A 110,343-nucleotide genomic window follows, 5' to 3' on the forward strand; every position below is an offset into this window, starting at 1 on the left:
GCAAAGGACAGACTTTTAAACTGAAGGGGGAGTGAGGCGGGTGCAATGAAAACTTAATCCTGGTAAGTCCACCCCGATCTCCATTTCTGCTTTCCTGTGTTTCTCCTCCATCTCAGGTCAGGGCAAGTGGTTCGTGTCTGAAACTCCATTGTTTCAAATCCCTACTGGAGGGATGCATTTAAATGAATCCTGAATTGGAGCATGTGGCTGGCTCAGTCCCTGCACATGCGACTCTTGATCTCAGGGTCGTGAGTTCAAGCCCCACGTTGGGCAGGGAGCCTACTTTAAAAACAAAACAAACAAACAAACAAAAAACCCTAAATTAAAAGGTGGTAAAGGCCAGGGTAATTTCCACTTTCAGAAAGTTCAAGAACTGCATCCTCGGCATAATAAATTTTGAATCAAGCTCACAGTATTACCTCTTTAACCACAATGTTCAGGGGCCTTTTTTTTTTAAGATTTTATTTTAGGGGCGCCTGGGTGGCTCAGTCGTTAAGCGTCTGCCTTCAGCTCAGGTCATGGTCCCAGGGTCCTGGGATCAACCCCTCCGACGGGCTCCCTGCTCCGCAGGAAGCCTGCTTCTCCCTCTCCCTCCCCCGCTGCTTGTGTTCCCTCTCTCGCTGTGTCTCTCTCTGTCAAATGAATAAATAAAATCTTTTAAAAAATTTTATTTATTTTAGAGAGACAGCACGAGCGGGAGAGGCAGAGAGGGAGAGAATGACCCCACACTGAGCTCGGAGCCCCGTGCGGGACTCCATCCCAGGACCCTGAGATCATGACCTGAGCTGAAACCGATCGCGCCACCCAGGCGCCCCAGTTCAGGAGCTTCTGACAGGAAGCTCAAACCATGAAAAGTCCGGGGGTGGGGGTTGGGGATTATTGGGAAACCGACCTCTTCATCAAGGTCACACAAATATCGACCAGGGGCATTGTGCCATGCCTGGCTAGCGACCCAATTAAAAAAATAACAAACTACTTTGCACACCAGAGTGAACTCATTAGCAAAGTCTCCTCGTGTCCTCTTTTAAGGTCCTCTCGGAAGCATAATCCTGATAAGGATACGAACAGAACGACCTACATGTCGGCTCCTGGGGTTTTTCTCCCCCTTCCAGGTCATCCACACCCTTCAGTTTATGTGCCTGTCTGTTGCTGAGTTGTTCACAAGAAGTCCCTTTGGACTAAAGAAAAGCTAAGAGAAAGCCCAAGGCTGGGAGGTAGCGGACAGACGCTTAGTTTGTTTTGTTAGATTCGGGTGGCTAAACAGAAAAGCCACAGCCGTGACCCCGACGTGATTCGAACACGCAACCTTCTGATCTGGAGTCAGACGCGCTACCGTTGCGCCACGAGGTCCTGCAGGCTGCCCCGTTTTTTGTCGTTTAGAACGACGTCCGTTGCAGCAGGTGTCAGGTGCAGCGTTTAGTATTTTTTTTTACACTGCCCATATTTTGACTTGGAATTGACTCTGAGCTCTTTGTCCTTCTAAAACGGGGCTATTCAAAGCAAAATATAAATATGAATGAAGCAAGCAAGCGAGGAGCTCAGGGTTCGGAGGGTACTCGCGCTCAGGATTCGGGGAAACCCACCTCCCTAGGGCTTTTAAGGAGCGAGGTCTGGGAAGCGTCTGGAAAATGTCAGTCGCAGCTCCCAGGGAAGGCAGGAGTGGGGGCATCTGGGATCCGGGTTCTCTTCGGTCCAAGCCCTTAAGCACGCGGAGCAACGTGAGGATTTGCACCCCATTCACGCCTACGGGGGAAGACTATTTCCACTTCCCCAAAGCAGCACTTAGTTTCTTTTTTACTTTTTGCTTTTTTTAAAAAAATAACACATTCATTGTAGAAACCTCATCAGATACGAAAGCAAACAAAAACAAAACTACAGTAAGTAGTGTTGAGCACCTGCAGACGCCAGGCTCTGTACATCTTGCCCCCTGATGTGATCTTTCGGGTAAAAGAACAATGGGTCAGGGAGGGGAGAGTAATGCTTTGTGGTTGGGATGTGGAGCGAGACCATGGACAATAGGATTTCAGGTAGCAGCGCTCTGTTCATTGATGGCACCGAATGAATGGAGAGGACCTGGCATCAAGGAGATTCTGGATGTAGGAGCCATGTGACAGCCAGGTGTCCCCAACTTGGGCATCATACATACAGGCTTCCTGGGTGAAATACCAAGACTGATCTCGACACATCCTTGCTGTTGTAACGGGAAACCTTCCACTTCTGAGTTTTAGGACACGCGGAACACAGTGATGATTTTGAGTCGGGAACAAAGAATAGATAATTTCCTCATTCCTGAATCCCGGGCATACCCAGTCAAGACTCGCACTGTTGGGGATGCTTTAGACTGAAGATTTGAGGTTCAATACTGCCTTTCTCGTGCCATTCATGAAAGAGCACCCACAGAAAAGCTTCTGCTGAAGATGCTGCAGTGAATTTGCTGCAGGGACAGAAGAACCAGCCTTCACTCTGCCGGCATTTCTCAGAGCTCGAACTGAGCCACTAACAGTTGCATCAAGAAGAAAGTACCTTTTGGGCGCCTGGGTGGCTCAGTTGGTTAAGCGACTGCCTTCGGCTCAGGTCATGATCCCGGAGTCCCGGGATCGAGTCCCACACCGGGCTCCCTGCTCAGTAAGGGAGGCTGCTTCTCCCTCTGACCCTCCCCCCTCTCATGTACTCTCTCTCTCTCTCTCACTCTCTCTCTCTCAAATAAATAAATAAATCTTTAAAAAAAAAAGAAGAAAGTACCTTTTTATTGTTTCAATAATGTATTTTATTTTTCAAATATAGCAAGTGATACTAGCTTTAAACTGCGGATATAGAGTTATGGGATGTAAAATATCTATAGATCTATGTCCTTTAAATGGGAGTTGATTTTAAAGTAACAGAACAGTAGGGGCGCCTGGCTGGCTCAGTGGGTAGAGTGTGCAATTCTTGATCTCAAGGTTGTTAAGTTCAAACCCCACGTTGGGTGCAGAGTACTTAAAAATAAAATTGTTAAAAATATTTAAAGTAACAGAACAGTAAAGTGAGCACCTCCAAGACAGAGATTTGGAGATCATTTCTAAATCTCAAATGAAGGATTCTCCCAAAGCTCCAACCCGAGTGTATGGATGTCTGTTTCCCCCAGGGAGACCCCAAACACCGAATGCCCTCCTAGGAAGGGATCAACTGGTGGGCGTGAAGCTGCCAACAACCCTGACAGCTCACCTTGACAGCTCTTTGTGGCCTCAGACAATTCAGGGGTTATCAGTGGCAGAGATGCATCACTCTTTCTTTCATTCCCCCATAGTCTTACATTAAAAGAAGAGGGAAAAGGGTAAATGTGTCAAAACAAAAAATTCTCTTTTACTCAACAATCACAATGGAAAACTGCTACCATTGGTTTGTCAAAAACTGCATTTTTATTCAAAGAAAACCACAATACTTCCCTGGGCATGTCCTGGGGAGGCTGGGCTCTGCCATTCACCAAGCAGCTTGGTGCCTGCACCTATGGGTAAGTTTTTGGGAGGGTTTTTAGGACAGAAATGAAGCAACTTGGATATCGCTCAGATTTAAAATGTAAACTCTGCCCTAAAAGGTCGTTGAAGTAGGGACCTCCAGACACATAACCCAACCCTTGCTGCCCCCCTACCAAGAACTCAGATTTGACCTCGATGCTCACGTGGCAGGATCAGACATCTTGCCTTGTGTCTGATTTAAAGATTTTTTTTTAATTTATTTGAGAGAGAGAGAATGAGAGATAGAGAGCACGAGAGGGAAGAGGGTCAGAGGGAGAAGCAGAGTCCCCGCCGAGCAGGGAGCCCGATGTGGGACTCGATCCTGGGACTCCAGGATCATGACCTGAGCCAAAGGCAGTCGCTTAACCAACTGAGCCACCCAGGCGCCCGCCTTGTGTCTGATTTTATGGAGAAAATATCCAGTCTTTCACCTTGGTGTGATGTGGCTTTAGGTTTTTCGTAGTTTACATGAAAAACTACATATGCATTGTCTATGGGTCCTGAAGACTTTGGGATCAGTTTTCAGGAGTTTTCTGGGAATTTAATACATCCTTACTTTAAAAAGCAAGGTGTGATTCCTCCAGGGGCTTCTGCCTGATGCTTCCCATAGAGCCAAGAGTGAGGGCCAATGGGAACCAGCTGGAACTCAGTAGAGCTCCATGATCCACTCACTGCAAGACCCTCTCCCCAGCTGAAGGAGATTCCGATCATTAAGGTGAATTTTGTTCTCCCTAATGTAGGAACAAGACAGGGGGTGCTGCTTTCACCGCTCACATGCCTAATCACTGCTTAATATTGCCCGTGATGGACCCCCCAGAGAGTTGCACAGGACACTGACCCCATTCAACCTGGATCACTGATCCTGGGTGTGACCTCACATCACAGATTGCATTGATCCCCACTCCCCAACCATATCAGACACCCCCCCAAAACCCTCATAACTCCACCTCGTATCCCCCAATTAATCTCAACAGAAGGCCTCAAGCAGTCTCTTACATCAACCCAGTCACTGATGCCTGCACGCCCAATCTTCAGACCCTGAATTCCTGTTGCTCTCACTGGCCAGGATCCAAGATTCTCCCATCTGCCTACTCTAGCATATCTTGCAGGTCAGAATCCACTGCTCCTTCCTCCTTCCCCCAAGACTCTCTAAGACCCCTCTGAGCCTTTACTGGACTCAGGGGTGAGTCAGAGGTGAGGAGTGTTGAATAGGATTGATGATCACAGCAATAGGCACCTTAGTAGTAAATGTTCCCCCAAATGAACTGACTGAAAGAGCTTCTCGGAAAGAGGAGCTTCACTTATCTGTAAAACTGTGATTCTAAGATCTTCTGTCAAGGTGTTTTAAGAATTAAAGAAGATAATGTGATGTACAGGATGGTGACTATTGTTACTAATACTGTATTGTATATGTGAAAGTTGCTGAGAGCAGATCCTAAAAGTTCTCATCACAAGAAAAAAATTGTGTGTGGTGATGGATGTTAACTAGATTTATTGTGGCAATCATTTTGTGACATATCGTAGATCAAATCATTTTGTTGTACACCTAAAACTGATATAATGCTATATGTCAAATATACTTCATTAACAAATTAAAGAAGATAATTGTAATACATAACATTTAAGTGGAATGCTTGCTATGAGCCTCTTGCCCATTCTAAGTATGTTATGTTATTAATCTTCTTACATCCTCTTTGTGGTAGACATTGTTATTACGAATCCCACTTTTCTGGAGAGGAAACGGAGAGACAAAGGCTAAACAAATTGCCCAAATTGATTCATCTACAAAGTGACAGCCCTCGGAAGAACCCTCCCAGCTTTTCCTTTATTGCCCAGTTAGGCAGGGTCTTTTTTTTTTTTTAAGTTATTTTTTTAAGATTTTATTTATTTATTTGAGAGAGAGACAAAGACAGTGAGAGAGAGCAGGAGCAGGGAGGAGAGGGAGAAGCAGGCTCCCCGCTGAGCAGGGAGCCGATGTGGGGCTTGATCCCAGGGCCCTGGGATCATGACCTGAGCCAAAGGCAGATGCTTAACAACTGAGCCACCCAGGTGTCCCTAGGCAGGTTCTTGAGTGAACAAGGTCCCCCCACAACTTGGATGGGTCCGTTATCCTGGGTTACTCTTGGAGGTGAAAACTTCAAACCCCTCCCTTACGTCGATGGGGATCATCTCTAAGAGGACGTCTTGTCTTAGAGCAGACGTGTTTGTACAAGTAGTGCAGAGAACAGGTGATTCGGTCTTTTTTTCCTGCCCATGTATTATTTTTGATTGGCCTATAACATTGAATTAGTTGAAGATATACAATATAATGATTTGATATATGTATATATCGTGGAATGATGGTCCACCCTTTTATAGATAGAAATTTTCATCAATTCCCCACACAACTGCTCAGTGCCAACTCCGCCAATGATCTGTGATGAGCTATGAAGTGTAACTGTCAGGAACAATCCTGAGACTTCCCACGATGAAAAGCACAGAGCTTTGAGATAAAAATGCAGTTCCTACCTCATGGCTAGTTTAACTTCACGGTTCCTCGGTTCTGAAAATGTATTAATAATGTCTGCACGGGAACGCACTTGCAGCTGGTCCTGTCGTGGGGAGTACAAGTATCTCGGGAATAAGCTGCAGCCCCCCCCCCCCCCCGTTCATTAACTGAAACCTTGGCGTTTGTATGTATAAAATCCTGGCTTCTGGCCCTAACCCCCTCCACCAAGGAGTGGTCATCACGGCGCTCCCCTCCGGCCTCTCTCTGGGGCCTTCCAGGAGGGGTGCACGCCGGGCTCGGGCGACGCCTGCGTCCCCCACGCGTGCCAGGTGGCGGGCATGGAGGAGGGAAGGAGGGGACGCAGGGGCCACCGGCCTCTCCTTTCCTTCTGCTGGTGAGCCCCGCGGGCAGCGGTCTCCAGCCCTTGCGTTCCCGTTCACGCGAGCCAGCAGCTACAGAGCCTCCCCAGAAGACCAGCGCTCAGCGCTGCTCGCCCCCAGGCTCTCCCCTCCAGGCTGCGACCTCGGGTCAGTCCCTCGGACCTGACATGGCACCCGTTAAGTTCAAACCAATCAGCTCCGTGCAAGAGACGACGACCCCGCCCGCAAATTTAGCGGTAGAGGTGGGAGGACGCCACGCCGCGCCCTGCGTTGGGTCGGGAAGCCCCGTCTGGTCCCTGCGCCACTGGTTGGAGCTCAGATCCCAGCAAGGAAGGCCCATCCCCAGAGGGTGGGAGTTAGAGACCTAGGTGCAAGGGCAGGGTCTCCCTCGACTCCGATTGCTTGGGACTGGCAGCCCAGCACTGGAGGTAAGCTTCTTCTAAGGCTCAGTTATACCCCCAGACACCGTCCATGGTCAACCAGCGCCCTAAGGAAAAACTGAACTTTGAAGAGAGTTCAAGGACGCGCGAAACCATTTCGATGCAGAAGAGGAAGGGATCCAGGCGATTCGCCTGGAGGACTCCACCCAGCGTTCCTCCTCACGCCCCCAAGGGTGCCGGCTCGGGTTGCCAGGGGTGGAGGGAGCCTGGGGGGAGCCGAGGGCTGGGCGGGACGCGGCTGCGGGTGGGGCCAGCGCCTGGCGGGGGGCGCGCTCCCACCTGAGGACTGCAGGGATCTGCTTCCGGGAGGCTGGGATGGGGGGGCGCAGGAAGGGGAGGGTGGAGGAGAACTTAGCTGCCCCCCTCAACCTGAGGGAGAGTGTTACAGCCCTGAGCGTGGGGGTTCGCCACAGCCGGATGACTGTCGTCGGGGAGCTCTCTTCCCACTTTGCGCGTCGACTCCCCTTCTCAACCCAGACCCTGGCGCCCAGAAGTCTCGGAGGTGGAGCAGCCCCTCCCAAGGCGCAGCCGCTTACCTATCTCCCTTTCCCCCATGCCGGGCGGAGAGGGGAGCAGACCGTCACCCGTTGGCCCAAATCGCCCCTGTTGAAGATGGGAAGTAGGTTCCGCTGCGAAGAAAGCAAGCGCACAAGGTCAACAGTTGCCTCTGCACCTGGCTGGTCTTGAAATCTTGTTTATTTATCTGTGTGTTTGTAATCTCTACACCGAAGTGGGGCTGGAACTCACGATCCCCGAGATCAAGAATCTCATGCTCCTCTGAGCTGGCCAGGCGCCCCTGGTCTTGGAATCTTGAAGGGTGCACTAGGAGGAGCAGTGCACGAAAACCGCCAAGGAGCAAGGAAGGTGAAGGCCAGTGCACCCGCAGGCGGAGGCAGGATCCCGGGGGCCCCTCCGGTTTCCCGCTGGCGCAGTGCTGCCCGCGTGGTCCTCTGGGCGGGGAAGGCGGAGAAGGAGGGCGGGCGTTAGGACTGGAAAGAGGGAGAAGGGGGGAGAACTCTGATGGAGATCGAGAGAATCCTGAAGTGCAAATCGGCTGTCTACCCTCGATATTCTGGCCAAGGATGACTTCTCTGTGGGAGTCAGATGGGGATGGGGACTAACACCAAGTCCCATTGTGACCCGCCAGAGCCTCGGCTGATGACTGGGGCGTTGGGCGAGTGGATGGACGATGACGTGGCGTGGGGAGAAAAGCCCAGGTCACCAGAGCGTGTACTGGACACAGTCTTGCCGCCCAGCGGAGGCCCTCCAGCTTCTATCCTGCCGGTCCCTTCTTTTCTGGAGCCCTTTAAAGCTGACTCTACAGAGGTGACCACTCTGGCCCGCTGCTCTTCTTCTGAGTCTCAGGCATGGACTCCGGGGGCCCACTTCTCACCCCTGTCTGCTTCCTCTACCCTTGAGGAAGCCAAAGAAAAATCTGGGAAACACCACGCTGAGCCCCATTGGCTTTGGAAGGAAATACCAGCTGGTGGAGTAGTGACAACAGGAAGGGCATCACCAGAATGGAGGACAATATGAGCCAATGACTCCAGTATTATGTGAAATCTCAGAAAACTTGGCTGGCGAGGGAAATTGAAGGGAGGGTACGAAAGTGCTGTCAGCCATAAAATCTGTTTGCAGAACACCAGAGTGAGAAGGAGCCTCAGAAAGAACAGATGCCAGGTATTTCTCATAGCACGTTTTTTTGGGAAAAGATGCAGACCTCTTCCCAATCCAGAGGAGAATAGAGGGGTCAGGTGGACAAGGGGCTGGAAGGACCTTGAGGAGGCTGAATCATGACGAGTCCTCACTGCATGTGGCACAAACCAGAGAGGAAAATGTAGGTAGAATCGTAGAACAAAAAACATCCGAGCCCTAATGAGCACCATGGTTAGAGGTTCTAGGTCTGCAAGAGGAGGAGAAATAAAAAGAAAGGAATGCTACGTGCTCAGGCTCATGCAGCGTCTTTTCTTCTCCATCAGAGCTGATGAATGAACATGCGAGTGCACACCAATGATTTCTTCACAGAGGAGTTGCTAGCGCAAAGGTCATCCCACCTGTGGTATTCACACTTACCCCACCAGGCACACTGAGGAAGCAGTGTGTCCTTCAGGGGCTCCTATCCATGCTCCTTGGCTCCCCCCTGAGCTGTGTAAGGTCTCCCTCCACCCCTCTGGTATCAGAAGTGAAACTAGGATAGACTTCCTAAAGGAATCTGAGTAATGACCCATTATTGTGCTCTTGCCTTGAATAAGCTTATTCCCCATTGCCTTGGCATCCCAACAGACCCAACTACTCTGAAACCTCATATCTCTTTGTGTGGGGACCTCCACACAACATCAAAGTAGGAAGGACTTCATAAAGTTTTTTTCCCCCCCAGCATTTATTTATGAAAATTTGGAAACATAATGGGACACAAATAATTTTCCAGATAACCCTGTATCCCCACAACATTAATTCTATCATTAACATTTAAATGTACTTGCTTTATCACATACCCCCACCCATCAACCCATACCATTATTTGTATCCATTTCAAAGAAAATTGCAGACGCCAAGTTTTTCCTTAAATAATCCAGAATGCCTATTAACTTGAGTTCAATATTTTTACAGTATTCATTTTAGTTAAAATTTGCTTACAAGGAAATGCACATCCTAAGTGATGAGTTTTGACATCTATGTAACACAAAACTCTATGAAGTTATATAACATTAGTCTTTGTCCCACAAAATTATCTTATGTTCCTTCCTTGTCTATCCCCACCTTCACTTGTCCCCCCAAAAAAACTGTTCTCATTTTTTTCAATGTGAATGAGTTTTGCCTCAAGAACTTCATATGAATTGAGCTTAGTGATCACCAATGCCCAAGGAATTAATCAAGAATGCCCATGTAATAGGGCGCCTGGGTGGCTCAGTCGTTAAGCGTCTGCCTTCGGCTCGGGTCGTGATCCCAGGGTCCTGGGATCGAGCCCCGCATCGGGCTCCCTGCTCTGCCGGAAGCCTGCTTCTCCCTCTCCCACTCTCCCTGCTTGTGTTCCCTCTCTCGCTATGTCTCTCTCTGTCAAATAAGTAAAATCTTAAAAAAAAAAAAGAATGCCCATGTAATGAAGCCTCCATCAAAACCCAAAAGGATGGGGTTCAGGAAACTTCTAGGTTGGTGGACACGTGAAGGTGCAAGGACAGTGACATGCTCAGAGACAGCATGGAAGCTCCTCACCCCTTCCCCATACCTTGTCCTGTGCATCTCTTCCATCTGGCTGTTCCTGAATAATACCCTTTCATAATAAACCAGTGAGCTGGTAAGTAAAATGTTTCTCTGAATTCTGTGAGCCACTCTTGCAAATGAATTGAACCCAAGGAGGGGGGCGGCATTGGAACCTCCTATCTATAGCTGGTGAGTCAGAAGCTATTTGTCTCAAGTGGGGGTAGGGGCAGACTTGTGGGACTGAGCCCTTAGCCTGTGGGATCTGACGCTATCTTCAGGTAGATATGTTAGAATTGAGTTGAATTGGGGGCACCTGGGTGGCTCAGCCGTTAAGCGTCTACCTTCTGGCTCCCTGCTCGGCGGGAAGCCTGCTTCTCCCTCTCCCACACCCCCTGCTTGTGTTCCTGCTCTCGCTAACTCTGTCAAATAAATAAATAAAATCTTAAAAAAAAAAAAAGAATTGAGTTGAATTGTAGGACACCCAGCCGATGTCAGAGAAATGCTTGGTGGTGTGGGGGAAAACCTACAAGTTGGAATTGGTGTCAGAATCAGAATTACGTATTGGGAATCTAAGATCAGAGGGGGAAACTTGCCCTTGGCCACACGAGCCCCAGCATATTCAGGAAAGCAGCCGCCATCAGGATCCATGCCCCTGCTGTACCCTCCTCCTGGCTATGGCTCAGAGGGAGCCGGGCCTGTTGGGACTTCCTTACGCCATCTTCTCAGGTTCCCTGTATCCATTTTATATCACAAAGAGTAGCATGCATGCTCCAGGGGTGGAGAAAGGGGACTGATTTTCCCCTTTCACGGTTGGCTTGGGCTTAGGCTGTGAGCAGGTGCGAGACAAGAACCTGAACAAATTTCTGACTCTCAGGATGAACATGGCACAGCCCTTAGTTTTCCCCAAGTGTAAGTGACGGGATTAACTCCATTGTCTGGGACTCGCTGTGGGCCCGACACTGTGTGGGAGCAGGAATGGTCCCAGTGAATTAGATGTAATGGTTGAAGTGAACCAACTTCCCCTCCACCCCCTGTTCTCTCCAGTGTAGACTCTTGGAGCCCCCAGAGTCATCCCTTGTGCAGGCTCCAGATGGAATCATACACACTCCTCCCCCCCCCATGTCTAGCTCCAAAGAACGCATTGCGGTCAAGGGGCAGGGTGCCTGAGAAAGGAGGTCATTTGCACAGTGGCTTCCTGGGGATGCTCCTCTGACTTGCTCCATCTTACCAGCTTTTGGACAGAAATGGCTCCTGGAACAAACTCCATGCTGGGTTCCTGCCCCAGGGTTATCCCTTGGGCTCCAGAGAGAAAGTGTTGTGTGGGTCTGTGTGTATAAATGATTCTGTGCATGTGTGCATTCCCATCCAATAGCTTTCGTGTATTAAGTGCCTACAGTGTTCCGGGCATTCTGATGGGCCTCTTCACGCAGCATAGCTTTCATAATGACACCAGCTGTCACGCCGTATTTCTCTGATTAGACCCAGGAAGCCCAGGGCGCCCCTTCCAGCTGGCTGCCTCTACCCTACTCCTCACTTACATGGAGAAGCTGAAGGAAGCTCCCAGGTTAGGGAAGCCCAGAGAAGCCACCTTCAGGCAGGTTGCATTGCTGGGACACCAAGAAAAAAAATCTCTCTTGGGTTAAGGGCAACGGCAGCAGAGAGCCAAGAGGACTTCACCTCCAGTAGGGAGACAAGACAATGATTTTTCTTTTTAAGATTTTTGTTTATTTATTTATGGCAGAGAGAGAGTGTGGGGTTGGGGGAAGGGAAGAGAGGGAGAGGGACAAGCAGACTCCGTGGGGCCCAGGGGTCCATCTCGTGGGACTTGAGCTCACAACCCTGAGATCGTGACCTGAGCCGAAACTAAGAGTCAGACACTTTACCGACTAAACTACCCAGCGCCCCAACAAGTCAATGATTTTGAGTGAAAATCTGCAAAGACCAGTCTTGAACTGTTTGCAACTTTCTAGAAAATGGTCATCTGATGAGACTTCACTGGGAGGTGGGTTGCAGGCTCTGGAGAACATGACAATGACACATTTCTTGTGCCCAAAGAGGCATTTCTTAATGTCTCAATTCTACGTTTTTAAGTTTTATGTTTAAGTAGTCTCTGCACCCAACACGGGGCTCGAACAGTCCTGAAAAGATTCGCATGCTCCATCGACTGAGCCAACCAGGTGCCCCTAATGTCTCAATTCTTGAAAATAAAAGCTGCTGTCCTGAAGTGAGTCAATCTCTGTACGGCTCCTCTAAGGCTGGGGTGCTTTGCCAGAAATGATGCCCCCAGTGGGAGGGACTGACTGGTCAGGGTGGGCACCAGTGCAGGATATAGGGCAGAGCTGCTTACCCACGGACCATGGGTGGTGTCAGAATCCAGGGAATGCCCTCAAGTGGTTGCAGATCATGAGCCTGGCGATGCATGGAGAGAGGGCCCATTGTGTTTATCTGATTCCCTCAATCTTTAAGATCCAGAAAAATGAATGCACTTCTATGACAGGTTCCCTGCACCAGGCGTTACCCCCAGCAATTCTGCCCCAGATGTGACCTTGCATACCTACCACCTATTCCAAAATTTCCGTCCTCACGTGGAAAACCTATGACCAAATGAAGAAACCATTGTCTAGGATCACAGTGCAATTCAGGATTTGGGAATAGACACAAAAGCATGAATGGAAGCTGGGTGACCATCACCTTAATGTTCACAAAATTAAGAAACCCGTCAGCATATAATCTTTCCTACTCTTTTTAAATATATTTTATTTATTTGAGAGAGAGCACGAGTCGGTGGGGGGCATGGGGGAGCGGCAGGCAGAGGGAGAAGCAGGCTTCCCACTGAGCAGGGAGCCCGATGTGGGGCTTGATCCCAGGACTCTGAGATCATGACCTGAGCCAAAGGCAGTCGCTCAACCAACTGAGCCACCCAGGTGCCCCTTTCCTACTCTAGTCTCACAAAAAAAAAGCAAGTATGTTTTGCCGTGGTTTCCTTGCTTGTGCTCCCAAGGGAAATGCTAGAAACGGCAGGCACTCCCCATTTTAGGGTCTGGCCGCTGTAATCAAATTGTGGGTTATCACTTTAGTGTCTTGAGGGAAAAAAATGAACAATCAGCCAAAGGATATTTTTTCTGTGCCTATAGTGATAAGGGAAATGTGTCCTAAAGTGGCCCCCCGAGCCAGCAAGAGAGTCCCAGCCTTGACCCAGGGCTCTTCCGGGTTCTTCTCCCTGCTCTGCTTCCCACACGCACCAGTCTGGGTTCTTCTCCCCGCCCCGCTACGTGCATGTGCCAAAAAGTGCCAGGTATGCGGAAGTAGAAGTATATAAATTGCCCCCTTCGCGCTCGGGCCTCAGACCTTTGGAGACCACTCTGCCCTGAGCCCACCGGCATTAAATAAACCTCCTGTCCTCCAAGATCTCCGGGTGCCGCTTGGTTCTTCCGTCGGGCGATCCAGTCCACGTTCTGTAACATTTGGTTCCCTGACCAGGAAACCCAACCGCGTTGGCCCATTGTTGCCACCGGTTTGGGGGCAACGGTGGGGCAGTGACGGAATGAGGGATCCTAACGGAGAAGGCGCTCCCAGCCTAATTTTCTGCAGTCTCCCGCCCCGGGTTGCCTCGGGCCGGCCCCATTCTGCTGTTCCCGCCAGATTCAAGGAGACTTGGCAGGTGAGGACCTGGTCCCGACGTCGGATAGCGGTAAGGCCTGCGGCCCCAGGACCTGGACAGGCCCACCCCTATTAGAGTGGAAGGGGAGGCTGATCACCTCCCAGAGACCTCTTAGAGGACTCACAGGTAGGGATTCCCAGGAGGAAATGTAATAACTTCTGGAGTGTGAACGTGTGAGTGAATGTGCAGTCCAACCTGGCCTGCTCAAGCGGACTGATTCTGTGACTCCACGGGCGGGCACCCTTACGGTCCCCAGAAGCCTATGGCGTCTGAGTGGGCCCCTGTGCAATTCCGTGGTGAACGGCATATGGTCTGTGGTGGCATTGGAATGGTTTCCGATCGTAAGGCACAACGCTGAGACCACTGCGGCTAAGCCTCGCCTAAGCTCCTTCAGGACACGGCCAGACGGGCCTCTGATTGGTCTCCTCATCTCAGGAGGCAGCCCCCCCCCCCCCCCGCCCTTTGTCTGTCTCAGTGCCGCCGCACACGAAGACATCACCATGGGGTCAGGGCAGAGCAAACCTGTGGTTCTAGAGACCATGATCAAAGGTCTGGCCAAATTGCCTAAGCCTAGTTGTGTGTGAAATGCTTCAGAACACTTGATGGAGACAAAGCAGAGCAACCAAAATTGAGATCATGAGACAGGCCTTGGGGTCTGGAATTTGCAGAGGTCAGAGGACCTGGGAGTCAAGTCGGCCTTCTCTAACAAGGCAAGATCTCCAGCTGTTTAGGTTCTTTAGCTTCACAGAGCACCTTTCCCTGTCGTCTCTGGGTGGTGGGAGGTTGGGGAGAGCATTCCCTCAGGGATGGGACAGGTCTCAGGTATGGAGCGGCAGGAGACACTGGCTCTTCTGGAGAGGACTAGGGCAAGGAAGTCGGGGGAGGAACCCTACTAAAATGAAAACAGAATAGAAGAGGTCAGATCAAAAGCCAAGCTACTACACTGTTCAAAGGCAGATTCTGGTTGTCTGTCTGGGGTGGGGCTGACATTGACGATTTAAACAAGATACCCCAGGCCATACAGATCCCGCTGGTCCCCTGGCGGCACTCTGAACAGCAGGGCTTAGACATTGTTTCCAAACCTCCTTTATAAGAGTCACCTGGGACGACCTTGTTAAAAAGGCAAATATTTGGGCGATGGGGTAGCCAGGTGATGGGTATTACGGAGGGCACGTGTTGTGATGAGCACTGGGTGTAATACTATCCGGCCTATGCAAACCCACTGAATCAAAATGGGTGGGATGGGGGGAATATCCCAGAAGCTGTGTGTTTAAAAAGCAACCCCCAGGATGGGGGGAATATCCCAGAAGCTGTGTGTTTAAAAAGCAACCCCCAGGGGCACCTAAGTGGCTCAGAAAAAAACTGTCAGACTCAGGATGCCGAGCCTCATGGAAGAAGGCACAAATCTGCCAACAACAGGTCCAGTACCGTGGTTTCCTCCTCACCCAAGGGAAGAGGGAACTAGGGCCGGAGAGGAAAAGGGTCATCATCTCCCTGCCACAGCCCCAGACAAAAAAGGGCCTACAAGAATTCCCGGGGGCTGCAGGATTCTGCCTCATCTGGATCCCTGGGTTCTCGGCAATAGCAAGACCCCTTTATGATCTCTTAGGGGGACCAGATTGAGAACCCCCTGCCTGGACTGAAAAGGGAAAAATAGCACTCGAGTTATACTCACCAGACTGTTGGACCCTGGCAACAGCCAGTTGCTTACCTGTCAAAGAAGCTCGAGCCCCTGGCAGTGGGATGGCCACCATGCCTCAGGGCGCTGGCAGCCACAGTCCTACTCATCAAGGAGGCAGACAGACTTACCCTGGGGCAAGAACTTAACCTCAAGGTCCCTCATGCAGTTGTGTCCCTCATGAATGCACAGGGACACCACTTCCTTTCCAGCTCTCGGCTAGCACAATACCAAGGGCTCCTCTGTAAAAACCCATGGGTCACCCTAGAAAGAGTAAGGACATTAAATCCAGCAACCTTTCTCCCCACGGAAGAGGGGAAGCAGACCATGACTGCTCCAAGGTGACTGATGAAGTCTACATGAGACATCCAGATCTGCAGGATCAAGCCATAAAGAATCCAGAGCTCAGGCTGTTCATCGATGGCAGCAGTTACCTACAAGAGGGTGCCCGGAAAGCGTGTTATGCAGTAACCACAACCACTGAAGTCCTAGAAGCTGAGGCATTACCAGCTGGATGGTCAGCTCAATGGGCTGAGTTTTATGCCTTAGTCCGAGCCCTCACCCTTGGTGATGGCAAGCGAGTCAACATCTACACTGACTCTCGGTACATCTTCACTACTGTACATATACATGGAGCCATCTACAAGGAAAGGGGCCTCCTAACTGCCACAGGAAAAACTATCAAGAACAAGGAGGAGATACTGAGACTCCTTAAAGCTGTCTGGCTTCCAAAGGAAGCAGAAATCCTGCACTGTAAGGGACACCAGGAAGGAGATGACCCCATAGCGTGGGGAAATCATCTGGCAAATGACGCAGCCAAGACCTCAGCCAGTGAGGACATGGACAGAGCCCCTTCCCTCACCATCGCCCTAACACCCCTGGAAGAAGTCCCTCTGCCCAGTTACACTAAAAAGGAAAAGGAATGGGCCATGGCTGAGGGAGCCACCCTGACTGAAAAGGGATGGTGGATGATGCCAGATGGGTGCATCTTTGTTCCAATAGCAACTGGAGGGCATCTAGTCAAGGAACACCACCGACTCACTCATCTGGGGAAAACTGCACTAAAGGCCCTTCTCAAGAGGCTGCCAGCACTATGCCAAGCAACAAGTGAACGATGCCTAATGTGCTAAAAATAATGCTCAGTCTGCACCATGGCCCCCTCCAAGTGTCCAGAGGATGGGAGCAACCCCCTTCGAAGATCTAGAGGTAGACTTCACAGATGTGCAGCTGAGCAGGGGGTTCAAATACTTCCTAGTAATAGTATGCACATGCTCTGGGTGGGTCGAAGCCTTCCCAACCAGGACAGAGCAAAGCCGGGAAGTAGCTAATGTCCTCTTGGGGGAGATAGTGCCCCCGGTTCGGCCTGCCATTAACAATCCACAGTGACAATGGGCCCGCATTTGTGGCAGACATTGTACAGGTCTTGACCAAATCTCTCAACATCACCTGGAGACTCCACACAGCTTACTGGCCCCAAAGTTCAGGGAAAGGGGTTTTCGGGAGACTATGGAGTCAGGATGGACCCCAGCAAATTGAGAACCCTATGTGAATTGGAACGGCCTACCTTTGATGTCAGGTGGCCTTCAGAAGGGACATTGGATGTCCCAATGATTCATAGAGTATGGCGAGTCGTAACAGGAGAACCAGGACACCCTGACCAATTTCCGTACATTGACTCCTGGCTAGGAACTGCTCAGACCCTTCCCCGCTGGGTGCGATTCGCTTGCAATAGGCAGGGACAGGCCAGGGTCTTAATCGCCTCATTCAAGCGACCTAAAGAAAATCAGCAAAAGCCCCAGTCTCCACAAGTCCTAGCCAGAGATCCTGAGGACAAACTGAACCTGCCCCCACCGTACATACCCCCAAGACTGTCTACACCTGGCCCTTCAGCTCCAGACACTCTGCCGCCATTGGTTTCACCGGCGCCCCCAGGCCCAAAGGATCCACTTTCTCCAGGACCAGCAACCAGGCTGCCCGGTGCAAGCACCCTCCAAATGCCTGTACGAGAGATGAGGGAACCCGAGAGGCATGATGAAGACGGGACGGTCCAACCCGGCTGTTCCATGATGTATTATCAGCCCTTCTCCACCACCGACCTCCTCAACTGGAAACCTAACACTCCACCCTACTCTGAGAAACCACAGGCTATGGTAGACCTCATAGAATCCCTCTTCCAGTCTCATCGGCCAACCTGGGAAGACTGCCAACAGTTACTCCACACCCTGTTTAACACAGAGGAAAGGAAGAGAATAATGAAAGGTGCACGGCAGTACCTGGAAGAGCACACACCAGCGGGAGTCATCGACCCTGCCGCCTGGGCTAATATGGCCGCACCCGAAGAGCACCCAGCACAGGACTTCACCACAACCGAGGGACAGGCCCACATCTGCCAGTACCAGAAGGCCCTCCTCTGGGGAATCCGGGCAGGAGCTAAGAAACCCATGAACATGACTAAGGTATCCTCGGTCACTCAACAACCAGGGGAGTCCCCCGGGGACTACTACGAAAGACTATGTGAAGCCTACAGGATATACACTCTATCTGACCCTGAGGCACAGGAAAGCCGACAGATGGTAAACACCACCTTCGTGGCTCAGGCTGCCCCAGACATCAGAAAGAAACTTCAGAAACTAGAGGGTTTTGCCGGGATGAACATCACCCAGTTAATAGAGATTGCCAATAAGGTCTACATGAACAGGGAGGTCACAGTTGAATGGGAAGCCGACAAAAAGGTGAAAAAGAAAGTCAGCCTCCTCGCCGCCGCCCTGAAAGAAAAGGACAACACAAAGACGGGAAGACCCCAACCACCGAAAGGGGGGAAGCCCAGAATCCCCTTGGCAAGGGATCAGTGTGCCTACTGTAAAGAGAAAGGGCATTAGAAAATGAATGTTCCAACCAGGGAAAGGCTTGGAAGCCCAGCCACTACAAGGAAGAACCCCGAGAGGAGGACCTCATAGGCCTTGCGGGGATGGACTCAGACTGAAGGGGACCGGGCTCTTTCCTCCTTGGCCCCCATGAGCCCAAGGTCAGAATGAAAGTGGGGGGCCAACCAGTGACTTTTATGGTTGATACTGGGGCCGAGCACTCTGTTGTCACCTCCCCAGTGGCCCCTTTCAGCAAAAGGACTGCGACCATCCTTGGGGCCACCAGGATGCCAGCGATAGAACAGCCCTTCTGCCAGGCTCGCCAGTGTGAGTTCAGGGGCCACAGGGTCTGACATGAATTCCTTTATCTGCCTGATTGTCCCATCCCTCTCCTGGGCCAAGACATACTCTCCAAGCTTAAGGCTCAGATAACCTTTGAGCCCACTGGACACACTAGCCTCCGATTGAACCCAAGGCAAGAGGAGACGGGGTCTCTGAACAGTAGAGTGAATGATTCACACCCTCAAGGGAACTTTAGCAAAGTTGTGTCAGGAGACTAACTTCCATGGCCGGATCTGCTACCCCTAGCTCTCCTGTGTGCTCACTGCATGCCCGGGACATCAGGTTTCTCCCCATTCAAATTAATATATGGACGGCCTCCCCCTTGCTTGGGAAGCTGTCCAGGAAACTTGCGTCAGGTCGGAGATAAAGGGATAAAGGAGCAGCTTCAGGCCCTGGGGGCCACCCTAAATAAATTACAGAAGTACACCTTTGAGAGGGCCCCAATCTCCTCAGGGTCTCAGGTACACTTCTTCCAGACAGGGGACTCAGTTTGGGTCAAAGATTGGAAGAAAGAAGAAAGCTCATCATTCGGATGAGGAGCCGCACCAGTGGAGAGTCCAGCCAGACTTCACGAACCCACTCCAGCTTCGGCGTGACTTCCCTCATCTTGGGAGTCGGACTCTACACTGTTGCTCCTCCCGATTGGACTTTCCCCTAGAGGCTTCTACCTAAGGTCATAGATCCCACTTTTACTGGCCCTCTGCTGTCTACTCCTGAGCACATTTCACCATGGTTTTCCTGGCCCCAGTCAGTCCTGGTCTTCTGCTACCTGGTGTGCTGTTAAGTTTATGATTAAGTCTGTGTTCGCCCCAAGGCTTGCAGTCCACCCTCAGAGTCAAACAGAATGATGCCGTCTAAACTAGGTGTTTAAAGGGGCATCAAAGGGGGGGATGTTAAGGAAAATTTATGTCCTAAGATGGCCGCCTGAGCCAGCAAGAGAGTCCCAGTCCTTGCTCCGGGGCTCTTCCTGGTTCTCCCTGCCCCGCTTTGTGCACGCCCCAAAAGTGCCAAGTATGTGGAAGTAGAAGTGTATAAATTGCCCCCTTTGTTTGTGTTCGGGGCTCAGACCTTTGGAGACCACTCTCCTCTGAGCCCGCTGGCGTTAAATAAACCTCCTATCCTCCAAGATCTCTGAGTGCCGCTTGGTTCTTCCGTCAGGCGATCCAGTCCAGGTTCCGTAACAGTAGTGCCCCTGGTGGCTAACTGGATAACAACCCGCTTCTCTGAATGTAAGATGTGGTGTCGTGAAGATTTTAGGGTGAGACGAGGCACCTCTTGGGGAACTTCTCCTCCATTAGAACACACCCGGGGTGGAGGGGAACTCCCCAAGTGCACACAATCAGAAAACTAATACATAACTTCAGTGTAAGTTCCCTGGGGATGAATGTTTTTGTCTGTTTTGTTCAGGGCTGTGCTCCCAGTACCCATGCACATGGCCACACCAGTGCATAACACATGATCAGTAAGTACTAACCGAATGGCTGAATGATTCAAATGCCCTATTCTGCACATGGCGCTGTTTCTCCTAATGAATTCTTGAGGTCATTCAATCAGTGAACATTTATTAATGACTTCCTGTGTGTAACACACCATGCTGAGAGACATGGGGATTAATTTTTTTTAAAGATACTGTTCTTATCCTAATGGAGTTGCTATTTATTGCATGTGACAGACCACAGGTGACTGCCTATAACTGAGACAGCGAGTGTGAAGCCAATACCTTTCCTCGATATTCTTTCTCATCTTTGCTGAGGGCCATGTTTCTTACCCTGCTTTTGCTCACCACGTGGTGACTCTGTAACTCCTGATTCTCTAACATTCACCTCTCCTGGAGAACTCATCAGCTGGACCTGCCTGCTTCTCTGGATGTTTCCTTTCATCTCTGGCCATATCCATGTCTTGGATGTTTCATCGACCCAACAACCTTTATTACCCCAGCCCCGCTACTGAACAATGAGTGGTGTTCCTGAATCCTACAGTAACCTGCCCAAAAGTTTGACTCGGTAGCTGAGACATCAGCAGAAGGCGATCCAAAGAAACATAGCCCTGCCAGTGACTGAGGAATCAAATTCATATGAAGGAGAGGGGCAATTAGATTTCCCTCAGGACCAAATCTGTTCATACAAAGTTATTCTAGGGGCGCCTGGGTGGCTCAGTCATTAGGCATCTGCCTTCGGCTCAGGTCATGATCCCAGGGTCCTGGGATCGAGCCCTGCATCGGGCTCCCTGCTCAGTGGGACACCTGCTTCTCCCTCTCCCACTCCCCCTGCTTGTGTTCCCTCTCTCGCTGTGTCTCTGTCTGTCAAATAAATCTTTAAAAAAAGAAAAAACAAAAAAACATTGCTTAATTCACATTTAAACTTAGGGGCGTCTGGGTAGCTCAGTTGGTTACCTGGCGAACTCTTGATTTCATCTCAGGTCATGATCTCACGGTGCTGATATGGAGCCCTGTGGGGCTCCTCGCTGGAGGTGGGGCCTGCTTAAGATGCTCTCTCTCCCCCTCCTGTTGCCCCTCCCGTTGCCCCTCCCCCTGCTGGCACACGCTCTCTCTCAAAAAAAAAAAAAAAAATCAGGGGCACCTGGGTGGCACAGTTGGTTAAGTGTCAGGCTCTTGGTTTCAGTGTGGGTCACAGTCTCAGCAATGCGGGATGGAGCCCCTCATGGGGCTCTGTGCTCAGTGGGGAGTCTGCTTGGGTTTCTCTCTCCCTTTTCCTTTGCCCCCTACCTGCCCCATGCTTGCTCTCTCAAATAAATCCTTAAAAAATGTTTAAAAATTCATATTTTTAAAAAGATATATTTATTTATTTGAGAGAGTGCCAGCCCCAGTTGGGGGAGGAGCAAAGGGGGAGGAAGAAGCAGAATCTCAAGCAGATTCATACCCAGCTCAGAGCAGGTGCGGGGGGCTGGATCCCAAGACCCTGAAGCCATGACCTAGAAATCAAGAGTTTGGAAGCCCAACCAACTGAGCCACCCAGGTGTCCCTGAAAAAAATTCATATTTAAATGTAAAAGCAACTCATGGTTACCATACTGAACAACACAGTGTTATGGTGTCAGATAACTTACTTTTTCTCCAGATAGGGATGCGATAACTATCTCCTACAAAGAAACTGTTTCAAGAGAACTCATCTGATACAAAGAATTATTTCAAAGCAAACAATTGTTTAAAAAAAAAAAAGGGGCGCCTGGGTGGCTCGGTTGGTTAAGCGACTGCCTTTGGCTCAGGTCATGATCCTGGAGTCCCGGGATCGAGTCCCGCATCAGGCTCCCTGCTCGGCAGGGAGTCTGCTTCTCCCTCTGACCCTCCCCCCTCTCATGTGTTCTCTCTCTCTCATTCTTTCTCTCAAATAAATAAATAAATAAATCTTTAAAAAAAAAGAAAAAAAGACAAAAGTTTACCTAAAAATACTCTCAGCACAACACATCAGGAGGACTGATAACAGATTAAAAATGGGCAGCATGTTCCGAACTTAAGAAAGCCATCATTCCTGAACAGGGGACAAATGTAGAGATCGCAGGGCTCCAAAGAGGGCAGGGGGACAGTAAGTGAAATAGTGTAGCAGTGCTGGGGGGGGGACAATAATCAAGTGGCATGTTGGACACGCGTGTTCTGTAGGAAACGAAATGGAACGAAGGGTACAAAAGTGCTGTTTTTTTTTTTTAGATTTCCACGGCAATTTATTATTAGTTTTACAACTTTTTCAGGAAGATAATTTACATATTTAAAACATCCCCAAACATTTAAAAGGCATTATCAGGCATTGTCACTTTAAATCACTGACATTTTACTAGCAAGGTTATAAGCACCTACGTAACTAAAATTCTTTCCTCTTACTTTTTTAAAAAATAACACTGATGAACTAGTGGAAGCAATTTCCCTTCTTTGTGAAGCCTATGAGTGTCAGTTGCACCTCCAATGAAAGTTCCATTGATAAATATTCTTGGTACAGTTTTTTTCACCAGTCATTTTGTAGAGAGCATCTTGAAATTGACTTCCATATTCAAGCATGTCCAATTCCACCACTTTATACTTAACATTCATGTCATGGAAAAGTTTTTTTGCCATTGTACAGTAAGAACAAGATGTTATTGAGAAAATCACCACACAATTATCAGAAATCTGCCCCGCCGAGCCGGCCCGCCGAACTGCTCCCACTCCGAACCAGCCTCGTCCCCAGCAGCGCCGCGCGGTGCCAAGACATGGTCTGAGCGCCGGGGTCGTTGCGAGCCCAGAAGGGCTGTTTTTTAAAAAAACAAGACTTCTAAAAGATTGAACCCTTTAAATGATGTGAGTGTATACTCTGATTTCAAAGTACACATTTACCAGTGAAACAGCTCTTTCTGAAGACCCTCTAATGCTCGAGTCCCACTAACCGTGCTCCTCTCCCTTCTCAGTCCCTGCTCCCATCGAGGACAACGCTAGGACCAGGAGGTCTTGCCTGGCAAGCGACCCCCCCACCCCCACCCAGCACCTTCCCCAGTTCTGCCGGCTGGGGCCACGGACACATCGGGGCTCCATCGACTTCTCTGGGAGCTGGATTCCTGGTTCTCCGGGGAGCTGTTGCCCCTTCCTGAGGACTATAGCCCCTCCCCGCGGAGCCCAGGTCCGGGTGTCCCGAACCCCAGGCCGCCAAGGCCAGGGCCTCGCCCCAGCGTGGGCTCCCTTTCGCAAAGGGCCGGTTCCTCCCATGCAGGTTTGTGCGTTGTCGTTCTGGGTTACAGGGCGGAGCCGAGGCTTGTTTACTGTCACCATGGAGACCGTGGGCGGAGCTCCGGAAGGGGCGGAGTCGGGGTCGTGTGACCCCGAGAGAGGACCGGGTCTCCAGGAAGCTCCTCCACTTGCCTTAACCCCGGGCTTGACCTTGATCCCCCGCGTCCTGGGAAAGCAGCCGGCCCAGGGAGGAAGCGCTGCACTCGGACCCCGGATTTAGGGGATTTCCTCTAACCCACCCGACGTCTTGACCGTTGCAAGTCCTGGTCTCCGAGGTGCTGCGATTTCTCTGGGGAATGTGGGACATCTTCTGGTTCTCCACGGGACGGAGAGCAGGCCGGACCAGGGAGACGGAGGCAGAGCTGGAAGGGGAAGGATGTGGCGGAATAGGTCGTTCAGCGCAGGGAGAAGAAGGGGGTTAGCTTAAAGGGTCTTCAACGGATGGAGTTAAGAGGGTCCCATTGTGACGCTCCCAGAGCCTCGATCTGCAACTGGCCAGGCTTATGAAGGGCAACGATAAAAGCCCAGGTGGCCGACCGGATACTGGACAGAGAGGGTCTGGACGCAGAGAGAGGGGTCTCCAGCTCTGGGCCTTCTGCTGATCTCTTCCTTCCAGAAGCCCTTTAAAGCTGACTCTGCTGAGGAATCTGCCCTTAGGCCAGCCCCCTAGTCCGTTTCACAGGCACAGACTCAGGTGTTGGATTTCCCGCGCCCACCTTCCCCTCCAACACCGCGTCCCCCGTGTCTGCCCAGGGCTGGGGCTGCTGCTCCCCGCGCTCGTGTCTCCGGGGGTCAGCCCTCAGTGCCAGGCTTCCCGCCCGGCTAACACCTGCAGCTCCCGTTCCCTGTGCCTATCCGTCTGGAGCCACCAGGGGAGCTACTGAGTCCTGCTTTCCTGAGTGCTGGGAACGCGGGACGCCACTCACTGTAGAGATGAGAAATTGGGGGTGTCAGTGCCTCGATGTTTAGCTCTGCAGGTAAGGGACAGTCCCCATTTCGGGAGAGGAAAATATCCCAATGGTAACTTCTGAACCACTGGAGAATGCCCAGTGTCTGAAATTAAATGAACAAAAAAACTGAGCCCAAAAGCCATTCAGGATTGACAATCATACTCTTTGTTTTTATAGTTTTTGCAAATGTGTATTGTTTCACGCGATCATTTTAATGTTAAGTTATACTGTGCCATGTCAAGAAAGCCCTCTAGCATTATAGATAACTGAGTGAAGTAAATGAGGGTCATGGTCTGCAGAGGGAGACTAGAACAGATTTTGACAGCTAGTTTTTTTTTTTTAATGATTATTTATTTATTTATTTGAGAGAGAGAGAATGAGAGATAGCACGAGAGGGAAGAGGGTCAGAGGGAGAAGCAGACTCCCTGCTGAGCAGGGAGCCCAATGTGGGCCTCGATCCCGGGACTCCAGGATCATGACCTGAGCCAAAGGCAGTCGCTTAACCAACTGAGCCACCCAGGCGCCCGTTGACAGCTAGTTGTTTTTTTTTTAAAGATTTTATTTATTTATTTGAGAGAGAGAATGAGAGATAGAGAGCATGAGAGGGAAGAGGGTGAGAGGGAGAAGCAGACTCCCTGCTGAGCAGGGAGCCTGATGCGGGACTTGATCCTGAAACTCCAGGATCATGACCTGAGCTGAAGGCAGTCGCTTCACCAACTGAGCCACCCAGGTGTCCCGACAGCTAGTTTTGACAGGCGCAGAGAGGCAGCCTTTTGGATCCAATGTGGACTAATAATCATCAGGACTTCAGGGTATGGTTTAGAAGAGTTCCAGGCATTCTTTAATGGGTGGAGTGTACAGATTTTTGTTAAGGAAACCTGGTAAGGTGGATGGGATATTAGGAACTTTTATCTCCATAAAAAGAAGATATTAACTGAACATGGGAGCCAGCAGTTAGCTGTTCAAAATACCTCTATTAACAGGCAAGAAGTGCTTACAACATCAGAATATTAATGGAAGTCAAAGAAGAAAAATCTTTAAAGAAACATGCAAAAGATTCTCCTAAGGAAGTTATTCCAAATAATAAAGAATGGGAGGAAAATGAGCAAAGACAATCAAAGGAGGTGAAGTTATTAAAAGAAATAATTCAAGGGCCCCCTGGGGGGCTCAGTCGGTTAAGCAACTGCCTTCGGCTCAGGTCATGATCCCAGGGTCCTTGGATGGAGCCCCACATCGGGCTCCCTGCTCAGCAGGGGAGTCTGCTTCTCCCTCTCCCTCTGCCCCTGCTTATGTTTTCTCTCTTGCTCACTCTCTCAATTAAATAAATATTTTTTTTTTTAAAAGAAAGAATTCAAGAACCAGAGGAAGAAAATACAGAAAACAGGGCACTCCTACAAAACCCAGACAGGTAACTAGGTAAGAAAACCATGCCTACTACCCTGCAGCTCAAGTTCTTTCTGGAGAGATACCACCAGTAACCTGTGGTTGGCACTTGATGAATTTTTTTAAAATAATTTTTTAGAGCAGTTTGGGGTTTACAACAGAATTTAGAAAGAGGTGCAGAGACTTCCCATATATCCCTTGTCTCCATACATTCATAGACTTTCCCATTATCAAAATCACTCGCTGGAATGAGGAAATTTTTTTTGCTGAGAATAAACCTACATTGACACATCATAGTCATATGAAGTCTGTAGTTTACCTTAGAATTAACCCTTGGTGTATATTTTATGGGTTTGGACAAATGCATAATGGCATATATCCATTATTATAATATAATGCAGAGTATTTTCAGTGCCCTTAAAATCATCTGTGCTCTTCCTTTTCATCTCTCCCTGCCTCCACCTCTGGCAACCACTCTTCTTTTCATAATGTTGCCTTTTCCAGAAGGTCATATGGTTGGAATTACACAGTATGAAGCCTTTTCACATTGGCTTCTTTCACTTAGTAATATGCACCATATCTTTCTATGGCTTAAAAGCTCATTTCTTTTTAGTGCTGAATAATATTCCATTGTCTGGGATGGACCATTTGAGCTATCCATTCACCTACGTAAGGACATCTTGGTTGCTTCAAAGTTTGGGCAATTATGAATAAAACCTGCTATAAACATTCATATGCAGGTTTTTGTGTAGATATGTTTTCACCTCCTTTGGGTTGCTCAGTGGGTTAAGCGGCTGCCTTCAGCTCAGGTCATGATCTCAGGGTCCTGGGATCAAGCCCCGCATCGGGCTCCCTACTCAGCCGGGAGCCTGCTCCCTCTGCCTGCTGATTCCTCTGCTGTGCTCTCTCTCTGTCAAAAAAATAAAAATAAAAAATAAATAAATATCATAAATACCATTTCAGAATCTATTTTACTTAAGTATTACATCTTTCATTTTTGCCTAATCTTTTCAATCATAACTTTAAATATTGCATTGTGTTCCATCGAAGATACTATGCCAGTATCTTAATTATCTCAATTATTACATAATTATTGCTTCCCCAGTACAGAATTAAAGTTTACAGTACCCAGAGTGCCTGGGTGGCTCAGTTGGTTAAGCATCTGCCTTCGGCTTAGGTCATGATCCCAGAGTTCTGGGATCCAGCCCCACGTCCAGCTTCCTGCTCAGTGGGGAGCCTGCTTCCCTCTCCCTCTCCCTCTGCCTGCCACTTCCCCTGCTTGTGCTGTCTCTCCCTCTCTCTCTGTCAAATAAATTGATAAAATATTAAAAAAAAAATAAGACTCTCTCTCCTTTCTCTCTACCCCTCCCCCACTGTGCACTCTCTCTAGAAGTAAATAAATAATCTTTTAAAAAATTCGTATGTTGAAACCCCAATCCTTAATGTGGTGGTATTAGGAGGAGTTGTCTTTGGGAGATAAATAAGTCATGAGGGTGGAGCCCTCATGATGGAATTAGCACCTTTGTAAGAGACACAGGAAAGAGGCTTTCTGCCATGTGAAGATGACAATGAGAAGGCAGCCATCTGCAAGCCAGGAAGAGAGCCCTCACCAAGAATCGAATCTGCAGGCACCTTGATCTTGAGATATTTTGTACCATTTTTCTTGCTTTTCAGTTGTGTTTTCAACAACATTCCTTGTCTACAGCCCTGTCTCTTGAATTCTCTTCATAATGTGCTATATTTTTGTGGATTCCCATTTTTAATTTTTTTTTTAAGATTTTATTTATTTATTTGAGAGAGAGAATGAGAGAGAGCATGAGAGGGGGGAGGGTCAGAGGGAGAAGCAGACTCCCTGCTGAGCAGGGAGCCCGATGCGGGACTCGATCCCGGGACTCCAGGATCATGACCTGAGCCGAAGGCAGTCGCTTAACCAACTGAGCCACTCAGGCGCCCTCCCATTTTTAATTTTTTCAACTACCTTTTACAATTTATTTTTATGTTCCCTCATTTCTCATTTTGTCTTCATGATTTATGGTACAAATTTCACTTCTAATCTTTGTGCCTTTTATTTATTTTTTCTTTGTGCCTTTTAAGAGGGGTGCCTGGGTGGCTCAGTCGGTTGTGTCTGACTCTTGATCTGAGGGTCATGAGTTCAAGCCTGGTGTTAGGTTCCATGCTGAGCATGGAGCCCACTTAAAGAAAATAAAAATAAAAATAACAGAAATTTATTTCTCCTAATTCTGGAGACCTGAAGTTCAAGACCGAGGTTTCTTGATATTTGATAATCTCATTTCTTGTTTTCTGTGTTCTTTTAACCTGCTCTCTCCCTTGTCACCACCCTTCTGTCCTATTTCCCTTTCATTGCATATAAATCAGATCCTCTCACCTCATACTGGTGGCCACCTCTGTGTACCAGGTGAGTCCTCACTGCACTCCCCCTTTATGCCTCCTTGCCATTACAACTCTGCTCCTCCCCCACTCTATGATTTTTTTATTTTTTTTACACCTTCTGATTATACTAGAAATGCACTTGGGGCCTTATTCCCTTCTGGTGTGCTGAGATGCCATGCCGTGGTTCTCCTTGCATTTCTGACGTACTGAGCACAGGGACTTCTTCAATTGCTTTCTATCTCTGTGATTCATTTATTGTTCTGCTCATTTACCTCTCTTTCCTCACACAATAATTTAACAAACACCTATGGAACATCTTGAATGAGACAGCCAGACTCTGAGTTCAGAAACAGCTTTATTTTAAGGAGCTCAATTTATAGTGGAAGAAGCAGAAAAGTAAGCGGACCACTGATGGTTAGTGTCCGTCAGTGTACTTGACAATAAAAGGATCACAAGGAATCTTGTTTGATAAGTGAAGTTAATAATCCCTACCCCCCCAGCACCACGGAGGATGAGACAATGATCACAATAGCCTTTGTCAACTTGCGAGGAGCTCCCTGTTATGGGGTGGTTCTCCCTGGTGAGAGGCACCCCTATTATTTCTGAAGAAAGGTCACTCAAGGCCACCAAAGCTGAAATGGCCACAGCGTTTTGTCTAACAGAAAGTTGCCCCATCCCCTCTGGAAACCAGATCCCAATGTCACCTGCAGAAATGCAAATCCCTTTAGAACAAATCTTAATGGAGGGTGCCTGGGTGGCTCTGTTGGTTAAGTGTCTGACTCTTGATTTCAGCTCAGGTCATGATCTCAGGGTTGTGAGATCCAGCCCCATGTCAGGCTCCACACTGGGCATGGAGCGTGCTTAAGATTCTCTCCCTTTCCCTCTGCACTTCCCTCTCTCTCTCTAAAAAAACCAAAAAACGAGAAAGAAAGAAAAAAAAAGAACACACGTTAATGGGTATGATGCCTCCTACTCCCACACCCCCATGCATTGCTGGTGACAACTTGTTGAACTTATCAGGACTGGAGAAGAAATTTTCCAGAAACACATGAACATGCCATCCAAAGCCACCTCAGAGAGCAGGGTTTTTTTTGTTTGTTTGTTTTGGTTCTAAGAGAAAGAAAGAAAAGGTATTTCAAATAAACTGCTATGATCTCTGCCCCAGTGAGGAGTCCAGTTTCTTGATGGACTTAGGAAGGGAGTAAATTACAACCCTCTTGCTGAGCACATGGATCCTGGCACTGAGCCTCTAGCCCAGAGGGTTTACGTGGTGCTCCAGGGACAGCAAGATCCTGGGGGTTCACCCCTTTTTGTCCCTGTTTTCTTCTGAAGATGAATGGCTAAGGCTTAGAAATCATGGGTCTTGGGGAACACCGTGCATGGTGACCTCCAGAGTTTGTTTGCATTCCCGGTTTTTCACATAACCACAAACCCTTATTTATTTATTTCCACAAATCCTTCTGTTTTTTACACTTACACTCTTTCTTGAGTAGGGAAGAAAACTGTGGAATCCTAAAGTTCCCTGAGGCAGGCCGCTCCCCTGCCGCTGTGTGCTGGTGCCTGGGGCATTGCATCCCACGTTAGAGAAGGAAGTGCAGTTCAGGGAATCGAAGCGTCTTGCCCAAGTCAGAATTCCTGAACCAGGAATGGTTATCGTGGCCTTTTCAGAAAAAAAACAAGATGATGGTGAAGCATCATCGTGCTTGGAAAAGTGGAAGAAATAGGGTGGAGCTGTGTACCCCTAGGGTCTTGCTTTTTTTCTGTCTTCAGAGCCCAGCCTAGGGCTGGGACACATATCCTATGCCTCCTGTAATCTCCCACAACAATTTTAAGGCGACAAAGTAGGAAAGCCAGGATGCTCTTTTCTCCTTGCTTCCCATTTTTGGGTCCCTTCCAGCCTCCTCCCTCCTGGGACGGGAAGCCCAGGCTGAGCCCTACCATCACCATCCCGTCCGCCATCTCCCTATCCCTCCGACCCCAGCCCCCTCTCCCTACTGAGGAATCCCGGGGCTTTGCCCTCCAGAGACTTTGCCCTTCACCCTATGGTGCACTTGCAGCTCCAGACTCGTACAAGCCGCGACCTGCTTCCCATGAACCTCTGCTTCCCTCGCCAGCAGGGGCGCGCGCTCTCGACCCAGGAGTCCTTGCGCGGCCCGGCAGAGCGGACACCCGGGACTCCAAGATGGCGTCAGTCGGTGAGTACCTGTACTCGGTTAAGGTTGCAAGGTTGAGGGCAGGACCCGTGGTTCGGGGATCGGGGCTCAGAGCTGCACTGGGAGGGGAGGGGGCTGCGGAGCCGCCTGCCCTTCGCTCAGGGCCTTCCCTATGGCCTCACTGGAGGCTCACCGAGCCCTTTGCCCAGGGCCCTGCACCGTTCGCTCGCTCAGCGCGCAGCCCGCTTGCCCAAGGGCCCGGGTCTCTCCGCTGCAGTTGCGGGGGTGACGGCAGCGGGGGACGCGTCTGCGAGCTTGGGAATGCACCACATCCGGCCACCCTTCCTCCTCGTTGAAGAATATTGACCCCGTTGCAGCCCAAGCGCTTTGCATTTGAACCCTAGGCGCAGCTTCTGCCCTTCTTTCCAAAGCTGAAGCTCAAATTAAGCCCCAGGAGGAGCGAACGCCCAGGACGGTGCCTGATACCATGTCAGGTTGGACGCATATATGTGGAATACGCGTTGAATAGGTTAAGAGAGGTGACGTGACCCCTCAAGGTCACAGCTAGTGAGAGGGCTGAGCAGGATGCAAACCTAGGTCGTGGTAAACTGAGCTTTAATCTCAAGGATGGCCTTATGATCTGCAGGCTTTTCAGTGACATGCGTGTATAAATCTACACTTCTTGGACTGTGCACACTGATTTTTTTTTTTAAGGTTTATTTATTTATTTGAGAGAGCGAGCATGAGAGGGGGCAGGGTCAGAGGGAAAAGCAGACTCCCTGCTGGACAGGGAGCCCGATGTGGGACTCGATCCTGGGACTCCAGGATCATGACCTGAGCCGAAGGCAGTCGCTTAACCATCTGAGCCCCCCAGGCGCCCCTGTGCACACTGATTTTTTTTATTTATTTATTTTTAGTATGGAAACCATGTTTTAGCCCTAGAGCCTCTCACATTAGCCTTGTCATTAAGTCCCTGTCTGGAACGTTGATCCGATTTTAAAGATGAAAATAAGGGTCAGAGATGTGGTGTGGCCTGCCTGAGGCAGAGTTTTGATTAACCTATGTGTTTTACCCAGTTTATATATTCTTTTTTTTTTTTTAAAGATTTTATTTATTTGACAGAGAGGGACACAGCGAAAGAGGGAACACAAGCAGGGGAAGTGGGAGAGGGAGAAGCAGGCTTTCCGCGGAGCAGGGAGCCCGGTGCGGGGCTCGATCCCCGGACCCCGGGATCATGACCCCAGCCGAAGGCAGACGCTTAACGACTGAGCCACCCAGGCGCACCCCCAGTTTCTGTATTCTTAATATCAGCCTGGAGAAATGAAGAGGGGATCAGAAAAGATGAGAATGATGCTGTTTTTCCCATCTGTAAAAAACAGGTATGAGAATATTTATCAGCGGTGGTTGTATTGTTTAAACAAGAGGACATGTGAAAAGGAAGCATTGCGACTTGGCATCTTATTTAAGTAGAGCAAAGTGATGAGCATTGTGGACTAAGGATTAAACAATTTAGTATGTGTAAGGTACTTGAACCACTGCCTGGCCTGCTGTTGAGTACTGGTCATCTCAGCTTCCACTCTGTGACCTTTGAGCAGGGTCATGCCACATCTGGCCCATTCAGCATCACCCTAGGTGAAGGAGTTGAAGTCCAAGTCCATCTTTTAGCTGGTGTTTGTCGCCAGAACATAAAGCCACTAGTTCATTAGCAAATAAAGTGATGGAAATATGAATTAACAGCAGTAGATGAGATCGGGTCAGCAAACTGTGGCCAATGGGCTAGATTTCCTGTGATCTGTTTTTGTATGGCCTGTGAGCTAAGAATGGTTTTTAAAAATTAAAAAAAAAAAAAAATGTGTTCTGAAATCTGGCCACTCTGTGGCCAGCCCTAGGCTGGATTTAGCACCCAGAACACATTTAGCATTTTATGCCTCTCCGTATAGGTGGACAGTATGCTTCTTTGAAGTCATAAAATCAGGCCAGGGAGCCACCTACCCTCCCAAGAACATGTGGTCCTTTCTCAACCTTCACTGAAAGTCTGTTACGACCACGAACTGTATGTGGGGTTGCTCCCACCTTTCCATAGCTCATAGGCAGAAAGACAGATACTTTCCATTTACATAGTACCTACAGCCAATTACCAAGGTGGCTGCTGTTCTTTTTTTTTTTTTTTTTTTAAGATTCTTATTTATTTATTTGACAGAGAGCAGGAGAGCACAGGCAGGGGGAGCAGCAGAGGGAGAAGCAGGGAGCCTGACGAGGGTCTCAATCCCAGGACTTTGGGATCATGGCCTGAACCGAAGGCAGTCACTTAACCGACTGAGCCACCCAGGCGCCCTGGTGGCTACTGTTCTTAACCTTCTTTTACAAAGGAGGAAACTGAGGCATAGAAGGCAGGAACTTGTCCAAGGGTGCACAGCCACAAAGTGACACTAAACCCAGAATACGGGACTCCCCAGTCTGCTGTGTTTATCACTGCCCTCTACCAGTGTGAGCCAGTGAATGCAGAGGGGTGTGCAGCACCGCAGGAAGTGCTGGGGGAGGGCTCCAGTTTGGCTGTCTAAGGACTGAAGTCTTTTTCTTCCATTACGAGAGACAGTCTTGGAAAAAGTGTAGATGCATCTCTGATGAATCTGTTGATCTCTTGGAGTTCTATGGTGATGCTGTTTTTGGCTGTCCTTAGGCCTGATGTGAAATTTTTCCCCCGTCTTTATAAATTTCTTAGTTTTTGTTAAGGAAACCCTCTTTATAGGTCTAAATATATAGAAAAATGAATTTTAAATTGTTGGCTGTTTTCCCCTGTGATGTGCCAAGGTGCCATGTCAGCCTCTGAATGTGGTCGTGAGAATGCAGAGTATGTTTTCATAATTTGTGGGATCAGAAGTGACCTGATTTTTTTTTTTTTGTTTTGTTACCAGCCTTACACCAGTCCCAAATACTTGGACTTAAAATACTGTTTCTTTTGTACACCTCCCCCAACATAGTCCTATGGTTAAGAGCATTTTTAAACCTTTTATTATGGAAGATTTCAAAGATGAGGGGAACAATAATGTAACGAACACTTTACACCCATTTCCCAGTGCCAACAGTTAGCAACATTCGGCCCTTCTCGTTCCATTTATACATTAGTCACGCAGTCCCCGCCGTGGGGCCATATTGAAAGCCAGTTGGTTTTAGCATGGCGTGTTTGCACTCCTCACTGCATGCACGAAGGCTTCGAGGCTGTAGCAAAGGCGTTGACTCTGTTCTTACTCAGGAACAGTTATTCTTGGACTGGGGCCTTCTGAACCAAGTGAAGACAAAACTGGTATGTAAAAATGTGTACTTGTTAGACTTTTCTAAGAATAGCATGGACAGGGTGACAGAAAGACACAGGCCATTCTCGAATGACATTATCGTGTGGTATTACTATCACTGACACTAAACTCTCCCAACAGAGATTTGGAACATGTCCCGAAATTCCTTTGAGACGATCTGACATTCAAAAATATTACCAAACTAATCACCTCACAGTTTTCTGTTTGTAAAAGAACTAAAAGGGTGCGAGTAATCCCTGAAGTCCTGTTGCTTAAAACGTCAAGTCTGGTTTCTATGCCATTTCTTTCTCTCCTTCTGTCTTTTTTCTTTGTTTCACAGAGACCTTAATGACATTTCAGCAAGAATACATGCTAACGCCTCACAGTTCTGAGTACTGTTCCAAATGCTTTTACATGGATTCTCATTGAGTGCTTGGAATAACCCATTTTACAGGCAGGGAAACTGGAGCTCAGAGCTTATATAGAAAGGTAGTGCTAGTGCTTGAGATAAGATGGGCAGGGAATAACTTTTAGGGAATAACATTTATGTTGAGCTGGCCGAGTGATGATGATCCAGGAGCACGGCACATACAAAGGCCCTCAGGTAAAGCAGCAGAAAGGGGTCTGGCGGAAGGATGGTGAGCCTGGTGAGATGAGTGGGTGAGCTGGTTGTCTGGCGATAGAAGGTTGGCTCCTGAGGGCAGGGCTCTCATTGCAGTCGGTGCTGTGTCCACGGTGTGTGGCACGCTGCCAGGCATACAACAGGTGCTCCGCGTTTGTTGGATTGAGTCTAGATGGAAGATTCGGGCCAGTTTGTTTGGGACGGGCAGCCTAAACCATAACCCTCAAGCTATGTATGCAAGTCTTAGGCTTAGGCCTCCACCTGTCACTTGTGGCCTCTTTTTTTTTTTTCTTTTAATATTTCATTATTTGACAGAGACACATGGAGGGAGGGAACACAAGCAGGGGGAGTGGGAGAGGGAGAAGCAGGCTTCCCGCCGAGCAGAGAGCCCCATGTGGGGCTCAATCCCAGGACCCTGGGATCATGACCTGAGCCGAAGGCAGACGCCTAACGACTGAGCCACCCAGGCGCCCCTCACTTGTAGCCTCTTGACAAACACTGAAACACTGGATCTGGTTCATTCGGACCCAGTGTCTAGTTCTCCAGATGACCGTAGCAGATGAGAAGCTGCCATTAAACCTTGTATTTCTGTGTGGCCCAACAACCCTTGCCCTTGTTAAGTGTTGGGAGATGTCAGGAGATCTCTGGGATTCCCCTCAGTGGACTCTTTTTTTTTTTTTTTTTTAAAGATTTTATTTATTTATTTGAGAGAGAGAGAATGAGAGATAGCACGAGAGGGAAGAGGGTCGGAGGGAGAAGCAGACTCCCTGCTGAGCAGGGAGCCCGATGCGGGACTCGATCCCGGGACTCCAGGATCATGACCTGAGCCGAAGGCAGTCGCTTAACCAACTGAGCCACCCAGGCACCCTCCCCTCAGTGGACTCTTGAGGCTGGTCCTTGCAAAGCCTGTCTTTTCCTTGGATCCCCAAAACGGAGAAGAAACCTTTCTTTGAGTGATTTGGTCCGGCTCCTTCTGTGGTTGGTAATCTTTAAGAAAGGACAGTAGCCTTTGACTCCTTGCCTTGAAGAGGATCCCTGCCCAGCAGCTTTTTAAAGGTGATCTCTGTGGGGAGGATGAGAAAGGAGACCATTCTCTCCTTACGAGCATGTGAACATTCACAGTTCTACCCCGCTCTGGCCCTCCCTGGTCCCCTTCCTATTTTACTCTTAAGCTGAGATAATTACAATATGGCCTCAGCCTGGAGCCCTTCCTGTTCGGTCCCCAGACTCTCATTGGAATATTATCTGGGGCCCATTGGATCATTTGGAATGGTTTTTATTAAGTCATTTAACATTTGTGGCCCCAGGTAGGACGTTTGAGGTAAATATCAGATTGTCTTGAGGAGCATGGGAGCCAGACCTAAGGTTGAGCACTGCCCTACTGGCTGCATGCTGTGTGACCTTGGCCAAGTGGCCCAACTTCGCTGAGTCAGTCTCCCCCACTCATAAAATAAAGGCATCAGCTACTTGCTGTGAAGATTAAATGAGCTAATACGTGTAAATATGAGTTTTGCAATCATTTTTCTATTCTGTTCTCCTGATTACTTAATTCCTCACGGCCCTTAGGTTCTCTCTTTACATAGTTATTCCCAGTAAGCTGTTATTCAAATCTTGATCATTAGAACTGTCGCTTTATATACACTGTGGCTTAAAATAGTGAATTTGGTGTGATATATTTATTCATAATATTCCTTGTATGCAGCCTCTGTGTAGTGACTTTATTGAATGGTTGAAGTAAGTGACATAAAAGGATGCTATTTGTCTAGTGTGTGTTTTCTGCTCTTCCTTTTCAGTACCACTGAAGGAGAAGAAGCTCATGGATGTGAAACTAGGAGAGCTGCCCAGCTGGATACTGATGCGGGATTTCACCCCTAAGGGCATTGCTGGAGCATTTCAAAGAGGTCAGAGCCTACAGCCATGTGAAAAAAAAAAAAAGCAAATGCCTAGGTCTTCTGGTCTCTCTTTGCTCTGAATTAATTTGAGCAGTCAAGGCCTTGTCTCAGACCAATAAGTTATGTAGACCAGTAAGTCCCTGTAGACGGGGACAGATTCTTAGCCCCTGAAGCTCTGTGTTTGATTGGTGATTAGTCCTATCAGAGGCTGGCTCTAAGATATTTCAGCCAAGAAAATGTTTTCTGTTGCTTGGAATTGGTACCACTGCCTTTGTCTTAAATGTCTACAAGCATTTTTACATCGTAAGACTTTTTAAAGAGGAAAATGAGTTTGAAACATAGTGGACATCAGTCCATAAGATAACGCTCATCCCTCTGCCAGGCAAAACTTCGAGGGTGGATGTTTGAAATGATCTATCCTTCAGGTCTGTGCACGGTCACATCAGCCCCGTGGGGCCCCTGTCCTCATTCCAGGAACCAGAGACGCACATCAACCTACAGATGTCTGTGTAGTCTCCGGCTTCAAGGCCTCCCCCGCCCCTGGTTTTTCTTTCCAGTCCTGGCCGCCCTGTAATTCTTGTGTGGCATGTTTTCCTTCTGCCCTGAGAGGCCCTTCCTTAGCTCAGATTAGAATTCTCTGCCTTTCCTCATACTTAGTGACAACAGTCCCTGACTTCCCAGCTTCTCTCACTATTATAAACCAGGGCCTTCTAGAATCATTTCATTCATTTTTTTGTCAACCAAGCTACAAGCCCCAAAGAAGGCAGAAACCATTTTCTCACTGGTGGGGGTACCCAGCAGAGATGATCGCACAAAGCCTTCTTGCCCAGCAGGCAGACCTAGCCGGCCTCAGCTAAGTGGCCTTTACTTGGGGTTGGATTTTTGGTCAGAATGAGGGTAAGAGGATCCCTAGGGCTGGAGGGAAGGGTGAGGCAGCATCAGGCTAACAGGCTGAGCCAGGTCTGTTAAGGTGAAGGCCAAAGCGCAGAAGGATCCAGGTGGGCCTAGCTGGGGCTTGACCCCTGGGGCCTTGGTGCTTTTCCCTTCATCAGCCAGTGAATTTAGGGTGAGTGGCTTTCAAGAGTCAGAATGGAACTGGGTCCCTGAATCTAAGCCAGACTCGACTTTGCAGTGTGTGAAGCATTCACCGCAAAGCAAACAGTGGCCTCCTCTCTCGTTTGCAGGTTACTACCGGTATTACAACAAGTATGTCAATGTGAAGAAAGGGGGCGTTGCTGGGATTTCTATGGTGCTGGCAGCTTATGTGCTTTTCAACTACTGTCGTTGTTACAAGGAACTCAGTGAGTGTCTCTCTGGTCGCCTTGCCCTCTGGGGTTTCTCATTGCTGGGTGGGACTGGTTCACTGTCAGGTTTACAGGTCCCTCATTCTATGGCAGCTGAAAAATTGGGAGGGACTTTTGAGAATGTAGTACAGAAGATGCTATTTTAAGCGAGAAAATTGTGGCAAAGAGAAAATAAAGACAGGAAAACTGACATGAAGCCCGGATAAAAGTAGTACTTAGGAAGCGTTCTGTAAGGTGCTGCAGGCTCCACTGAGGGTTGGTGGAAAATTTTGGCTTCATCTTCCTAGCAGCCAGTGCGAAGAGAGAGGAGTGGTACAATCCAGTGTCTGTGCCGTGTTCTGGAAAGGCGTAGCTTGTCCTGGGTCTGAAGGCCGAGAGGAGCTCGTGGGGCGGGATTGGGTAGCAGAGTGCCCACGGCAGCCCCTGCCAGTCTGAAAGCCCGGGTGATGCTGGCTCTGAAGGCCAGGCTCTTGGGGACTGTGTCTGAGTGTGCGTGCCTCCTGGGAAGGATGAGGCTGGCCAGGCTGCAGATTAGCTTCTGAGGTGCCTTCGTACCTCCACGGCTGCTCATTCTGCTGAGACCCTGGCAGGCAGGTTCTGGGTTATATCCTGAAAGGAATTCTCAGCATGGCTTTACCCCCCCCCACCGCCCCCCGCCGTCTTGTGCTTTCACTACACCTTTAAAGAAACTTATCATCTTGCCTTTCTAACTTCAGAACACGAGCGGCTCCGCAAGTACCACTGAAGAGGGCCCAGTATGGAGGCACTTTCGGCATTCCTGACCATGACCTTTGCCTGGCACCCTTGAATCCTTTCATATTCTAATTCAGAATTAACATCCAATAAAAGATGACTGGTACTTGGACTGCTTCCCTGGTGTAGCCATTTCCCTGCCCTCTCGGAGCTCTTGTCTTGCTGTAGCAGCAGGGATGAGACTGCTCTACAGTTCCCAAAGGGTGATTCTTGTCCATGGCCCAGGGCTTTGAACCAGTGGGCTGCCCACCACGGCTTTGGGACCTCGTTCCAGCTCACTGGAGGTGGGGTGTCATCTAGTTAAGCCTGTCAAGTGCCCAGAGGGGTTTCCCTGCTCTTTGCACCTAAAGTACTCTAAGTACTTCTGGCTTTTTGTCAGCTGATACTTTTACATCAGAACTGAGGCTGAGTGCCTGAGAATGCCTTCTCCTCCCCCATCTTGCTGCATTAGGCAGGCTGCAGTAGTGTGGGCCCTCCTGGTAAGGAAACTTCTTCACCTGTGGGAGGATTCAGGGGAGCAAAGGAAAACAGAGGCCCTGACAAGAGCTCACGACTGCCCCTGTATCCAGCCCCCTCATCCTTAGCCTTCATCAGAGATCTTCAGTAAAGGGACAGGAAGGCCAGAACTGGTTTCTTGAGGGGTGTATGGTAAGAACATACTGCATGGGGTGTAAAGGCTGAGATGGCTAATTATCTCGTAGAAGATCCGCATTTGAATAAGCATTATCATCCAACATCTGAGATGGAGTAAGGAGACCTGCCACGTGGCTGTTCAAAGGCCAAGCTTCCAGACTTTACCAGCTGCCAGGACAGAGGCCCTTCCTGCCCTTCCTTCCCCTTGCAGCCTCCCTCCCCTCCAGGAGATTCACATGTCGAAAGGGGACAAGCAAACACGATACCAAAGCTTCGTGCCGAGCATCTCGTGGGGCCAGCAGCAGGAGTCCTCTCCTTGGCGTGGGGTCCCTGAAGTAATGAGACGCAGCTTAAAAAACAAGCTTTAATCAACCTCATAAAAAGTGTTCTTGTAATGGAACTTGGATAGGCCCACTTGCCCAGCAGGTTGCAGGTGATGGTTTCACATTTCCAGGTTCGGGGGCAGGATAGTCTCCGGAGGCCAGAGGTGAGTGCCTGTACAGATGCTTGGCGGGGCAGGAGGTAGGTGCACAGATGGACCGTGTCCTCTATTTAATGGGTGCTCTGCAGCTCCAGCTGAAGGTATACCTTTGAGATATACCACTGTCAAGTAGGTGCTCCAAGGAAGTCAGCCCAGAGGAAAAAGACCCTCACACCTGAGAGCCCTGCGCCCTTCCTCTCAACCACTGCTGCCTTGGAGCAGGACCAGGTCGAGGCAACAAGTGCACTTAAGTTTGCCCTGAAGGGCTGCCTCGTTCAAATCACATCGATAGGCACAGCTTCTGAATTCAGCAGGACATGGAGGAAGCAGGCATGACCTGGCTGAAGCTTTAAATGATCCACCAGCCCCCGGAGTCACCAAGAACTGGTGTTTAATGATGAGGCCTCGAGGGGAAGGGCTGCCTTCCATACAGCCTGCTTAGCACAAACCCTTCGCCACGACCTCCCCTCCCCAGATTGGTGGTGTGCAGGGAGATCCGGACAGGAGGTGTGGATGCTAGACAAACATGATGCCGACTTGGAAGGACCAAACTAGAGCACCTGTCCCCTTTTAAGAACTGATTACAGCAAAATGATAGGGAAACTGATGTAGCCCCTCAGAACGATAACCCCAGTGTGCCTGCCTGCCAGCCCCAGCCAGTGTGGCACCAACACCGGCGTGAAACAGTTCAGTGCACGCTCCCAACGAGGGCCCAGAGCGGTTCTCAACAGTGGTTGAGAACAACGGTTCTCAACCCCTCTGGGCTGCTCTGAGCTGGCTCCAGCTGCTGTCACTGTCCACTGAGAAAGGCCAAGTGCCCTTTGGTGCATCTGTTGGCGTAGTGTCCTTTCTCGCCACACTGGGAACAGCAGGAAGGGAGGGAGGAGACAGAAAAAACCACCGTTTTCAAATGCAATTTTCAAGTAAGGTCACACCCACCAAATACCAGGTTAGGGATGGGACTCTGCAATTCTCAGTGGTACAGACTTTCGTTCAAACACGAAGGAAAAGGAGCTCCAAAGTATAGTGGCCCAGAAACTCCAGCAACTCAGCAGATGGAAGAGCAGCTGCAGAGCCAGAGGACGATCTGCGAGCGCAGCAGGGACAGCTCCTGCAGGCCCGTCCATGGAAGGTCTCATGGTGGGTGGCAGGACGATGAGAATCCCGTGGCACCAGAGCTCCCCCACCTGCCTGGGGACCAAGCCCCTCTGTAGGGCTGGCCAGTCACTTACCTTTCTGAGGCACTCTTCTGGAGACAGGAGGCAACAACGTGAGAGAAGCCACCAGGCTCCTCCCCCCAACCCGGGGACTCACTGCTGTGGACACAGGGTGGGCTGCACCCAGTTTTCCCTCTTGGCTCTTGCAAACTTGCCTAAGCTACCCCCGGGATAGGTTTGTTACAGGATCAGAGAGATGGACAACGGTTAGACCTGGGTGAACAGACCCAGAGCCTCACTTAAAAAATCTAGCACTGACTGACTTATCTCGGCTCCGATTCTCCAGGCCCTTCCTTAGCTTCTCTTCATTCGTTCTTGTCACTCGGAAAGCAGAAGGGATTTAAAATGTTGAACGGCAGCCTCAAGCACAGACCAGGGGGTTGGGAGGAGACAGGAGGGGGCACCCACTCGGCACTAACCCACCCAGGGCCCTCGCAGTCCCGACTTCCTTGGCCTTGGGCCCAGATCTCCAGCCTGCTCTGTCTCCCGCAGGCCCTGTGTTCTCAAGTCAGCCTGACCTGTGGGTGTGACTGCATGGATGAGTGGCCCGTGTAGCTGCCAGCTGGCCCTAACACTGAAGAGATGAGCAGAGGGAAGCACTGACCGGGCCCCTGCTCACAGCACCTGGCATGTCCATCGTCCTCCACAGCTGATCCTGGAGAACCCAGGATTCCCACAAGGTGCCTATAATGTTGACTATGAAGTGCGCGTGGTGAGAAGAGGTTGGTTAGGTTCCGGCTCCACCTAAGTTCAGGACGCAGGAGAGCTTGCTGCAGAGGGCGGGGGGGCGAGGGCCAGGACGCCAGCCACACTGCCTCCGAGCACCTGCGTTTCCTCAGACTTGCGAAGTGACTGGTCGGAGGCACAGCCCCCTCTCCGTACTCTCCTCACCTGGTGGGGCTCAGGCTCAGAAATCTGAGGCCTTCAGTGGTGTTGGGCACCTACCGTCCCCTCCCCGCGGAACACAAACCTCTCCTGGGAAAGAACTCACTGTTCTCTGAGTGTCTGACGGCTGTGGAAAGCGGCTCAGCCTTTCCTGAGGGAAAGTTCTAAGAACAATTAAAGCTAACCATACGCCTCCTAACTCGGACCTTCTACCTGGAGGCATGGATGCTGCTGTCAGGCGGCAAGAGCTCACAGATGTCTAAGTGTCAGATTCAGCACTGTTTTTAGCAGCAAAAACTAAATTGCTACTAACAGAGAACTGGTAATGTAAATTGCAGTTCTGTACACACCCAGTGAAGCAGATTAGATTTATGTTTACTGGCACAGAACGATCCACAACATATTATCGAGAAAAAAAAAACACTGTACAGGACATTATACATCCCAGGGCCCTATTTGTATTAAAATATACGTTCCTTGTGCTCGTGTGAATAAAAGTTTGGCACCGCAGTTCTCTGTGTGGGGTCCCTGTGGGGCGTGAAGGAGCACCAAAACCAAAAATCGTGACAACACAGCACACGGAATTAAGTGGCTGTTTTAGGAAAGGTGGGAATAGGGCCAACACTCTGTACCCAAAACATTTGTGTGTCATTTAAATGTTCTTACCAAAAGGGTGTACTAACTTTGTATTTTGTCTAATAATCCCCAGATCTGAAGTTTTTGTGGCCTAGTTCTATTATCAGTTGTTTCTGCTGACTTCCCTCAGCGCTGGTGGTTTCCTTCTAGGTTTTTGTGATTTTTAATTATGAACTCATTCTTCAGAACTTTAGCTGTGGGAATTAGATGTGGTCGGGTTGAGAATAAATTCCTTGTAGAACCAGGCACCAGAGGCCCACATCTGGGGCTGTTTCAGATCGGAAAACCCAGTTTACAGCTTTCCAGAATACACCCCGAACTCATGAAGGGTCCCCTGGTGACTATAAACTCTCAAGGCACTTATCTCCTCCGCCTTTCCATCCAGAGCCAAGAATGAGACAGGTTTTCTAGTAGGTTTTTAAAAAAGTTTACCCTTTCCCTGAGGGGGGTGTGTGTGTGCTGGGGAAGGGGGTGAGTTCTAATCTGTTTTCCTCCTGTGTGGGCTTAAAGCTTTCTCCCCTTTCCCTTGGGGATGCCCTTGCAGGATGTGAGAACATCCAGAGGCTTCAGGGCCTACTCCCTTCCCTGGGACTGGTGCTTCTACTTTATTACCAGCCTCCCTTTCCCGCAAGCTCCGTCCTTTCATTCAACAGCATGTGTGATCGTTCCCTTGGCCTTGGTGTGTTGTGGAAGGAAGCAGGTTGGTCTTCAGCCCACCAGGGTAGCCCAATTTCACTCTTACAGTCCAGAAACAAAGATGCTACCATTTTTCAAAGTGAACTACGCAGGGAATGAGGGAACGGCCCCGCCCCGCCCCCCAGCCCTGGGACTCACCTTGTAACAGGTGACCTGCTCCAGCGGCCGGGGTCCCCGGTTGCCTGCGCTGCTGTTTTGACTCTGCATGACCCCGATGACCTGCGGGGCTCTCTGCTGATTGGGAGAAGAGTTCTGACTCGTTAACTGGATCAAGGAGGACGACCTTTGTAATGGCGGATTGTTACTTTGCTGGAAAGAGTTACACAACACGGTTTTACTGCGGAAAACACGTGCACGCAGACTACCAATGGGGACAGGAGAAAAGAGGGCGGGACTGCTCCCGCACGACCAGCAGGAAGAAGGGCTTCCGTGGTGGCCCTGCTCAGGAGAGCAGGCAGAAAAGAAACATCTGGTGATGATGGCAGGAGCCGCTGCCCGAAAAACACCATGCAGACACACAAGAACGAAAAATAAAAGTAGAAAACAAAACACCAAAGAGACGAGGAGGTCTCTGGGGCAGCAGGGCGAGGGCATGAGCAGGCCTTACTTTTGTTTCTGAGGTTCTAGCTTCAGGTCAGGATGAACGCTTGGTTCAGCCAGATGTTTAGCAGCCTACACGGCGAGCAACAGTCACAGAAAAACAGTTGGAGGCTGACATGCTGACCCGCGGTCTAGGGGCCGAGAGGGCCCTCCACTAGGGAGTCATGTGAGCAAGGGGGACGGGGGCTCCTGGCGTGGGGACTGGACAGCTAGGCCACCTCCCAACCAAGAGGCTTCCTGGCTCTGGCCCCCGTAAACAGGAGCAATGAGCTAGAAACCCCCAGGTTGTCACGGCTGCTCCTGCACCCAGGAATTCCTGGCTTTGCGATGAGGTCTGAGTTACCCCACAACCACCTGAGGGTGGGGCTCAGTGCAACACGCCCTCCTGGCTCAGCCTGTAGCACTCAAAGATGGACAGGGCTCTGGCAATGGGCTTAGAGTTCAACCAAGTAAAAGGTAAGGATGCAAGATCAGTAGGCGGGGGTACTCAGCCTGTTGAGACCCTGCTTAGTGCACCTGGCCAACCTTTCTTCTGGGCCCCCAACCCTCCACTCCCATAACCAAAACCAGGGTGCCCTTGGTTTGTGGGGGGTGGGGGGCTGCACGTGTCTCTGGCATCTCTCCCTCTCATGCTTGAGATGATCAGCCCATTGCTGGGTTGTGGGACCCCCCCTTGTCTAGGAAGGTGGAGCCAGCGGGTCCTTCAGCACTGTTGCCAGCCCACCCTCCCTGCCAGGAACCTCCACACGGGGCAGCAAGGGCACTGGCACGGGCCAGAGACCCGGTCAGCCCCAGGTCTGCTCCCAGGCTGCTGCTGCCGCCCAGCTGGGGGACCTCAGACGAGGCCCACCTTGAGGACTCTGTTTCCCTGTTTATAAAGGGACGGGCTGGAACCAGAAGCACGAGCAGCAGGCCCATGGCGCCCACGCCGCCCTCCACTCTGGCTCCCGAGGGGGCGCACTGAGCCACTCGCCAGGCCAAAAGGGAAGAGAAGCCACACGGGTATTGGGCTCTAGCAGACAGCCCTCCACCTCTCGAGGGAGATGCAAACGGGAACTCAGGGTGACTCCCCTCCAGTCCCACCTCCTCCCCTGCCTCTCACGTGTCGCCAGCCGGGTCTGGGGCCGACTGCGCACCAGGGCAGGCACAGCTGGGGCTGGGGCACGGTACCTTTGTCGGAGGCTGCGTCTGCTGTGGCAGTGGGGGCTGCTCGGTGGTTCCCATTGGCAGTTCAAATCGAGGGCTGGTCACCCCGCAGCCAGAGGGGAGGACAACAAGGCGAAGAGAAGAGGGGATGAGAGAGGGGCCAGGCCAGGCAGTGTTCTCAAATTCTGGCCCTGGGAGACCACAGGCAGCCTCTGCCCAGGCACAGAACGCGCCTGGACGTGGGGTGGGTGCTGGCTCTCAGCTCTGCCCCGAAGCCTCGGGAAAGAGAGGCGAAAAGAATGGACTCACCTGGACTCAGACCTAGCTCTGCTCCCACCTAGCTGTGAGTCCTGCCCAAGTGCTGCTTCCCCACAACACACACCCTTTCCTGAGGGTCTAGCTCAGCTGCCGGACCACCTCCAACAAGACACACTCCCTGGCTCTCACCTAGGGAGTGGGACCAAGTCCGCAGCACCTGTCACCTGCCCACTGTGTGGCAGTGACCGGGACCCTGTGCTTCTGTGCAGGTGTCAGTGGGGTGGATGGAAGCAGCCTGGGGACTGGGGGACTACACTACTCTGTAGTCGCAGAAGTCCGACTCCACAACCACCCAAAGCGACAGATGTGCACTAAGGCCTAGGAGAGGAGCTCTGAGCCCTGCCGGGCAAGGAAAACCCAGCTTCGGAGGCCACGGACCTGCCCTTGACCAGCTGCCACCCCTGCCACCACGTGATCCTGGCCAGTGGCTGAGCTCTGAGCCTCAGTGTTCTCATGTGTGAAATGGAGACATTCTCCATTTTCTCTCTTGCACACACACACACATGAAGAGCTGTATGGACTAGTGTGCATGGAATCTCAAGGTCATTGCCTCCATAAAGGAGGCCCCCAAAACCAAAGTCTCCTTCCTTTAGGGCACAGGTTCTTAACCAGAGATCCCTGAGTGACATGCAAAGACATGAGGTTTCCCGGAGCACGGAGGCCAGCTTTTCTCAGATCTATGACCCAGGAAAGCTTAAGTGCTGGGCTCGGCAGAGCCACCTCTGAGCTCAAGGAGCAGCGGCAGCCCCTGCCCCAGGCCCTGTGGTGACAGCACGCAGTGATCAAAGCCCAGATGGACCCGGGAAAGATCTAGAGGGCAGCAGGGCCTGGGGTAGGAGCAGGGTGGGGGAGTAGGGTCTGGCTACTCACTGCATGAATTTACACGAGGGCCCCTCCGGGCAGAATCCCACGAGGTAATTCACACAGATGACTCTCCGCGTGTGCCGGTGTCTGCAGAGGGGACCTGCGGAGCCAAGCGTCCGGGACACTCAGACGCCCTGCTTCGGGGGATGCCCTCGTGCCCCTGGGCCGGTGGAGCCCTGCCCACACCACTGCCGGGGATGCCGAGAGCAAAAGCAGGGCTCCAGATGCGGGCTCTGCCTTGTATCCATTCAGGGGGGACAGCAGGCAGGGCCCACGACCCCTTCAATGGTAGTTTCCTTATGGAAAATACGGGAGAGAAGGCAGTCCATGCGGGAGGTCTGGGAGGCTCAGGTGAGCTGAGGGTGTAAAAAGGCCTCACTAGTCCCAGATGCCTAACCCCAGGTCTTACTGCAACAGGTGGGACAGGTAGAGAGGGTCGTGTGGGCAGAGGAAGAGAGGCCTGGCCTCTTGCTGGGGGTCCAGCCACCCCAACACCTACCATGCTTGCAGAAGCCACGGTCGTACCAAGGGCAGTCCTTGATCTTGGACTCGGGGTCGATGTGCAGGAAGGGGCACTCCTTGTTGCTGCATTCCCCTGTAGGGAAAGCCCGACACGCATCCACCTGGGGCAGCTCGGGGAGAGCTGGACTCAGACCGCCTCAGCTTTCCTCAAGGCTGGGGCCTGCTGTGTGGCAGAGGGCCAGGTGCTTCCGGTGTCCCTCCTGGCCTGGTGAGTCCTGACCCCCAGGGCAGTGTCGTGGAGCCTCAGTCTCCTGACCTATACGTGGACTGTGCTCGTGACCTGTACATGGCGCTTCCCTCTCGTGTCCATGCTGCCTTGAAGGGCAATGGCCCAGAGCCAGGCACAGGGTACACGCTCATCAAATAACTCACGGCTCTACCCCTTACCTAAACAGGGTGCCCTGGGCACTGTGGGGGGCCCAAATGTGCAAAGGCACCAACTGAGTCCAGGAAATGACTGGTCTACTCTGATCAGCCCTTCGCATCTACAAGCTGGGATGGGAAGAAAGGTCTGAGGATTCTGCCTTTCAGGACAAAAGTAGGGAAGATTTGGGAACTCGAGGCCGGATCCCTGTGGTCAAGTGCGATGGAACCTCTGTGATGACAGCTCCTTTGAGGAGCAGCCAGCTCAGCCGGCCGGCAGCATCTGTCACCCAACTAAGGGCCCATTCGCCCGGCTGGGCAGTGGCGCCACCTCCATGCTTGCCCTCCCCAAGTTACACACAAAAGGCCAGTCTGATCACTGCTGGTCAGAGAAAATGCAAACTCCTTTCCAGCCCCACCAGAAGTCCCTGGGGGGTCGAGCCCACCCCTCCCCAGGCTCCTCCTCCCCCAGGCATACTGGCACCCCAGCTGTGCCCCCAATGACTGGCCCCTTCTCGGCCTTCCGATCCCAGCTTCGCTCTCACCTCCTTAGAGAGGCCTTCCCTGACCATTCAGCCTAAAGGACGTTGTGGTCCCATTGCTGTCTCCTTCAGGGCACTTCCTGCATGTCATTCCCATCTTTGTCTCACTAGTGTCAGCGGCCTCCCCCTCTGGGCCGCTAGGGCAAAAGCACCGTGGGCCAAGGATTGGGTCTGTCCTGTTTACTAGGACCTTGACTTGTGTCACAGGTGACAGGAGCTGCAGACCGTGCATGCACACCAGGCCAGGCTCTGTTGGGAAAGGGCAGGTGGGGCGCATCAGAGCATCGGGGGGCTGTGGGCTCAGCAGGAATGAAGGAACCCAGGCCAGCCTGCAGAGGTGCCCTTAAGAGTCTGCCCAGGAGGGCTGGCTCCCACCTTTGGTCCAGATGGGAGATGGCTCCCATGGAAAGGGGATGCCCCCTTCCAGTGCTGGTTCCAGTGCTGGTATGGGTAGGGCGGGGCTGGGAAGCCTGGGTCCTATTTCTGACCCTCTGTGCTTTGACTTCACAGCTTACGCTACCTCTACAAAAAAAAAAAAAGCCACAACTACCGTTAATAAACCGGTGGGCCACACCTGTTCAACTGCTGGAATAATTAACGTCTCCTGATGACAGTGCTGACAGTGCTCTGAAAGCGTGCAGCACACCCAGCCATGCCCAGCCCCCCGCAGAGAGTAGAGCAGGGGTCCAGAGCCCACCCCCATCCTAACCAACAGGGCCAGCTGAGGTTGCTGGGCATGGCCTAAGGTTCTGAAGCCGGAGAGCGGGGAGACGGCAGAAAGCACGGGCGCACCAGCAGCTGCTTCTCCCCTCTGGGTCTCAGGTCTGGGTGAAGCCTCCCCAGGGCTCTCGAGGCCGGGCGTCTGCTTACCGAACTTGGAGTAGAAGTAGCACTCGGGCATCTTGGTCATGTCGTACTCATGCAGGAACTCACACTGGTCCCCCTTCTTGCACAGGCCCCGCAGCCAGTGTTTGCACACAACGGTCTTCTCGCCACTGATGTGGCGGAATGGACACATGCCCCCTGCCGAGGATGGGGGGAGCCGTGAGGAGGGCAGGGGGGCCTTCACCCCACACATCCCTCGAGTACCCAGAGCGACATGTCCTGGAAGGTGGTGTCTGCCTCGGGCAGAAGGCCATGTGATTTCAGGCAGTACAGAGCCACACATCTTAAGTTTTAGTACTTATTTTATGTCAGCGCGTTCTGGAAAAACCTAAAACATCGAATCGTGATATCATAGACATCACCGTAAAATGGAAGCTTAACAAGCCTAAGGGTGGTGGGAGAATGAGCTTCTTTCTTTCTTTTTTTTAAAGATTTTATTTATTTATTTGACAGAGAGACAGCGAGAGAGGGAACACAAGCAGGGGGAGCGGGAGAGGGAGAAGCAGGCTTCCTGCAGAGCAGGGAGCCCGATGTGGGGCTCAATCCCAGGACCCTGGGATCATGACCCGAGCCGAAGGCAGACACTTAACGACTGAGCCACCCAGGCGCCCCAAATGAGCTTATTTCTTAATTGAATTATAGCTCTGGTGATACACAGACATAACAAAAAATTGTAGGGGTAGTAAAGGAAAGACTGGGGTTTGGGAAACACAACCCTTTATAAAAAAACAGAAGGTAGAGAGGCCCACCAGCAGAAGCCTGGACTCCAAGTGGGTTCCACTTCTAGTTATGAGTGCCCACTTAGCATCCAAGAATTAAGAAAGAAAATCAACTTCGGAACCGAAGAAACGCATTGTATATAAACTGGGGGAGGTCCCTTCCGTAGCAGGACCTGAGCGATCTCGCCACCAGATGGGACAGAGCCATACCCTCAGAAACTCCTATTTCTAACTTGTGACCTGGCGGGACCACTGGGAGGGCCCAACCACAATGAGGCTGTGATGGAAAGACCTAAACCAACCCTTTCTAACAGAACTTTGCAATGATATTCTATATCTATGCCGTCCAATATGGTAGTCATTGGCCACATGTGTTAACTAACTAATAACCACATGTGGCCAGTGGCGACTAGTTAGTTAACATAGAGACAGCCACAGTGCCCTGTGTTAAGGATAGCTGTCTGACAGAAGGTGGCAGGTCAGAAGGCCAGATTTACTGAGCACAGACATGGGAAGAAGACCAGGAGCCCAGTGGGAGATGATACTGCAACCAGACAGCCCCAGGTCAACCTGGTTGATCTACCTGGCAGGTCTATCATTTCCGTGGTAAGTGACTGAGTTATAGAACCAAACTTGCCAAAATCATCCATTAAAACCACCCCCTTGCTCTAATTCTGTGCTCCCTACTCACTGGTTAAAATTTAGTTTCCAAAAAAAATTTGCCTACGGGAAGAAAAATGGCCAGACCTATACCTGGCATCTCAGCTCCCACCCAGCAATCTGTCTCATCAATTAATGGATAGTCTGGTTCCAGCAGTCTCTGTTGGAGCCTGGTTAGTATGAACAAGGCTCCACAGGACAGACTACTGTAGGGGTTTTTGATGACATGATACAGAGGACAGTGAGCTTGTGTAGACTGTAGAAGCAGAAAGGGTTCAGACACTGGCTCAGCTACTCACTAACTCTGCGATCTTGAAAAAGCTCCTGAATGCCTCAGTGCTTGGCCCGTCTGTCCCCGTCTGTCCATGTCACAGGTCAGCTCGTGGCCACAGGCAAAGTGAGGTGAGGAGGCAGACTCAGAGTGAGGTTCCATCCCATGTTGTAGGTTTTGGGCAGAATACCCCCCATGTTCCTAGCCTGTCCAAAGCACAGTAATTTCATCTAGGGACACTGCTAGTCTGCAGAAAGCAATGCAAGCCAGAGGCCTGATGGCCTACGACTCTGCTGGCGGGCAGGGTGATGGAAAGCACCTCAGGAGGAATGTCAGGGAGCCAGGGGTTTCTTACCTTTGCCACAGGCAGCTTTCAAAAAGAATTCGCAGACAGCAGCTCCCGACTCTGCAGGAAGGAAAGGAGAAGCATCAAAGTGAGGTATGCCTGGGGACAGCTGAAGACATGGGGAGGGGACCCATCTTGCCTTTGACCCGTGAAAGGTTCAGGGTACAGGAAACAGACTGGCAAAAAAATGCAAGGCCTGGCAAGCACAAAAAAAGCTGCTCATTTCGGTCACTCCCTGCAAAATGAGACACCTATGTTGAGACCAGTCATTCTGAGAGCCTCCTATAAGTGAGATGCTTTCAAGGAGTTAGGAGTGGGTGTGGGAAGGATGGGGCACAAGATCACAGAAGTTAATTACCCCCAGTTTGGACTCGGACCTTCCAGAGGGCTAATTCATGGGTCTTTGAACATGAGGCAGAGGGAGGGAATGAGCTCACAGAAAACACAAACAATCGAATGGGGACTCTGAGGAAGGGACAAGCGCCTCAGAGGTGCTATTCTGGAGGGAAGAGCATAATGGAAGACACAGAGGCAGAACTCCGCCTGTCCAGATCTAGTTCATGGTGGCGCAACACCAACACGCAATTATTAAAGGTGCAGACTTCCGCTTCTGCAGAGGCAGCCGGTTCAGGTGAGGCGAGCGATGGAACAAAGGCTGAGTGTGGTATCAGTCAGTGACTCCAGGGGGCAAGCCTTTGCAATGAGCCCAGGAATTCACTCGCCATGGCTGCTAGAATAAATGGTCCGTGGCTTAATAAACAGTTTTCTCTATCAGAAGGCATGTTAGAGTTGCTGAAAATCCACCAACAGCATCTTGGAAAGCCAGTTTCATACCTCTCTTCGCTAACTTGCAAGAGATTCCTTGGATTCTCGGAAGCAGGCAGATTTTGCTAGGACAAAACTTAAGGCTGTCAAGAAGGTATCACTCGTTTGCATCTTAAAAAGCCAAAAAGTTGTCACTTATTTGCATTTCAAAAAGTTGAAAAAGACTTATAGTAAGAAAAGCATCATAGAAGAGTATTCCTGGGGTCTTCTCAGAGGTTTGCTTCGTTCCTTGAAGCCAGAAGTCCACAGTCCTGGGGCCTCAGTTTCAGGCAGATAGGTTAAGAGTATGCCTTTAGGGGAGAACTGACAATTCTTCCCAAAACAAGATGACAGTGAAGTGCCGGGACAAAGGAGAAAGGGTTGTGGCCTCCCAGGGCTTTAACACACTGAACTAGCTCATGGGCTGGCAGAGTGCTGAGGGTGCCTACCAAGTCTGAGGCCCAAGCCAGGGCAGCACCCATGGCCAGGCATGTCCTTGACTCTCCTTAGAACAGGTATGTGAGCCCCCTGCTACTGCACCAGCCTTCACAGACTCAAGTCTGTGCGGTTCCATGCTGGAGAAAGGTGGGCGGGAAGGAGCTGCCCTGCATGGATGGTTCCATGGCCTCAGGCTAATGCCATCAACACAGGGAAAGGCCACACGTGCAAAGGTGGATGTGCTCGCACAAGCGGGAAGTGATCACGTGTGTCGAGGGGTCAGCAGCTGCTTATAAGATGTGTATCATAGAGATGCAGGTGGTGTGTGTATAAGGTTGCCAGAGGTATGTCACGTGGGTAGAAGCAATATCTCACAGAGAAGCATCAGCATGAGTGGGACAACTGTGGTCACGTGTGCATGAGAAGTGTGGCCACTTGACAGGAATGAAGCTGCAGGGAGGCTCTGCCAGGCCACTGACTGGCGGGAGAACAGGGGAACTCTGGCAGTAATGGGACCCTGCACAGGGAACCACAGACTGAGCCAGTCAAGAACACTGGAGAGCTCACCTGGCTCCACCACGGACCGAGTCGCCAGGGACCAAGTGGTCTTCGGCAAGTCCCTTCCCCCACCCAGGCCTCAGATGCCCCATCTGTGGATTGAACACAAGGACCTCTGAGCTTTAATGTTACAACGTTAGACTTCAAGTGTGTCCAGAAAGGAGAGAAGAAAACTGCTAGTTTCTTTTAAAGTGCTACACATCCACCTAAGTTGGGGGCTGGTGGAGCTATCATCTGAAGGTGGAGAATGAAGGGAGCTCAAGCAGCTGCCCAGGTGTGATGAATGGCCCACAACTGGGGTCCAGAGGAAAAGTGAGGGATAGGCTCCCAGGAGTGCACATCCTAGAACGGAGCTTGAGAATCTAACTGGGAATCTCCTACAGAGAGGGACAGGTGGGCCTTCCTCCAGCAAGACTCCTCCAACCGCCCAGTTTTGATGAAAGCAAGGAGAGGGTGCTCAAAGTGGGGGGCTGGAGGTGGAGAGGGGGAATATCTATTTTCTTTTAGTTAGGGGAGGGAAGTAATTTCCAATCCGAGACACCCGCTTTCATTCAAGACTTACTTGAACAACCAGACATGGTCCTGCCCTCCTGAAGATTGTGTTAGAATAGTCCCAGGGGTTCAAAGACTGGAGAAAGGAGGGCTCCCGAGTCTGAATGGGGGAGGGGGGTCCCAGGATGGGTGGGGGAAGGGGTTCCACCACCGATGGGGAGAGGGTCCCGGGACCCAGGGAGAAGGCGTCCCGAACCGAGGGGGAGGGGTCCCGGGGCTGAGTCGGTCGCGCCCCTCGCCCGCGGCCCGGGCCCCGCGCTCACTGTCCATGCCGGGGAAGGGCAGCGGCTGTGCCCCGAGCTGCTGCTCCACGGCGATCTCCAAGTCGAACTTGATGTGGTCCACGCTGGCGATGATTTCCTGCATCGCGGCGGCGGCGGCCACACCGGCCCGACTACCTCTCAGGTCCCTCGCCGCCCTCACAACTCTACCCGCCACCGGCCCCGCAGCACACGGTCCTCCGCCTCGTCTCGCCTCGCCTCGCCGCCTCGCCGCCGCCGCCGCCGCCGCCCGAGGGATGCCGGGAACTCCCGGAGCCCGCGCCGGCCTTTAGCCTGTCCAGACCCGGCCAATAGAGCAGGGAGTACGGGACACTCCGCTAGGCCAGGCTAGCCGCTAGCCGAACCCCCGCCTCTCCTCGCGGCCCGGGATAACCCGCCTCCGCGCGTACGGGGCGGGGAGTTCGCGTCGCGGACTGCGCCTGCGTGAAGTCGGCAGCGGCGTGCGCGTAAGAGAAGGTCTCTGGGAACGAGACCCTGGTCCGCGGCGCGGTGAGGCGGGAGCGGGAGTCGGGGCGACGCGGAAGGGTGACGCGGAGCCGGACTGGGGGTGACTTGGGGCGGGAATCCGGGCTGCATTTGCTGGGCCGGACTTTTTGAGTGAGATCCTGTTTGACCTTTACTGGAGCCCGGTTCCCGGGCGGGGCCAGGACGGAGGGGGCAGCGAGTGTCGCAGCTGGGGTCAGGGCCGGGGAGGTCTAGTGAGACGACCGAGGTTCCAAAGGCGAGTGTGGAGGGGGTCGGGCTGGCCAGAGGGCCCCGGGGAGCGTCTGGGGAGGGGCCGGTCCCCCAGAGAGGACAGCGGCGGCGCGTCTCTAATTCAGGGGTTATTAGCTTGGGCAGGTTAATGAACTGGGGTAGAAAGAAAATTGCACCTTTAGTTTTCTCTGTGTGAAATGAGCATTTCCTTCCGTGGCTGACGGAGTAGCGTTAACAGGGCCCTAAACTAAGTCGTGATTTCTAATGGGGATGAGTGTAAATGATGGCTGGAGACGCAGTATCTGCGGCTACTACAAGCCATCGGTTACACCGATCCCTGCTGTGACAGGATGGCAGGATCTTGGTATTGCGTCGAAAAAACACCAGTATAGGAGGAGTTTTTTATTTTTTTTATTTTTTTGTTTTATTTTTTTTTAAAGTGCACAACATGCTTTAGTATAGGTATACACTGTGAAAGAATTCTCCCCATTGAGTTAGTTCACACATCCATCATCTCACATATTTGCTTTTTTTTTTTTTTTGGTGAGAATATTTAAGTTCTACTCTCTTAGCAAGTTACAATTATACAATACCGTGTTAACGACTATAGTCACAATGTTATCCATTAGATTCTCAGATTTTATTTGTCTTATAACTGAAAGTTTGTACCCTTCACCAACCTCTCCCTATTTTCTCTGTCTCCCAGCCAACCACCAATCGACTCTGTTTCTGAGTTTGCCTTTTGTCTTTCTCTTTAGGAGGAGTTTTTTAAAAACGTCTTGATACTTATTTCGGTATCATTGGGGTTTTTTCTTGCAATGTGGTGTATTTCATTTAATGCATGTAAACACTTTATCTAATGTGGCTACTTGAAAATGTAAAATTAGACCTCGTAAGTGATTGCAGATTGATTAATAACCGAGGCTCAGGAAGGAGAGTGACTTGCTGGCGGTCTTGGAGCAGTGCAGCCGAATGCAAAGGTGAGACTGGCTGGCTGTGGAACTGGGCTGCCTGTGAACCCAGGTCTGGGTACTGTATTAGACAGCCTCTCTTGACCAGCACCCTCGTGATACTAGTACAGAGGGCCCTTAGCATTCCATGTCTGGTGAGGCCTGCCGCTCTAACAGAAATATAACTTGAGCACAAATGTAATTTTACGTTTTCTTTTTTTTTTTAATATTTTATTTATTTATTTGACAGAGAGAGCAGGAGAGGGAGAAGCACACTTCCCCGTTGAGGAGGGAGCCCGATGCTAGACTCCATCCCAAGACCCCGGGGTTATGACCTGAACAGAAGGCAGATGCTTAACTGACTGAGTCACGCAGGTGTCCCCTGATACTTTTCTACTGAAGAGTTTCAAGTGTGCAGACCAGGATCTCTAGCTTAGCACTGTCCAGTAGAAATATAATGCCAGCACATATATGACTTAAAATTTTTAAGTAGCCACCTTAAATAAAGCTTACGAATTGTGAAAACTAATGTTACATTTATTTATTTATTTATTTACTTATTTATTTATTATTTGACAGAGAGACATAGTGAGAGAAGGAACACAGGCAGGGGGAGTGGGAGAGGGAGAAGCAGGCTTCCCACGGAGCAGGGAGCCCGATGCGGGGCTCGATCCCAGGACCCTGGGATCATGGCCTGAGCCGAAGGCAGACGCTTAACCACTGAGCCACCCAGGGGCCCCTGTTACATTTTTTTTTAGCCCAGTATATCCAAAATTGTCATTTCGACATGTCAAAAGATTATTGTGTGTAATTTACCTCCTTTTTTTGGTATAAAATCTTTGAAATCTGGTGTGTGATTTGTTCTTAAAGTGTGTCTTCATTTAGCCTAGAGACTTTTTAAGTGTTCAGTAGCCACATGTAGCCAGTGGCTACTATATGGAACAGCACAACTCTGGCCCATTTATCTACAAATTTTGCAGAAAAGGCATGCTTGAGTTCCCTGTGCAGAGGCCCAGAATGCTATTTTTTTTCCTAATAATACATTATAATGGCTACAATTTTTAAAGAATCTATTAAATGAGATGTACTAGAAACATCTCACTGAATGTTTATAACCTTGTGGTGAGGTCGGTAGGATCATCCTCATCTTGCAGCTGAAGAAATCTAGGCACAGGAAGGGCAAGGAATGGGCCTGGTCATACAGCTGTGGCCCTCTAACTTCAGTGCCCGGTCTCTTAGATCATGGCTTGATAATACCACTAGCTTATGTTTGTTGAGTGCTTACTGTGCCAGCACTGTGCTGCACACCATGTATCGGAGGCCTCATTTGATCGTTGCTGTGGTGCTGTGTGGGCGATGGTTCTAGTTAACCCCAGTTCACAGGGCAGGAGACTTGAGACCAGAGTGGCGAGTGCCCAGGGACTCATGGGTGGTTCTTTGGCAAAACTGAAATCTGAACCTAGGCGTTCTAATCTCAGCGATCGTGCTTGTGACCACTTCTTTGTCTTTTCTCTGCCTTTTGTGACTACAGACCCAAGTAGTTTTCATTATGTTTCTGACTTGTGCCAGGCCCTGGTGGAGAAAGCCAGACATGGACCTCGCAAGATTGGCCCGGCTTTTCTCCGGACTCCGCCCTGTGGGACTGTCCATCCTCCAGCACCTCGGCCCTCTCGGAGCCAAATGGGCAGGAGGCAGGGAGGGGCCTGCATGGCTGAGGGCTGTGGGGCTGACTCGAGCCTGCAGCAGCTCCCCCTCACAGCTGCCCCTTGGCCAAGGGAACCAGAAGAACATGAGCAGCCTCAGCTCTGACCTGAGCCAGAGTGGCCCCACGGCCGCTCAGGAGGAAGAGGAGGAGAGCTTTGGGACCCTCTCCAACAAGTACTCCTCGAGGAGAATGTTCCGAAAATCGACAGCCCAGTTATATAACCTACGGCTCAGGGAACAGAGTGCTGAAGATGAGGAAAGGGGGCTGGAGCCAGAGATACGGCGGGGCCGGAAAAACACGCCTTACTGGTACTTCTTTCAATGCAAACACCTGATCAAAGAAGGGAAGGTGAGGGAACTTTTGGATTCTGTTGCTCCCGGTTCTACTCTCTGGAAGCCCAGTATTTTGGAGGGGCCACCTTACCTTCCTGATCTCTAAATATGTGGATGCTTAGGGCTCTTCTGTCTTCACTCACCCTGGGTACTTCATCGGGCAATCCACCAGCCCCCTGGCTGTCACACACCCCCCTCCCCACCCCCGTTGCAGTTCTCATGTTTGTATCTCCAGCCCGGCCTTCCCAGTCTGCATATCCAGCTACCTCACCAGCTTCCTTAGGCTCACCTAGACGGGCCTGAAAGTTTGGTTTCCAGCCTTGTTTTCCCTACACTGTCTTCATCTCACTAAACGGCGATTGCATTGTTGCATCCGCCCAGGCCAGAAGCCTTTGGGCCGTCCCTAACTCTTCTCTTTCTCTCACCAGCCGGAGCTTCAAAATGTTGCCAATCCTCACAGTTCACACAGCGCTACCCGTGAAAGCCCAGGCCTCTCCTTATCCTCACCCCTTCAGCTATCACACTTGTCACTGAGCTCCCTGCCACCCTCACCACCTCCTTCTCCACGTCTGCGCGCAGCACAGAGCCACCCTGTTAAAGTAGATTATGTTACTCTTCCTTCCAGGACTCTCAGTGTGTTCGATGACACTGATGTTCATTTTCTTAGGTGTTGATAATGACGTAGTATTTATGTTTAAAAATCTCTTAGAGGTGTGTGTTGAAGATTTGGGGAATGAAATGATGTAATGTCTGGAAATGTGCTTTAAAAAATTCATTTTGGGGGTGCCAGGGGGCGCTCAGTTGGTGAAGCGTCCAACTCTTGATCTCAGCTCAAGTCTTGATCTCAGGGTCGTGAGTTCAAACCCCACATTGGGCTCCAATTTAGGTGTGGAGCCTACTTAAAAAAAGAAAAATCGGTTTGGAGCAGGAGTACAGGGTATGGATGAACAAGATTAGCCAAATTTAATAACCATTGTAGTTACACTATTCTCTTTACTTTTGTGTATGTTTGAGCTGTTCCGTAATGAAAAGTTGAGAAATAAAGAGAAGCCAAAGCCCTCAGAATAGCTTATGAAGCCTGCAGGGTCTGCCTTCCACCCCCCCCCTTACCTCTCTACTCTTATCTCTTCCGCACGATGCTACAGCCATCCCGGCCTCCTCTCTGCTCCTCCCAACTCCAACTCCCAGGCACACTTCTGCCTCAGGGCCTTTGCACTGGCTGTTTTTCTCAGACAGTGTTGTTCCTTCCCTCACCTCCTTCAGATCATTGTTCTGTCACCTTCTGGGTGAAGCCCTGCTTGGCTGTCATACCTAAAACTGAATCTCCCATCCCCTTCTTTGGGCGCTTCTTGCTTTATTTTTGTTTTAAAACCTAGCATCGTTTGACACAGTATATATTTTTCTTAGTTATTTCACTCGGCGTAGGTCTTTCCACACTAGAAGATGTGTTCCGTGAAGGAGTTCCCTCTTGTTCACAGCTGTATCCCCAGCAAATAGACCTTGCCTGGTACATAGCGGGATTCAGTCATTATTGGTTGAACCACTGGGTGAAAAAAAAATTAAGTTGTAAAGGAGTGAACTGAGGATTTAAAGGGGATGGTGTAAGGAGTAGGGGTGGGTAGAGACGACTGTGGGCCATGGGGCTTTGCAGCCAGAGGAAGCTGGTCACTCGGGGCTGCCGTGTTGCGCCATCACAGGAGGTGTTGCTGTGAATGGCCCCCTGCGATCGTGCAGCACAGTGGCCCTGAGTGTGCAGAACCCAGTCTTCCATTCCCGCTTAGACCCAGGGGGCTGGCACTACAGATGGGGTCACCCAGGAAGCAAGGGCAGGACAGATCCCGGATTTGCAGAATTAACATTTTCTGAGGACTTACTGAGGGCCAGGCCCTGGCTCTACTGTAGGCCCACAAAGGGGCAAAGACATGGATGGCCCTGCTTTCAAGGAGTCCATCGTCTGGCTGGAGGGAAGGCAGCCATGGCAGTGGGGCCAAGAGCCTTCATAGGTGGTGGGAGCTCGGTGGGCTTTTCCTCCTGGCCACCACAAAGCCCTCTTGCAGCAGAGCGCAGGGACCAAGAGACTGGTGGCAGAGGCCCAGCACGGCTGTGTGGCTCCTGGGCAGGCCTGGGCGGGTCCCTCATTCTCAGTCTCCCTCCCGCTGCTGAGGCTCTCTGAGGCCGCCCTGAGCCCCCTCCCGTGTTCCCTCCCAGCTGGCCGAGGCCCTGGACCTGTTTGAGCAGCAGATGCTGAAGGAGGAGCGACTCCAGCCCCTCGAGTGCAACTACACGGTGCTGATTGGGGGCTGTGGGCGGGCCGGATACCTGAAGAAGGCCTTCCGCCTCTACAACGATGTGAGTGGGGGGGCCCAGGGCCGGGGGGAGGGGGCGAGGCTCCAGAGAGCCTGGGCTTTAGAGGCAGAGAGAGCCGGGCACGCATGGTGGGATGTCACCTGCGGCCAGACTAACCTCCCAGCCTTTGTTTCATCCTCTGTAAAGTGGAGGTGGTCTTGGATGATGACATGAGATGCGCCGAAAGGTCCTCCAGCACCTGCCTTGACCACGGCAGGGCCCACGCGCCCCCTTCCTTCTCCCCCATTGCCCCAGGTGTGTTCACGTCCCCTCACCCCTACTTACTCCCCACACCGGACACACATGCGCACTTGACTTCCAAAGCTGGTCCTCTGAAAAGGGCTTTCATTCTTCTTGAAAGATGGTTTTGCTTTATATTCATCCACTTCCTGTGTTGTCTTTATTGTTCTCACAGCCAGGAAGCTGTTTCCTCTGTGAGTCGAGAAAGAGCTTTGCCTAGGAGGATAGTAGGCTCTAGTAGGAGTGATCCCACCCTCTCTCGCCGCCAGGACCTGGGCTCATCCTTTATCCCAGCAAGACTTCTTGTCATTTGGGATGCGCCTGCCCGAGGCCAGGTCATCTCTAGCTGGAAGCGAGGGGGAGGAATTGTGGTTACAAAGGATAAAGTGACGTATCCTCTAATAGACCTACTGAAATATCCTGGTGGGGAATGACGGGAGGCTTCCCCGACCAGCAGAAAAGCGTTCAGGTGCCAAGTGAGGGGCGGCTGGTGCCAGGGGTTGTTTCCTGTGGTTCTTGGTTCACAGTGTGGTAGCAGCCCTTCCTCACATGCGCAGGATCCTTAAGTGACTTACTACCTGTCACCTCAGAGAAGCGCAGTTCCCTCTTTCTTGCTTTAAGTTATTCTCCGTCAGTTTGCTGCTTATTTTTTTTTTAATTTTTTATTTTGGAACAATTTCAGGTTTATAGCAAAGCTGCAAAGACAGTAGAAAAAGTTCCCAAATACCCATCACCCAGCTAATCCCCATATTAGCATCTCGTGTAGTGATGGTGCATTTGTCAGAACTAAGAAACCACCGCTGGTACATGACTATGGACTGAACTCCAGATTTTACTTGGATCTCACCACATTTTTCCACCAAGATCCTCTTTCTATTCCAGTATCCAGTCTGGGTTCTCCATTCTGTGACATTTTTAGAGTTTCCTTTTTTTCCCCCTGACATTGACAGATTTAGGGAGTATTGGTCAGGGATTTTGTAGAATGTCTCTATGTTTGTACTTTCCTTTTTTTTATAAAAGATTTTATTTATTAGAGCGCACAAGCGAGGGGTGGGCAGAGGGAGAAGCAGACTCCCCCCTGAGCAGAGGCTTAACCGATGGAGCCACCCAGGAGTCGCTTTCTTGTGACAAGGCTGGGCTTATGGGCTCGGGGAAGGGCTTTCACGAAGGTGAAGTGCCCTTTTCCTGTCAGGGGACTTATCAGAGAGGACACATACCTTGGTCACTTGGTGAAAGTGGTGTGTGCCAGCTTTCTCCACCACTACTATTTTTCCTTTGCCATTTTCTGTGCATGTCCTTTGCAGCCCTTATTACTGTTGTTGATTACTTATTTGTCTGTTATGCTTCCTCCTGTCTGGAGTGGAAGCTCGATGAAAACAGGCTGTGTCTGTCCTGTAACCACTGGTGGCCAGTGCCCAGCCTGTAGTAAGTCCTCAGGACACATTTGTCGTTTATGTGAGGACGCACACAGCATACATCATCCTCAAAGTCGGGATCACCATCCTCATTTTTCAGATGAGGAAACAGAGGCCCAGAGAGATGAAGGGCCATGTCCAAGGTCACCCTGCTTGAGAGCATTGGGGCTGGGATTTGAGTCCCAAATGGCCTGACTCTGAGAACAAGGCTCTTTACACTCCTCTGCAAGCAGCTTGTCACCTGTGCTCGGTTAGATGGCCCTTCTCTGGGAAAGAGCACTTGGGTTTACCAGGAGCTTCTCAAACTCCAGCTTGCTCAGTCACCTGGAGGGCTTGATGACCCCCGGGTTTGTGACTCTGCAGGGCAGTGGGTGGGGAGGAGGTCCTGAGAAGCTGCAGTGACATGCTCCTGGCCGCTGCTGGTCTGGGGGCCACTCTCCTAGCTGACCCTCACAACAACCTTTCAAGGTGACGGTATCATCCCCGTTTTTCCAACAAGGAGCTAACTTGCCCACGACCCCTCAGTTAGTAAACGCTGGAGTTGGGGTTTGACTGTCCCCTCCTGCCTTTTCCCAGACCAGCTCCACCACATGGGTCTTAACAGTTAGGGTGACCTGGGAGCATCAGAAGGATCCTGCTACAGGCATCTCAGGCCCAGAGTGGGCTGATAGCCATGGGGAGGATAACTTTTTGCTTGGTGCATCTGGATGCAGGGTCCGTTTTCAGAGCCCTCTGGCCAAGTCAGGGTTTTGGAGGAGGAGCCTCTGACATGTCACTCAGTTCCGCCTTAGCACAGGCCCTGCTAGCAGATCTGTTTAATGCAGGAACAGGGTCCTCTCTAGCTTTCCCTCAGGGCGGCTGTCACCTGTGTGTCCAGCTGACCCCAGAGCCACCTCCAGATGTCTTCCCATCTCCACAGATGAAGAAACGGGACCTGGAGCCCTCAGATGCCACGTATACAGCCCTGTTCAACGTCTGCGCCGAGTCCCCCTGGAAGGACTCTGCACTGCAGAGCGCCCTGAAGCTCCGGCAGCAGCTCCAGGCCCGAAACTTCCAGCTCAACTTGAAAACGTACCATGCACTGCTGAAGATGGCTGCCATGTGTGCCGACCTCAGGATGTGCCTCGATGTGTTCAAGGTGAGGTTTCCCCTTCCTTCCTTCTCCCCACGGCGCGGCCAGTCCCACGTGGCAGACGTGAGGCTGTGGCTCTCTGTCCCTCACGGGAGGGCTCAGGGGCTGATGAAGAGTCGGGCTCGGGTTCACCAACTCTCAGAAGCCTCAGTCTGACAGCTGAAGAGGCCCCATCCCTAGGAGGGCGGTGGGCTGTGTGTGCTGTGACTCCGTATGTGGGACCCCTTGGTGCCGCAGCAGAGGGCGGGGCTTCAGAGCACTAGGGACGAATCCGTGCTCCCCAGGGAAGGCCTCCTGCTTAGAACAGTGAACAAAAATACCCGGTTTCCAGGAAGTGCCAGGTTCGAGGGAAGCAAGGGAGTGGGGGCCTGAGAGTGCTGAGCGGGGGCCTGTGTCAGGGCTTTGGCCCAAAGCCTCTTTTTTTCTTTTTTTTTTTTAAGTGTGCTCCGTGCTGGAGCTTGGAGCCCATGTGGGGCTTGAACTCTCAACTCTGACATCAAGACCTGAGCTGAGGTCAAGATCAAATGGGCCACCCAGGGGCCCCCTGGAGCCTCTTATTCCCCGGCTATAAGGAGGCTTTTTATTCCCAGTTCCAGAGAAGGAGACAGTGAGGGGGTTTAAGCAGGGAGCAGCACGAGCTGGGTGGTGGTTCTGCCCTCTCAGTTTGGGAAGGGAGACAAACATGAGTTAACACCTAAAGGAAGACTCTAGGTCCCCATGACCAAACCTCAGAACCGCGGCACACCCTTGGCAGCCTGGTCTTCCCTCGGGCCCATGGGCACGCTTGCTCTTTGCTCTTAGCTTCAGTCTCACTTTTTCCATCGCTGACTGACGTTTTTCCTCACTGCACGTCACGAGGTCCCACCCGCCCCTCGCAGGAGAGACGACCTGATGGGCTGTCCGGCTGCAGAGCAGCCTTTGACCAGGCCGTGGGTTGGCTACCTTGAGCTGGCCTGCCCTGCGGGAGAGGCAGGATCGTGGGGTCTCACGCCTGGAAACCTTGAGAGTAATGCATCCCCCCGAAGGGTGCTGTGTGAGAGGCAGGTAGCTGAAGCTTCCAGAAGAGGGCAGTGTGGCTGATAGGCCTCTGATCTGTCCAGAGATGCCATTGATATTTTATGCAGGTCACTAGCTGGTGGGGGAGAGGGACAAGTTAAGAGACAGCTGTGATTGTCCAGGAAGAGGGAGCACAAACTAAAACCTCCCGGAGAGGGGCGCCTGGGTGGCTCAGTCGGTTCAGCGTCTGCCTTCGCCTCAGGTCATGATCTCAGGGTCCTGGGATCGAGCCCTGCATCGGGCTCCCTGCTCGGCGGGAAGCCTGTTTCTCCCTCTCCCTCTGCCCCTCCCCCCTGCTCATTCTCTCTCTCAAATAAATAAATAAGTGAATCCTAAAAAAAATAAAATAAAACCTCACTGAGGTGGAAGGTTTGGCGACAGAGGTGGGGACGGGAGAGTGGCAGTGGTGGGGTAGGGTGGGGACAGCCATGCTCACAAGAGGAACGGAGGAAGTCGGGCCCGAAGAGGAGACCCTGAGGGGCCGAGAGGTGGAAGAACATCTCAAGAAGGCAGTGGCCAACCCCGACAGGCCTGAGGGAGGCCAGGGGTAGCAAACGCCACGGGCACGTGCCGTGGGTAGGCACCACCCTCGGTGGTGGGGTTGTTCCAGACACCCTCTAGGGCGGGTCCTGCCTGTGATCCTGCTCTAGGGATGAGGAGGCTGGGGCCGGGGAGCTTCCTGCCGTGCCCACGCTCACAGGCGGCCAGTGGCAAAGCTGGAACTTGAAGCCAGCTCTGTGCAGTTCCAGTGCCTTAAGCACAGGGGCTAAAAGTCGCTGCTGGCGTGGTCTTTGCAGAGGGGCTGGCCAGGAGTGATTGCGCCAGCCAGGGAGAGCAGCCTGGAAGGAGAGGAGGAGGGAGTGCAGAGAGGAGCTGGTTCCGAGCCACACTAGAGCCACATTCACGTCCCGCCTCTTCAAGGTGCACGGCCCAGGGCCTGCCCCAGGAGTGTCTGTCCTGAGTCAGAGCCCTTGGGCCCTGGCCCGGGCTCTGCCACCAGTTCTTACTGTGGCCTCCACTCCTTCCTCCAGGAAATCGTCCAGAAAGGGCATGCAGTCACAGAGGAGACCTTCAGTTACCTGCTCATGGGCTGTATCCAGGACAAGAAGACAGGTTTCCGATACGCCCTGCAGGTCTGTCCCTCCCAGCTCTGCCTTTCTGCCTCTCCTGCTGTCTCCCTTCTCCTGTGCACCTGTATCGGGCGCAAATGATGATCACGTGTGCATTTGAGGACCTGCAACTGCCCCATGCTAGGTGGTTTTATGTTTGCAATATTTTGGTCTTCACAAAGCACGCTGCTCCCCGTCGTTTTACAGATGGCAGTGGGGGAGGCTCGAGGAGGCCGCATGGCTGCTCCCCGAGTGAGGGCACAGCCAGCCTGCGCTCTTTCACTTGCCGAGTGGCCTTCTGGGCAGCTAGCTCATATCAGTGAAGCTTACAGTCTTGCCCAGAGTGCTTGTTCAGCCTGCCTCCCACAGGCCCCCACTCAGCATTTCTGCATGTAGTCCTGAGAGATTCTCACGGACCTCAGGGTTGAGATACACCGCTCTGATTCTACCTCAGCTCCCCAGAGAGAACCTCCCCCACCCCCAGTCCAGTGGTAGCAATGGTACACCACAGGTGGGAAGGGCTCAGATCTCACCTAGAGCCCTCCAGCTTATGCTGGGGCCCACAGACCCGCAGATTCAGCCTCACCTGGGAGCTTGTCAGAAAAGCAGGGTCTCAGCCCCACCGTGGGCTTACTGTGTCCAGATCGGCATTTCAGCAAGATCCCCAGGTGGCTGATCCATGTGGAGGCTGAGCCCTAGGGACCTGGGACAGCCCTGGACCAGATGCTTGCTTTCCCTCTGGAAGGAGTAGCTTTCTAGTGAAAATCAGCCAAGATCTAGTTCTCCCTTTCTTTGTTCTGGATCTGTTCTAGTTAGAAACAGTCTGTAGTGCTAATAGCTGGTTTGTGTTGTGCATTTATTAAACTGCTCAAGCTAGGTACCATCAGCCCTATTTTACGGATAAGGAAAGTGAGTCTCACAGAGGTTAAGTAACTGGCCTGAGGTCTCACAGCTATGAAGCCGAGCTGGGATTTGAACCGAGGTCTGTCCAACTCCTAGAGCCTGCATCCCTGCTAAACCTCAGTTCTGTCAGTGTTTCCCCATGGAGGTGCCTGCTGAGACCCTTGCCCTCCTTAAGACCCTCTCAGGTGTGCAGTGGACCTCTTGCAGGCTGTCCCAACCTGGGCCTGAACAGTCCCTGCCTTGTCTGCACACTTATCCCTGATGAGGACAGGAAGTCGGATGTGAGCTCTCCTCCCACTGAATGTGGCCGTCCTTTGAGCCCGCAAAGAATCCAGTGTGACCAATGAGCCCTTAGAAACGGGCATCTTAGAAACGGCGTGGTCTTGGTGTCAGAGTGACCCAGACGTGACCAGAGTGGTCCTTTGTGGAGAACACACTGAGTGTGCTAGGTGCTGTGCTGTGGGATGAAAATGATCTCATCTCAGGAGGAAACAGGGCTGCCTGGGCCCCCAGCTTGGGAGGTGCTCTTCCTGGCTGAGCCCCCTTCCACCGTGCCCGCCCTGTGCTCTCATACTTCCTGGAGGCTGCGTGGGACTGGGCACACAGTGGGCACTCAGGAAGTGCTGCTAAATCCAGTTCTTAAGTCAGCCTAAACTCTTCCAGAACCTAGCCTCTGTGATCGTCCCTCCCCAGAGAAGTACAGAGAAGGTGGGCAGGGACCCAGGGCAAAGTCTGTTCCCAGTACAGGGGCCCTGGGAGGAGGCAGAGAGATGAAAGTGGAAGAACAGTTTTGGGGTGAGCTAGGGAGAGGAAAGGAGTAGCGCCCCTGTGAAGTCTCCCAGAGAGTCCTCAGATTCTTAGGATTCTTAGTTGTCTAGAGCCTGGCATCGGGTTAGATGCTCTCCAGCTCCTTCCTGGCCCCTTGCACTTGCTGAATGGTTGTTGACTGCTCGCGTCTGCTCGCTGACAGCTCTTCTGAGAAGGAGCACGGAGCTGAGCTTGTCTCTCCCAGCAGGTGTGGAGGCAGATGCTGAGTCTGGGGCTCCAGCCGAGCCAGCATGGCTACAACCTACTCCTGGGGGCAGCTCGAGACTGCGGCTTGGGGGACCCAGAGGTGGCCTCAGCACTGCTCCTGAGGCCCAGGGAGGAGACGGTCATGCTCCAGCCTCTGGCACGTGGGTTTCGGGCAAAGAGGAGAGCCCGGGCCTGGCTGGGCAACGGCATGTCAGTCAGGCTGCATGTGGAGGCCCTGGAGAGACAGCTGTTTCTGGAACCTTCTCAGGTGCTTGAGGGCCTTCCAGAGCCTTGCGAAGCCAGAGCCCCCAGCAAGGCCCAGCCTGAGGTGGAAACTAAGAAGGAGCCCGAACGCATGGTGGCCCTCACTTCCTTGGCCCCAGAACCTTCTTGCTGGGGGCTGGAGGCCAACCTCCTGACCTTGGGAGCAGTTCCCCCAGCTGTGGTCTCCTTTGGGACTGTGACCACCCCAGCTGACAGGCTGGCCTTGATGGGGGGCCTGGAGGGCTTCTTGGGCAAGATGGCAGAACATGGGCTCCGGCCCAACATCAAAACCCTCACGCTGCTGGCTGAGGTGGTGGAGCCCGGGAGTCCCGCGGAGTCCTCACTGCTGACCGTCCTGGACACGTACCAGGTGGAAGCTGATGTGACGTTCTTCAACACACTGATGAGGAAGAAGAGCAAGCTTGGCGATCTGGAGGGCGCGAAGGTGAGGGGCTCAGAGGCGGGCACGAGGTTCAAGGCTGGGGGCCCCTCCTTGCCGTTCCCTCCTCTGACCTTCCGACAGCAGGACCTGGCTCCCCTGCAGGGGGCGTCACCTGTTCCCGAGGTAGGTGGGCAGACTGACTAGAGCCTCCGTTCTGGGCCTGGGCTTGGGCCAAGCTGAGAATGGAGGGGTGAACCAGCCGGCTGCGCTGCCCGTCCCCATTGAGGAGCTCACAGGTGGGTGTAGGCACACGTCCTCACGCTGCCCGAGGGGCATGTGGCCTAAGAGCCTGGTGGCTCCTGAGTGTCCCCACCCTTTGGCCACACCCCCCGACCCCCACACACTGATCCAGCCGTCTGTGTTAGATGCCGTTGGAAGAGCTCCCCATCTGTTTTCTCTCTTCGCTGACCACACCACAAGGCTTTGCCAGTATGAGGCTTCCCCCATTGCACAGATGGGGACACCGGAGCCCTCGTGCGATTTTGTCCACGTGTCTGCATGACAGAGCACTGACCCGGGCTCTCGTGGGCATCAAAGGTGACAGGGATGCAGCCTCTGCCTTCAGGCCCTGAGTGCAGAGCACGCCGCCCTCTAGACAAGCTGAACAGGGTAGAGCCCCTCCCTGAGCCGGCCAGGCTGCGAGGGCGTCTTCCTTCTCAGCCGCTGGCCCCCCGCAGCCTCCGCTGCACTTCCCACACCGTTGTCCCGCCCTGGACTGTGGGGCCAGGGCCTCGGAGACCTCTGGTGCTCACTTGACGTTGAAGGCCCCAGTGCTGGGATGGACGGCCAGCAGAGGAGCAGGGCTTCAGGGAGGGGGGCAGGGCGTGGTGGAGACGGGCTAGAAGGCCGGGGGTCCTCGCAGAGCCGCCGAACGCCGGGGAGCTGGGGGCCTGCGAGCCGGGCTGAGACCCGCACCCAGTGTGGTCACAGAGGGAGCAGGAAGGCCTCTGAGCAGAGCTGTGCCCCTGAGGTCTCCAGCCAGCCATGGGCTTCAGCTGAGAAGGCTCCTGCCACACGTGGCGGGTCACAGCTTACGGTAGTGCCATCCCCATCCCCACAGGCGCTGCTGCCACTCCTGGCAGAGAGGGGCCTTACCCCCAACTTGCAGACCTTCTGCAGCCTGGCCACCGGGTGCCACAGGCCAGCAGATGGTCTGCAGCTGCTTGCGGACATGAAGGTGAGTGGGTCCAGGCCGGGGGGGGGGGGGTGACCCATGGTGCTAACTTGGGGTGCTCAGGGAGAGAGCTGGGCCCTCCTGAACCCCCAGGCCTCTGCACCCGGACAGCACCGTGTGCATGGGGGCAGGGAGAGTGTGGTCGCTCTAGCTTGAGAAAAAGTGGACCCTGGTGAGTTGCTGCAGGAACTGGCATTGAAAGCGTTAGTCTTTTTTTTTTTTAATAATTTTTATTATGTTAATCACCATACATTACATCATTAGTTTTTGATGTAGTGTTCTACGATTCATTGTTTGTGCATAACACCCAGTGCTCCACGCAGAACGTGCCCTCTTTAATACCCATCACCAGGCTAACCCATCCCCCCACCCCCCTCCCCTCTAGAACCCTCAGTTTGTTTTTCAGAGTCCCTCGTCTCCCCGTCCGACTTACTCCCCTTCATTCTTCCCCTGCTGCTATCTTCTTCTTTTTTTTCTTAACATATATTGGCATTATTTCAGAGGTACAGGTCTGTGAGTCAACAGTCTTGCACAATTCACAGCGCTCACCATAGCACATACCCTCCCCGATGTCTATCACCCAGCCACCCCATCCCTCCCACCCCCCCACCACTGCAGCAACCCTCAGTTTGTTTCCTGAGGTTAAAAATTCCTCATATCAGTGAGGTCATATGATACATGTCTTTCTCTGATTGACTTATTTCACAATGTCCACTATTGTGGACATTGAAAGCATTAGTCTTGAAGGTGGTTGCAGTGCGGAGAGATTGGGGGGGTGGGAACAGGTCTTGGCCCCAACTCTGGAGGGATGGGAGGCATGACAAGAGCAGGGATGTATCCGAATTCTGGGGGCAGGGGTTGCAGTAAACCCACAGCCAAGAGCCGAGGAGGTGGTCTCCTGCGCGTGGTTTACTGCCTGAGGCCATTGATCTCTGAGTGAGTTCTTCAGGCCGAGGAAGGTAGGCTGGGTGGGATGGACCTACAGTGCGGGGCGTGCAGCCTGTCGTTAGCACCGGGTTCAGATCGTCTTGGCCTGGTGGCTGGTTGGCCTAATGGCCATCTGACACGCACAGTAGGCTGCTTTGTCCCAACAGCTGCCATCACCTCGCTGATCGAGTGTCTGTGATGTTCCAGAAATCCCACATGACCCCCAACACCCACATCTACAGCACCCTCATCAACGCGGCCGTCAAGAAGCTGGACTACACCTATCTCATTGACATCCTGAAGCACATGAGGTGCGACAGCGTCCCGGTGAATGAGGTGGTCATCCGCCAGCTGGAGTTTGCAGCCCAGTACCCGCCCTCCTTTGATCGGGTGTGTGCGCCAACCTCTCACTCGCCTGTCCTTTCTTTAAGCATCCCGCCTCCCCCTGCCCCAACCCTGGGTCTGGCCTTCCAGAACTGGAATTCCCTTGCTTTAAACTGTCAGTAGCTTCCCTTAGGAGAAATCCCAAATTCCTTAAACCGCCGCCCATGAGTCCCTGTGGCCCACTTCATCTGTGGCCGTTCTTCCCTGGATTCAGTCAGTCCCACTGGCCTTCTGCCGCCTTCCTTTCTTGGGGGTTTTGTGTTCCCTCTGCCTTGAGTAGGCTCCCCCTGTGCTTCCCATAACTGGCTCCTCACCCTGTTGGTCTCAGCTCGGACAGCTCCCTCTCAGGGATGCCCTGCTGCTCCCTCCTGCCCACCATGTCCAGCCCCGTTGCTTGTCACTGTGTTTCACAACCTGTGATTACACCTGCACAAGTCACTGTGACCTTCACAAAACCGTAAGCCCCGCTCACCTGGTTCGCCGGTACCTGCCCATTGCCTGGTGCCCAGTACAGACTGTTGTCTGTCCAGTGAACGGGGATGGCAGCCGGGCCGCGATAGAATCTGCTTTGTAATGTCTGCTTCTCTCCCTGCTGTACTGAGGATAGCAGGTTGTGGGGGTTCGGATTTAGGGCCCACGGGAGTTAGACCCCATGTTGAGTGCCTCCACAGCAGTTGTGGCCTGGAGGAGCACCATCCCAGTGGGGAGGGGGGGAGATGGGCAGGGTCACCCCAGGCATGGGGTCAGGGACCGCTGTGCAGGCATAACACTTGAGGGCCATTTTGAGGGCTCAGTAAGAATCCGGGAGACAGCAGTAGAGCGTATGCCAGGCAGAGGGCATAACTGGGCATTTATGAACAGTTGGCTGTTAGTCTTGTCTTACTGATTCTCCAGAGTTCTTTATGTGTTCTGGATACTCCTCTTTTGTCCCACGTTGCAAGTATCTTCCAGTTAGTGGATTTGTCTCTTCACTCCGTGGTGTAGAGTCCTCAAGGGATCGTCTCAGGTTCAGTCTAGATACCGGACTACCACAGGCCTAGAGCTTACTGGATTAAATCACATTCCTAGTCCCTTAGGACTGTGATTTATTTCTGTCTGCGCCTGTCAAGATTTGTTTTCTGTGCTTTCAGGCTGGATTAGGTACATACAAGCTTGGAATTGTTAAATCTTTGGAAGCCAGCTATGTGTCGTTACCTTCAGTATATTTTTGGCTGTTTTTTTTCCTACGTTTTTTCTTTACCAGCTTTCTTTTGGCATCTGCTGGGCGCATCTTGTTTCCTCCCTCTCCTCCCCCTTCTCCAGAGACACTGCAGCAGTGCTGAGAGAGCATGGGGGAGGCTCTCAGGCTGTGGGGGCTGAGGTAGCACCCAGGGATTCTAGCTTGGGGGGCGGGGGGGGCCGTCCCTGAGTGTAACACAGTGGCACAGACTTCGAGGGACTGTTAGTAGATGGGAAGTTGGCCTGCCCCACGGAAGTTGTGTCTCTTGACAGTAAGCAACTCGAGTATCGAACAGTTTTCCTGCCCTCTTTCCTTAACTACCTAGAAGCAAGAACAGCTTCCCTGAGGCCTGAGCCAGCGGCCATGGTCTGGGATGAGCCGTGTGTAGCACGCAGTGACTAATGGCTCCTCTGACCCTGTGCTTTTCCACTTACAGTACAAAGAGAAAAACACCTACTTGGAGAAGATTGATGGCTTCCGAGCTTATTACAAGCAGTGGCTGAAAGTGATGCCAGCAGAGGAAACCCCCCACCCGTGGCAGAAGTTCCGGACCAAGCACCAGGGGGACCGAGACCCCATCATGGAGGCGGATGTGGACGGAGGCCTCAGAGGCAGGTGATGGGAGGCGCTGGGGGCTGCGAGCGGAGCTGGGACAAAGGGCAGTGTTTACAGAGCTCTGTGGGAGCCCAGGAGCCGCTCCGCATCGGGCCTGTGCATGTGCTCGTGTGGCCTCAAGCCCGAGGAAGGGTCTGGCCCAGAGTGAGGGATGCAGCGTTTTGCAGGCATTGGTATGAGGATAAACACGGTCCAGGGTGCCTGACAAGTTCGTGGCAGGTCCAAGAGCAGCCTGGCCCACCTTGGCACGCCAGCTCTGGTCACCCTCGTCTGGGAGGTGGTCGTCCCCATCACGGATGAGGAAAGTGACCTTGCACACAGTCACACAGCACCTACAAGGTGGAGTCAGGATGGAGGCCCAAGGGTGACCGGTTTCTAGGGCCTGGTGCTCGCCCACTGGAGTCCACAGTCCGCTGGCTCTCGGAAAGAATGAATGCAGGACCCAGAAGATTTAAAAATTTTATTCCTACAAATCACAGCTGAGAAACACCAAAGCCTTTACATGTAGAGACCGTGCTCCAACTCAGGCCAGGAGCACTGCTCTGCAAGAAGAGCTGCTCCCAGGAAAGGGGGTGGTGCAACAGGCAGAAACCCACGAAGTCCCAAGTTCAGGGTGAAGATGGGTCAGAGCCTCAGGGCCTCAGCCGGAGCAGCCCCGGCAGCCGCAGTGTGTGCACTCGATGATCCGGCCCTGCAACAGAGGACAGCTGAGACGCTGTGCTCCTGCCACGACCCCCGCCCCGGTCCCCTGCAACAAGGGGGGCAACTGGACATTCACTGTCTACATAATACTCTTCAGAAAGTCTTCCGTGACACATGCAATCAGTGCTGCTGACACTGAAGCTATACTTCTGTGCATTGAATTTATGCACACTGTACATACCTGACCCCCAAAAAGAAAAAAAAAAACCTGTGAATGATTCTTATTGTTCCATGAAGTGAGCATGACCTACCCTGCAGTAAGCTGGAAGTGGGTCTGCTACTGCTCAGGGGGCTCAGGGCCTCTGGGCTGGGGAGCGTTCTAGTGGGGGCACAGGGGCAGAGGATGTGCACCGGAATCTGAGTGGCAGCAGAAGGGTCTTGTCCCTTGGGCCAAGTGTGCCCAGATGTCCGGCTGAGGGCCTGCCCAACAGACAGAAGGCCCTAGAGCAGCGGTCTGTGTATACTTTCCTTTATTCTCTTTTTTGGAGGAGTAAGACCCTTACCTAAACGAACAAGATCAGATGGTGAAACTTAACCAAATCAGAAACAGGCCCTACTCTGGCCACAGGGCTGGGGCAGCACCCCCGACCAATACCACCATAGAATATGGGGGGTTGTGGCGGCTTCTGCCACTCCACCACCTCTCCGTGCCTTCCCTTAAGGAAGAATTTGATGTCCTTGGGCCCTCATTCGATGTCCACTACCCCCTGACTACAGATGATTCAGGGAGACAGAGCTGCCTGCTGAGCTAAAGCCCTTGGCCCAGAGCTCTATAAACTAGAACTGGTCTGCAACATCAAGAGACCAGTGATGAGGCACCTGTGTGACAGGTGGCCCCCTGGGAGGTGGGCAGTCTGGTCTGCCTGCCCAGCTGGGCCCACCATGGTCAGCCAAGGGGTCGCACTCAAAGGTCACCATAGCCTATGTCCCAGGAACCACCTCCCTCCCTCCCTCTGCAGTTCCATTTCAGAGAGGCTGACGCCGTCAGCTCAGCTACTATGTGCAGCACCATTCCTGGGTCCTGAGCTGCCCAGTCGAGTTTTAGAACAAAGTTCTGACAGAAGAAATACAACGTAATACAACTGAGGAGAAGGCCTGGAGAAAAGGGTACCTGGGGTGAGCATGCTCCCCTGACTCAGCACTCCCCACCACCTTGGGGGGTCGGTGTTCTCACCCCCACTTCCTACGTAGGGAAGGAATTCAATAACTTGCCCAAGGGTGCAGTTGAGTTGACCCCCAGACCTAACACACGACTGTTGCCACACTGCCCAGCATGGACTGCTCAGGAGAGGGACTCAACTCCCTGGGGCATGGCCAGCAGGACAGTCAGCAAAATCATGTTCGATCCCTTGCAGTCAACTAGGGCGGACTTCCGAACTGAAAAAGTGACCTCAAACTCGATCATCAGACATTACAGGGGTAGAGACGTTACCACTTCCAGCTTGCTTTTGGGGACCCGGCAAATGCAGTTTGTTCCAAAATTGGTGTCCCGTGTCTGAATGCAGCGCAGGCAGCATAAGTTCTCATAGCCCTGCTTTTTCCACTTTGCTATCAGATTTTTATCTGCATAGCCTTCTTTAATACAGTATTCATATAGTTCTGTCAAAAAGAAGGGAAAGGGCATCAGACCATGGTATCACAAAGCTTCCCCAGCCCCGGCCCATCACTACTCTTCACTAGAAAGAGTATTTAGCCAACGCCGACCCCTCCCCGCCCTTTTTTTTTTTTTTTTTTTTTACCAATAAGAAAACTCGACACTTGCTTAGGTTGCAAGAACAAGAACCATGAAGTAAATATGAAAGCTACTCAAGTTGGTGAGGCCAAGAGAATTTAGTTCATTACCTCTGCTTATGGCTTTCCTCTTGTAAAAGAGGTCAAAAATATACCGGGTTTTTTGGTGGTGGATCCTGAAGATAGGCCACAGAGATTCCACTTTCCTCTTTCCCTCATGAGGTTCTGTTTCAGCTGCGGAGAAAAAGGAGTGTCTTTGTTTTCTTGTGGCAGGTAGTGTTCATTGCACAGGATACAGTGGTTGTTTTTTTTTTAATAACCAGGGATAAAGAATAAATTCTACTTCATATCCTCTAGGTTGGCTATCATCAAAAAGACAGTCACAAGTGTTGAGGATGTAGGAAAAGTGGATCACAGGCCGCTGGTGGAAACGTAACATGGTGCAGCCTCTCTGGAGAATTCTTGACTTTAGAGATGGCTCTTCCCCAGGAAGTTAAAGTTACCATACGCCCTAGCGGTTCTCCTGCTGGGTATATAGCCCAGAGAACTGAAAACACACGTGTCCACAAAAACTCTCATATGAATGTGCAAGCAGCAGTATTCACAACAGCCAAAAACTAGAAACAATCCTGGTATCCATCAGCTGATGAATAGATAAACAAAACCCACCCACACCATGAAGTGTCATTCGGCCAGAAAAAGAAATGACCTGCTACAACACGGATGAACCTTGAAAACATGCCAAGTGGAAGGAACTAGTCCCCAAAGGCCCCCTACCAGATGACGGTCTACAGAGACAGAAAGTAGACGAGTGGTTGCTCAAACTGGGAGAGCTGGGGAGAAGGAGGTAACTACCAAAGGGTGCAGGGTTTCTTCAGGAGGTAAGGGTTGCCCAACTCTGAATACACTGAACACTGTATAAGGGCAATTTTTACAGAATAGGACTTCAATCTCAGTAGAGCTGTTATTTTAAAAGATAAAAAAATAAGCCACGTGACTTAAACAGGATTGTTTCAAGTGGCAAGTCTCTTTCTGTTAGCAGTTACAAATTGATCTTTGTCTACCACCTCCACTCAGTTTTTAGAGCAGAGGAGAAAGATAAGGAGTGGTCAAGAAAACTGTACCTACATTTCTCCAACTTTGGGGCCATGCTATTACTTAGGATGTAGCGTTCAGCTCCACACACAGGATTCTGTAATCCGAGCAAAAGGCAGGTGTTGCGGACTGACCAAGTGCACACTGTGCCTGCTGCAGCCGAGGCCCTGCTCTGGGTGCTGAAGGCACAGCAGTGGAGCAGGCAGAGCAGCTCTGGGGCGGCATTCCTGGGGAGGGAGGTGGATCGGCATGTGGGGCTAAGTGGTAAAGGCCACAAAGGAGAAGAGAAAACAGAAGGGGAAGTGGGGACTGACATTTTATACAGGTGATCAAAGGCACAAGGGGACATCTGATCAGAGTCCTCAAGAAACAAGGGGGGTGCTGGGTGAAATGGGGGAAGGGGGTCACAGGTGCAAGCTTCCAGTTATAAATAAATCCTGGGGAATGATGACTACAATTTACAATACTGTATTGTGTATATATGTTGCTAAAAGAGTAGACCTTAAAAGGTCTCACAAGAAAAAGAAAAAACTGTGAGGTAATGGATCTTAAATTATTGTCAATCATTTCGTAATATATACACACATCAGATCACATGCAGCCAAAACATACAATGTTTCATGTCAGATCGCACTTAAAAAGGGGGGGGGCAAACATGCTTATAAGGCATCTGGAAGCAGAGCCTCCCTCCCTGTGCTTTTGTCATTTCTCAATCTTTTAAACCAAAGCAGCACTCCCATTTTAAAAAATCCCTTTTGGACCCATTTTCACAAGACCATGTGAACATCCTTGGACGTTGTTTTATACAGGTTCACACATAAAGTGGAACGCGTCTTTCAGTGGGTGGTGTGGAGTCCTGCCACTATGAGTGTAGGAAGAGAGGCCAGAGGTACTGGCGTCACAGCATAGACTAGATCTAGATTTCTGCCACTTGGCGAATGCCAAAAACTTCAAAAGAAACCAAAACCCATTAACTTCAAAACCTCAGCAACAATTCTTTTAAAATATTAATTCTTTAAAAAACTGTCCATTATTGAAGTGTTTATGTTTGATTTTCAACTAGTTTAAAATCCTAACGAAGCAGTTATTTAGGGGTGCTGGGGTGGCTCTGTCGGTTGAGTGTCCCACGCTTGATTTCGGCTCAGGTCATGATCTCAGGGTTGTGAGATGGAGCCATGTATCGGGCTCTGTGTTGGATGTGGAACTTGCTTAAGATTCTCTCTCCCTCGCCCTGACCCCCCAGGCCACGCGTGCTCTCTCAAAAAATTAAAAAAAAAAAACGATTGAGTAAGGGATCATACTGTGATCCTGTAAGGCCAAGAGATGCTCATGGCTTCAGATTAGATTTCTAAAAAGACACTACACTGATTAATCAAGTTCAAGATCATATGGCATTTTGAGGGAACTGAACATGGTACATTCTGGAAAACTAGTAGATAATTCAAAAACAAAGTGGTGAAAACCATGTCAGAGACCAGCAAGAAAAATCTGGGTAAAACTTTTAACAGAAAATGTGAACGTGAAAAAGGACAGGATTTTCCAAGTAAACATATTTTGTAAGACTCTAAATATGTACCTAACCAAAACAGTAAATAGAGGTAGACTATTCAATCTTTATTCTCTAAGACTTTTATATCAAAGTTGGCCCCAAAATGTCTTTGAGGACCTTTTCATTAGTGCCATCTTATTTTCTAGAACTCCTAATATTCTGAGTTAATAAGCAAATAAAACAGGTCAGTGTCTGGAGGCCACAGTGGTGCTGTCTATTCCCATATGATACCCACATTTCTGCCTGGCCCCTGGAGACATCGAAGCCTGTGACTCTTAGACACAGCTCATGCAGTTAGAGACTCCCCCACTTACTTACCTTCTCTCATCTTTTGATCCAATTCATCCAGTGTTGGTTCGATCAACTCCCAACCATCTGGGGGAGCTTTCCGGCTCCTTTTCACTTTGGGCATTTTTTCTACAAGATAATTTGCAAAGATCTGGAGGGGGGGGGGAATTAAATGGATTGGTTTCTGAACCTGAGCTCCCCAAAGGCCTTTTGGTGCACATTCCCTTCCCTAAATCTGTTTACTCATCTGTAAAATGGGAACACTAGAATCTAGAAGATTTCATTATAATTATATGGAACATGCCTGCATTAAACATGTTTAGTAGATTTTTTCTGTTATCCTTAACATCATCTATGAGCCTGGCCCTGTACTGGATGTTGGGAACAAAGAACAAACAGTAAGACACAACTTCTGTCATTGGGAAGGTGACATTCTAGCAAGGAAACAGTGAGAAGGTAATTACAATACAGTGTGAGAAGGCCTATGGTTGGGAGAGCTAAGAAAACAAGGGTTTAAAAAGGGAAAAAGATGGTATAGAGCCAAAGTACCTTACCGTCTGCTTCCCAAGAAGTATAACAGAAAGACCTCTGGTCTCTTCAGTTACAGGCTTAGGTTCTTGTCCAACTCTACCAATTACTCTGTGACTTTTGTGAGGTCACCTTTCCCTTCAGGTCCTCAGTCTTGTCTGTAAAACGAGGGCAGCGAGTTAGCTGGATTGCAAAGAGTCTCTGAAACCCAACAAACACATTACATAAAGGCAAGTCATTATAAAGCCTACACAATAGGCCAGTGCAAATCTAAAGAAAACATTTTTCAAACCACAGCATTTCCTAGCTGGCAAAGAGGATTCAGGTTAATTATCTCCTATTTTTAGCACAGCAGACTCCTCTCTCCCAAACTCAACCAGTCCCTCCCTTCTGTGGGGTGCCTGACAGTTTACAAAGTACCCCCGCATGGGGCACACACACACACATCCCCAGGCTCCTTTTCATGAATTCTCCATTAGTGACCTTACAGGTGAATAACGACACTTCTAGAGGTAAAGTCAGGGTCACAACAGATGAGAGCTGGCAGAGTATGATTTTTTAAAATAATTTTTATTGTTATGTTAATCACCATACATTACATCATTAGTTTTTGATGTAGTGTTCCATGACTCGTTTGTGCATAACATCCAGTGCTCCACGCAGAATGTGCCCTCTTTAATACCCATCACCAGGCTAACCCATCCCCCCACCCCGCTCCTCTCTAGAACCCTCAGTTTGTTTTTCAGAGTCCATCGTCTAATGGTTCGTCTCCCCCTCCGACTTACTCCCCTTCATTCTTCCCCTCCTGCTCTTTTTTTTTCTTAACATATATTGCATTTGTTTCAGAAGTACAGATCTGTGATTCAACAGTCTTGTACAATTCACAGCGCTCACCATAGCACATACGCTCCCCAATGTCTATCACCCAGCCACCCCATCCCTCCCACCCCCCACCACGCCAGCAACCCTCAGTTTGTTTCCTGAGATTAAGAATTCCTCATATCAGTGAGGTCATGCGATACATGTCTCTCTGATTGACTTATTTCACTCAGCATAACACCCTCCAGTTCCATCCACATCGTTGCAAATGGCAAGATCTCATTCCTGCAGAGTATGATTCTGATTGGGAGGCTCCTGACTCCCAAATCTGTGGTCTTTGCACGTGTCTCCCCTGCGCTGAAGCTACAGATGGCCAGAATCTCGACCCTGCCCCAGAGCGCACGGGCCCAGAAGACAAAAATACAGGATGACCACTTTGCTATGACCCAGGGAAACTCGAGAGCCCTGATCCATGTGTTACCCAGGGAGGGTAACAGGTGGGAGGCACCTGGATCAAGAGGTGGCAGCGCTCGGGAGAAGAAACGAGTGGAAAGGGGTTCGGAGCTTGGGAGGGAAAACCTGAGGGTCGGGATAGTAGGAAAGGCTCCTAGAGACCACGGTATCTGAACCGGGCTTACAAGAACAAATAGTATTTAGACAGAAAACGTTCTCGGCAGAGAAAAGAGCGGGATGAGGGGGAGCCTAGAAACAAGAAAATCCCCAAATCTCCTATTCTCTGGGCAGAACGAACGAAGCGCCACCTCCTCTCGGGAACTCACTCTGACCTCCCGCTCCAGAGGCCCGAACCCACCCCTGGCCAGCCGCTCCGATCGCTTCTGGGCCAGTGTAGACCTCCGATTCCTGGCCCTAGCCGTTACCAAGGTACTGGAGAATACAGAAAAGGGCTCACCCGAAAACCCGTCACCGTCAGCCGCCACTTCTCTCCCGACGGCTTCCGCTTCCCAGGTGATAGCTTCAGGCTGAGGTCCTCGCGGGGCCCCTCCCTACCTCGCGCAGAGATTGCGTCATCTTAGGTGTCCGCAGTTTTGCCTGTATATAATTTCACAGCCGCTGTTGCCTTTTGCCCTCAAATTTCTCGGGGAGACCGGCAGGCTCACGCGTCTCCCCGGGGCGGGGGGGACCGGAAGCGCTGTTGCCTGGGCAGCGTGCAGACGAGCCTGGACTCAGGCGACGCGCTGGACAGTCCCCGTGCGCCGGCTTCCCTGAGGTCCCCGGCCCTCGCGGCGGCGGCGGCGGCGGCGGCGGCGGCGGCGGAGCGCTGAGGAAAATTGGGCCGGTCGGAAGAAGTCGAGCCCGAGGTGTTTCCGGTTCCGGTGTCAGTTCGAGGCGCCGCCGCCGCCGCCGCTGGAGCCGCGATGCCTAAAGGAGGTGAGGGGAGAACGCGCGTGGCCCGCGGGCCTGGAGGGGCTGCCCGAGTCCGGCACCCGCTGTTCATTCAGCCCGCGGGCGTCTCGGAGAATGGCGCGGAGGGAGGACGTCCGCGCCGGCTGAGGGCCAGGTGTGGGCCTCGACGCCCAATTGTCCGAATGGAGAAACTGAGGACCGGAGTGGCCACGAGCCCCTCCTTCGTGGGTCTGGGGAGACCCTGAGGCTCCGGGTCCTCGCCGACACGGAAGGCCGGATCTAGGGCGCCTTCTCCTGGCCTGGGGGATCTGGAGTTTCCTCCCGCTTCTAGACTCGCCGGGGACTGAGTCACCGCGTCCCGCGCCTGTGCCGGGCCCTCTGCCTTGCGCGTAAAACGTGGGCCCTCTCGAGCTCTGGGCGAGCCGGGCCTGCCGGATGAGACCTAACTTGATGCTCTCGAGCCTGGCCGACCTGGCTTTGACCGCCCCTATTCGTCAGCGGCTCCATGTGTGCTTTTGAGCCAGTCGCTTCATCTCTCTGTGCTTGGGTTTTCTCATTTGCAAACCGGGCTTATGATTGTACCTTCCTCATAGTACAGGTGGGAGGCTTAAACTAGGTAATCCACGTGGAGTGCGCATCACAGCGCCGGGCGGTCGTTAAGTGCCCATTAAGCATTATTTGTAGGGTTTTGTCAGTTTTTTGGCCGAGAAGATAGAGGATCCACGGTAGACCAGTCCTTCATTCTCTCTTCCCTAAGAGTCAGAAGTTCTTGAAGTCTAGCTGTGTCACTGTCCAACCCCGTGGCTTGGAAGAAATCACTTTATTCCAGCCTGTTTTTCTCATCTGGAGCACCTGGCTAATAACCCTTAGCTTGGAGAGCTGGAGATAGAGGTCATAAAAAATAGAGCACTCAAAGTGCCCGGCTACCTCCTGGCACAGAACAGATGTTCGCTTAATAGTGGTGGCTCATGTGTCATGTTGGTTAAGATGCTTCAGCCCACAGGAAATCTACTTGGAGTTTTTTTCAAACCTAAATGACTTCCTGATTTTACTCGCAGAGATACTGGGGGTTACAGAGCCGAATCCATTTATACCTACCTCTCTACTGATTCCATCTGTGGTAGGAAGAGCCACGTCTCTTCCATTTTTCTCAGTCTTGTGTTCCACAAAAGGAGGAGATTGAACCCTTTCGGTTCCAGAATTCTGGCTCTAAGGGTCCTATTTCATAGATACTTTGAGCCAAGGTTGGAGGTTAGAATTAGAAAATCCTAAATATCTTGGTTAAGTGACTTGATCTTTGGCTTGTGAAAAGCTTCACTGGCAGATACGATTTGCGTTTCTTGCTTGTGTTGATTTGCTTGAAAAGCAAAAGAAAAGGTTTTTTTTTTTTATTTTAAAGTATAAAGTTCCCTGAGAGAAAAGGATGCCCTCTTTGTTTCCATTGTGTAAACGTGAAACACTTGTAAAGGCAGGAGCAGCTTTTGATAAAAGTTATGGTAGGCCAAACTAAGGTCAGTCTCCCTTAGCCGGGTGTGCTGGATGAGAGCCTATAGTAGCCAGTTTTGAGTTTTGACTACTGCCTGGAATATTAAGAGGGCAAGAAAGGGTGTCTTTTTTTTTTTTTTTTTTTTTAACGGCTGGCTTGATCTCTCAAAATAGGACTTTCATGAGCATAGACTGAGACCCCTGGGAACCCAGGTAGTCATTAAAAATGGGTGGTGTGGTCTGTAGCAGCCCAATTACGGCTCTGCAGCTGCTGTCTAGGAAATAAGAGGAGGTTGGTATCTCTGCTACTGTCTCTGGAGTCCAGAGAAGCTCTGGCTGTCTAATTACAGATTCTCTGCACTCAGTGAGACACTCGCTGGAAGTCAGCTGGGCCGAAGCTTCCAGAAGAGGTGGGGATGGATTGAGGCCACAACCCCAGCATCCTCCAGGACCAGCAGAGCAGGTGCTATCCTGCTATAAAACTGGCTGATGGGTTCAGCAGGGGTCAGTCTCTTGTCTTCGCTCAAGAGGGTCAGACTGTAAAACTGATACTCTTAGATGAGCTTTAATTTACAGTCACATTTTTAACTGTTAGAAGGTAGTCGGCTTCATTCTCAACTTTTAACTTTGCCGGCTCTGCTGCTTACTCCAAGCGGAAGAAAGTTTTCAGTAGGTTTTAGGTTTTTTTTTTTTTTTCTACCATACCACTTAGGTGAACGTGAAGTATTTTATTATATTCTCTGACATTTATAGTGAATCACTGATGTGGTCAGTGGCTTTTTTGCCTCCTGCCAAAATACTCTATTAGAAAAGTAACAAATGTAGCGTACGTTTCCGTAGTGCTTATTCAATGCCAGGCACCGTTCCAAGAGCTTTACACATGTTAACAAATTGGTTCGCCTGAACGCTCTACAAGATAAGGACACAGATGGAGAAACGGAGACTCAGAGGTTAAGTACCTGCCGAAAGCTAGCAAGTGGTAGAGCTGAGATTTGAATCTTAAGTGTCTTTTGTGTGCAGAGCAGGACCAGCTGTGACTCCTCATAGGTTTATTCTGAGGATCAGATGAGTGCATGGCTGTGACAGAACATTTAAAAACCACTGTAGTCACAGCAGGATGTGAGTGTTACATGTTCTGACTGCATTTCGGTGCACTGTGTTTGGTTTCTGAGGGACCATGGGATTCGGCCAGTTATTGTGTGCAGTGTGCCCTCCCCCATATCCTCCCCTTGGGTCTCATTTGTAGGAAGCTACGTGCAGCACACAGTTTGGGGCTGCCTCAGGTGGTCACATGTTGCCCCTTTGGTCCCTTTGAACATGTGAAGGTAGGAGAGTATAGGTTTGGGTGGTGCTGGGTGAGGTCTCTGCACCCTCTGATGAGAGCACCTCAAGCAGGACACAGCCCCCTGGGACTCAGGGCAATCAAGGAAGCCGATTCCCTCCCATCTTCCTAAACTGCCAATCTTTGTGCAGGGAGAAAGGGAGGCCACAAAGGCCGGGCAAGGCAGTACACAAGCCCTGAGGAGATCGACGCACAGCTCCAGGCTGAGAAGCAGAAGGCCAGGGTGAGTACGTGCCTGTCCAGGCCACTGGAGTGGCCCAGGGTGGTTACCTGCGAGAGGCCAGGCAAAGACCACCTATTCCTAGGAAGAAGCCAGCACCTGAGGTTCGGGGTGGGGGTGGGGCATGGGCAGCAGGCAGGTGTCCCAGAACAACCGACAGTGAAGAGGAGAGCCATCTTCTGATTGAATCAATTAGAACTTTGGTCTTTTAGCAGTGATTGCCTTAGTGGGTCTCTGTTCTTGGTCCTGTGTTCCTGTTTTCTGGGAGCTGTCCTTCCGCCAGGCTCAGCCCATCCGCGACCCAGGAGTCCCCATTTGTTTGCTATAGCCATGCCAGACCTCTTGCCAGACCCAGCATGACATGATGCCCTGCCTTCCCACACCCCCAGCAGGCAAAGTACTGTTCGTTTTTCCAGGCCTTGCTGAACGTCATCTTCTCTGTGACTCTCACTGACGCTGTTCACCCTTCCGCCTCTAGTCTGAGCTTAGTAGTTCACTCTACTCTGTTCCTGCAGTGTTTTTTCCAGCCTGTTGTCAGGAAATAGAATGTTTCCATCATCGTTGATGTCCACATCCCTGACTACACCATTAGATCTGCCCCTGGATAAGGGCCGAAAAGAGCATAAGTCAGGCCCAATGAGTGACAGCTGTGAAGTGCCTGGGAGCCCCTAGAAGGGAGAGGCCACGTGTTCTGGGAGAGAGGGGAGGAGGGCTTGAGGGAGGGGCTGGCAGCTAAGCAGGACCTTGGAGAATGTGTGGGCAAGTGCTAAGGGGGAAGGACCTACTGTTTTCATTAGGAATAGTTTTGGTGGGGAAGCAAAAAAAGTGGAAGGAAGCGGCATGTTGGGTGTTGTCTTAGGAAGCCAATGCGGCAAGGCCTCTGCATGGGCAGGTTGGAGTGGCTGGCCTGCTATTGACTGTGGGAGTGGAAAGCAGAGGAGGACTGGCCCAGGATTTGGCAGCTGCGTGTGGCAGCTGGGGAAGCAGGAGGGGAGCTGCGCAGGACTGTGGTTTCCAGCCCCACAGCTGAATTTTCCTGACCCTGGGAGATGAACTTCTCACCCAGGATGGACTGTGGGAATGGCTTTCAGGCTGTGGAGCCGAGTAGATAGGCTGCCTCTGACCCAGGTCCCCTACTAGGAGCCAGGGTCTCAGAGTAGGACCCTTGTCCTCCTTGGTCCCAGCCTTCTGGGGCTTAATTTCTCTGGGTCCACAGTCTGGAGGTGATGGGAGCAGGGGTCACTGTCTAGGGGGTTTGTGCATTTTTGATTTTGCAGGTTGTCCATTTCTGAAACAGGAAGAAGAGGAACAAGGGGAAGAAGGTGGAGATGGGGCTGCAGGTGACCCCAAAAAGGAGAAGAAATCCTTAGACTCAGATGAGAGTGAAGATGAAGAAGACGATTACCAGGTACTGCGTTCAGTAGAGGCCTGGGACTTGGACTCATTCAGTCGGCAAACGTTGATCGAGTGCCTGTTGATTACCATTTCCAATGGTAGATGCAGACAGAGTCCTTGCTCAGAAGGGGTTATGTTCTAATAGGGAGTTACAGGCAAAAAGGAAGTAAACGGACAGCATAATTTTAAGTAGTGGCAGGTATCATGAACAAGACGGACTGTGATCGTGGGTATGTGAAGTAGTGTGTGGTGAGGATGTGGCTTTCAAACAGATCTGAACAAAAGGGCTGGAGCCAGGTGTGTGAAAATTACCGTGCAGAGCAGTCTAGGTGGCTGGATTAGCGAAATGGGGGCCCTGGGGTGGGAACAGGAGCAGCAGGAGGCTGCTGGGGATGTGCCTTGGTGGATGCAGAGAGGAGTGGCTAGGGATGAGGGAGGAGGGGTTCGCAAGGGCAGCTCCTGTGTGGCACTTGAAGGGGTTTGGGTTTCACTGTTGTGGTTGGGGGGGCAGCTGGTAGAGGCCTTGAAGTGGGAGGGAGAGATGACCAGATTTGCTTTTAAAAGGTGGTTTTGGCTTCTCTGCAAAGAGTAAATCCTAGGGTGTTGAGGTTATAAGCAGGGAAATGGCAACAGGTCTCCAGACAAGAAACTGTGGCTTGTGTTGGGATGGAGGCAGTGGCAGTGGAGACAAGTGGGCAGAATCACACCACGGTTTTTTTTTTTTTAATTTTTTAATTTTTTTTAAAGATTTTATTAGAGAATGAGAGACAGCACGAGAGGGAAGAGGGTCCGAGGGAGAAGCAGACCCCCCCTGCTGAGCAGGGAGCCCGATGCGGGACTCGATCCCGGGACTCCAGGGTCATGACCTGAGCCGAAGGCAGTCGCTTAACCAACTGAGCCACCCAGGCGCCCCACACGTTTTAAGAGATGGGCTCATTGGGGTTTGCCGAGGGGTGGCTTCAGGGGCTGAGGGAAGGAGGCGTAAGGCTATGGCCTAAGGATGATCAGAAGGAGCAGGGTGCGTGAGGCACATTCACTTCGCGATGTCAGTAACCAAGTGGAGGCATTTACAGGTAGCTGGATTGGCTATTGGTGTTTGGAGCTCTGTGTCAGATTCACTGCTGCTTGGAAGCTGTCTCCTTGATCACTTAAAAGCTGGGCTCGACATGACCTGAAACTTGGACCCAACCTGTTACGTTGAGGCTTTGTGCTTTTTTTTTTTTTTTAAAGATTTATTTATTTATTTGAGAGAGCGAGAATGAGAGAGAGCATGAGAGGGGGGAGGATTAGAGGGAGAAGCAGACTCCCCGCCGAGCAGGGAGCCGATGCGGGACTCGATCCCGGGACTCCAGGGTCATGACCTGAGCCGAAGGCAGTCGCCCAACCAACTGAGCCACCCAGGCGCCCGAGGCCTTGTGCTCTTGCTGAACTTCCCCCAGGGGAGGTGGGAGGGGCAGCTTACTAGAACTGATTGTGATCTCATGGCTCATTCTCAAGTCATTTCCGTCCCATCAGGCTAGGAGTTGAAATTGGTCCTGAGAACATCCTTGGCCCAGCCTGCCCTGGGGATCCAGCAGTGCTGTTGCAGTCATCCATGAGATTCCATGGAAAACTGCTTGCAGGGGCTGGGCTTGCAGTGGGGGTGTAGTGCTCTGTGTTGAGAGCTTGTGAGTTGGGCTTGGGTTCTCAGCTTACCTGCTGTCTACTTCCTGGTTGGCCTTAGGCAAGTTAGTTAGTCCTGTGTCTCTGTTCTTGAACCTCCGAAACTGAGAGAATAATCCAGGGTTGCTGGGACTCGGCATAGGTTGGGCTCTAGTCCTGTGCACTCACCGTCCTTGTACCTCCCAGGCTGGTGAAGACTCTCCTGAATGCTATTCCCACTGTGAGGCTCAGGCTGAGCATCATGTTGGGCCAGAGGTGGAGCAGGAGTTTGTCCCTGTCCAGTTGGGCTGTTGGGAGATGGTGGGAGTGGCCCTCAGGGGCAGGACTAAACTTCTCCAACAGCCAGCTTCTTGTCCCATCTTAGCAAAAGCGCAAAGGTGTTGAGGGGCTCATCGACATCGAGAACCCTAACCGGGTGGCACAGACAACCAAAAAGGTCACACAATTGGACCTGGATGGGCCCAAGGAACTTTCAAGGAGAGAACGGTAATCACTGCTGCTGGGCTTGGGACCTGGGCACATGGGCCGGGGGCTGGCCTGCGGGGTGGAGCAGAGTTGGGGGGGTGGCTGAGGCGCTCAGATCCCTTGCCCTTCCCTCCTGGGCTCTGAGGTTCCCAGTGACTGGGTCAGGGCTCCAACTACAGCATTTATTTTTGTTTCATCTCATTCCCCAAAGGCTCTACAGAAGCTTCTCCAAAAACACAAAACAAAAATAATTTTTTTTCCACCAGTAGGAACCCAGCAGGGAAAAACAGAACAACAGATTCGGACCTGAGCGTTGCACTTGAAGTAATGCCCAGGGATACGGAGGGTTATGCTATAGTCCCTTCCTCCAGGGCACCCCATTCCAGGGACACTTCCCTCCTCTGGCCTGATCTGACCATTGCTGGCCTGCATTCTTCTGGTGTCACTGCCGTGGGGCGTGGGAGAAGGCAGCACAGTGCAGAGAGGTGTGCTGGCTGCCCGAGGGCTCCCCAAGTCCCAGGTGGAAATGGAGCTGCGGACAGCCTCTTCTTGGGTTGTGTGAGGGTCTCAGTACAGTGCTGGAGTGCTCTGCACATGGCCATTGCTTGACAAGTAGTGCCCTAACTCTGGATGGCCACCAGCTGATACCAGGGGCCTTACAAGAGGTTGAAGTCCTTTAGGGAAAGCTGCCCTATTTTTTTTTTTTTTTCCTTCCTGGGCTGCTAGGATTTAATTCTGCCTTCCTGTGCTAACCCCATGATGGCTGAAGGGTCTAGAAAACCCCACAGGGAAGGCTCATGAGCTCAGGGTGTGATTAGAGGCTGCTAAGGATTCTAGCTTTCCAGTAGCTTCCCTCTCAATGGTAAAGTGTTACCCCCGCTTTTTGAGGTTGCAGAGTGAAAAGCCATAAAGGCCAGCATCCTGCCTGGCACTTAGCCTTCACTGAGGGGGCTTTGCAGAGCCTTTGGGTAGCCTTGCTCATCGTTCCAGATGCCTCCAGGGCCTACTGCCCCCCCCGCCCCGCCCCCCCCCCCCCTGCCCCGGTTTGGATCTCTACTGCTGAGCTTAGAGGCTCCTGGCTCTGCACCTACCTCCCAGGGTAGGATCTGCTGAACTGAGAGGTATTCTAGTCTCATCTCTATAGCACGTGTCTTATCCAGAGTCTCCTGACTTTCGGTGGCTGGTCTTCTCTCCTGTCGGGCCTGTCCCCGTGTTTTGTTTCTTATTACTCAGTGCCGTGTGCTGTGAAGGCCTCTGGGAGGCCGGGTCCTTCCCCCAGGCTCCTGCTAGGCAGGGCTTCCCTGCCCCCTCCTCCAGTACTTGGCTCTTCCAGGAACCTGGTATAAGTGGGACCATCCAATAGCACAGTGAAAAGTGTGCCCACTCCAGTTCAAAAATCTCAGGCCTGGGAGGAAGATCCTCCATCACCTCTTTCTCTGCCTAGTGGGTTGGTGACTGACACCTTTGTCCTGTGGGAGTCTAGCTCTCATTCCCACACCCTCCTCAGTGGGGGCTCACGCCCTGGAGGGCAGCCTCTTACACATCTGAGCTGGCCTGATTGAGAATGTGCTATGTTCTGTTGACCTGAGATTGGGTGGGTGTGGTTCCCATCCGAGGCTACTTGGTTCACTCCCTTCTCTACCCCTCACAGAATGTGGTTTCCAGTGCCTTCCTCCTCCTGCTCAAGTGAACAGTGGTTCACTTGGTTTTTGGTCCTCCTTTCTCACTGTGGACACAAGACCCTAGTTAGTACCCCCTTCCCCCCAGTGCAGACATTGTTCACTCTGTGCTAAGCTCACCCCCATCCTCTGTTGTCTGGGGAAGCTGCTGCCCCACTTGAACTTCCTCCAGCCCCTTAAGTCTGTCCATCAGAGGTCCAGGCCCATGCCTCTGCTTGTTTGGTGAGTGTCCATCACGAAGGGGGCACATGGAGCCAGGGCGCCCTCCTCCACTTGGGCCTCAGGCCCGAGGACTTGGCTTCTATTCTGGCTTCCACATTCAGCTCAGCTGATAATGGTTGTGAAGATGTCCCCTGTGACACCATCTTGTCCAAACAGAGAAGAAATCGAGAAGCAGAAAGCAAAAGAGCGTTACATGAAAATGCATTTAGCTGGGAAGACAGAGCAAGCCAAAGCTGACCTTGCCCGGCTGGCGATCATCCGGAAACAGCGGGAAGAGGCTGCCAGGAAGAAAGAAGAAGAGAGGAAAGGTGAGTTGTGAGCTCGTGTGGCTGCCTGACTCTGGTTCTGGGCAAGCCACCAAACCCTGCGCTTCAGTGTCCTCATTGTGTGATGGAATGGGTTTGGGTTGTTGGCTAGAGACCCAGCCTGTGGGTACATGCATGGGCCTTTCTTGTCACGTGGAGGTGGGCGTTCCTGCATACCACGTCCTAGGGTGCTGGGAGGGTCCAGCAGCAGCCCGGAGTCAGACAATAGTTTGAATCTAAGCAGAGCACCGTGCACAGCAGCTGATGGAAGCCTCAGGGACGCAGCTAGGGCAGACCTTCAAGGTTGGACGGTCTTGCTAAGGTATCTGGTGTCTTGTGTAGTGGGGAGAGCTGCCTCGGGTAACCGCTGTCCATCTGAGGGGCTTGAGAGGGTAGGGCAGGGGTGGGCTGGACCTCACAGTGCACCCCGGATGAAATCTGGCCCAGCTCTCCCTCTTCTCCCTTGCTCCCCCTCCAGTAGGGTTAGAGGTTGGTGGCAGGAGCTGTGGGGAGTTGGTCTGGTTTATAGGGAGCATTTGACTCATGACTATGCCTCCTGGTCTCACACACCCCTCTGTACATGTGGGGTCACAAGAGCCCTTAGGGATCTGCTGTCCTGCCTCCTCACCAAATCACGAGGAAACCGAGGCCTAGAAGGGGGAGATCAGCTGCCCCAGGCTTGTTACACTACACTGGAGGTAGCCTGCTATCCCAGCTCCCCACTGGTAGCTCTTTGCTCACAGACCTCAAGCAGGAAAGGCCTTGGACTGTTGTTGCTGATTGGAGGCTGCAGCGCCCACGGGGAAAGGGTGTAATTGCAGGGTTTTGCCTGGGGGTGGTTAGAGGTTCCTCTTTGCTCAGTAGATTGTGTGGTGGGCCTGTCAGGGGGCAGTCCCCCAAACTGGACACCAGGGTGCAGTGGCTTCCACAGGAACCCTCTTTCCCCCGGGCCTGTTCCTCTGCCGGCTGAGCCCGTTGCCCCGAATGTTTTCTGTGGTCTTTGAGCCCTCAGTGCCGTGCTCCCGGGGTGTGCGGGCGCGTGTGTGTCGGAGGGGTGGTGTCACGTTAACACCTGCCCTTCCCTTCCCGCCCTCAGCAAAGGATGATGCGACTTTGTCGGGAAAACGGATGCAGTCGCTGTCCCTGAATAAGTAGCACGGCCTGCGGGAGGAGGCACCAGGGGTCCGGCCGCGCCGCCAGGCCCTCTGCCGAGTCTCGCCTGTCCCGTCCTGGCACCGCCGCCGCAGCAGCCCCTCACGGCAAGGAGCCCCCGCAGCCTGGGGCCTCCTTTTCATCTTGGCACAGAAATTGTTTGGGGGGATGGTGGGGAGGGCTGGGGGGAGGGGGCGGCTGCTATCTTTGAGACAGAAAGATGGGGGACAGCATTTCATATGTAACCATTCGGATGTTTTTGCTGTTTTTAGAATTCAGAACTCTTGTTGGGGGTGCCTGGGAGGTGGGGTAAGAAGAGCTTCCATTTGTCCCGTAGGTTGCCCGGTAGGGGCTGACTGTGGGGGGGGGGGCAGCTGCTGACAAGTTTGCAACAACCGGCCCCCATCTGTGTTGCCTGGGTGCTCGCTCAGAGGGGCTGCCATCTGGGAGCCCGTGCCCGTGGGTCCCTGAGGGTCACGGCTCGTCCCCAGCCAGTCCCCTCTGCCCTTTCCTGCCCCATCCCCACCCTTCTGGCCAGCGCTAGGGCCCATTCTTAACCCTCCCTGTTGATCATTTCAAGAAACCTGTTTACTGTGCAGCACCCAGGCAAAACATACTCCGCAAGTCCAACTTGTATATTTGGCAGATTAAACTTGACATTATCGTAATCTTTGTTCTGTGATCCATTTTTGGGCCCTTGTGCCTGGGCCCTTTTCCCCAGCAGGGCATGGTGTTGCTCTCAGGCAGGTCCGCCCCACGAGGTTCAGGCAGCACCCAGCCGGGTGTGGGGACTGGTCCCTGGGCATCTGAGCTAGGAGAAACCTCGGGATACAGAGTTCGTCCCTCCCCTCCTTTAACCCAAGTGTGGCAGACCCTAAGCCAGAGTGGCCAGGGACCGGTCCACGGTCCATAGCAGCAGCACCGTGCTTCCCTGTCCTACCCTCCAGGTGCCCCTGGTGTTCACAGTGTCAGGATTTCAGTGCTGGGAGGAGCATCCCAATACCTGGCATGACTGCCGGGCATGACCTCATGCCATCCTTACCACCCTGGTGGGGATGGCAGCAGGGAAACTGAGGCTTAGCCCATCACGTGAGCCACCTGCAGACTCGGCCACTGTGCCTGTCCCTGCTCCCGCACCCCTTCGTCACAGGCACTCCGCCTTGTGAACACCAGCATCCTTTGCATACGGTCCTGAGAGGTCAGTAACCAGTGCCAAGCAGGGGTTTGGCCTGAGGTCAGAAAGGAGGATTTAGTGGCAGAGATGGAGTTGGGCCCCTGACTTCCAGGGACTCCTGCCACGCCCCCTGGGCTTGACCATGCTGGAGGTCAACAGCCCCAGGAGCCCCAGAAGGGTTACCACAGCTGCCGGCATCTGCAGCTCCCCCTGGCCTGTGGAAAATCCCTGGACCTGAGGAGCGGGACTGAACCTCAGAGGTCGGCCAGAGCCCCCCACCCCTTGGAGGTCGTGCAGAGCTGGTTGAGGTCTGTGCCGTGAAAATGAGGTTCTCTGAGAAGACGAACAAGGAGGTGGTGGCTGTCTGGAAGGTTCACGGACAGAGTACCCTGTCTTTGGCTCTGGGGGCTGCCAGCCGGCCAAACTAGAGCCACACGGGGTGGTGAGGAGGTGGCCTCTGACGTGCTGCCAGCTGGGGGTTTGCAGGAACGGCTGGGCCAGCAGGGCTCCCTGTGTGCCCGGGACTTGTCCTTGTCTGGTTGGACCTTGGTGTGAGACTAGAAGCCAGGATGTCCCTGGTGTCTGCGGGCCTCCAGGGGGTCGTACGGATCTCATCTGTGTACCTGGGCGACGTGCTGGCAAGACTTCTGGCTCGAAGCATTTCCTTCCTGGCTCAGCTAGCGATCCGGACCCATATCAAGTACGTTTCAGCAGGTGCCCCTCCAGTGGGGCTTGGAAGTCAGACCTGAGTTTGGATCCTGGCTCTGCCGCCTCCTGCCCGTGAGACTGAGGAGGTAATTTCTTTCTCTGGCATTGTTTTCTCTTAAAAGGGGGTGACAAGGCCGCCCACCCCTTTTTTAAGATTTGAGAGAGTGCGTGCACATGGGGGAGTGGGGTAGAGGGAGGGGGAGGGAGAATCGCAGGCAGGCTCCACACTCAGCCCAACACAGAGCTCGATCTCACGACCTGAGCCGAAAATCGAGGACGCTTAACCAGCTGAGCCGTCCAGGTGCCCCAAACCTTCCCGCAGTGGGGACATGATGACTCGTGTGTGTTAGGATGTTCCCAGTTGTGTTCCCCTCCACGCACCCAGGCCATCCCCGCTCCTCCCTGCCCCTCATCCCCCGCATCCCGCTGGTCCCCAGGGCCTGTGTTACTCCCAGGTCACCTCACACCCACACAGCTGCACCAGCAGCCTCATGCGTCTTCCCATTTTAGTGGCCTGATTCCCCAGAATGCCAAGGACCTCCCGAAGCTGGTCTCTGGGGACCTTCCCAGTCTCACCCCCCACCTCATCCCTGTCTTGCACGTCAGTCCTCTGGCTCCTAGAAAGGTCAAACCCTTGCTCACAGCCCTTTCGGCACGTTATGACTTGCGTGGAATCTCCCCTCAGTCCCAGTCCCTCCTCTTCTTGCTCCACCAGCTCCCTCCCCAACACTGGGTTGTCATCATCAACTGCCCCCACCAGACTATGAGCTGCTTGTCCGCTCCACTGTCCTCAACATCCAGTGGGGCAGGGCGTGGAAAGCCCGGCCAGTGGCCCTAGTGTCCACCGCAGTACAGGGTCCAATCCCCTTCCCTGACGTTCTCCCCACCTGCCACAGAAGCCCAACCCTGTCTGACCTAGTCCTCGTCCTCTATTGCCTTTTCCTTCTTCTTAGAAGCAAAACATTGAGCCTGTCAGTTTTAAGTCAAGTACTGTGTCTCTAACGAGGGCAGACAGGTGACATCTTCGAGGCCCCTGCAGCCAAACAAGAGCATGCTTGCTGCTCATCCTTCTCAGAGTGAGGGGAACCTGCTCGTCAGGGTCTCAGAAGAACACTGATACTCTGGGGCCACTTTTCAGCCCTGAGGTGAGCTATAAAAAAAGAAAAGGTATGTGGACACCTCCCTGGCCTTCCAGGGCCTGACAACAGTCCCTTCAGAGCTCTGGGACCGGGAGCTCACCTTACAGCGGGCTGGTACAGGCTGGGAGGGCCTTGGCAAGCAATTAGAGTAAGAGGAGTTGTGAGGCCTGTCTCCTGGGATCTTAGAATTTCTACTTCATCGTGATTTAAAAGTCAGCGGGCCTTTTCCAACTGGGGTATATCCTGACGGATAGGCCCTAGAACAATCTGGGATAAGGCATGTTTAGGTATCCTTCATCTTGCAAATGTAAGGCCAGTTCATGATTAGGATCTGTGGGTGTAACTCATTACCTGGCTGTGACTCAGTAATTAGGTAACAGAAGCATGTGTTACGCAGGGAAGGCCGTCTGCGTGAAATAGGAATGGGGTGGGGGGAATGGTCTAGGGAAATGATGCGCATTTATCAGAAACCAGCTGCAAACATCAAGTTGAGAAATCAGTTTCCATTAAAGCCCAGCAGCAGCCTGGAACATGCAAGCACTGGTCTGGGAATCTGACTACCGAGTGACAGGGAAGCCACCAAGGTCCAGCCTTGCCCTGGCTGGACTGCGAGGGAAAGGGGAGCAAGGAGGAGAAGGCCCTTGGGCTTCAGGATCAATTTTTCTGGTAGAGCAGAAGTAAGGAACCTGTGCCCGTGCGAACACACGCTCCTCCCAAACACAGGAGACCAGCTCTAAGATTGCTTTTTTATTACACCCACGTTGTTGCAGCTCATGACCAGCACAGTGCTTTGAGAACTTGTTTTTAACAAATGAAAGCAGCTCTTTGTAAGAAAAAGGCACCTGTTCCTTCAGTAGGTCAGAAAAGCTTCCCCTCCCCCCCACCCCCCGGCTGGAGCAGTCCCCGGGGGACCCAGACTGCTACCCTACAGACATTCAGCAAAGCAATCCTTAGCCTCCCTGACCCCCTCCCCCAGCAGCTGGGATGAGGGACACCTATGCCTCATGGGTCATTTGATCTTGAGGTCCTTCAAGGCTGATTCCAAGCTCTGGAAGGAGACAGCAGAACAGGCTGGTTCTCGGTTGTCCCCCACACACCTCACCCCCAGGGACCTGACCCCTAGCCAGCCCAGCCCCTGGCAGAGGACAGAGAACCTAGTCTTTGGAGTTGGGCAGACTGGGTTTGAATCCCAGCCCTAAAGGGAGGTGCCCCAGGGGTGCCCCTCATCTCCCCCTGCCCTCATCCCAAAGAAGTACCTTCCTCCTAGAGGAATAAAGGGGCTATCCATCGAGGAGGGCCCAGGGGAGGAAGCGCCAAGTTGGGCTAGGACTCACCTTCACGTCCCAGATGCTCATGCCGCCATCCATTCCTGTGGTGCAGAACTGGGAGCACTTGGCCTTCCCCCCGCTGAGCACCGAGATCTGGCTGCAAAGAGGAGGAGGGCTTGATGGTCCCAACTGTGGCCCTTTGCTGGACTCAGGCCTGCCCACCCTCCAGGAGCTCCCACCCGACTCCGGTGAGAAGTGCTGGGCTGTGCAGGTGGGATGCGCCTCGCAGAGAGCCGGGGAAGTGGGCCGGGAGGGGCTGCAGAGGAGGGGCTCGCGACTCTGCCTGGAGGAGCAGTAGGGAAGCCCAGGCAAATGGAAGCCGATGTGCAGAGGCCGGGCACGAATCCCACGTGTGTGGGCAATGTCCAGGGTGAGGGGAGTGTAGTAGGATGGGGGGAAAGCAAAACCGGGGGCTGGGAGGACCCGGGGGGGGCGTGCTGACGAGCCCTGAAAGCCGAGCTCAGGCGTTGGGTCTGAAAACGACACTGGACCTGATGGCCGCGGCGGGGGGTGGGTCAGGAAGTCCCACCGTACTTCTCCCCGCTTGGCTGCGGGGGGGACACCTGGGGCTGGCAGGCCTGGGGCGTCGTGGACAGTTCCTCACGCCTCATCCTGTCTCGCTGCTCAGGGAGGCGGCAGCAGGACCGTTACGGCCACGGCCCTGCCCATGGGGCTGGTGGCTCTCTGGTCGTCCCAGAGAACCATGATGGTCCCCACAGTGCCTGCGCTGCCCTCACCTGATGCTGTTGTGCCACCCAGAGGTCGCCCGCTTCCTAAGTCAGGGCCCCCCACTTTTGACACTGCTGGGAGGGGAGTCAAGGTCGGTCCTGCCCTCACCTCACACTGTTCTTATGCAGCGAGTCCAGGCCAGCGCCCGAGGCCACACTGCCCTCCGAGCTCGCCTTCTTGTCCAGGTTCTGGAAGCGCTCTCGGGCCGTCAGGCCGCGCTGCGAGCTCTGCTTGGGCACATCCAGCCGCCCGCCGAAGCTCAGCGTCCCTGTGGTGCCATCATAGGTAAACAGCACCGGGAAACAGTCGTGGCCCTACGACAGGGCAACAGGGCGGGGAGGTCACAGGAGCGTGGCCCGAGGGCGGGCACAGCGGCCCCGATCTTATGCACAGGGAAACAGGCTGGAGACAAGGCACACCAAGGGAATCTGGTGACAGGACTTGGGGTGAGCCCTGGGGAAGCCCACACCAGCCCGGAGACACAACCGGGCCCACCCTGGGTATATGGACAGGGACTGGGTGCTGGGGGGTGGTGGGATCATCTAGGGGTGGCCGCCTTCCCCTGGAAGCTCGGGGACCTTGTGCCCTGCCCAACCGGAGAATACCCCACAGCTGGACGCTTCTGTAGGCAAGGCAGGCCTGAGCCCGCCCTCACTGTCCAGGACCTGCGGGTGTTTGCTGAAGGGGGATGTGGGGGGAAGAGGGGAGACAGATCTGTGGGCAGGAGGAGAGCGGCGCCCTTCTGGATGCACGGGAGAACTGTGCTGCCCCCACACACCCACTGGCCGGTAAGACGTAAGCAGAAACCTCAGGGTCCAGGACATGATTTTCTGCCTCCCCCTTCTCCCTGCATGGCAGCTGCGGCGCATGTTGGAGACACAGCCCCCCCCGCCCCCAAATACCTGCACTGGGGCCTTGTTATAGCAGCATAAGCCAGCCCGTTCTGACCAAGGAGGAAGAGAAGGTGGGGGGAGACCAGTGGAGAGCCGATCTAACTAGCACCTCTAACTAGCACCGCTCCCCTCCCTGCCCCTCCCTGTCTCACCGCTGCCACCAGACTGTTGTCGGTGATGAAGGTCAGGGCCAGCAGCGGCAGCGTTTCAGAGGCCAGAGTCGCGACACTGAGAGAAAGCGGCGGGGGGGGGGGGGTGTCAGCCGCTCTGGCTGCTCCCAGTCTGTGCCTTGGTTGCCCCTCCCCCCCCCGCCGACCCCTGTGGCCTGTACTCACGCCATTTTCTTGTCGGCATCAGCCAGGCACACGGTGCTGTCATGGCTGACCCAGGCCATGCGGCTGCCACTGGCCGAAAAGCAGACGCCGTGCACCCAGCCACAACTACTGCTAGACTCAAACATCAGCTCCCCGAAGGGCATCTTGGAGCCCCATGGGGTGGGTGCTGGCCGCTCCTCCACCTCCTTGATGTAGGCCGAGAAGATCCTGCCAGGAGAGACCAAGAGAAACAAACCGCAGTGGCTGAGGGGGTCTGGGAGGCGCCTGGCAAGGGACTTCTCTCCCAGACTGGCCTGGTGAGGCCAGAGTGCCCAGCCGGGGGCTTGTGGTTACAGAGCTGGCTTTTTGTGACCTGCATCTTCACACTTGGACGAGTCTGGGGCTTGAGGCCAGCACGGGGTCCCTGGACAGATCAGGTGCCCACAAACCAGCTTCCCCACCCACCAACAGAGCCTCAGCCGGACATTACCCCTCTCCATGTCCAGGGGCCGCCCCTGGAGCCTGCCGGAGCCTTGTTTCCCGGGCGGCGCTTCAGAGACCCAGGCCATCTGTCTGAAGCTGGGAGCCCCTGGCGTCAGGAAGCTCATGGGTGCCAGGCCCAGAAGTAGAAACAGCCAATGGGGACTGAGGACACTACCTTCCAGGCCCGAGATAATGAGGCAGGTTTGTCTAAGCTTCTCAGTCATTTATGCCTTAGTGTGAGAAGCATACCCACTCATTGTCCTTCAGGTGAAGACAAGGAAACTGAAGGAGAGGAGGACCTAGGAAAGCCCTTGCCGACATGAAGAGGTAGCAAGGGGTATATCCTGCCAAGATTCTCCACGGGCTGTAGACAGGACCCAATGGCGACCCCTCCAAAAGCAAAGCCTCCCAGATGCTGGACTGAGGCCCCAGGTCATCCTGCTGGTGGCAGAGCTGGTCTGGAAGGCAGGGCGTGGGGCTCCCTCCACCCTAGTTCCCCTGCTGATGTCAGGGGCCCCCCGCTCACCTGCACTTGAAGTCACAGGAGCCTGCGGCCAGGAGCACGTTGTTGGGGTGCCAGTCCAGGCTGAGGACAGTGGAACGAATGGGCTTCTTGATGTGCTTGCACACCCACCTGGATACATGGACAGGTAGAGGGGATGGGGACCAGCACTCTCAGCACCCAAGGCCTCAGTGCCCCAAGGCCTCTACCTTCCCATGGGGCCCTGCAGACCCCCCAGAGTCCCCAGAGGGAGAGGCCCGGGCACTCCTGGCCCACAGGCCTCTCAGGGCCTGGATCAGGCCAGTGGGGAGCAGGGTCCCCTCCAGCTGGGAACTCTATCCCCGGTGGCCTTTAAACCTCACGACAAGCCTGGGGTAGGCTGTCACACAGCAGCTAACTGGCCAGGGTGGAATTCGATCTCAGGTCCCCCAGACGCCAGCCTAGCCTCTGCCCTCAGGGACCCAGGAGAAAAAAGCAAGACAGGCTAGACATCTCCGACAAGTGACCTGACCTCAGGGCGACTTACTTTGCTCATCTGAAAAGTGGGGACAACAGACGCCCAGTCCAGAGGGCTGTCAGGGGGTCCATGTGAGTGTGTGTGCAGGGCTTTAGGCAATGCTCACAGAGGCGGTCCTGGGGTGATCTGTGCCCTTAGTTCCCAGACAGGGCTGTGGGAGTGCCCGGCACCTCACCTACAAGGTCCAGAGAGGACGTACTTCCCCAGGGTCTTGTGAACAGGGCTCCTGACACCCCGTCCAGTGCTCTCTGGGACACTAGTCCCACCACCTTTTGGTCTGCAGCCCCGGGGTCCATCCCAACCCACTCTGACCCTGACCCTGCCCAGGCACCCACCAGTCATTTTCCTGCTCAAAATAGCAGATGGAGATGACACGGGAGCCACTACCCACAGCGAACTTGTTCTCCTGGGGGGCCCAGCGCACACAGCGAGCAGCCCGGTTGATCCTCAGGATGACGAGGGTGGGTTTCCACGTGCGGCCCTTGAGCGTCCACACGTAGGCATTGCGGTCTGTGCCACAGGTCACGATTCGGTTACTCTCGGGGGCCCAATCGATGCCTGTGGGATGGGGACGAAACAGGCTGAAGCCATCCAAGCAGAAAGGCTCTCTGGCATCCATGTAGGGGAGGGGCTTGAGGCCACAATTTGGATGCAAGCTGCTCCAGGGGGTGCCACTTAGAACAAATACTGAGAGTGTTAACGTCTCTCCAAAATATCACCAAACGTGCTGGAAAGCCAAGAGACAGAAAAGAAATGGGTCCTTGGTAATGCCGAACTGAGCTGCTGGATCAAGCCTTCCCTGAAGCCCAAAACCTCTTCAGTTTTTCAGCAACATGAGCCAACATGAGTCAACATGATCCCTTTGTAACTTGAGCCAGTTTGAATTAGGGTTGTGTTACTTGCGACCCAAACTATCATACCTAACACAGTGGATTGGGTGGCCCTGCGCCATCCCATCTCCTTTCCAGAGAGTGATCCCAGTCAGCCTGACGTACCTGTCACCTGCCCATTGTGCTCCTTGAGCTCATGCACCTTGACCCACTTGGCCCCGCTCTTCTCATAGATGTGCACCTCGTGGTTGTTGGGGCAGATGGCAATCTCTGCAGGAGAGAAGGCTGGGGGTAGGGAGTGGGAGGAGGTGTGCGTGCCCAGGCTCCCCCTTCCCTCAAGACCCCTCTCCCAGGAGCACCCTTCACCCCTCTGCCTTGGCGCGGGGCTCCCTGAAGCACCTTGCAACCCCTCCCCTGGGACTAGCCATCCTTCACCTGCACCCGTAGGCACCCCCACAGCAGTCTTCTGCCCTCTGCTCCCAACTCCGGCCCTGGGCTCCTTGCTGCTCCAGACAGTGCCACGATCTCCTGCCGCTGGACCTTGGCATGGCCGGCTCCCTCACCTCCTCCAAAGCACCTCCCTGGCCACCTTTTCCAAACCATCCCCTCTGCCTCCAGTGCTTTCCCTCCTCCTGCGTGTTTCCCTCCCCAGCGGCACCTGCAGCAGGGCCCCCTGGCTGGCTGCCCCGCGTGTGCCCAGAGCTCGTCCATCCCCTCTTCCACACTGGCGACCGGAGGTGGAGGAGGGGGACAGCCAGCCCTCAGAGCCCACGGTCCAGGGCGCCTGGCCGGTTTACCGCCTGTACGCACTCCGGGGGCTCCCGCATTCCCCCTGCCATCCTGTGGCAGCGGCACTCACGGGTGCGGTCCTTGTTCCAGGCGTGGCAGCTGATGGGTTCCACCAGGAAGCTGTGGTAGGCCATGGCCGCTCAATTCCTGTGCTGGAGAGGGGAAGGGACCCCCAGTCAGCCCCGCCTCTGATCCCAGAAGAGGCCCCAGCCGACCTCGTGGGAGGGCAGCGGGGGCCAGCCTGGCCTCCCCGTGAGTGGGGTGTGCTGAGCCTGTGTCGCTCATCATCTGTGCCTCAGTTTCCTCAAGGGTAGAGGGCCCCCTCCCCTGCAGAAGGATAGAGTGAGGGGTGCCTGGGTGGCTCAGTCGGTGAAGCATCTGCCTTCAGCTCGGGTCGTGATCCCGGGGTCCTGGGATCGAGCCCCGCATCGGGCTCCCTGCTCTGCGGGAAGCCTGCTTCTACGCCTCCCTCTGCCCCTCCCACTAACTCGTGCTCGCTCTCTCAAATAAAGAAAACCTTAAAAAAAAAAGATGGGTTGAGGATGAAATGAGCGTTGTACCCAGCACACAACAGGCAGCCTTCCACGCCCGGAGCTCTGGTTTTCGGGAGAGGGAGGGGAGGTAGCCGGTCTGCAGGGGCCTGCAGGTGGGGGCACGGACCGACACACAGACACATCCCATCCTCGTCCAGAAAAGCCACTCGCTGTTCCTTCCACAGGAAGGGCAGGACGGGGCCCCGAGTGGCTGGCTGGACTGTGGGGGTGAAGGCGAGTACAGAAGGCAGCTGGGGGCACCCCCAGGACTGGGCCCAGCCCAGACTGCAGCTTCCCAGCCTCCTCCCCTGCCGCTGAGCTTCCGAGATGCCCCTGAGTCCGAGGCGGGGTGGGCTACACACCACAGTGGGTGACAGGCAGTCCCTTCGCCCCCTCGACCCCGTGCCCAGCTCTGCCCACCCCTGTTCCTTTTGGCAGAGTCCTCCTCATCTGGAAAGACCCAAAGTGAACAGCGCTTCCTCAAACCCATGCTCTCCCCACTGCCCCACTCAGCCGCGGGGCCTGTGGCGGAGCCAGGCTGCACGCTTGCCCACGGTGACCGACCCTGGGCACATGGCTCACCCCTCCAAACCTCAATGTCCAACCTGCACAATGGGAACAGGCGTACTGCCCCCAGAGCCATTGAGAGGGTAAAATAAGACCATTAAGCCACACCTGGCACATAGTAGGTGTTCAGGAGACGCAGCTCCCACGGGGTAACATCCAGCCACGACCCACCTGAGTGGGAATCCGTCTCCCCGGGGAGCCCCGCGGCTGATCCCAAGGCCCACGGGCCTCAGGCCTCTGCACTGGCTGTTCCCCCGGCCCCCGGAGCTCTTCCTCTGGGGGGCCTGCATGGCGAGCCCAGGCTGCTGCCCTTCAAGTCCATGTTCCAAGGCCACCTCAGCCACGCCCTCTCTGACCGCTGTTTGCAGCTTCAGCCACCGGCCCCTACCCCAGTGCTCCCTATTCCCGACGGAAGTTTCCCCGCAGAGAATCATCACCGAGCCTTCGTTACGCGGTTCTCATTCACAGCACCTGTGGTGCCCCCGCCCCCCCCCCCCCCCCCCCCCCCGCCCCGAGCTGGGACTTCCAGAGCTGGATGCACACAGTTCTCACGGGTCTTGTCCACACTGCTTTCCCCAGTGCCTGGGTGCTTGGCACGTAGTTGGTGCTCCTTAAGTACGTGAGGAAGCCAGCTGTATACTGTCACTAGTACCCAGCAGAGGAAGTTCTTTATTAAAAATTAAAACGGGCGCCTGGGTGGCTCAGCTGGTTAAGCGTCTGCCTTCGGCTCAGGTCATGATCCCAGTGCCCTGGGATCGAGTCCCGCATCGGGCTCCTTGCTCAGCGGGGAGCCTGCTTCTCCCTCTGCCTCTGTCCCTCCCTCCGCTTGTGCTCACTCACTCTGATTTAAAAAGAAAAAAAAAATTAAAAACAAAAATAAAACTACTGAGATGCCTGGCTGGCTGAGTCGGTAGAGCATACAACTCCTGAACTTGGCGTTGTGAGTTCAAGCCCCATGTTGGGTGTAGAGAGGACTTAAAATCTTAAAAAAAAAAAAAAAAAAAAAAAACCCAAAACCAAAAAACCACCACCCAACATTTCCTGAATGCTCCTTACTTGCTAGCTCTAAGCAGTCCAGGCATTTTTTTTTTAATTCCAGTAGCGTTCACACAGTGTTCTCTTAGTTTCAGATGTAGAGCATAGTGACTCAATTCTATACGTTACTCAGCGCTCCTCAAGATGTGTGCTTAGTCCCCTTCACCTGTTTCACCCATCCCCCCACCCCAGGTGTTCTTGACTTTAGTGCTCAGAGGCCACAGCCCCAGATGACAGACGCAGAGGTGGAGGTTCAGCGAGGGGAAGCTACCTGCCCAGTCGCACCTGGCAGGTGTCACCAGGAACCCGCTGGCAGGTTTGCAGCCCATGGACTGGGCTAAAGGAAGGCTTCTCCCCAGCTCTGGGCCTGAGCCCTGAACACCCCAGGAAACTAGTGGGCACCTATCAGGCCCCTCAGGAGAATGGCCACCTGTTCAGGCTGAGCTTACCCACGTGGCTGAGCCAGAGGCCCTGCTGGAAGGCACAGCATGGAGTTGGGGCCCAGCCGCTAGAGACAGACGGGCTGCATGTAGCCCACTGTCCCTCAGGAAATCGAGGGCTCAGCGACTGGCCTGCCCCAGGCGGCACCACAAATCCTGCCGGGCCTGGCTTCCTGACCCCCAGCTCACCACCTTGGAGGCCCTGCTCCTCCTGCACTCCCCAGATGCAAAACCTGTTTTTATTTACAGCAGGAAGCTCTGGAAGGTTCCTGGGGCAGCCCAGGTCTCACGGACACACAGACACACATACAGGGACAGGGTAGGGACATGCCTGGAGCAGCGCACCAAGTGGGTTCTCGATCAGCACTGCTGAGGAAGACAAAGCTGATACACCTGCTCAGGCCACACACGCTCATGCATGTTCAACCTTGCACGCACACACACAAGCACACTGCTACCATATGCTCACACGTGTTCAGTCTTGCACCCAGTGTTCAGCCTTGCATGCTCCCACGTGTCCAGTCTTGCACACGCACACACAAGCACACTGCTCCCACGTGCTCACGTGTCCAGTCTTGCACACACACACTGCTCCCACATGCTCACAAGTGTCCAGCCTTGCACGCTCACACGTGTTCAGCCTTGCACACACACAAGCACACTGCTCCCACATGCTCCCACGTGCTCAGCCTTGCACACACACAAGCACACTGCTCCCACATGCTCACAAGTGTCCAGCCTTGCACGCTCACACGTCACTAGCCTTGTACATGCACATACAAGCACATTGCTCCCACATGGCTCTTCCCCAGCCTCTCCTTATAAGGCCTCTCTGTGGAAGGCAAAGGCCCCGGAAGTGGCGCTTTGGGGCCCTCAGCTCAGGTCAGCAGGCCTGATGGGGACTTCCCCCAGCACTTCCGGTGCCGCTGGGTGGGGTCAGCACGGGCATCCAGCTTGGCGGGAGCACTTCATCACCATCCACACTGCAGACGACAAGACAAGACGAAGCAGAGGGAGGACCAGGCCTATCTATGCTAATCTGCCCACCCCCATTTTCCAAGGTCGCCAGTGGGGCCGAGCCGGGTGCTTGTTGGCCGCTGTGGAGGCCAATCCCCCCACCACCCCTTCAGCCCCGGTGGCCCAGAGGAAGAAGCCCCAGGGCTACAGCCCTGAGGGTCTCTGGGCCCACCGCTGGTCTGCAGAATGCCAACTTCCCAGCTCCAACTGTCCCAGACTGTGTGACTGGGCGTCTCTGCCTCTTGCAGGGTCTTGGCAAGAGCATCTAGACCCGGGGGCCCAGGCTGCAAAAGCCTGTCTAGCATGATGTTCCAGAGTTCCCGGCTGTGCGTGCTGCTGAAGACAGCAGCTCTCATACTAGTAACACAGCCAAGAGGACTTGGGGAGCCCTGACCATTGTTCCCTGGGACCCAAACAAAGGTCCTCAAGCGGGAGAGGAAGGGGCTGATAAACATGACTACAGGCTGGGGGGAGGCTCAGAACACAGCTATCAGCCAATCACCGTTAGCATGAATTCAGACAGAAATACTCATAGTATGCTGCATTAACTAACACCTTAAAGGGGCTGGGGAGTAGATCTGGGGGAAGGGGGTGGGAGGGCAGAGGTGCGTTTTCCCGTTTTCATAACTTCTGCAAAGCAACTAAAACCAGCAGGGCCTCAGCAGTGACTCCCAGCCCCCAAGTTAGCAATGAGGAAGTGGTAACCCAGACAGGGAAGTAGCTTCTCTGGCCACTGTCGCCTCAGGGCTACATCCTCCTAGAGGAGAATCACTGGATTGTTCTCGGCGGTCAGACTGGCCACCCTGCCACGGGAACTCTGACGTCATCGTTCCCAGGAAAACCTCCAGGGGACCTGGGCTAGGACCCACCGCCAACCAGTCACCCTAAAGAATACCAACTAGAGTTGCTTTGCCCAAGGGTGTCGACAACACAGTGCCTCAGCAATGGCTCCCGGGGGGGAGACAAAGTCAGGCTGAGGCCATGGCCTCCGAACACCCACCCACTTGTCACTGTGCCTCTGTGAGCCAGCACCGTGGGACCACTGGACTGTCGGGGTCAGAGGGAGGGAGGAAGGGGCTCTGGGGACGGTATTGGGACTAGGAGTCCATGTGCAGTGATCTGCGCCTCATTACCCCAGAAACAGAGGCTGGGGGAGTGTGGGCCAAACGCGGAGCCCCCCCTGGCTGGCTCCCCTCTGCCAGCCTAAAGCCAGGATCTCCGTGTTCCTAGTCACCCTTCCCCTGCATCCTTCCAGCACACAGTGAACACTCAGTATGAACGGGCTGGAGGTCACCCAGGGCTGGGGCTGGGAGAGCACAGGGAAGGGTGGCCTGAGGTCTGGGAGGGAGTTTGGGTCTCCAAGGTAGGGAGTGGGTTTCCCTCCAGGGGGTGCCAGAGACCCCGCACTGGGATATGGAGGAGGTAAGCGCCCTAGGGGCAGGGTATGTGCTTTGTCCACCCAGGTTATCTCCCCACCAACTAGAGTGCCTGGCACGTAATAGGTGCTCAATAATAGTTCTTAAATGTGGTTGCAGGAATCCCATCCTTCTCTTTAGGAGATGGGCTACAAGAAATGAATATGTTTTATTATCTCAGTGGCCTATGTATGCAATTTGTACATATTTACTGGGGACTACGTGCTCAGTTGGTTTTTTTTTTTTTTTTTCCTTCCTGATTAGGGTCAATGATTAGCAAAGGTTGGAAACCTGAAATCTAGAAGGTCCTCTCTCAGCATTTGGGAAGAACTCAGCTCCCCTCCAAAGCAGAGCAAGCCAGGTGAAGCCTGGCTCAGCGCTCCTTCCTTTTACGGTGCTGGGGTCAAATTCTGACTCTCTCCATACTGGCTGGATGCCCCCAGCCAATGCTTCCTTCACATCTCGATCAGAAAAGGTTGGGACTGAACAAGGTACCGGCTGTAGGTTCCTTATTGCTTTCAGAGAAACTTGGCCAAGGTCCTCTGAAGCCAGAGGTTTGGCTGTATCTGAGACTAAGCCAGGCAGGAGCAGTCTGGAGCAAGATCCTGGCCCTACAGGCACTCAGGGAAGTCCCCACCCAGCTCAGAAGCTCCAGGGAGCTGCCAGCAAGCCATTTTGCACACGTGCTAAGCAGTTACTCAACTTCCTGTTGTGGATGGAGTAGCCCTTGCCACCCCAGACAGACCAGCTAATACCTCCTCCCCAGGTCTGCTCCCGAAGTCTTCTAAACCAGGCAAAAATCAAGTCACGAAACATAAATGAAAACAATCATAGAATGGCACCATTAAAGCTTACTAATAAAGCAATCCAAACAAAACAAACTCCAAAAACACATAAAACTCAATGTTGGCAGGGCTGTGGAGAAACTCTCATTTGCTGCTAATTTGTTTAGCCTTTCTGAAGAGCAGCGCAGTAACAATTCAACAACTGGGTCGGAACAAGCAGAATAACACCAACAGGAACCTAAAAATTAACACTCTTTGGTGGCATAAATTCATTCTGGTGCTAAGAAAATAACCACTTTTTTTTTTTCTTTAAGCAAACATGTTCTTAATAACCCCCCTTTAGAATGGTGGAAGGGTGGAAAAATCCAGAGGACTACAAATATGGCAAGAGTGAATTCTGACACTAACATGTGGGGATACCATTTAACTATTTGAGAGGACGTATGCACAGAGACACACATAAACTACCTTTATCGGCATCTTTAAATGCCCAATATTTTTAACCAAGACCCTTGAAAGCAAGCCTAAAAAGTTTTGTGGGTTTTTTTTCTTTAAACCTTCATTTTGTACAGAAGGAAACAGACTCAGACAAAAAGTCAAGATTTACTCAAAGCCACACAGCTCCTACATGGCCCCGTTTGGGATTCTGACCCCAAATCTCTGAGGTTGGCACCATCCAGACACTTTGATAAATGTGGGCAGGCCTTATACTGGTAGTGGCAACAGTAAGAGCACACACCTGTACTCTGTGTGTGCTTCCACACATGATCCCACGGAAGCCTCAGGACGTCCCCATTTTACAGATAAGATAGGTTGAGGTCCGGGGAAGTTAGGTGGCTTGCTAAGGTCATCAGCCAGTGATGGAAGCTGGCACTCTTACCCCGGTCCCGGGGAACGGGTGCCCTTAACAGGCGCGGGGGGTCCGGGGACAGCCTGGAAGAACCCCGGCAGAGCCTCCGGCTCCGTCCCCGCGCTAGGCTGGCTACGGGGCTTCTTAGTGTTACTGTCACCGCCCAGGGCGGGCCCGCTGCTCTCCCACCGCCGGCCAAGGAGGGGCCGCTCAGTCCGGCGTCCGGGACCCCCTCCCGGTGAGGACCGCGGACCCGGGCCCCAGGGGCAGGGGCTGGGCGGGAGGGGGGGGAGGTTCTCTCCATGCGGGGGGGGGAGGGAGGGGCAAGGTGGGCGGGGGCGCCAGCTCATTTCCCGGCCGTAGCAACCCGGAAGGCTGGAAGATGGAGGGGAAGTGACTGGGCGTGGGGCCCTCGCGGCCCGAAATAGCGGGGGGCACCGATCGCGGGGCAGGGGCAGGAAGGGGTAGACCCGGGCGACGGGGGGGGCGGGGGGGAGGCCGGGGCCGCCCCGAGGGCGCCGGGGGCAGGGAGCCCTGCATTTCCTTCGCCCGGAGGGGGCCGCCCGCCGACCCACCCCGGGCCCGGCCCGCCATCCCCTGGTCCCCTCACCTCCAGGCGACCCCACACACCTGGCAAGCCCCCAGCCCTGTGTCCCTTCACCCAGGCAACCCTCTCCCCACGCCCCCACGTCTGCGGGCGTCCCGCACCCTCCTCACCTGCATGCAACTCTCCGCCCTCTCCCCTCCGGGCGCCCCCTCCCCTCCGGAGGGTCCCCCAGCCCCCTCACCTCGGGGCGCCCCGGCCGCGGACTCTGGGCAGTCGACGCGCCGAACCGGCTCTGGGCCCCGCGCGGCGCCGCAGCCACTTCCTCGTGGGCGGGGGGCGGGGCCTCCCAGCCTCAGCCCCGCGGGGACGGGGGCGGCGACCCGGGTGGCGGCGGCCGCGAGATCCCAGGCCCCGCCCACCCAGCCGGGGTGGGGGCTGCGCGGAGCCCAGGCGCCCAGAAATCAGCCGCGACCACTCCTCGTAACTTTACGCGTGGGGAAACTGAGGCTCCGAGAGGCGCCCAGGCGGAGCAGCAGCTGGGCGGGGCGCGCACGTCCCCGCCGCCGCGAGAGCGCCCTCTCCATCCTCCCTCCGCGAGCTGATACCCTCGGGGCGCAAAAACAGTGCAGGCCCGGAGCCGGCTGCGGGCAGGAAGGCGAGGCGAGGCTGCCCTCCCGCCCTCGCTGCAAAACGCGCCCGGGGCAGGGCTGCCCGCTAGCCTCTCGCAGCGACTCTGGCTGGCCGCGCTCGTTCTCTCCATGAGGACTCCTTGCCCTTTGATTCCGCTGCGGTCCACTTCTCGCTTTTAAGTTGCCTGGTGGCCTTGCAGCCACGTGAATTTCCCCAGGGGTCTTTCTGTCCTTAGCCTCTGCCTCATCAGTGGAGATGTGGCCAGGTGGCGGGGCAGATGGGGGAGACCCTGGTGAAGGCCCTGCTGTGCCCTCTCAGCCGGTCAGACCCCTCCCCAGGAGTCCTCTCTTCCAGGGTCAGCCAGGCCACCGGCAGCGGATGGGGCGCGGGGCCCTCCCGGACTCAGAAGGTCTGGGGCCAGACTCCTCCCACCCTGACCGGTCTCGGGGCTGTGACACATGCTGTTCTTTCTGCCTGGAACACTGTTCCCACCCTGTCCCCACCTGGCCAACTTCAGTTTATCCTGCAGGACGTGTCTCTTAGCTCACTGTGTCTACAACCCCCACTGGAGGTGTCCGCCGGACTCCCAGCAGGACCCTGCGCTCACCCATTCCGGCTCCTGTTACACGGAGTTCTTCCTCCGTGGGGGTGGTGGAGAGGAGGACATGGGTCCGAACATGGCAGCTCCTCCAGGAGCGAGCGAGCTTCAGCTGCAGCTTGTGGGACTACCAGCCTTCCTGGCTCCAGGAGACACTGCGGGGCTGTCACCAGCCCTCCCATCTAGCCGTGGAGAAAATCCCAGAGACATGACCAGCACCCTGGTCAAACTCTTAACTGGTCAGCTCCAGCCGGACCTGATTCCAGAGGTTTCTGGACCAGTGAGCCAAAGACTTGACTTCTTCAGCTGGCTGGAGTTGAAACTTTGTTACCCATTGCTATAAGCACCCTGACAAATAGGAAGCCTGAGGATTCCTCCTCCCCAGGCCCTGGGGTGGAGATGTTGCACTCCCCCCTTCTCAGGCTTCCAAGAATCGCAGCTATACACCCAGGCTGACTTCCGGGTTGGCTGACTTGCAGGAGGGCAGTCCTTTGGGGGCTGGTGCAATATCCTCAGGTCCTCAAGGTTCTTTCCGGCTTTCTGTTCCTACCTCCTGGCTGCACTGGCCTTGCTGCCTCCTGGTCACAAGAGGGCAGCCTAGCTCCAGACATCTGGACTCTGGACGTGGTGGGCTGGCCCCGGCAGTGGGGAGGGAGACCAGGGAGGAAAAATCTTTCCCGAAACACCCAGTCTGATCTCCTTGTGTCTCAGCGTGTGCCCACCTCGACATGGGGACCATGGGTCACTCTCCCTGAGATAAAGGGATTGCCACCTGATCCCTGTGAGGAGGAGGAGGAGAAACCCCTGTGTCTCCCTAACCAGGCCACACCTGCCTGTGAGGTGGACAAAGCCCAGGGGGCCCAGAACATGCTTAGCATCTCATATCCCCGGGCCGGGATGGGGGCGGCACCTGTTACACACCCCCTTCCAAGCCACATGGTTTTGTATCAGTTTGATTGGACACTACAGCGAAACCCCCGAAGGTATAGTTGGAAGGGTCCCCTCCTGTCCGTTTCCGTCACCTCACCCTGCCCCTGAGCCCGGGCTGACTCACCTGGGCTTGCTCACCAGGCATCTCCACTCCCGGCCCTCGCCCAGCAGGGGGCGTGCTTAGCGGTTACCGCGGGCGCTCTCCACCTTGCCTGGGGCTCCAACGCACAATCCCAAATGCAAGAGTCGCTTGCTCCACGGACTGAGCCAGCCAGCCCGCCAGCCAGCCCCCCACCCCCACCCCGGACTTGTTTTGTCATCTTTAAAATGTGACAGTAGGTTTCAACCCTGTAGGGTTGTTGCGAGTAGTTAACGCCTATCAGTCGCGTTCCTTGGTGCGGGGTCCAGTAGCTATTCTCAGGTAGTGCGTCAAAGGTGTGGCTATGGCACCTTTCCTGGGATCCCGCAGGTGAATGAAGTAACGGTGGTGGCTTTCCAACCTTCTTTTTTTTGTCAGAGAGAGAGAGAGAGAGAGCGAGCACGCGCACAGGCAGGGGGAGCGGGAGAGGGGGAAGCAGGCTCCTCACCGAGCAGGGAGCCCGATGCGGGGCTCGATCCCAGGACCCTGGGATCACGACCTGAGCCGAAGGCAGACGCTTAACCGACTGAGCCACCCAGGCGCCCCTTTCCAGCTTCTTCTGGGCACGCCCCACAGTGATGTATATACTGTGACCCCGAACACACCCCCACGTATATCCGAACCCTGGGTATCGTGACGCCCCCTTACTGCTATGCCAAATGTTCTTTTCTTGTTTCAGTTTTTCAAATGCCAATCATGACCTACGAAATTGATTTTCACAACCACGAATGGGCTCTGACCCGCAATTTGGGAAAAACTGTTCTAGACCCTGTATCTCTTCCTTTTTCTGAATTGACAGCGTATGTATTAGTTTTCTATTGCTGCTGTAGCAACTTGCCACAAACAGGGCAGCTGAAAAAAACGCAGATGTGTTCTCTTACGTTTCTGGAGGTCAAAGTCCCCGGTCTCGGTGCGCAGTGTGGCGTTCCTTCCGGAGGCTCCAGGGGAGACCTTGTTTCCTTGTCTTTTCCAGCGTCCAGAGGCCGCCTGTGTTCCTTGGCTCTGAGGCCCAGCGGCACCCCACCCGCGGCCCCCTCTCGGATTCACCTGCCTGCCTCCCTCATAAGGATCCCTGGGATTACAGGGGGCCCACTGGATAATCCAGACTCCTCCTCCTCTTTAACCTAATTACATCGGCAAAGTTCATGGTTCTGGGGATTAGGGCATGGACACCTTGGGGGGGGCATTATTCTACCTAGTGCACCCGGTATTTAAATTATACATGTATAAATAAATAACCTAACCTTATAATTTATATACTTTTCTACTCGGGACCTGAGTCCACACAGGGTAGCTCACGTCTTGGCCACACTGCAGGCGCTGAGGGAAACCCTGACCCTCCACATCATTGCCTGCAGAGTTGGGCACATTTGGGAGCTAAGCCACTTGTGTGATGGCCGTTGGGCCAAACCGAGAGTCGCCTAAGCAATCAGTCTAGGTTCTGAGGCTGAATATTCTCGGAATATTCCGGAAAGAACTATTGGATTTTTCTTTGGTTAGCAAGATCCTTTACACACTGCTTCCCACTCTACCACACTGTTATTAAGGGTCTCCAGGGCCTGTAATAGGGCCGGTGCCAAGCCTAAAAGTGAACCTCGGCTTTACTGAGTAACTAACAGGAATTAGTTTTGTTTTTTAAGATTTTATTTATTTCAGAGAGAGAGAGAGAGAGAGAGAGAGAGGGCGCGCGAGAGAGCACAAGCCGGGGGGAGGGCCAGAGGGAGAGGGAGCAGCAGACTCCCCACGGAGCAGGGAGCCCGATGCGGGGCTGGATCCCAGGACCCCGGGATCATGACCTGAGCTGAAGGCAGAGGCTTAACCGACTGAGCCACCCGGGCGCCCCTACTAACCGTTTTTACTGCCTTTTTACAGCTGAGGATACGGAGGCTCAGTGATGTTAACTAGATTACTCAGGGTCACACAACTTGGCACAACTATAACCTGACATCAAAGCCCAAAGCCTTGAATCCAAGGGCTCTGGCAGTCACCCAGAGCCCCCCCCCCCCCCCCACCGATAGGCAGTTATTGTGGCCCCGGGCCAGGCAGCACCGTGGGTTTCCAGCTGGATGGGTGAGAAAAGACAATTCTGGCTAAGTTCTTGGAGGCAAAGTTAGAAATTTTTGTTTCTTTGTTGCCGTTGTTTCTTTCATGGAATGCAGTGTTTCTCTAAAAACCTCTGGGCTTGCTGGCCAAACCATGTGATTTAACGAAACGAAAAGGAAACTTTTAGCTAATTCCTGTTTAGGGTCTACTTTTGTCTGTCCCGTGACAATGGCCTTGCGGACGCACAGGTGCAAACACGTGTAACACAAAGGGGCTCCTGCCATCGGGGGTCCCAAAAGGTGGCTACCGCCAACAGGGACGAGGCAGGCCCACCAGGCCAGGCCCTCGGCTGCTGAGATTCTCTCCTGGAGGAAAGTAAAGCTCCCCATGAGACACCAAAAGGGCAAAATTACTCTTGTGAATGTATCACGATGTCCTCCAAGAAGCACTGTTACCAGTGTCCTAAAGCCAGGGTTGTCTTTGAATCACCGTGAGGCAGGAGGCAAGGGAGGCTCGGGGGGCAAGTTGATTGAAGTCATTTTGGATTTAGGCTGACCCTTAACCTAAAAGTCAGCAGGTCATAAAAAGCATCACAAGACCCCTCTCCCTCTGGCAGTAAAAGCCACAAAGTTTGGACATTCTTTCCACTGCTCCCCGTGGGTAATTCTGCAACCCTAAGCAACGGAAAAACCGCCCGATGGAAATGATAAACCCAAAGTTAAAGGAGTAAGCCCCTCCCTGCACAGCTAATTTTTAAAAACGTATAAAACCCCCTGTTGGAGGCAAAACAGTGGTGGCGGGCAGGGGTGGGGTCCACTTCCCCATACTCTGTAAAGTAGCTCCTTTCTTACTTCTACACTTAATTTTTGTCTCTTTCTCTAAATGGCTTGCTCTTGAATTCTTTCTCGTGCAAAGCCAAGAACTCTTTTGGTGAGGGGCCTCAGCCCATCAGACCCCCACTGCTCCCCCTCTCCTGGGCCAGGGAGAGCAGGAACGTGGCTGTGCTCAAGGCTACTTCGTATTTACTCCCTTTGCTAATTATTTATATTTGCACCTCTCAAGATT

At 53.0% G+C, this 110,343-nt stretch overlaps 7 protein-coding genes, 1 non-coding gene and 1 pseudogene across 26 annotated transcripts; 4 read left to right on the forward strand and 5 right to left on the reverse strand.

Annotated features, from left to right (window-relative positions):
• Positions 1-1,278: 1,278 nt before the first annotated feature.
• On the reverse strand, positions 1,279-1,350 carry TRNAW-CCA. The gene has a single exon. It is a non-coding gene; the product is annotated as a tRNA-Trp (tRNA).
• A 20,957-nt stretch (positions 1,351-22,307) lies between these two features.
• Positions 22,308-23,227, reverse strand: LOC113933159 (annotated as a pseudogene).
• Positions 23,228-30,039: 6,812 nt separating this feature from the next.
• Positions 30,040-38,116, forward strand: ATP5MF (ATP synthase membrane subunit f). The gene is made up of 4 exons (XM_027611001.2): positions 30,040-30,177; positions 35,844-35,951; positions 37,127-37,243; positions 37,963-38,116. The coding sequence occupies exons 1-4, from the start codon at positions 30,165-30,167 to the stop codon at positions 37,989-37,991; spliced, it is 267 nt and encodes an 88-aa protein (XP_027466802.1). The 5' UTR covers positions 30,040-30,164; the 3' UTR covers positions 37,992-38,116.
• CPSF4 (cleavage and polyadenylation specific factor 4) lies at positions 33,133-52,659 on the reverse strand. 6 transcript variants are annotated; one of them, XM_027610987.2, is made up of 8 exons: positions 52,399-52,657; positions 49,793-49,843; positions 47,773-47,925; positions 45,975-46,070; positions 45,482-45,575; positions 44,318-44,390; positions 42,686-42,856; positions 33,133-33,436 (listed from the first exon to the last, which is right to left on the reverse strand). In XM_027610987.2, exons 1-8 carry the CDS (start codon positions 52,499-52,501, stop codon positions 33,395-33,397), a joined length of 783 nt encoding a protein of 260 aa, XP_027466788.1. In that variant the 5' UTR covers positions 52,502-52,657; the 3' UTR covers positions 33,133-33,394. The 6 variants fall into 6 exon arrangements, with proteins under 6 accessions (XP_027466788.1, XP_027466791.1, XP_027466792.1 ...); XM_027610990.2 differs by having other exon boundaries at positions 33,135-33,436; positions 42,686-42,778; positions 52,399-52,656; XM_027610991.2 differs by lacking the exons at positions 33,133-33,436; positions 45,482-45,575 and adding exons at positions 38,253-39,827; positions 39,874-39,972 and having other exon boundaries at positions 42,686-42,781; positions 52,399-52,659.
• A 185-nt stretch (positions 52,660-52,844) lies between these two features.
• PTCD1 (pentatricopeptide repeat domain 1) lies at positions 52,845-75,715 on the forward strand. 6 transcript variants are annotated; one of them, XM_027610976.2, is made up of 10 exons: positions 52,845-52,905; positions 55,594-56,115; positions 58,308-58,448; positions 61,020-61,238; positions 63,320-63,421; positions 65,316-66,023; positions 67,081-67,197; positions 68,329-68,511; positions 70,161-70,335; positions 73,130-75,715. In XM_027610976.2, the coding sequence occupies exons 2-10, from the start codon at positions 55,612-55,614 to the stop codon at positions 73,171-73,173; spliced, it is 2,193 nt and encodes a 730-aa protein (XP_027466777.1). In that variant the 5' UTR covers positions 52,845-52,905; positions 55,594-55,611; the 3' UTR covers positions 73,174-75,715. The 6 variants fall into 6 exon arrangements, with proteins under 6 accessions (XP_027466777.1, XP_027466779.1, XP_027466780.1 ...); XM_027610978.2 differs by having other exon boundaries at positions 52,852-52,905; positions 55,632-56,115; XM_027610979.2 differs by having other exon boundaries at positions 52,871-52,893; positions 55,632-56,115.
• On the reverse strand, positions 70,785-78,132 carry BUD31 (BUD31 homolog). Of its 7 annotated transcripts, none has more exons than XM_027610995.2 (6): positions 77,962-78,132; positions 76,259-76,390; positions 75,735-75,855; positions 72,884-73,006; positions 72,474-72,640; positions 70,785-71,030 (listed from the first exon to the last, which is right to left on the reverse strand). In XM_027610995.2, exons 3-6 carry the CDS (start codon positions 75,826-75,828, stop codon positions 70,980-70,982), a joined length of 435 nt encoding a protein of 144 aa, XP_027466796.1. In that variant the 5' UTR covers positions 75,829-75,855; positions 76,259-76,390; positions 77,962-78,132; the 3' UTR covers positions 70,785-70,979. The 7 variants fall into 7 exon arrangements, with proteins under 7 accessions (XP_027466796.1, XP_027466801.1, XP_027466797.1 ...); XM_027611000.2 differs by having other exon boundaries at positions 76,254-76,390; XM_027610996.2 differs by having other exon boundaries at positions 75,735-75,833; positions 76,259-76,433.
• Positions 78,133-78,285: 153 nt separating this feature from the next.
• PDAP1 (PDGFA associated protein 1) lies at positions 78,286-89,011 on the forward strand. The gene is made up of 6 exons (XM_027610992.2): positions 78,286-78,440; positions 81,375-81,466; positions 82,761-82,871; positions 84,885-85,006; positions 87,043-87,194; positions 88,288-89,011. The coding sequence occupies exons 1-6, from the start codon at positions 78,428-78,430 to the stop codon at positions 88,344-88,346; spliced, it is 549 nt and encodes a 182-aa protein (XP_027466793.1). The 5' UTR covers positions 78,286-78,427; the 3' UTR covers positions 88,347-89,011.
• A 3,085-nt stretch (positions 89,012-92,096) lies between these two features.
• On the reverse strand, positions 92,097-105,318 carry ARPC1B (actin related protein 2/3 complex subunit 1B). Of its 3 annotated transcripts, none has more exons than XM_035722160.1 (10): positions 105,180-105,318; positions 97,820-97,901; positions 97,126-97,245; positions 96,466-96,688; positions 95,638-95,745; positions 94,650-94,856; positions 94,467-94,542; positions 93,530-93,735; positions 92,699-92,789; positions 92,097-92,412 (listed from the first exon to the last, which is right to left on the reverse strand). In XM_035722160.1, the coding sequence occupies exons 2-10, from the start codon at positions 97,881-97,883 to the stop codon at positions 92,374-92,376; spliced, it is 1,134 nt and encodes a 377-aa protein (XP_035578053.1). In that variant the 5' UTR covers positions 97,884-97,901; positions 105,180-105,318; the 3' UTR covers positions 92,097-92,373. The 3 variants fall into 3 exon arrangements, with proteins under 3 accessions (XP_035578053.1, XP_027466783.1, XP_027466784.1); XM_027610982.1 differs by having other exon boundaries at positions 97,126-97,230; positions 105,180-105,317; XM_027610983.2 differs by lacking the exon at positions 105,180-105,318 and adding an exon at positions 105,109-105,125 and having other exon boundaries at positions 97,126-97,230.
• LOC113932226 lies at positions 99,796-108,691 on the forward strand. Its single transcript, XM_027610985.2, has 2 exons — positions 99,796-104,629; positions 108,209-108,691. Exon 1 carries the CDS (start codon positions 100,743-100,745, stop codon positions 101,646-101,648), a length of 906 nt encoding a protein of 301 aa, XP_027466786.1. The 5' UTR covers positions 99,796-100,742; the 3' UTR covers positions 101,649-104,629; positions 108,209-108,691.
• The last annotated feature ends 1,652 nt before the right edge of the window (positions 108,692-110,343 follow it).

The sequence above is a fragment of the Zalophus californianus genome, chromosome 10 (assembly GCF_009762305.2).
Source record: "Zalophus californianus isolate mZalCal1 chromosome 10, mZalCal1.pri.v2, whole genome shotgun sequence".
NCBI lineage: Eukaryota > Metazoa > Chordata > Mammalia > Carnivora > Otariidae > Zalophus > Zalophus californianus.

Coding starts and splice junctions, on each gene's coding strand:
- ATP5MF (XM_027611001.2), top strand. Junction 35,952..37,126: donor TGCTGGAGCATTTCAAAGAG/GTCAGAGCCTAC, acceptor TCTCGTTTGCAG/GTTACTACCGGTATTACAAC. Junction 37,244..37,962: donor TCGTTGTTACAAGGAACTCA/GTGAGTGTCTCT, acceptor TTCTAACTTCAG/AACACGAGCGGCTCCGCAAG.
- BUD31 (XM_027610995.2), bottom strand. CDS start 75,828: ATGCCCAAAGTGAAAAGGAGCCGGAAAGCTCCCCCAGATGGTTGGGAG. Junction 72,641..72,883: donor GAGGAAAGCCATAAGCAGAG/GTAATGAACTAA, acceptor TCTTTTTGACAG/AACTATATGAATACTGTATT. Junction 71,031..72,473: donor CCAAAAGCAAGCTGGAAGTG/GTAACGTCTCTA, acceptor CCTCTGTTGCAG/GGCCGGATCATCGAGTGCAC.
- CPSF4 (XM_027610986.2), bottom strand. CDS start 52,501: ATGCAGGAAATCATCGCCAGCGTGGACCACATCAAGTTCGACTTGGAG. Junction 45,576..45,974: donor CCGTGGCTTCTGCAAGCATG/GTAGGTGTTGGG, acceptor TTGGCTCCGCAG/GTCCCCTCTGCAGACACCGG. Junction 44,391..45,481: donor CCCTCGTGTAAATTCATGCA/GTGAGTAGCCAG, acceptor CGGGGTGACCAG/CCCTCGATTTGAACTGCCAA.
- PTCD1 (XM_027610976.2), top strand. CDS start 55,612: ATGTTTCTGACTTGTGCCAGGCCCTGGTGGAGAAAGCCAGACATGGAC. Junction 66,024..67,080: donor GCGATCTGGAGGGCGCGAAG/GTGAGGGGCTCA, acceptor CCATCCCCACAG/GCGCTGCTGCCACTCCTGGC. Junction 68,512..70,160: donor ACCCGCCCTCCTTTGATCGG/GTGTGTGCGCCA, acceptor TTCCACTTACAG/TACAAAGAGAAAAACACCTA.
- LOC113932226 (XM_027610985.2), top strand. CDS start 100,743: ATGTTCAACCTTGCACGCACACACACAAGCACACTGCTACCATATGCT.
- ARPC1B (XM_035722160.1), bottom strand. CDS start 97,883: ATGGCCTACCACAGCTTCCTGGTGGAACCCATCAGCTGCCACGCCTGG. Junction 94,543..94,649: donor GATGCCGACAAGAAAATGGC/GTGAGTACAGGC, acceptor GCTTTCTCTCAG/TGTCGCGACTCTGGCCTCTG. Junction 93,736..94,466: donor ACAACAGTCTGGTGGCAGCG/GTGAGACAGGGA, acceptor GCCCTGTCGTAG/GGCCACGACTGTTTCCCGGT.
- PDAP1 (XM_027610992.2), top strand. Junction 82,872..84,884: donor ATGAAGAAGACGATTACCAG/GTACTGCGTTCA, acceptor GTCCCATCTTAG/CAAAAGCGCAAAGGTGTTGA. Junction 87,195..88,287: donor GAAAGAAGAAGAGAGGAAAG/GTGAGTTGTGAG, acceptor TCCCGCCCTCAG/CAAAGGATGATGCGACTTTG.